Raw genomic sequence first — 144,179 nt, forward strand, 5'->3', positions numbered from 1 at the left:
ACACTTAGGACAATTTCAGTAGAAATTGAAGACTGCAAGTCTAGCTCCAAAAGCAGGTGGAGATATACTGAGCAAAACTACCTTTAAGTTCATCATGTATGATATAAACGGTACATTAACAAGATTCATCAAAGCCACAAGTCTCTCACATACCAAGGGGAGAGATCACAAATACAGAAATCAGGGTAATGACACCTATCACCACTGTTTGCAATTCTTAGATGGACAGCTATGCAGAGCTAGTCTAACCTCGGAATAAGGCTGCCTTTGCCTTTAGGTAGATTGACTCAATAAAGGAAAAGGAGTTCATTGCAGCTACCCAAGTCTGCTTTCTTCCTCAGAACTGTGACATCAATATAAAAAAAATTCCCTTTCGAAACTTTATTTTTATTTCATGTGCATTGATGTATTGTGATTGATGGACCCTGTAGTTCTAGGCAGCTGAAAGATGCCATGTGGTTGTTGGGATAAAACCCAGGTCATCTGGAAGACCAGTCACTGCTTCAAACCACTGAGCACTCTGACCCTGAGAAAGCCACTTTGTTAAGCTTTAAATGTCTTTCAGATATACGGATGATTTGTGTTCATGTGTCTGTGTACCCTACTTGAAATGGCCAAAGTGGGCACCAGATCCCATGGGAACGCATTTACAGGATACTTGCTGGCTAGGAAGTGATATCTGAAATGGAACTTGTCTTCTGTAACAACACCCAGTGCTGTTAACTTCCATGCTATCTCCAACTACCATTTATTTAAAAGTTTTTCTACAGATGTTAATTAAAATATATTACACCATTTCCCCTTTCCTTCTCTTTTCTCCATGCCTTTCTGAATTCTCTCCTTCCAATGTCTTAAAAAAGAATGTGTGAATAAGTGTGGACCTGCATATCTTACTAATTCTATTCCTATTGGTTGTGAGGATAAGGTCTAAGGTTTCTGTGCTGAACCCTTTGTGTAGGATATATAATTATGGAGTGTATCCCTGCTAATCCCACAACTTGGATGGAGTTCTAGTCTCCAATGCCCACAGGAGTCTAACCCTGAATTGAGGTAAGCTGTCTTACAGAAAACATTAGAAAGCACAGGGTGACAAATTCCTTAGATAACACATGGTGCTGTTATGGCCCTAATGTTCTGGAGCTGTGGGAGGAGTATGGACATTGGTCTTAGCCAATCAGTCTCCCTTTGTTCTGCAGACCTCCCATTATACCATTGACCTGTGATATTTTCTTGGATTACTTTGTCATCTTAAACTTGCTGCATTCTCTTTCTGAACACCATGACTACAGGCCTGTGTTACCATGCCTGCCTTGGATGGTTTCAACTTGGGATGAGTGTAATGAGTTGTTACACTTAACTATATTGAGAATCTCCTTATGTCTGTGAGGCTGCTTTTCACTATCTGTTGAATTAAGAACAGAACTCCAATCTACTTTGATGTGTCATAAAATCGCAATGTTAAAGAAAAAGACAATAATTTTCTTGATACTTAAAGGAGAGGATTTTAAGCCAAACAACTGCACCTGAACAATGCTTTTTTTCCATTACTGGACTTAGGAACAGAGTCTGTGTCCTGCCTACCATGACCATTTGGATTCAGCAATTTACTCTCAATAAGCCCACAGAAAAAACTGAATTGTTGAGGTAGACGTGCCCAACTATCGTGCAGGTGCTAGGGAGGCAAGGTAAGCAGATCTATTATGTATACTAAGTTCAAGGTCAGCCTGAAATTTAGAGTGAGACTATTATTTCAAATAAAAAGAGAGAAAACAATGTTTGAAAATGAAAATATATTTAATTAAGCTATTTATTTATTACAATTTATTCCCTTTGTATCATGGCTGTATCCACTTACAACTCTGACTATTTCCACCCAGGCTCCCAATTTCCCCCTATGCACCTTCCCTAGTCCACATATAGGGGGCTAGGGAAAACTCAAAAACAATGGTTAAAACACAAATTATTAATGAAAACTAGAAACATATTCACATATTTATTCAGTGTGACTAATTTTGAACAGTGATGAATATATAACGTTATGCTGTTTCTTTCTTCCCACAGGTAATATTTGCTAATTAAAGACATGGTAAAGTATTTAATTGCAAGCTTATGGATACAGTTCTCTGAGGGTTCCCAGTTCCCAAGGAATAAGGCCATGGAAGCTACTATGGAGGAATCCTAAATGTGGGCAAAGAGAAGGGTGTACAGAGAGAGAGAGAGAGAGAGAGAGAGAGAGAAAGAGAGAGAGAGAGAGAGGGAGAACAAACAGAAAACAGTGAAAGAGAAGAAAAGCATATAGAAGAAAATAAAATATCTGGGTACATAGGGAAGACCTCTGGGAGAGGGTAGCCCATTTTCTGGGCTGAAAATTTAAGGGTAGAGGTGGGGAATGCCAATCATACCATTTAGAAGGTAGGGACTGAGGGATGCTGGGAGAACCTGGAAGGCAAAAAACCTTCTGTCAAAAAGGCACCTCAGCAGCTTGTCTTATGTGTGAAGTACAACATATGGTTAAACGTTCATCCTTTAGATTTAATAGGTTTAGAGAGCAGAGATACACAAATAAGTAATCTCTCCAAGCCATACATGAAAATCTTCCTGCCTATAAGTTGCTCCCTCATTCTCAGCTTATTTCTCTCCTGCAAGGTATTCAAAGAATGACATAATGCTATTGAGCAGAAAATATCTCATCTAGGGGAATAGGTCTTTTCATCAATGACATTCCAGACCAGATTAGAATTTCAAGGAGTCCATTGATTTATTAGATGTTCACCTAAGGGAGATATAAGAATGTTTATTCAGAATATCCATATTCCTGCCAGGCAGAGAGGTTGCAGTGATGACACATGGGTGAGAGAGATTTAAAATCAATTTGAGACCACCAACTGGCAGCCTACATGGTATTCTGACTGACATACATATACATGTATTTGAGAAGACAAGGAAAGAGTGAAAGAACTGGAGAGTTGACCCACCACAGATGAGTAGTACAGAGACTACAGTAGGAGGCAGCTTGTGCTCAGGTACAGACCTAGAATTAATTGCTCTCTGGGAATTTTATCCTTTCTTTAACATCCAAATCTACTTCCCTTTCTTTAACACCCAAATCTCCTTCTCCATGTCTCTTAGGTCTCTGTAAATGACTGATTTCTCCAGCCTTCTCTTGACATCTGTTTGAACCTCAGGCTCCCCTGAAAACAACCTCCACAGCATCTGAAGTCTTCACCAGTCACGGCTTCTAACTGCATGTTTGCTTGCATCAAAGGGAACAGAATACAATCCATTTCAGAAAAGTTGGTCTTCGTGCCTTCAAGTTCATTTTCTGTCTTTGCACTAGGCACAATCTCAAGAAAGGATATAGCTGACATACGTTTTGGTGAGCTCCCATGGGTGCCTATTTATCACCTGTGAGATAAACTCAGTCTGGTGGCTTTGGTCAAATGGTCAGCCACTTTTAAAACATTTGTATTGTCAGTTTCTGTCCTGGCCATTTTTTGGATACTTCCATATTTTTGTGAAGATATTGGCTCAATAACTTCTTTAAGCATAAAGCTTAAGTTACTTTCTTATGCTTTCAATCGTCTATTTCTTATGGATCATCAGGGCTGAGTTAAAGATGAACTTAGGATCAACCTTTCACACCTAAACGCTATTCATCACACTTTCATGCGGCTAAACACATGGCTCAGCGCCTAGGAGAACTGGCTGCACATTTTCATTTTCAAACAAATTTTATCATCCAAATTGCCATGAATTCATCAACTATTACATAACAATATGTTTACAATGTGAAAAAGGACAATGTTTTATCCATATAATATCTCAAGTAATCTTATTGGAGCACCAGGGAAACAGAGCTGTAGGAAAGGATTTTGGTGTCCAAAGCTGGAAATCAGACCTCAAATCCTCATATTAAGATGGCCAAATGATATGCAACAAAGTTGTCTCCCACTCTTTACATATCTGATATGGATTAAAACCACATAATCCTGTCATATGCACACACCAGGAGTTTTTCTTTTTAAGTAAATACCCTTGATGTTACATCATCTAGAATCTTTATAGTATATATATCCTATAGAATGCAGCACTTCAAGATGAAATGACAAATGGATGAGTAGGAGGAACATACAGAATCACAGAACGTCCAATCATATATACATGTTCATATCACATCAAGCTATGCAGTGAGTTGCAATTGATTACTGATTAGACCACTTCATTACATCTCTATGAAACATGAAAACACAAAGCCTTGAATTAACATGTTAAACACATTCATAGGGTTTCACTTCAATAAGATTCATTCATGAATGTGAAGCCTATAGAAATGTAGAAAGGTTTCGATATACTAAAAACATTCACAAGGTTTTCTCTCCCGTATACTTTCTTTCGACGCTTTGAAAAAATGTGACACGCAAAGGGTATATTGGTTATATTCATAGGGTTTCAATCCAGTATGAAAACTTATAGCCTTTACGAGATCACAGCAATGTGCAAAGCCCTTACAACATTGAGTATATTCATTGGGTTTCACTCCAGTATGAAATCTGTCATGCCTTTGGAGATCACTGCAATGTGTGAAGGCTTTACCAACTTGATTACATTCACATGGTTTCTCTCCAGTATGTGTTCTTTTATTATTTTGGAGATTTCCGTTTCGTGAAAAGGCTTTCCCCCACAGATCACATTTTTATGGCTTCCCTCCAGTATGTGTTCTTTTATGCACTTTGAGACAACTGGGTTGTGAAAAGCATTTAACACACTGATTACATTCATAAGATTTCTTTGCAGTTTGAATTCTTTCATACCTCTGGAGACCACTACAACATGCAAAGGCTTTACCATATTGATTACATTCGTAGGGTATCTCTCCATTGTGTGTTCCTTTATGCCTTTGAAGACTACTGGGTTTTGAAAAGTCTTTACCACATTGATTACATTCCTAGGGTTTCTCTCCAGTATGTGTCTTTTTGTGCACATGGAGATTACCGGATTGGGAAAAGGCTTTACCACAGTGATTACATTTGTAGGGTTTCTCTCCAGTATGTGTTCTTTTATGACTGTGGAGATTACTGACTAGTGAAAAGGCTTTCCCACACTGATTACATTCATAGGGTTTCTCTCCAGTATGTGTTCTTTTATGTAGTTTCAGAGTACCGGTATCTGAAAAGGCTTTCCCACACTGATTACATTCATAGGGTTTCTCTCCAGTATGTGTTCTTTTATGTCTCTGGAGACTGTTACAATGTGCAAAGGCTTTAACACATAGATTACATTTATAGGGTTTCTCTCCACTATGTGTTCTTTTATGTCGTTTGAGAATACTGGTTTCTGAAAAGGCTTTACCACACTGATTACATTCATAGGGTTTCTCTCCAGTATGAGTTCTTTTATGCTTTTGGAGATGTACGTGTTGCGAAAAGGCTTTCCCACACTGATTACATTCGTAGGGTTTTTCTCCAGTATGTGTTCTTTTATGCCTCTGGAGATGTCCGTGTTGTGAAAAGGCTTTCCCACACTGATTACATTTGTAGTATTTCTCTCCAGTATGTGTTCTTTTATGCAGTTGGAGAATACTGGGTTGGGAAAAGGCTTTACCACACTGTTTACATTCATAGAGTTTCTCATAAATATGTATTCTTTTCTTTCTGCAAAGATAATTCAGATATGTGTAAACTTTCCCATATTAATTACTCTGATGAATCTTTTTTAAACGATTTATTTACTTATTATTTATACTGTGTTCTGCCTGCATGTTATATGAGGACACAGGATATTATTATAGATGGTTCCAAGCCACGATGTGGTTGGTTGAGAAATGAACTCAGGACCCTTGGAAGAACAGCCAGTGTTCTTAACCTCTGAGCCATCTCTCCAGCCACTGATTAATCTTTATGTCAGTGTAAATTATGTTTGCAATTTGGTTTAGTCTTAAAATGAAGTTACATCTTAACCTTTTATCGCTTTCTTTACAGTCATAGTTTCCCCTTGATTGTGGATTTCTGTACCTTACAAGATAACTTTGATGGTAAGAAACTTCATTACATGGCTCACTGATAGCATCATTTTTCTATAAGTCTTTTTTCACATATTTAAAAAGACCTAGAAGAAGTCAGCTTTACCACAGGGACTGCACTCATAAATTTTCTTATAGTTGTAATTACACTGCATTTATGAAGGGAACCAAAATAAACAAAACAATTTCCACAGGGCCAGTAATCATAGCAGGTTTCTGTTGTATGATTTCTTTGGCTATATTTCCATTGAGCTTGGAAATCAATTAATTAAGTATATTAGTTTAATTTTGAACACTCCTCTGTTTTGAGTAGACTTTCTGAAGGTGATAGTTCATAATTCATTCGTTATTAATCATGAATAGATGAATGAACACACGAACAAATATAAATTTATAGTGTTGTCACTATCATGTTTTCTATTGTACACATGTACAGGATAGTTTAGAATGCAATAGTCTATGATGATATGCATCTGGAAAAACCCAACCAGGAAAAATGGGCATTGCTGGATCCTTCCCAAAAGCATCTCTACACAGATGTAATGATGGAGATCTACAGCATCATCACTTCTATTGAAGAGACAATAAATACTCTTTAACAATTCTCTGCAGAGTGGAGGGAATTTTATGAATGAAGGGGAAGATTGAAAGGGGAGGATAGGAGCTCCACAGGGAGAACAATTGAATCAATATATTTGGGCACAGGGGTCTTTTCTAAGACTAATACTCCAACCAAGGACAATTCACGAATATAACCTAGAACCCCTGCTCACATATAGCCCATGGCAGCTCAGTGTCCAAGTGAAATTCCCTAGTAATAGGAACAGGAATTGTCTCTGATATGAACTCAGTCACTAGCTCTTTGACTAACCCTTGCTGCAGGCAGAACAGCCTTGGCAGGCCACAAATGAGGACAATGTAGCCTGTCCTGATGAAACCTGGAAAGCTAGAGTCAGACTGAAGAGGAAGGGGGACTCACATATCAGTGGAATTGAAGAGGGGCTTGAGAGGATATGAGAAAGCGAGGGAGAATTGGGAGGTAATGGGGTACAGCTGGGATACAATGTGAATAAACTGTAATTAATATTAAAATATAAATAAAAACAGAAGAACAACAAATGAAACATTTCCACATACACACAATTTTGCTTTTTGTGCTTCAAAGACATGGTTATTATGGTTCCTCCACAACAGTATTCTTGACCTTCATAATTTCCATCTGATTAAACTTCACAACTTTGCTTCAGGCATTTGAGTAACAAAACCTTTGTTATGGAATATTTGCTCATCAGTAGGTTTTGTACACAAAATTATCACCTATTTTATGAGTATGCTGTTTACAATATGAGTGGCGAGAGAGGCTCAACAGATAGGGATATCTACAGAGTATCTGCAATGTGCATATGATTAATGATGTATCATTTATAGAGGAATTTTAATTTAGAACATGGCTGCTCTGTCAAAAGACCCCATCCAAATACCTTCTATGTCAATGTGATCTGGCTAGAATACAAACATGCCTTTAATCCAGGAGACAGAGGCAAGCAGATCTGACTTCAATGCCAGCCTGGTATAGAGCAATGTCCAGTAAAGGAAAGCTTGGCATAAGGCATGCTGGTACATGCTTTCAATCCCCAACTATGGGTATAAAAATAGCAGGTAGAAGGAAGCACCCATATTTGAAAATGCTGTCTCATTTAGTTTCAGGAAAGGTGACAAATTCAGAAAAATAATTGACTGTATAAGATACATGTATCTCTCATGAGAAGAGAGAGGAAATGAATCTCCCAAAAGTGGTGCTACCAGGAGAGAGAAGGGAGTTTTACTGTGCAGTAATAGGCAGGTTGGAGAGAGAAAACTAAGGTGAAGATCAAATGAAGCAGAGAATAAAAAAGAGCTGAAGATTAGAAAAGACTGATGGAGTTAGTTTGAGACTAAACAAAACAATTTAGAGGTCAGGACAAAAGCCAGATTGAGCAGTAATTCTCAAGGACAGAAAATCTTCTAGGCCAAAGAAAGAGTGTATGGAACCTAGAAGCTGCCCTGCCCAGGCCTAGGGTGGCAGACAGAGGGGCAGTAATTTTCAGAGATCATAATTTCTAGATTGAGCAAATGTCATTTGTACAGTAATATCTATTTAGCAAGGGGTTCACTGTCTTCTTTTGCATTGAAATGCCTGGCAAACATAAATAATATAATATACCTAACAGTGCAGAACATGGGTTGGGGGAATTTAATGTTCCTTACTACTCTTAAAGTGGTGTTTGATTTTCCACTGTAGGTTTTCTTTAAAATTTCTGGGACACAGTAAAATGTTTTCGCCTCTGAGATGGCAAGCTGGCTCAGACGTTAAGAGCACTGGCTGTTCCTACAGAGGTCCTGAGTTCAATTCCCAGCAAACACAAGGTGGCTCATAACCATCTATCGTGAGATCCTGTGCCCTCTTCTGGTGTGCAGGTTGAATAATGTATAAATAATGAATAAACAAATGATCTTTAAAAATTTCTTCATAGGCATATTTAGAGAAGCTTCCATGAGTAATTACCTTCCATATCTAGTAGATAGTCGATAATGTTCTTCAGTATTATGCTCTTCCCAATTGTAGCCTGAAATATGGACCAGAAAGTGAATGAGAGAGGATTAAAAATTAGGCAAAATTTAAGTTTCTATATTCAGTGAACCCTAGAAACATACCTGATTTTTTCTTCCTCATTCCAAGTGAACTTATACAAGAACATCAATAAGAAAAGTCAACAGTAACAACAGTTGTCCCCTTTACCTGAATAGAGAAAGAAAATTCACTGTATTACCTATAGCTGTAAGGTGCTTGCAGGTCTCTATCATCACATCTTTGTAGAGACTCTTCTGGGTAGGATCCAGTAAGGCCCACTCTTCCCGAGTGAAGTTCACATCCACATCAGCATAGGTAATTGAATTCTAAATGATCGCAAACATGAGTAGAACAGAAAGCACAATGGTGACAACATTGTAAATGTATACTTCATTGACAATATATTCATATAATTCTGGTGCTTCCCTGACATCTACTGACACAGAAGTTTTGATGTACTCACCAAGTCATTTCAGAAGGAAACTAAATGAGGAGGTTCACCTCATTTCAGCAACCTTTGAATAGAATTCAGCCTTTCAAGCGAAATGGAAATTAACAAACGTAAAGAAAGCAAGACATGCAAATAGATGAAAACTACGGAACACAGATCACAGACATTGCATGCAAAATTACTACCTAAAAACAGGGGCAAACAGGAAGTACTGGTTCATAACTTTAATTCCAGCATTCAAGAGGCAGAGGTATGTGTATCTCATTGAGTCAAAGGCCAGCCTAGTCTCTGAAACAAGTTTCATGACATGCAGAGGTACATTTAAGACCTGAATCCACCACAAAAAATCATTCAAATAAAAAAATACTGCAAACTCTGTGATATATCTGAAGTTCCTACAAAGAATTATTTATTCAATATATTTCTGTATCTATCTTCCATAAACCTGAAGTGTCCGAGGTTAAACTGTAATATTAATGAGAGCTTACTAAAAGGGAATGCTTGTTCAAACAGGTACAAATGGATGGATGAAAACATTAGTCCTGGAATAGTTGGTCATAAATGAGCAACATAAGGCAGTTGAGGTGGATCAGCAATGAAAAGCTCTTGTTTGTCTTACCAACAACTGGGCTCAATTGCCAGTGCTTATATGGAGGCTCACAACTACCCATTATTCCAAATTTTGAAGTTCTGAGGCCAGCTGCTGACTATTGTTAGGATCATGTACATATGAGGTGCATAGTAACACATACAGACAAAATACTACTCATATTCACTCAGTTAAAACAAAACAAATACATGAGACAGGAAGAACGAGACACACCTGCAATCCAATGACTCACAAATCTCAGTCAGTATTAATGTTATGAATACAAGACATCCTGAGAAACAGAATATACTCTCTGCCAAATATAAGAATTCAGTGGACTCAGAAGGGGGAAGGGAGAAGTTGAGGGAGAGAGGGGAGGATTGGGAGGGAAAGAGGTAGTGGGATGCAGCTGGGATACAAGTGAATGTATAAAATTATTAAAAAACAAAAAAATATTAATAAAAAACTAAATAAATAAAATAAAAATAAAAATAAAGAATTCAAGAGTGGATATGGATGAAGATCAATCAGGATGGTATCATATTCTTGACATGTACAAAAAGCTGCATACCACATCAGCCAACATAGCAAAAGAAAAACTGCCAGGCATATTGGGCCACATTGAATCCTAGCCCTCTGGAGCCAATATGAGGTGGACTTCTAAGTTTGAGGCTGGGATAGATTGCATTCCTACATCTAGGACAGCCAAATCAACACAAAAAAACTTGGTCTTCAAAAACAATAAAATTAAAAATGTAAAAACCTCACGATACCAAAATAGGTTAGCAATGAATAGCAATTTCCTTGACTCTTTCTTGTGATTTAGAGTAAGACTGGATAACAATTAAGACCGTGTGAGCACTGAAGGAAACAGAATGATCAGTTTCAATCATAAGACAGTAGACAGAAACAAAAGGAATTGGTTTGAGATCATAGACACTCAAATCTAATTTCCAGTAAGGAATCTAGACAATTTCCTCCTAGAAAACCTTTTATACCTTCCTCCAAAGAAGCACACAAAGAAGAAATAAATGTTCAATGGTATTCTCCTACTTGATTCTGTGGACCTTTTCCACTCTCTGTTATTGAAGACTCAATTCTCAATGCCCCTAGCACTCCAAAAGAACAGCAGTGGCAGCTCCCCTTTCCTGTGTCCAAGTCTCCCGTGGATTACACACTCTCACTCTCTGTTCTGCTTCCGGGATCCCACTCCCAAGTCTTCAGGTAAACCATAGGCCATGCTTGCATAGAGACCAAGGCAGTGTACCAGCGATCTTCTCCACTATCTTTTTTAGAGCACACCCAATTCTCAGGATCTTGCCTAGTGTTCCAACAGAACACATATGACACCATACACTCCATACCATCCCAGCAAGCCTAACACAATGAACACACTAGCCAAGCAGGTCATTAAAAAAGTAACACTCCGCCAACACACTTTCTGAAACTTGAGAGCCCTAACAGAGCCCCAAGAACAAAACTCCCACACAACAAAGAGCAATTGCACCTATAAAAATAAAATAGAAAGAGAAGATAAAAAACGATGAAACAAAGGGTTGGTTCCTTGCGAAAAACCAAACATGATAGATAAACCCTTACCTAAACTAAATAAAAGACAGAGAAGAAATATCCAAAATAATAGAATCAGCAATGGTATTAAAATTTTTGTTTCTTTAAAATCCCACTCATGTTATGTGAATGTGTTTTTCTTTAACACCAGGTGTGGAGAATGAGGCTGCTTCAGTTCGTCTACAGCTGTTACTTATGATTGTCTCGTGCTCTAGCAGGTCTGCGGTATTACCACCTGCACATAGTTTAGTTCTGAGTCTTCTGGAGAGGGTACACATGCAGAGCCATGAGAGGGCCTGGGGTCTTTGAAGAAGAAAGAAGCTGCTGCTCTTCCTGATGCTGTTCACCCACACTGCTACTGTGTATGTCATTACTGGTTTGTGGGCTACTGGATATCCTGGTGACTAAGAGGTATTGTCCCAAAGATTCTGACCAGCCTAATCCATTGGAAGCAGTTAAAGAGACCTATATGTCTTTCCCCTATAGCAGTCTCTCTCCTTTACCTATGGGGGGTTTTGGAAGGAATAAGTGTTTTAAGGGAGGTATAGGTTTAAGAATCCAAATAAAGTGCTGAAGAGATGGCTCAGGCTAGGAGCACTGGTACTCTTCCAATAAACCCAAATTAAAAAGATTTAAACAAACAGTGCGATTTCTTGTTTGCTGTTTCAGTGGGCTTCTGGAATCCACACAACTGAGACACTAAAGAACCCAATGACCCTAATCAGCATTAAGTAGCTGGAGATCTGCATTCCTTCTCTGTACTAACTGTTTTCTCTCCTAACTAGGGATAGTGAGTGGAAGGGAGGTAGAGGTATTTAAGAACCAAGAATAAGGTAGGTATTTCAAAAAGGAAAGCTTACAGTTTTGCTCTCAGTAATATCAAATATAATTCCTAGTTGAAAAAAAAACAACAACCTCATGTCACATTTTGTGTTCTTTCCATAGCTTAAATTGTGCTTTCCTGCTTATTTCATTCCAAGGTAATACTTTTGCTACCAAAAAAAAATCCCATGCTTCAACCTTCAGGTCACCTGTGCCTGTGCCCTTTCATCAAAATTCCCAGTACTGTGAGGCTACATCTGAAAGCCAGAACCCATTTGGGTTCTCCTGGATATATTTCATCAGACGTAAGACTGTTCCAAAGTCTGGAGATGAACTACTGGAGGTATCTCCATACCTAACTTCAAGATATACTAAAAGTAATAGTAATAAAAACTGCATGGTACTGGCATAGAAGTAGGCTGGGTGATCAATGGAAACAAATCAAAGATCCAGAAATAAACCCACACCCCTGTGCACAATTACTTTTGAACAAAGGAGCCAAAACCATACAATGGAAAAAGACAGCTTCTTCAACAAATAGTGCTGCTCCAAATACATGTCCACATGAAGAAAGATGCAAAGAGATCCATATTCCTCACCCTGCACAAAACTCAGGACCAAGTGGATCAACAACTTAAACATAAAGCCAGATTCCCAAAATCTGCCAGAGTAGAAAGTGGTAAAACCCTTGAACTTACTGGTCCAAGAAACAACTTCCCTAACAGAACACCTGCAGTGCAGACTCTAAGATCTACAAGTAATAAATGGAACATCTTGAATCTCAAAAGCTTTTGTAAAGCAATGGGGCACTATTATTACCAGGAGATGGCCATCTACAGATTGAGAAAAGGTCTTCACCAATCCTACGTCTGACAAAGGGCTAATTTCCAGAATTATATTAAAGATTTCAAGAAATTAAACACCAACAAACCAAATAATCCTATTAATAATGGGACACAGGGATAGAAAACTCTCAGCAGAGAATTTGTGAATGGTGCATAAGCACTTAAAGAAATGCTCAACATCCTTACTCATCAGGGAAATGCAAATCAAAATTAGCTTTGAGACTCCATCTTACACCTGTCAGAATAACTAAGATCAAAACCTGAAGTGACAAAACATGCTGGCAAGGATGTGCAGAAAGGGGAACAGTCCTCCATTGCTGGCAGGGGAGCAAACTTTTACAACCACTTTGGAAATCCATCTGGCACTTTCTCAGAAAACTGGGAAAAGACATACCTAAAGATCCAGCTATACCACTCCAGGGGATACATATGAAAGATGTTCCAACATACAACAAGGACATTTCCTCAACGATGTTCATAGCAGCTTCATTTCTAGTAACCAGAAACTGGAAATAACCTATATGCCTCTCAACCGAAGAATGGGAAAGAAACTGATATATTTACACAGAAGAATATTACCCAGTCATTAAAAAGAAGAAAATCATGAAATCTGCAGGCAAATGGGTGCAACAAGATCTTCCTGAGTGAAATAACACAGACCCAGAAAGACACACAGAAGACAATACTAAGCCTCAAGGACAACAAAAACAGGACAATGAAAGTCCCTTTTAGAGGCCAGAGCTGCAGAGTCTCCTCCTCTCCAGGGAATCCACACTCAGAAAGGCTGACAGGGCAAGGACCTCTGCCCAGGTCACAACATCCAGTCTGGCTCAAAGTCCATCCCACCTCTAACACATGGGACTCTCCTAGCTCAGCAGACCAGCTTTTCCGGGACTGGCAACAACGAACCCCATGATATCCATGGCATAGCTGCTGGTCCTGCATATTCATCACTACAGAAGAACCAGAGATGAATCTTGGAAAGACTCTGCAAGGTAATTTATACTGTTCCTCCTTCCAGGTTGTGAAGTTTTCCCAGAGTCCATCATTAGCTTAGACCAGGCATTTGGGCCTCAGGACTCTGGCAGATCCTCTACTGGAGGATGAGAGATCAGGTGTCTCAGACAGCACAAACAATCTCAGCTCTGCCCTTCCATCCTAGGGGCAGACAGAGCCTTAGCCTGGTAAAGTAGTAGTTTAATAAATGTTTCCACTCTCCCAGGGTACATGTTTATTTTACACGTCACAGGGTCCTGCATGTACACATTTAATTACCCTCTCACTGTCCAATGCAGTCATCTCTACCTCACAGCTGAGAATTCCTGCAGCACCCCTCAATCCAACACAAACAGTAACAACAACTGAAGCCTAAAGGACCTATGGATTTGAAAGAAAGGAGTGGAATATGGAAGGTGAATAAAATAATTTAAATTAAGTGACATGACTCTTCCTAGATATGGTGGGAAGAAAGTTTATTATAGAGAGAAAGGCACCTGTGAGCCATGTGAGGAGAGGGAGGAGAGGAGCACGCCAAACCATGAGACTATGACAGTAAATAATAGATGAAATAGAGCAGGTAACCAAATTGGATAGATAACAGAAAGAAGGGCAGGTGGGTTAAGGGTCCGAGCCTTTGGCTACAGCACAGGGTATGCCTGCCATGTCCTGTAACCAGGTAGGGACTCGGGGATTCTGGGCAAAATGGTAGCTAATTCTGCTCTGAACTGTTAAATAGGCCCCTCAGCCATTTGTCCCCGGATTTGAGTCTTAACAGTGCCCAGGTCGCCACATGCAGTCTGGTCACAGTCCATCCCACTTGTAACATGCGGGACTAAGACAGCTCAGCATTCCTAAGGCCAGGACAAAGGACCTCACAAGCAGCTGATGGCTGCAGAATTCCATCCAGCCCAGGAAGGAAAAACCACACCAGCTTCTGCTGCTCAGCCTCCTACTCCACCACCATGTTGGGGGCAGCGGTCACACACTCACCATGTCGCCTCTTTGGAATTCGCCTGAAATCCCCTCACAGGACCCAGCAGCTGAGCTCAGACTACAGCACGCCCAACATTCCAGCCAGCTCAGCTTCCTAAAAAAACCTGAAACCTGGCACCCGGAAGAACCTTCCTCTTCCTCTGATTACAGGCCTGGTCTGGAAGTTCTGATTGGCCAGTGAGTCTAGAGTGACCTGGGCACCTCCCCTAGGCTCACAGTGTACTGAAGAGACAAAGCATAGTGCTTCCTGGCCCAGGAGGAATGAATGCATGTTTGCTAATTACAAAGAGCAACTAGGGCCTGGCTTAGGGAGGAAGCTATGCTCACGGCAGGGACCTTGTTTCCATGACTTGAACTTTGGGTACATATGTGGAGAATAAGGGCCACACCATTTCCAGATCTGCGGAGATTTCTTTGTCAGTAGAATTGTGCCTGTTGTCTAATAGCCTACCCTTCTGTCTTCCAGCACTGAGCAGGGACTTCCCCTCCTCCTGAAATCAAGTGGGATAGCTTGAACAGCCCAGTATTCAACTTGCAGTGCAGTTAACCATCTGTCCACAGGAGGAAGCCTGCCAAAAATGCTGACAATTAAAGAGAGATTTTAGGAAAACAAATGAAATTGTTATTGTGTGACTTCACAGTGGGGTCAGTGAAACTGCAGCTACTTTTCACCTGGTAGTTATCAGACAACTCTGGGAGAAAAGCAAAAACAAACAAACGAACAACCAAAACAACAACAACAAAAAACCCAGGTGATACACAATTTAGAGCAGTCATGTCTTCCTCTTCAGAAGGTTATTTTTTTATTCTGATTCTTGAATGCCTGTGCTCTAGAACACACAAATGTCTAATCAGGACATTTACTGATCATCTATGATTGACTACCTCACTTCATATTGTTAATGTCAACTACTGTCAAAGCATGAAAGCTTCCTCCCTCTTCTTGCCCATCCTTTTCAGTGCTGTGAATACAAAAACTCCAATACTGATAAGTTATCTCACTTCTTACACAGTTTCTTCTTCATTTGTAAGTCTCCAATAAAGGCCAGAATGTTTGGAAGTCTCATTCAGTGGCCTAATTTATCTTCGCATTGACCAGTAAGGCCCAGCCTGGAAGGAGTTTCAGGACTGTCTTCTCAGCACTAGGAGGCAGACACCGGTCTTGGTATTCAAGACTATTTGTAATTACATTGCATGAGGGAAGCCTGGGCTATAGGAGACAATGTTCTCTATGGAAGTAAATAATACAGAGCACTTGAGAAAATAAAAAAAATACCTTTGTAATTACTAAGAAACACTAGGGACTAAATAATAATAAGAGAGTAGATCTATGATGCATTTAAAGAAAATGCAATTTAAAGAGAGAAACCAAGAGTTGCCTTTTTGAAAAGATGAATAAAGCTGAAAAATGCATAGCTATAGTGACCTTGAGAAAGTTCAGGCCATTCCCTGGCAGAAAGAATTTCATTAATAAGACATCTCTAAGACATGTGTATGTGTCTATATAAACATACATATAGTTTGTAAAAAAGTTATGACACATCGGCCGCCAATGCTCCCCACAGAGGACATAGACTACTATGTAATAAAAGCACCAGTGCCATGCATGGAAAAATTCTCTTTCACATGAAAAGTGTCCAACGCATGTGAAAAACCCTTAGGTTGCTGCTGTTACCTTTGGTTCTATTCCAGAGTTTGAAGGCAAGCCCCCACTTCTTGAAGCCAACATGAACTTCAGAAACAGGCCTCAGAGAATTCATCTTGGATTTGACCTGAAAGCCTCCTGCATGCAGCCTAGATTTCACAGCACTGGATGTTTTTATGTGGGCTTATGATGTCGGCAAGCAACCAACAGTGTTACACAGCTGTACCTATAAACTACAGCAGTGATTACCATGGCAAGATATCCCTATGGTTTCCATAGCGGCACTCACAGTTCGGTGGTAACTAACATCTGTTCAATGGAACTTAAAACTCAACCAAGAAAATGGAAAACATGTCTGGTATTATAAACCTAGCCAAGTACTCCAGGAGAGTGAAGTCATGGACTTTAGAAAAAGAACCTAACGTGTTCAACTTAATAAGCCACCATAATTATTGACTGCATTCTGATTTCTACATTTCTACAAACTTTGTATGTGTTGCCTTCCTCATAGAAGACCGATGAAACATGTCAATTAGTTAAAATGCAGTAACAACTTATTACACAAAAACCAGGCACTCTCTCTCTCTCTCTCTGTCTCTCTCTCTATGTATATATATGTATATATATATATATACATGTATATATATATATATATATATTACATATATGTCATATATAATTTTAAAAGGTAAAATTCTGTACCATGGAAGAAATAAAATTTAACTTTAATGTTAGGATCAAGGACCTTGAATATCATGATGTGTTTCAAAGAGATTGTCCTTAAAGCAGAATTCAAAACAATTTAATTGGTATAATCTTGAAAATTAAGTGTATGTTTAGAAAGCATTCTATAATACTATCCAGAACTATTTTAAAAGTATTAAAACCTTGGTGAACAAACTAGCTGTTTAACAGTGTATGAACTGAGTAAAGTAATTATTATCTGCAGTATACATGAAAATATAAAAAGAGTTATATGAAGCTCACAGGTTTCTTATTTATGTTTTTCCTAGGCATAAGGTTATTGTGTAATTCAAGTGTTGATTTTTGTATTACATATATATGGTTGCCAACCTAGTTCTGATCATCTTTCTGAATGTTTTATAATCTTGAGGTTTAGATCCAGGATACAGAGGCCTTCCAGAATAAAGATCTGTGCTAGGGCTAGGTGAACCACAGTGTAATCATAGGTTTGCAATTAACAGAAAGTTCTTAGATTAAAGGTGTGTATTATGGCTCAACCAATAGTAAACAGGATTTTACAATTCTCAATTTTGGGATTCTCAAGGGGATTAAATACCCTGTAAAAAAAAAACAGACTCATAGACTTTGGTGAAATAGAATCAATAAAAGATCTTCTGGAGCTATCTCCATCAATGTTTTTGAGCTGTACTATAGAGCAACAGCAATAAAAAAAAGGCTTGTTACTGGCATAGAAATATACTTCTGGATCTGTGGACTCGAGAAGAACACCCAGAAATAAACCCATATGCCTACAGATTCTTGATTTTTGACAAAGAAAACACCACCATACAATGGAAAAATGATAGCATCTTCAAGAATTGGTGCTGGTCTAGATGGATGTCTACATGTAGAAGAATGCAAATACATCTGTACTTTTCACCCTACACAAAACTATAGTCCACCTGGATGAAAGAACTCAACATAAAACTAGACACACTAAGTCAATAAATGGGACATCAGGAAACTGAATATCTCATGTAAAGCAAAGGATACTGTCATCAGAACAAAACAACAAGCTAAAGACAAGGAAAGGATATTCACCAACCTATATTTGATAGAGGGCTAATATCCAGAATATATAAAGAACTCAAGAAGTTAAACAACAGCAAAGCAGTTTTTAAAATGGGGTACAGAGCTACTCAGAGAATTCTACCAGAGGACTATCAAATGGCAGGGAAGCACTTAAAGAAATGCTCAACATTCTTAGTCATCAAGGAAATGCAAATCAAAACAATCCTGAGATACCACCTTACACCCATCAGAATGACTAAGTTTAAAAACTTAAGTGAGAACATATGCTAAAGAGGTTGTGGAGAAAGGAGAACTCTCTTACAAAGCTGGTAGGAATGTAAACATGTACAACCTCTTTGGACATCATTCTGGCATTTTCCCAGAAAATTAGCAATAGTGCTACCTCAAGATCCATCTAGAGCATTCCTGGGTATATATTTGAAAGATGCTCAACCATACCACAAGGACATTTTGTTCAACTATATTCATTGCAGCTTTATTCATAATAGCAAGTTTCTTGAAATACCCTGGTTGTCCATCAACAGAGGAATGGAAGAAGAAATTGTGGTACATTTCTACAGTGGAATATTACTCAGCCATTAAAAATGAGAAAATCATGAAATTTTCAGGCAAATGGAGAGCACACACACACAAAAAGATGATCCTGAATCAGGTAACCCAGAAGCAGAAAGACACCATGGTATATACTTACTTATAAGTGGATATTAGACATATGAGATAGGATAAACATACTAAAACACAGATTCCTAAAGAAAGTAAACAACAACAAGGACCCTAAGGAAGGGGCTTGATCCTCATTCAGAAGAGCAAACAGGACAGACATAGGAAATAGGAGAAGACAAGGAACAGAACAGGAGCCCTCCATAGGGTCCTCTGAAAGACTCTAGTCAGCAGGGTATCAAAGCAGATGCTGACGCTAATTGCCAAATTTTGGGCAGAGTGCAGGGAATCTTATGAAACAAGGCAGAGAGAGAAAGACCTGGAGGTGTCAGGAGATCCACTAGGAGATCAACAGAGCCAAAAATCATGGGCCGGGGGCCTGCAGAGACTGATAAATCAACCATGGACTCTGCATGGAGAGGACCTAGACCCCAGGTATAAATTTTGTGGGTATTTAGTATTGCCTTTTCTGTTGCTGTGAAGAAACACAGTGTCTAAGGCAACTTTTACAATAAAGTTTCCCTTGGCTTATGGCTCCAGAGGGATATGAGATCACTATGAAAGTGATGTGATAGCAAGTTTCAGATCTGGCAGCTAAAGAACTCACATCATCATCTTGAGGCATGAAGCAGAGAAGGAAACTGGAAATGCTGTGGGAATGTAAACTCTCAAAGCCCACCTCATATTACTTCAGCAGGACAGCATTTCTGAATTCTTCCCAAATGGCACCACCAACTGAGAAGGATTACTCTCTCTGACATCAAGCCTACATGCCTGTTTCCTGTTACACGAGCCAATTCATGAGGAAGAAAAACTCTTAGAGGCATCAGAATCTGGGTTACAGAAAGGAATGCCTAGGCAGTATCCTAGCAACTGAATCTCTAGTGGGCAGGAAAAGAATGTAGTGAAGCTCTTTCTTTTCCCCACGTCGCCAGACTTGTCTGCACCTGGCTGGCTTTACTTCAGGCTGTGCTTTAACTTTAAACCAATGCCCAAAATTCTTTGGTCTCTCAAGGTCACATGTTTAGTAAAAATCAGGTGATACCCAGAGAGCTCATTGACAGCAGGAAGTTTATGGATGCCTCCATTTTCTTCTATGCAGCAATAACCAAGAAGTCACATGGCATTTACCTTTTTATGAAATCCTTAGTAAAGAACATGGCAAATTCATGGTTGCCTCCATGGTGGTAAGGTTACTAGCCAAAAGATGATCAAACCACATGATTCCATTGTGCTCAAGGTCAATGGGGTGGTTTGAAAAAGAATGGCCCACACATGTTCATGTATTTGAATGTTTGACAAATTGGCAGTGGCAAGGTTGAGTAGTGGGGCCTTGTTGCAGGGGGTATGGCCTTGGTGGAGGAAGTGTGTCACTGGGAAAGTGGGATTTGACTTCTCATATGCTCAAGCAGGCCTAGGGTGACTCTGCAGCTGGCTGATCAAGATCTAGAACTGTCACCTCCTTCTCCAGCCCCATCTCTGCCTGCCCACTGCCATGTTTCCCTCCATGGTAATCATGGACTAAACCTCTGCAAATGTCAGCCAGCTCCTATTCAATCTTTTTCCTTTCTATGTGCATCCAAGGTCACCGCATGTTTTCATAGCAACAAAATCATAAGAAGAGTTAGCTCACCTTCAATGGATGGTGAGCTCAACACTCATTAGTCACATGGCCCTGTGGGATACATGGTTTAGATGAGTCCAGTCAGACTCCCTTTTCTTTATAAAACCATGTTAGTTTGTCCTGTATACAGGAGGAGAAGATTTCTATGGCTGGGGTAATTAGGCATGGAACAAAGGAAAGAATTCTGTTGTCTCAATCAGAAACTGTGGAGTCCACATATTTTAGCACAGGTACTGCAACTGTGGAAGCAAAGCCTTGTCATTCAGGGGTTTTACCTCTTCAGTCCCCAGGTACAAGAGGTTTCTAGACCCCACTGTATTGTGGTTGACTGTGATGAGGCTGAGCTCAGATGGTTCTGGGACCTTTTATATGATCTGGAATTTAATACTTTGGGAAACACGCTTTCTGAAATAGTTTATCATAAGTAAAATATTGGTAGTGTGTGTGTGTGTGTCACTTTTGCTCAGAAAAGCATTGACTTATGGCATTGAAGACAGTCAAAATTAGCCACCCCAAGAGACTGCCATTAACTGCAGAGTTGACCTAAATGTTGCCATCTTTTTCTGTGAGGGCTGGTAGGGAGGGAAATTACAGATAATGATACACACAAAGAGGATAGAGACTTGAACTAAAGTATGAAGCCTGGATAAAAACCTACATTGGAAAACTTGCAGTTTTCAATCTCTCCCTAGTCAGTGTAGGTCAGGGGAGATGAAGGAGCCTGTCACAGAGCAGGAGGAGTTGGCTCCCCTGTGCCAACAAGAAATGATTTCTCTCTTCAGTTTGTTTCTACTTTCTTTTTCTCTAGAGCTATCTCTACCTTGGTGGCTCACCCATGTTGGTTTACATTTTGCTGAATGTCTTTTTATAAGATTTCTTGCACCCAAATTTCATATGAAGCACATGTCTCAACCCTGAGATGACCCAATTACCAAAACAGGACTTTTTGGTTCCCCACAGCATTTCTTAATTTTGGTGTATGCACAGATGGTTCTTGCGGCCCTGCTAATTTCCTTGGACCACAGTCACTGTAATGTCTAGAGACCTGCACCCCAGGGGTTCCTTTACTCAGATGGAGAATTCTCAAGGTACAAGGCCATTACAGACGCTGGTGGGAGGCATTTATCTTCAGAGGATGATTCAGGTGTTTCCTTAACTGACTTACCTTCTCACACTAAAATATGAATTGCTACAAATAATTGCCTGGACAAGACTACCTTTTCACTTCATCAGGAGGATGTGCTTGTTAAAAGGGAACATACCTATTTGGGAGAAGAACAGTTCCTCAATAGCAAATGCACTTTGTTTTATCCTAAGGAATGTGATGGTGACTGAATTTTTTTCTTCAAAATTTGTGGTCAGACCTCATAATCTCCTTTACAATGTGAGTACGAAAGGAACTGGTGCATATGGAAAGAGGGAGGAAGGGGAAGGAAGACACTGCTCCAGGAAAAGAAAGGTCACTGATCCTGGTCATCAAACAACTAGAATTCAGACATGTTCCTGGGAAGGAAGAATATTATGGTAGATGGAGGACCTGTTGAGATTTGAATTCCATATGTTAAATACAAGTTTTACACTCTTTGAGAGAAAAGACTTATGGTTGATATTTCTTTTTATATTTATTTTTAATTTTTGTATTCATTTTACATCCCAATCACAGTCCTCCCCCTCCTCTCCTTCCTGTGGCTCCTTCTCACCCTATTTGTCCTTCCCCTTGTCCTCAAAAAAGGGAGCCTCTTTCCAGCACTGACACATCAATTCCTATCAAGACTGAACTCCTCCTCATCCTCAGGCCAGGCAAAGCAGCCTGGTAAAGATGAAGCAGTGAAAATCAGGCAACACATTTATGTCACTTATTTCTTACAAGCATCTGTGTGGCTGCATCTGTAGAAACCAGAGATTAACAGGAGAAGCATAGAAGGCTATTCTGATCTGCCCCATGTCTGGAGAAAACTCTAGAGATGAATCCCTCTCTATCTGGGAAAAAAAAATCTCAGTTCCTGAAAAGTCAGTAACCCATTTCTTGGCATATCTGTGTTTTTCAATTGTTGCTGTGTTAGCTTGTGGTTTTCCTACTAAGATAATTGAGATGGCTAATACATTGGTTTTAAATTGTTAAAAATTCTTATACCTTGTCTGTGTGTGCTCGTTGGCTTTAGCTGTCAATGTTACATAGCTTAGCATGATCTGAGGTAGTACCAACTGGGGGTTCCCCACATGACAATCACTTGTGGCTATGTTTGTGGGTGAATACAGTGGTTGTGAATTCAGTGGCAAACCCCAGGCACTGATGGTTGAAATTTATCTCAACACGTGGCCTGGGCTGGTTAAGAAAATTTACATAGAAGTAGACAGTGACCTTGTAAAAGAACATAGCAACAAAAGTGTTCCACCATAATCCATGCCTTCCTTTGATAGCCTGAGTTTCTTTCCTGAACTCCCTCAATGTTTGGGGCCTGCCAGCATCAGCCAAAGAAGCCAACTTATCACCTGAGTCATTTTCCATTAGTGGAGTTAATGACAGCAACATAGAAGAAAGAAAGAACAAAATTTGTACCCTCAAAATATGCTTGTCATTGTCAGAAAATCCAAGTATTGTTGTTTTTACCAATACACAATATATAAGAAATCTAGATATCAAAAGCCACTTTATGTTTAACATGGAGCTTAATGTTTTATTCCAGGAAGTACTGAAAGAAGGGAGTGGCGAGAGAAATACAGGTCATAGAGGTCAAGGTAAGGAAGATTCAGTGGAAAATAGACTCAATGAAAAGTTGGCTAGAGGTTACATGATGATTTGAATGATGATGGCCCAATATGCTTATGTAATTGAAAGCTTGGTACTCAGCTAATGGAACTGACTGAGGAAAATTAAGAGATAATGGAATCATTGGATGGGGTGTGTCACTCTCTGGAGTCTAAGTATGGCTCCATTTCAAAAAGAATATGGTGAGAAGGACAACCTGGTGAAAGAGCTGTCACCACACAATCTTCTATTTTCTGAGTTATGGGGCCATGTGAGGGCACTATGCTGGTGGAGTTCATGGAGATATGTGCATGTTTGAATGTGTATGTATGTGTGTGAGAGACAGAGAGAGAACAATCACCCAAAGGGTCTGGGACTGTGTTGAGCCCCTTGGAAGATGTATATGTTACAGGTATCTAAGGGCCCCAGTCTGTGTGTGAATCTCTCAGTCAGAAGAACAGGGAGGCTGTGTCCATGGAAGATAGGATTCAGCCTTATCTTTTGTGAAGTCCTGAGTGAGTTTTCCTAAATACAGAGCCATCTCATCAGCCCTTAGAAAGCAACATTTTAAAGCTTTGTATGTGTTTCTTTTATTTGGATGTTTTGCATTTACCTGTCTGTGTGTCTTAACTGCAAAGGCCAAAGAGGACATCAGCTCCCTTGGGGATGCATTTACAGCTTATGCTTAGCTAGCTTGTGATTCCTGAAATGGAACCTGTCTTCTATAACAACACCCAGAGCTATTAACTCCTATGCCCTCTATAACCAATTTTTATTTGAATTTAATTTTACAGATTTTAATTAAAATATATTACATCATTTCCCTTATTTTTGTCCTTTCTCCACAACATTTCAAATTCTTTCCTTCCAATGTCTTAAAAAAGAATGTGTGAATAAGTATGGATCGATGTATATAAACAAAACTTAGTCCATTTATATGGCATGTGTGGGTAAGGGTTTTTGTGCTTAACCCTTTCCATAGGGTATATAAATAAGGAACTCACCACTTCCTGAGGCTAATTCTCCCACTTCCAAGAGTATTCTAATCTTCAATGCCCAAAATAAGTCTAACTCTGAAGTGACCTGACCTGTCTTGGAAAGGAAACATTAGCAAGCAAGGGGTGGCAAATTCCTTAGGTAACACATGGTGCTGGCATGGCCTGGATGTTATGGGGCTGTAGGAAGGACTATGGACATTGGTCTTATCCAATCAGTCTCCGTTTCCATTATGGACCTCCCATTATATCATTGACCTTGGATATTTGCTAGGATGACATTGAAATCTTCAAGTTCCTGCCTCCTCTTTCTAAACACCATGACTATAGGCCTGTGTTACCAAGCCTGGCTTAGGTGGTTTCAACCTCAGTGATTTAGTAGAATGTTGGGATGAGTGTAATGAGTGTTGACACATAGGTATACATACTTATGTCTGTGAGGCAACTGTTCACTATATGTTGACTAAGGACAGAACTCCGATTTACTATGATGAGTGATAAAAACTCAATGTTAAAGAAAAAAATATTTTTCTTTATAATTGTAGGAGAGGATTTTAAGCCAAACAACTGTAACTGAAGAAAGATTTTTTTTTCTCTTACTGGAGTTAAGACCAGAGCCTGTGTCCTGCCTACCATGACCATTTGAACTCAGCGATTCATTCTCTATAAGCCCATTGAAAGAACTCAGTTACTGAGGAAGACCGTACCCAACTATACTGCAGGCACTAAGAAGGCAAGGTAAGCAGATCTAGTATGTATACTAAGTTCCATGTAGGCCTGAGATTCATGTTGAGACTATTCTTTTAAATGAAAAAAAAATCAATGATTGAAAATGAAATCATCTTTAATTACTTATTTATTACAATTTATTCATTTTGTGTCCTGCCTGTATCCCCTTCCAAACCACCCATTCTCACCCACTTTCCATCTTCCCATATGCACTTTCCCTACTTCACTGATAAGGAGCTAGAGAAGAAAGAAAAAAAAAACAAACAATGGTTAAAACACAAATTATTAATGAAAACTGGAAACATATTAACATATTTCTTCATTGTGACTAATTTTGACCAGTGATGAATATATAAGGTTTCACTTTATCTTTCTTCCCACAGGTGAAATTTGCTAATTGAAGACATGATGAAGCATTTAAACACAGGCTTATTGCAAACAGTTCTCAGAGGCTTCGCAGTTCCAAAGGAACTGCAGGGAAGCTCCCATGCAGAAAACATAAATGTGGCCAGAGAAGTATGTGTAGAGAGAAAGAGAGACAGAGGGAGCAAAAGAAATAGAGAGAGAACACACAGAGAGTAAACAGAAAGCAGAGAAGAAACAAAGAAAGGAAGAGTGAGAGAAGAAAAGCATATAGAAGAAAACAAAATATCTAGCTATATGGGGAAGAGCCTCTGGGAGAGCTGAAGCCTATTCTACAGGACTGGAAAGTTAATGGTAGTGGTTGAGTATGGCAATCATGCCTTTTAGAAGGTAGGGACTGAGGGATGCTGGGAGAACCTGGAAGCCAGATCCCCTTCTGTCAAAAAGGCACCTCAGCAGCTTTTCTCAGTTGTGAAGTACAACATATGGTACCTAATTCACCCTTTAGGTTTAATATGTTTAGACAGCAGGTAAGAGATACACAACTCAGTAATATAACCACGCCATGTATTAAAAACTTCCCATCTGTAAATTTCTCCTCCATGCTCAGCTTATGTCTCTCCTGCAAGGTATTCAAAGAATGACATAATGTTATTGAGCAGAAAATACCTCATCTACAGGAATAGGTCTTTTGAACAATGACATTTCAGAGGAGATCAGAATTTCATGGAGTTCATTGATTGACTAGATATTCACCCAAGGGAGATATAGGAATGTTTATTCAGAATATCCTTATTCCTGCTAGGCAGAGAGATTACAGGGATGACTGAGTGGGGACTGAGGAGATTTAAACTCCTATTTGAGACCACAAAGTGGTGGCCTGCTTGGTATAATGACTAACAAGTACACATGTCTGAGAAGACAAAAGAAGAGGGGAAGAACTGGAGAATTGACTCACCATAGCTGAGTAGATACAGAGAATACAGTAGGAGGTAGCATGTCCTCAGGTTGTCTAAAGCAGGTAACCAGACCTCAATCATCATATTTAGATGGCCAAAGGAGATGGGACAAAGTTGTGTCCCACTCTGTACATATCTGCCATGGCCTCAAACTCCATGAACCTTAAACACACACACCAGAAGTGGTTCTATTTTAGTAATTATCCTTGCTGTTACATTATCTAGAACCTTTTTTTACATATTTCCTATAGAACATAGTACTTCAAGATGAAATGACAAACGGATAATTAGCAGAAACATACAGAATCATGGAACATCAAATTATAAATACATATTCATATCACATCATGCTATGTAGTGAGATGCAGTCAATTGCTAATTATACCACATTCATCAGCTTTCTTGTCAGTATCAATCATTCATGAAAGTGAAGCCTATAAAAATGAACAAAGATTTTATCATACTAAATACATTCATAAGGTTTTCTCTCTAGTATGATTTTTTTCCTGGCTTTGAAAAAAAATGTGACATGCAAAGGCTTTACTGGTAATATTCAGAGAGTTTCACTCCAGTATGAAATCTTTCATGCTTTCGGAGATCACAGCAATATTCAAATGCTTTACCACTTTGAGTACATTCCTAAGGTTTCTCTGAAGTATGAATTCTTTTATGCCTCTGGAGACCACTACAACTTGCAAAGGCTGTATCACATTGATTACATTCATAGGGTTTCTCTCCAGTATGTGTTCTTTTGTGCACCTGGAGATTACTGCAGTGTGAAAAGGCTTTCCCACACTGATTACATCCATAGGGTTTCTCTCCAGTATGTGTACTTTTGTGCACATGGAGACTACCGGGGTGTGAAAAGGCTTTACCACACTGATTACATTTGTAGGGTTTCTCTCCAGTATGTGTTCTTTTATGCACATGGAGAGTACTGGGGTGTGAAAAGGCTTTCCCACACTGATTACATTTGTAAGGTTTCTCTCCAGTATGTGTTCTTTTATGCTTTTTGAGACTACTGTGTTGTGAAAAGGCTTTGCCACAGTGATTAAATTTGTAGGGTTTCTCTCCAGTATGTGTTCTTTTATGCACATGGAGACCACTGGGTTGTAAAAAGGCTTTACCACACTGATTACATTTGTAGGGATTCTCTCCAGTATGTGTTCGTTTGTGCTCCTGGAGAATACTAGTGTTTGAAAAGGCTTTCCCGCACTGATTACATTTGTAGGGTTTCTCTCCAGTATGTGTTCTCTTATGCCTTTGGAGACTACTGGGGCATGAAAAGGCATTACTACTTTGGTTACATTCATAAAGTTTCTCTCTAGTATGTGTTCTTTTATGCATTTGGAGACTACCCTGTTGTGAAAAGGCTTGACAACAATGATTATAGTCACAGGACTGCTTTCCAGTATGAGTTCTTTCATGCTTTCGGAGATCACTGCAACATACAAAGGCTTTATCACTTTGATTACATTGGTACGGTTTCGCTCCTGTTTGTGTTCTTTTATGCATTTGGAGATTTCCATATTGGGAAAAGATTTTCTCACCCTCATTCCATTCATAGGGTTTCTCTCCAGCATGTGTTTTTCTATGTAGGTGGAGTTTACTGTGTTGCAAAAAGCCTTTACCACATTGATTATATTTGCATGGTTTCTCTCCACTCTGATTCCTTTTATGCCTTTGAAGATCAGTGTGATGTGTGAAGGCTTTACCACACTGGTTACTTTCATAGGGTTTCCCATAAACATGTGTTCTTTCATTCCTGCAAAGATAATTAGGATATGTGTAAGCTTTACCATAATCATTACAATGATGATCTATTTGTCAGTGTAAATTAAGTTTGCAATTTGGCATAATTGTAAAATAAAGGTTCATATTTACATTTTATCCCTTTGTTTACATTCATGTTTCCCCCTTGATTGTGGGTGTTTTGTACCCTACAAGATACCATTGATCGGGAGAAACTTTATTACATGCCTCACTTATAGCATCATTTTTCCATAAGTGGTTCATCACATATTCAAAAAGACCTAGAAGAACTCAGCTTTATCACAGTGAATGCATTCATTTAGTTGTAGTCATACTGATTTTGTAAAGTGAACCATCATAAACACAACAATTTCCAGAGGGCTTGTAATCATAGTGATTTTTTGTAGTGTGATTTATTTGACTTTATTTTCAATGAGTTTGGAAAACTAATTAAGTAATTAGTTTAATTATTAAAAATCCCCTGCTCAGACTAGACTTTATGAATGTGATACAAGTTCATGATTTATTTGTTATTAATAATGAATGTATGAAAACATGAACAAATATTAATTTATACTGTGGTCACTATCATGTGTTCTATTGTACACAGGTATAGTGAAGTTTAGAATGCAATAACTTATGATAATATACATCAGGAAAAAGCCCACTCAGGAAAAGTGAGATTTGGTGAATACTTCCCAAAAGTACCTCTACACAGATGTAATGATGGAGACCTACAAGATCATCACTGCTACTGGGGAGACAATGAATACTCTTTAACATTTCATTAATAATTTATTTATGAATGATGATTAATAAATTAAATATAAACTTGCACCACATTCAGAAAGTTTGCACAAAATAAGGACTACTACACATCTTCTACTTGTTCTGGGAAAGAGAGGTATGTTTCTATTTTCCATATCCGTATGCTCACGTGAGTTGTATCACACTTGACAAAAAATAGTTATTTAAAAAAGAACAATGGGGGATCCAAGATGGTGGCAACCAGCGTACATCATATTTGAGAGGCCGAGAATCTGAAACTCTGAAATTGGTGAGTGGAGAGGCAGCTGAAGCCAGAACATCTACATTGTGGCTTCCTTGGCAAGAGGGGACAACACATGAGCTGAGACCATTTAGATCCATGTCATCCAAGGACTCCTCTGGGGACTGATAGTGGCAAACATTTGATCCCTCTGCACTTTCCCTTATCAGGTCTCCCTTCTCCTTAGCCGAGGCAGCCCATAGTACCCCGCAGCTCCTAGCAGAACACTCCCTGCTTCCTGACTAAGTCAGCAGGGGCAGGCCTCCTAAGTCCTCAGTGGCAGCTGCTGGCTATACCAGCCTTCCATGTCCCAGGTCCACAAGCAAATATATTGGCCCTTCAGGGCCTCCCAGCCAGTGACTGCACCAGCTTCCCAGACCCTAACTGGAGGGCAGCTGGCTGTACAGGCCACCCAGGACTGCAGACTGCTGTACGGTCTCCACAATGCTTCCCATAAGACATCTGTACCTGCCTCTCACTTCTGCAGCTGTGGCTGGACTCCCCCAGTGGACTGTTTTACCAGCTTCCAAGTTTTGCAGCTGCAGCACCACTGAGCTGATAGAGCTCCTACATCCAGATTTGCCCAATCTGGGAGTAGAAAACAGGGGGAAAACCTGTGTTCTCTGATTAGACCAAAGAGCTCTGAGCATGCCCTCAAATGAGTGCCTGCAGAGCCCCAGATCCAGGGTCCCTCTACTCTATCAGCCAGACATCAGATCCCTCCCACCCACATACCCACTGTGGACAACATTGGTATTCTTGGGACAGTGTTCTCAACATGGAAGCCCCTGTTCTGCAGATTTACCAGTGGACTCCAGGCAAAGAACTCCTGGAGACAATGCAGAGCTCAATACCAGTAGCCTGTAGAATATTGAGATATTTGGGGAATCTGCGTATGTACATTGTGTCTGCCAACTCTGGCAGCGTAAACAACCACACTTGTGCCTGCACTATCCCCAGCAACATATTCCAGGCATTTACACTTTTTAACACACTGTCCTTCAAGGCACATTTCCATGCACAAGCTTGCTCACACACATTTGTGCTTCTATGCTTGTGGATTTTCCAGCACACACACTCAAACTTGTGGACCTCTCCCATCTTCCTGAAGAATACTCCATATACCAGAGAAAGATGAAACCAGTCTGAACTATAGACTTCAAGAACAAAAAGTGAAGATTACGGATAAGCAGGTGGCCAGAGGTCTGCGCAGGAACACATCCAATAAAAAAAATCAGGACATCATGGCTTCAGCAGCAACCCCACAAATCAGTGGATACTTTAATTCATCAGAAACACAGGAAAATGATTTTGAAGCTATACTTATCCAGTTATTAGTGACACACAAAGAAATGAACAAATCTCTCAAAGTATAGCCACAGAAATGGAGGCAAATAAAGAGGAAATGACCAAAGCTCCTAAAGAAATACAGGCAAACATAGCCAAATGAATAGAGGCACAAGTAGAGGCACAATTAGTGCCATATAGAGAGGAAACCATCAAAAACTAGAGACCATTGCAGAAAGAGAAGAATCCATGTTCAAACAGCAGAAAGGAAATGGTGCAAGGTGTGAAAACAGAATTAGAACCACTAACAAAAACACAAACAGAGAAACACCTGTAGCTAGAAAACTTCTAGAAAACATCAGGAACCACAAAAGTAAGCATCACCAATAGAATACAAGAGATGGAAGGGAGAATCTCAGGTACTTAAGATATGCTTGCAGCAACTTAAACTTCTCTCAAAGAAAAAGTAATATTAGAAATGTTCAAAACACAATCATTCCAAGAAATCAAGGATACTCTGAGAAAACAAAATCTATATAAAGAACTAAGGAAGTTAAACAACAAAAAATCAAGCAATCCAATTAAAATTGGAGTACAGAGCTAAACAGAGTGTTCTCAATAGAGGAATATCGAATGGCAGAGCAACACTTAAAGAAATGCTCAACCTCATTAGCCATCAGAGAAATGCATATCAAAACGACCCTAATATTTTACCTTACATATATCAGAGTGGCTAAGATAAAAAACTCAAGAGACAATACATGCTGGAGAGGTTGTGGAGAAAGGGGAACCCGCCTCCACAGTTGGTGGGAATGTAAACTTGTACAACCACTCTGGAGAGCAATCTGGCACTTTCTCAGACAACTAGGAATAGCGCTTCCTCAAGATCCAGATATACCACTCCTAGGCACATATTCAAAACAGGCTCAAGTACACAATAAGGACATTTGCTAAACAATGTTGGTAGCAGCCTTATTTGTAATAGCCAGAAGCTGGAAACAGCCCCGATGCCCCTCAGTGGAGGAATGGAAGCACAAAAGAGGTAATATAAAATAGACTATTACTCAGCAATAAGAAACAAGGAAAATGTTGCACCCAGTATATACTCACTCATACAGACATATAATATAGGATAAACCTACTAAAATCTATACACCTACAGAAAATAATCAAGAGGGAAGACTCTTCCTAAACTGCTCAATTCCTATCCAGAAAGACAAAGAGGATGGACATCAGAAGAAGGAGAAAAGAGAGAACAAGTCAGGAGCCTGACACAGAGGACCTCTGAAAGACTGCCCTGCAGACTATCAATGCAGATGCTGAGACTAATGGGCAACCTTTGGGCACAGTGCAAGGAATCTTAGGAAAGAAGTGAGAAACAGTAAGATTTGGAGAGGACAGGAACTCCATAAGGAGAGCAACAGAACCAAAAAATCTGAGCACAGGGGTCTTTCCTGAGACTGATAATCCAACCAAGGACTGTGCATGGAAATAACCTAAGACCCCTGCACAGATGTACCCCATGGTAGTTAAGTATCCATGTGGGTTCCATTGTAATAGGAAGAGGGATGTCTCTGACATGAACTGATTGGCCTGCTCTTTAATTACCTCCTCCAAAGGGGGAAGCATCATTACCAGGCCACAGAAGATGACAATGCAGCCACTCCTTATGAGACCTAATTGACTAGGATCAGAAGGAAGGAAAAGAAGACCTCCCCTATCAGTGGACTTGGGGAGGAGCATGCATGCAGAGGGTGGAGGAAGGAAGGGATTGGGACAGGAGGAGGGAGGGAACTACAGGGGGGATACAAAAGGGAAAAAAGTTTAATTAATAAAGAATTATTAATAATTATTTATTATTGTTAATTATTAATAATTATTATTATTATTTATTAATTAAAGATTAATTAAAAAAAGAAAAAATCTAAGAATAATAGGAATAGATGGAAAAGAAGATTCCAGGCTCCGAGGTCCTGAAGATGTTTTCCAGAAAATCATGGAAGAAAATGTTCCCAACTTAAAGAAAGAGATGTCCATTACCACAAAAGAGGCCTACTGGACACCAATAGACAAGGCCAGGATAGAAACTCACATCACATCGTAGTCAAAATGTAATCTACATATAAACAAAATGAAAGAGAAAAACCACCTGATCATATCCTTAGATGCTGAAAAAGTATTTGACAAAAATCCAATACCCATTCAAATTTAAACTGTTGGAGAGATCAGGGATACAGGCCCATACGTAAGCATAGTGAAGACAATATACAGCAGGCCTAGAGCCAACATCAAACTAAAGGCAGAAAAACTTCAATCAATCCTACTGAAAACAGAGACAAGGCAAGGCTACCCACTCTCTCCATATCTCTTCAACACATTACTTGAAGTCCTAGCTACAGCAATAAGACAACCAAAGGAGAGAAGAGGATACAAATAAGAAAGGAAGAGGTCAAAGTATCACTAATCACAGATGATATGATAGTATACATGAGTGACCCCAAAAATTCAACCAGAGAACTCCTTCAGCTGATAAACTTCTTCAACAAAGTGGCTGGATAAAAAAGAAATGCAAAATAATCAATAGCCCTCCTGTATACCAAAGACAAAAGTGTTGAGAAAGAAATTAGTGAAACAACACCCTTTACATTAGCCACAAATAACAAAGTACCTTGGTGTGACTCTAAATAAGCAAGTGAAAGACCTCTTTGAAAAAACTTCAAGTTCCTGAAGAAAGAAATTGAAGAAGATATCTCAAGATGGAAAGATATTCTGTGCTCACGTATCCATAGGATTAACATAGTGAAAATGGCCATCCTGCCAAAAGCAATCAACAGATTGAATGCAATTCCCTTCAAAATAGCAACATAAATCTTGCAGACCTGCAAAGAACAATTCTAAACTACATATGGAAAAAGAAAAAAACCCAAATTGCCCAAACGATCCTGTACAACAACAGTTTGTCTGTAGGTATATCTATCCCTGTTCTCAAGATATACTACACAGCCATAGTAATAAAAAACTACATGGTATTGGCATAAGAACAGAATGGTGGATCAATGGAACTGAATAGAAGACTCAGAAAAAAACCCACACACCTACGGTCACTTGATTTTTGACAAAGAATCCAAAAGCATACAATGTAAAAAAGACCAGCACCTTCAACAAATGGTGCTGGTCTAACTGGATATCTACCTGCAGGAAAATGCAAATAGATCCATACTACCCACTCTGCACAAAACTAAAGTCCAAGTATATCAAAGACCTCAACATAAAACCAGACACACTAAATCAGTTAGAAGAAAAAGTAGTAGCAGAAAAGACGACACACTCAGAAAAATATTTGGCAGAATATGATACATGCATCTCTCAGGAGACAAGAATGGAAATGAGCTTCTTAAGGGGTACTACATGGAGAGAGGAGGGAGTTTTACTGGGATAGTAATAGAAAGACAGGTTGGAGAGAGAGAACTGAGGTCAAGATCAGATGAGCCAGAGAATAAAAAAGAGCCTGAAGATTAGAAAATACAGATGGAGTTAGTTTGAGAGTATACAAAGCAATTAGGTGACAGTAGAAAAGACAGATTTAACAAGGAAGCTAGGAGATGAGTTTGAGTCAGAACAGGTGAATTGAATCAGCCATCTATGAGCTCAGAAAGAACAAGATAGGGTGTGTCTATTGAGCAGTAATTCTCAGAGGCCAAAAAACTCCTAGGCCTAAGGTAGGTTGTATGGAACCTAGAATCTGCCCTGCCCAGGCCTAGGGTAGCAGACAGAGGGGCAGTAATCTTTGGAGACCATGATTTGTAGATTGAATAAAAGTCCTTTTTACAGTAATATCTGTTTAGCAAAGGTTTCACTGTCTTCATTCATATCAAAATGCCATGATAACATAAGTAAGATAGCTTACATTGAGGAACATGAGTGTGGGAGAATTTAAAATTCCTTAATACTCTAGAATATTGGATTCTTTACACTATTGCTTTTCTTTAAAACTCGTGGGACACATTGAAATTTTTTCACAGGCATATTTATATCAACATCCATGAGATAATTACCTTCCATATCTTCTAGAACATTGACACTGTTCTTCAATATTATGGTCTTCCCAATTGTAGCCTAAAATATATACCAGAAAGAGTTGATATTTTATTGAAAATTAGGGAAAATTTAACTTTCTCTCTTCAGTGACCTTAGAAACATGATTGATTTATTCTTCCTCATTCCAATTGAAATTACATAAGCGCATCATTGAGAAAAATCAACAAAAGATGTCCACTTTACCTTAATAGTGAAAGAAAATTCACTGTCTTACCTATGGCTGTAAGGTGTGTGTAGGTGTCTATCATCACATCTTTGTAGAGACTCTTCTGGGAAGGATCCAGCAAAGCCCACTCTTCCCGAGTGAAGTACACATTCACATCATCATAGGTGATAGAATTCTAAATTATCCCACATATGTGTATAAGAGAAAGCACAATAGTGGCAACAATGTAAAAGTATACATCATTGACAATTTATTCATATAATTCTGGTTCTTCCCTGACTTATCTCATGACAGAGAAGTTCTGATGTACTCACCTGGTCATTTTAGAAGTAAACTAAATGAGGAGGTATATCTCATTTGGAACCCTTTGAATAGAATTTAGCCTTACAAGAGAAATGTCAATCAACAGACATAAAGTAAGCAAGTCAAGGATAGTGATGAACAGTACAGACTGCAGATCACAGAAATTGTATGCACAATTACTAACTACAATAATTATGGAGAAGCAGGATGTATTGCCTCATGACTTTATTTCCAGTAGTCAGGAAGCAGAGGTATGTGTATTTTATTGTGCTGCAAGCCTGTCTGGCCTCCAAAACAAATTTCATGACATCCAGATGAGTAGATTTAAGGCCTTTATCTGCTGCAAAAAAAAATCATTCAATTAAGAAAGATACAAGGAACTCCAAGGTATTTCTGAAGTTCCTACAAAGAATTATATATTCAATACTGTTTTGTATCTATCTTCCAGAAACCTGAAGTGTCCCAGTTTAAACTCTAATATTAATGAGAGTTTACTATAAGGGAATGCATGTTCAAACAGGTAGAAATGGACAGATGAAAACATTAGTTCTGGAATAGTTGTCCATTAATGAGCAACATAAGACGGTTGAAGTGGATCAACAATGAAAAGCTCTTGTTGGTCTTGACAATAACTGGCCTCAATTGCCAGTGCTTACATTCAGGCTCACAACTACCCATTACTCCAAATTTTGAACTTCTGAGGCCATCAGCTAACTATTGTGAGGATCAGGTACAGAAAAGGTGCATAGTCACACAAACAGGGAAAATACCTCATTTAAAAACTCAAAACAAACACAAGAGGCAGGAAGAATGTCACATACCTGAAATCCAATAACTCAGAAGTCTCAGGCAGTATTAATGTCATGAATACATGACATCCTGAGACTAAGAATATACTCTCTGGCAAATATTAAAACATAAATGTGGATGTGGATCAGCACAATAACATATGCTAGGCCATGATTGCATGGAGACTAGCTGTATATGGGGGATCTTCCCCAATATCTTTGTTAATTGAAACCCAATTCTAAGAAACTTCCCTAGTGCTCCAAATGAACATATGTGGCTCCTTCCCCTCCGTACCATCCCGCAAACATGAACACCCTAGCCAAGCAGGTCATTAAAATAGCAACACTCATCCAACACACTTTCTGAAACTTCAGAGTGCTAACAGAACCCCAAAAACAAAACTCGCACACCTCAATATAGCACGTAGACCTAGAATCGCACCAAACCCAGATGCCTAGACACCATATTAGGAATAGATTTTGAACAGTCAGGCAATATGTCACCACCTGAGCTCAGCTATATTACCAAAGCAGGGACTAACTATCTGAAAATTACAAAACTTTTTACAGAAACATAAAGGAATATATCTTCTCATCATTTCATGAAACATCCTCTATAATTGACCACATACTCAGACACAATGTAAGTCCTTAGAGCAAATTGAAATAACATCCTGTATCCTATCAGACCACCCTGGCTTAAAGCTGGATATATATAGCATCAGAAAGAACACAAAGCTTACAAACTCATGGAAAGTGAATAACCTTCAACCAAGTGAAAAAAAATGGTTTCAAATAGAAATAAAGTGTTAAATTCATAGAAAATAAATACAGATCAGGGAATTCGGACAGCACAAACCATCTCAGCTCTGCCCTTCCATTCTAGAGGCAGACAGAGCCTTAGCCTGGTAAAGTAGTAGATTAGTAAAATTTTCCACTCTCCCAGGGTACATTTTTCTTTTACAAGTCACAGGGTGCTGCATGTACACATTTCATTACCCTCTCAGTGTCCAGTGTAGTCATCTCTACCTCACAGCTGAGAATTCCTGCAGCAACCCTCAGTCTAACACAAACAGTAACAACAACTGAAGCCTAAAGGAGCTTTGAATTTGAAAGAAAGGAGTGGCAAATGGGAGGTGAATGAAAAAATAAAAATTAAGTGACATGACTCTTCCTACGTAAGGCGGGGAGAAAGTTTATTATAGATAGAAAGGCACACCCATAGGCCAGAACGTCTGGGAGAGCCCAAGGTTAACACAGCCTTGAGCCATAGAAGGACAGGGAGGAGAGGAGAGGGGCACGCCAAGAAATGAGACTATGACAGTAAATAGATGAAACAGATCAGGTAACCAAATTGGGTAGATAACAGAAAGAAAGGCAGCTGGGTTAAGGGCCCGAGCCCTGGGCTAGAGGGCAGTGTATGCCAGCCATAGCCTGTGAACAGGTAGGGACTCGGCGATGCTGGGAAACCTGGTAGCTAATTCTGCTCTGAACTGTTAAATAGGCAACTCAGCCATTTGTCCCAGGATTTGAGTCTTAACAGTGCCCAGGTCCCCACATTGCAGTCTGGCTCACAGTCCATCCCACTTCTAACACGTGGGACTGAGATAGCTCAGCATTCCTAAGGCCAGGACAAAGGACCTCACAAGCAGCTGATGGCTGCCCGTTTCTATCCAGCACAGGAAGGACAAACGACACCAGCTCCTGCTGCTCAGCCTCCTGCTCCACCACCACGTTAGGGGCGGCAGCCACACACTCACCATGTCGCTGCTTTGGAAGTCGAATGAAATCCCCTCACAGGACCCAGCAGCTGAGCTCAGACCACTGGATGCCAAATACTCCGCAGAGCTCAGCTTCCAAAGCAAACCTGCAACAAACCGCCAGGAAAAACTCTCCCCTTCCTCTGATTACAGGCCTCGCCTGGAAGTCCTGAGCTGAGCTCAAACCACTGCACGCCAAACATTCCACACACCTCAAGTACTGATCTGAACCTGCAACATGGCGCCCGGAAGAACCCTCCCCTTTCGCGCCCGGAAGAACCCGCCCCTTCCTCTGATTCATGGATTTGTCTGGAAGTCCTGATTGGCGAGTGAGTCTTGAGCGACATGAGCACCTCCCCTAGGCTCACAGTGTACTGAAGAGACAAAGCATAGTGCTTCCTCACCCAGGAGGAATGAATGCATGTTGGCTAATTACAAAAGCAGTGAGGACCTGGCTTAGGAAAGAAGCTGACTCGGGAGAAGCCTATGCTCTGCGCAGACACCTTGGATCCATGACTTGAACTTTGGGTCCATATGTGGAGAATCAGGGCCACACCTTTTCCAGATCTGCGGACATTTCTTTGTCAGTAGACTTGTGCCTGTTGTCTAATAGCCTATCCTTCTGTCTTCCAGCACTCAGGAATCACTTTCCCTTCTCCTCCTCCTGAAATCAAGGTGGATAGCTTGATCAACCCATTACTCAACTTGCAGTGGAGTAAACAATCTTCCCACATTTTGAAGGCTGCCCAAAATACTAACAATTTAGAAAGATTTCAGAAAACAAAATGAGATTTTTCTGTGACTTCACTCTGGGTTCTGCTAAACTGCAGCTACTCTTCCCCTGGTAGGTATCAGACAACCTTGGGACAAAAGCAGGAAACAGATGATACACAATTTGGAGCAAGCATGTCTTCCTCTGTGAGACTGTGAAAACAAACAAACAAGAAACTGGAAAAACACAGTGGTATTAGCAAAGGATGTGTAGGTGAACCGAACAGATAGACTGAATCTCTCTATGGATGTAGCAACTGGATCTATAAGAATTACCCGCAGTTTTTGGTCTACCTAATCCAACAACCCCTGTCTGCAAATGGAAATTTGAAGAATCCAGTAGCCACTCAGACCATGTAGCTGGATGTCTCAGCTGGTCTTCAGCAGATCCCAGAATGCCAAAGATTAGGCTTTTCTCCCAGTTCCAAAAAATATGACCTTGATAGCCAGAGTTTGAGGAAGCAGAAAACAAGAAAGGGCTATCATTTTCAATGGAGTTCATATGTGTACACTGCTATCAGAATGTGGTTTAGAAGAAAGAGATATCTTTTCACCTCAAATAATACAGATTAATTGCCAGGCAGTGGTGGTACATGCCTTTAATTCCAGCAATCCAGAGACAGAGACAGGCAGATCTCTGTGAATGAAAGGCCCACCAGGTATACAGAGGGAGTTTGAAGACATGCATGGCTACACAGAGAAACCCTCCCTTAAAAAAGCAAAATAAAAAATAAATATGAATAAAACAAAATCAAGATTAAGGAAGGGGTTTCCTACTTCACAATACCCAACTGCTTGGGATTTAGTTAACAGAGTTAGCATAAGTAGTGACCCCTACAACCAACTTGGATGGTCTTATCCAACCTCTACCCAAATTTCTCCTGGGAAACACTGATCCTCTTTGGGACACTATGATCAGTAACAATCAGGTTTTAAAAGAATCAAGATCAGATCGACTGAATCCTGTTGGCTATGCTACAATTCACACCCCCTAATTATGAATGGATTGGTTTAATTGATATTTTTACCATTGAAGATGATTCCAGCAATGCCGAGGGCACTGTGCTGGGACATAACTGACTCTTTAATCAGTGTCAGGACAAGGAGTTTATTTGCAACAAGTACCATCGTCCAACTGGCATCTATGTAAAATTACCTTGAGTGTTCCATCCTATCAGACCAACACATACTTGAGTCTACCCAGCCAGGGATGGTGGGATTGTGCCACTGGGCTCACTCCTTGCTTTACAGCAGCATTCTGAACAATGCCTAAGATTTTTGTATTCTAGTTCAACTGGTTCCATAGATTATACATCATTCAGAACATAAAATAACTAATGTCCTTTTGAGAACACCAGGAACACTGACTCAGTTCAAATGAGAACCCATGTCCTTTACTCTGGCTCTGATCCTAGATGTGGTCTCTCCTGGGGCAGGAACAGAAGTTGCAGTTTTATTGGGTCAGAGTAAAAGTTGTAATGCTTAAAGGGCTGATATAGACCAAGATATTCAATGCCTGGAAAATTCAATCTCCCAACATGAAAGAAGCGTTGACTCTTTGGCTGAAGTGGTTCCAAAAATAGAAGAGGGTTAGACTTTCTATTTTTACAACAAGGGAGTTCCCCAGATGAGAATCATTTGTGGCTATGTTTGTGGGTGATACAGTGTTTGTGAATTCAGTGGCAAACTCCAGGCACTGATGGTGGAAATTTACCTCAACTTGTGGCCTGGGCTGGTTAAGAAAACTTACAGAGAAATAGACAGTGACCTTGTAAAAGAACGTAGCGACAAACAGAGTCCCACCATAATCTGTGCCTTCAATTGATATCCTAAGTTTCTTTTCTGAGCTCCTTCAATGTGTGGGTCATGCCAGCATCAGCCAAAGAAGCCGATTCATCACCTGTGTCATTTTTATTTATTGGCATTAATGACAGCAACAGAGAATAAAGGTAGAACAAAATTTGTACCCTCAAAATGGCCTTGTTACCGTCAAAAGTCAGAATATCGTTATTTGGACCAATACACAATATGTAAAATATCTAAATATCAAAAGCCATTGCATACTCAACATGGACCTTAATGTTGCTTTCCAGGAAGAACTGAACTGAAAAAAGAGTGGTGAGAGTAATACAGGCAATGGAGGTCAAGGTAATGAGGATTCAGTGGAAAATAGTCACCGTGAAAAATTTGGCTACAGGTCTTGTGGTAGTTTGATGATGATGGCCTTATATATGATTATATAATTGAAGTCTTGGGCTCAGTTAATGGAACTGACTGAGGAAAATTAAAAGATATGGCAGCATTGGCTGAGGTGTGTATCTCTCTGCAGTCTAAGTATTCTCAAAGAGAATATTGTAGTAGGGACAAGAAGGTGAGAGAGCTTTTACCTCACAATCTTCTGTCTATTGTCTGAGGTAGTGGGCCAGTAGAGGGCACTGTGCTGGTGGAGTTCATGAAGGTGTGTTTCTGAGAGAGAAAGAAACAGACAGACACAGCGAAAGAGAGAGAGACATACCGAGAGACAGACTGAGAGAGAGAGAGAGAGAGAGAAAGAGTACTCAGCAGGTCTATGTCTGTGTTGAGCAGGTAGGATGATGTATGTGTTACAGGTATATAAGTGGCCCCAGTCTGTGTGTGAATCTCTCAGTCAGAAGAGAGGGGAGGCTGTGTCCATGGAAGATAGGATTCAGCATTATCTTTTGTGAAGTCCTGAGTTTCTACAATAACACGGAGCCATCTCCTCAGCCCTGAGAAAGCCACATTTTAAAGCTTTGTATGTCTTTCATTTATATGGATGTTTTGCATTCAAGTGTCAATGTGTCATACCTGCAAAAGCCAAAGAGGACATCAGATCCCTTGGGAATGCATTTACAGGATATACTTAGCTAGCTTGGGATTCCTGAAATGGAACCTGTCTCCTATAACAACACCCAGAGCTATTAACTCCTATGCCCTCTATAGCCTCTTTTTAGTAAATTTATATTTACAGATGTTAATTAAAATAAATTACACCAAGTCCCCTTTTCTTGTCCTTTCTCCATCCCATTTCAAATTCTCTCCTTCCAATGTCTTAAAAATTGTGTGAATAATTATGGACCTATATATATATAAGCTGAATCCATTTCATTGATTGTGTGTGTAAGGTGTGTGTGCTGAACCCTTTCTATAGGATATATAATTAAGGAGCATATCCCTGTCTGTGGCAAATTCCCACACTTGCAGGAGAGTTCGAGTGTTCAATGCCCAACAGGAGCCTGACCAGAAATGACCTAACCTGTATTGGACAGGAAACATTACCAAGCATTGGTTGGCAAATTGCTTAGATAACATATAATACTGGCATAGCCTTGAAATTCTGGAGCTGTAAGGAGGACTATGCACATTGATCTTAACCAATCAGTCTCTCTTTGTTCTGTGGACCTCCCATTATATTATTGACCTAGGATGTTTCCTTGGATGACTTTGACATCTTGAAGTTCCTGCCTCCTTTTTCTGAACACCCTGACTACAGGCCTGTGTTACCATGCCTGGCTTAGGCGGTTTTAACCTCCGTGATTTAATAGAATCTTGGGATGAGTGTAATATGTAGTTACACTTAACTATATTGAGAACTTATGTCTGTGAGGCTGGTTTTCACTATCTGTTGCATAACGTTAGAACTCCAATCCACTATGATGAGTATTAAAAACTCAATGTTAAAGAAACACAACAATTTTCTTTAAAATTAAAGGAGAGGATTTCAAGAAAATCAACTGTAATTGAAGAACACTTTCTTTCTTTTACTGTAGTTAGGACCAGAGCCTGTTCCCTAGCTACCATGACTATTTGGACTCAGTGACACATTCTTAATAATGCCATTGAAAGAACTATGTTATCGTGGTAGACAATGCCCAAATATCCTGCAGACACTAGGGAGGCATGGTAAGCAGATCTAGTATGTACACTAAGTTCCAGGTCAGCCTGAGAATCATACTGAGACTATTCATTCAACTGAAAAAAAGAGAGAACAATGTTTGAAAATAAAATTATTTTTAATTATTTATTTATCACAAGTTATTCATTTTGTATGCTGGCTGTTTCCCTTTCTATCTCGACCCATTCCCACCCACCCTCCCAATTTCCCAGTGTGCACCTTCCCTGTCCTCTGATAATTGGCTAAGGAAAAAAAGAGAACACAATGTTTAAAACACAAATTATTAATGAAAACTGAAAATATATTAATATATTTATTTAGTGTGACTAATTTCGACCACTGATGAATATATAAGGTTATACTTTTTCTTCCCACACGTGAAATTTCCTAATTGAAGACATGATAAACATTTAAATTCAGGCTTGCTGAAACAGTTCACAGAGGGTTCTCATTCCCTAAGGAATAGGTCCATGGAAGCTCCCAAGTAGGAGACATAAGTGTGGGCAAAGAGAAGTGTATGTAGAGAGAGGGAGAGAGAACAGAGAGAAAAAAAAGACAGGAGGAGAAGAAACACAGAAAGAAAGAGGGAGAGAAGAAAAGCATATAGAAGAAAACAAAAACAATCTGGCTCTACAGGAAAGAGTGTCTGGGAGAGGGCAAACGCATTCTTTTGGACTGGAAAGTTAAAGGTAGAGGTGGGGTAAGCCAATCATGCCCTTTAGAAGGTAGGGACTGAGGGATGCTGTCAAAGAGGCAACTCAGTAGCTTGTCATGGGTGTGAAGCACAACATATGATAAGTAAATCATCCTTTAGGTTTAATAGGTTTAAATAGAAGGCCAGAGATGGACACAACTAAGTAATCTTACAGGGCCATATATTAAAAACTTCCTATCTATAAATTCCTCCCCCATTCTCACATTATTTATTTCCTGCAAGGTATTCACATGACATAATGTTACAGAGCAGAAAATATCTCATCTAGGAGAATAGGTCTATTCAACAATGACATTCCAGAGGAAAATAGAATTACACGGAGTCCATTGATTTATTAGACCTAAGGGAGATATAGAAATGTTTATTCATAATATTGTTATTCCTGCCAGGTAGAGATGTTACAAGGATGACAGAGTTACGCCTGAGGAGATTTTAAGTCCAATTCGAGACCACCAAGTGGCAGCCTGCATGGTATTCTGACTGACATGTACACTTACCTGAGAAGACAAGGAAAGAGTGGAAGAACTGGAGAATTGACCCACCACATCTGAGTAGAAACAGAGAATACAATAGAAGGCAGCTTGTCCTTAGGTACAACCCAAGAATTAATTGCTTTGATTAATTCCTGGGACTTTAATCCTTTCTTTAACATCCAAATCTCCTTCCCTTATAGTTCCTCCAGGCTCCACAGGTCTCTGTAAATGCCTGATTTCTCCAGCCTTCTATTGACATCTGTTTGAATCTCAGGATCCCCTGTCAACAATCTCCACAACATCTGGAGTCTTCACCACTCAGGGCTCCTAAATGAATGTTTGCATGCATCAGGGAAGCAGAATACAATTCACTTCTGAAAAGTTGGTCTTCATGCTTTCAAGTTCTTTTTCTCTCTTTCAGTTAGGCATAATCTCAAGAAGGGGTACACCTGACACATGTCCTTTTGGACTCCCATTGCTGCGTATGTGAGATTAACTCAGATTGTGCCTTTGGTCACATAGTCAAGCACTTTTTAAACAAGTGTACTGTCAGTTTCTGTCCTGATCACTTTTGGATAGTTCCATATTTTTGTGAAGATATTGGATTAGAAACTTCTTTCAGCACGCAGCCTAAGTTACTTTTTATGCTATCAATCTTCTCTTTCTTCTCGGTCATCAGGGCTGAGTTAAAGATGAACTTAGAATTAACCTTTCACACCTAAAAATGCTACTCTTGACATGATTATGGGGCTAAATACATGGCTCAGCACCTAGGAGAACTGGCTACACACTCTCATTTTCAAACAAATTTTATCATTCAGACTGCCCTGAATCCCTCAACTATTACATGACAATATGTTTACAATGTAAAAAGAAGACAATATTTTATTGATGTAATATCTCAACAAATCTTATTTGAGCATCAGGGAAACAGAGCTGTAGAAAAGGTTTTTGGTGTCCAAAGCTGGCAATCAGTCTTCAATCATCATATTAAGAAGGCCAAAGGAGATCCAACAAACTTGTCTCCCACTCTGAACATATCAGGTATGGCCTAAAACCCCATAATCACCTTACACACACACCAGAAATATTTCTTTTTAAGTCAATATCCTTGTTGTTACTATATCTATAACCTTTATATTACATACTTCCTATACAATGCAGAACTTTAAGATGAAATGACATGGATAATTCGGAGGAACATATGGATTCACAGAATCCAATCTTATGTATATATTCATATCACATCAAGCTATGTAGTGAAATGCAGTTGATGGATGATTAGACTACTTCATTACATCTTCAGGATACTTGATATCACAAAGCTTTGAGCTAACAAAATGAACACATACATAGGGTTTCTCTTCAGTATGTTTCATTCATGAAAGTGAAGCCTATAGAAATTTACAAAGTCTTCATCACAGTGAATGTATTCATAAGGTTTTCTCTTGAGTATGATTTCTTTTATGGCTTTGAAAAAATGTGACATGCAAAGGCTTTACTAGTTATAGTCATAGGGTTTATTTCTAGTATGAAATCTTTCATGCCTTCAGAGATCACATCAATGTTCAGAGGCTTTACCACACTGATTACATTCTTAGGGGTTCTCTCCAGTATGTGTTCTTTTATGTACTTGAAGACTACTGAATTGTGAAAAGGCTTTACCACTTTGATTACATTCATAATGTTTCTCTCCAGTATGAATCCTTTCATGCCTCTGGAGGTAGCAGCAAAATGCAAAGGCTTTACCTCATTGATTACATTCACAGGGTTTCTCCCCAGTATGTATTCTTTTATGCTTTTTCAGATTTCCGTGTCGTGAAAAGGCTTTCCCACACTGATTACATTCATAGGGTTTCTCTCCACTATGTGTTCTTTTATGTTTTTTGAGACTACCGGTTTCTAAAAAGGCTTTGCCACATTGATTACATTCATAGGGTTTCTCTCCACTATGTGTTCTTTTATGTGTTTGGAGACTGTTACAATGTGCAAAGGCTTTACCACATTGATTACATTCATAGGGCTTCTCTCCACTATGTGTTCTTTTATGTAGTTTGAGAGTACAGGTTTCTGAAAAGGCTTTACCACACTGATTACATTCGTAGGGTTTCTCTCCAGTATGTGTTCTTTAATGCCTCTGGAGATGTCCGTGTTGTGAAAAGGCTTTTCCACACTGATTACATTTGTATGGTTTCTCTCCAGTATGTGTTCTTTTATGCAGTTGGAGACTACTGGATAGGGAAAAGGCTTTACCACACTGTTTACATTCATAGGGTTTCTCATAAATATGTATTCTTTTCTTTCTGTAAAGATAATTCAGATATGTGTAAGCTTTACCATATTCATTACCCTCATTTTTTTTAAAGATTTATTTACTTAATATTTATACTGTGTTCTGCCTGCATGCTAGATGAGGACACAGGATCTTAGTATAGATAGTTACATGCCACCATGTGGTTGGCTGGTAAATGAACTCAGGACCTTTGGAAGAACAGCCAGTGCTCTTAACCTCTGAACCATCTCTCCAGCCACTGATGAATCTTTATGTCAGTGTAAATTATGTTTGCAATTTGGTTTAATCATAAACTGAAGTTACATCTTAACCTCATCACTTTCTTTACATTCATAGTTTCCCCCTTGATTGTGGGTTTCTGTACCTTACAAGATAACTTTGATGGTAAGATACTTCATTACATGGCTCACTGACAGCATCATTTTTCTATAAGTGGTTTTTCATATTTAAAAAGAACTAGAAGGAGTCAGCTTTAACACAGGGACTGTAGTCATAAATTTTCCTATAGTTGTAATCACACTGCATTTATAAAGGGAACCAAAATAAACACAACAATTTCAACAGGGCCAGTAATCATAGCAGTTTTCTGTAATGTGATTTCTTTGGCTATATTTTCATTGAGCTTGGAAATCTAATTAAGTATATTAGTTTGATTTTTAACAGTCCTCTCTTTTGAGTAGACTTTCTGAAGGTGATAGGAGTTCATAATTCATTCGTTATTAATCATGAATGGATGAATGAACACATGAAAAAATATAAATTTATAGTGTTGTCACTTTCATGCTTTCTATTGTACACATGTACAGGGTAGTTTAGAATGCAATAGTCTGTGATGATGTGCATCTGGAAAAACCCAATCAGGAAAAGTGGGCATTGCTGGATACTTCCCAAAAGCATCTCTACACAGATGTAATGATGGAGATCTACAAGATCATCACTTCTATTGAGGAGACAATAAATACTCTTTAACAATTCTCTGCATAGTGGAGGGAATTTTATGAATGAATGGAAGATAACAAGGGGAGGACAGAAGCTTCACAAGGAGAACAATTGAATCAATATATTTGGGCACAGGGGTATTTTCTAAGACTAATACTCCAACCAAGGATAATTCACATATATAACCCCTGCTCAGATATAGCCCATGGCAGCTCAGGGTCCAAGTGAAATTCCCTAGGAATAGGAACAGGAACTGTCTCTGATATGAACTCAGTCACTAGCTCTTTGACCAACCCTTGCTGCAGGCAGAACAGCCTTGGCAGGCCACAAAGGAGGACTATGTAGCCTGTCCTGAAGAAACCTGGGAAGCTAGTGTCAGACTGAAGGGGAGGAGGGTCTCAAATATCAGTGAACTTGAGGAGGGGCTTGAGAGGATATGAGGAAGGGAGGGAGAATTGGGAGGTAATGGGGTACAGCTGGGATATAATGTGAATAAAATGTAATTAATATTAAAATATAAATTAAAAGGAAGAACAACAAATGAAATATTTCCACATAAACACATTTTTCCTTTTTGTTCTTCAAAAACATGTGCCATTGGGATTATGGTTCCTCCACAATAGTATTCTTGACCCTCATAATTTCCATCTGATTAAACCACGAAACTTTACTTCAAGTATTTGAGTAACATAACCTTTGCTATGGAATATTTGCTCATAAGTAGGTTTTGTACACAGAATTATCACCTATTTAATGAGTATGCTGTTTACAATATGAGTGGCGAGAGTTTCAACAGATAGGGATTTCTAAAGAACATCTGCAACGTGGATATGATTAATGATTTATCATTTGTAGAGGAATTTTAATTTAGAACATGGCTGCTCTGGCAAAAGACCCCATCCAAATACCTTCTATGTCAATGTGATCTGGCTAGAATACAAACATGCCTTTAATCCAGGAGACAGAGGCAAGCAGATCTGATTTCAATGCCAGCATGGTATAGAGCAATGTCCAGTAAAGAAAAGCTTGGATTCAGGCATGGTGGTACATGCTTTTAATCCCAAACTATGGGTGTAAAAATAGCAGGTAGAAGGAAGCACCCATATTTGAAAATGCTGTCTCATTCAGTGGCAGCAAAGATGACATATTCAGAGAAATAATTGACTGCATAGGATACATGTATCTCTCATGAGAAAAGAGAGGAAATGAATCTCCCAAAAGTGGTGCTACCTGGAGAGAGAAGGGAGTTTTACTGGGCAGTAATAGGCAGGTTGGAGAGAGAAAACTAAGGTGAAGATCAAATGAGCCATAGGATAAAAAAGAGCCTGAAGATTAGAAAAGACTGATGGACTTAAGTTTGAGACTAAACAAAGCAATTTAGAGTTCAGGACAAAAGCCAGTTTAAGCAGTAATTCTCAAGGACAGAAAATCTAGGCCAAAGAAAGAGTGTACGGAACCTAGAAGCTACCCTGCCCAGACATAGGGTAGCAGACAGAGGGGCAGTAATTTTCAGAGATCATAATTTCTAGATTGAGTAAATGTCATTTGTACACCAATATCTATTTAGCAAGGGTTTCACTGTCTTTTTTTGCATTGAAATGCCTGGCAAACATAAATAATATAATATACCTAACAGTGCGGAACATGGGTTTGGGAGAATTTAATGTTCCTTACTACTCTTAAAGTGGTGTTTGATTTTCCACTGTTGGTTTTCTTTAAAATTTCTGGGACACATTAAAATGTTTTCGCCTCTGAGATGGCAAGCTGGCTCAGACATTAAGAGCACGGGCTGTTCCTACAGAGGTCCTGAGTTCAATTCCCAGCAAACACAAGGTGGCTCACAACCATCTATAATGAGATACTGTGCCCTCTTCTGGTGTGCAGGTTGAATAATGTATAAATAATGAATAAATTAATCATCTTTAAAAATTTCTCTATAGGCATATTTTTAGAAGCTTCCATGAGTAATTACCTTCCATATCTAGTAAATAGTCGATAATGTTCTTCAGTATTATGCTCTTCCCAATTGTAGCCTGAAATATGGACCAAAAAGTCAATGAGAGAGGATTAAAAATTAGGTAAAATTTAAGTTTCTATATTCAGTGAACCTTAGAAACATGCCTGAATTTTTCTTCCTAATTCCAAGTGAACTTATATAAGAACATCAATAAGAAAAGTCAACAGCAACAACAGTTGTCTCCTTTACCTGAATAGAGAAAGAAAATTCACTGTCTTACCTATAGCTGTAAGGTGCTTGTAGGTGTCTATCATCACATCTTTGTAGAGAATCTTCTGGGAAGGATCCAGCAGAGCCCACTCTTCCAGAGTGAAGTTCACATCCACATCAGCATAGGTAAATGAATTCTAAATGATCCCATACATGAGGATAACAGAAAGCACAATAGTGACAACAGTGTAAATGCATACTTCATTGACAATATATTCATATAATTCTGGTGCTTCCCTGACATCTACTGACACAGAAGTTTTGATGTACTCACCAAGTCATTTTAGAAGGAAACTAAATGAGGAGGTTCACCTCCTTTCAGCAACCTTTGAATAGAATTCAGCCTTTCAAGAGAAATGAAAATTAACAAACATAAAGAAAGCAAGACATGCAAGTAGATGAAAAGTACGGAACACAGATCACAGACATTGTATGAAAAATTACTACCTAAAAACAGGAGCAAACAGGAAATACTAAATTGACTAAATTTACAGCAAGAAACCCAGAAGGAGGGCAACTGTCTCCAGGACTTCTCCCAATGAGAGGAGAGCCCTCTCGACTAATCAGGACCACAGTTACTACCCAGGTCTCTATGCCTGAGGTGAGCTGTAGCAACTCCTGAAAAACACTGGACATCCAGTGACTATACCCAAAAAGCTGGAAAAGCTTCCTTCAGGAAAAAACATCTTCCTGCCAAAGGGATTCTCTCCTCTACAAGAGTCCAGGAACAACCAGAAACTATATTCAAACAACTAAGATAGCCCAATGGTTAGAGGACAGCGTAAAAGTCCAACCAACAAAAGCCAGAGCAATATGGCATCTCCAGAACCCCGTTATCAAGGGGCAAATAGCCCTAGACACCCCAGCATAAATGAAATTCAAGGAGATGACCTAACATCTATGCTCATGAAGAAGATAACAAAGGAAACAAATAAAATATGAAAAGAATTAGAGGAAGATAAAAACAAACAGATCATGGCTATCCGTAAAGAAATGGAGGAAATTAAAGACAAGGAGATTATGGCCATCCGTGAAGAACTACAGGAAACTGCAGCCAAACAGTCTGTGGCCTTTAGAGAGGAAATGCTTAAATCACTGAATGAAATAAAAGAAACAGTGGATTGTTCAAACAAACAGCTGAAGGAATTGATGGAAAAAACATGAAAATACAGTCAGACAGGGGAAGGAAACCAACAAAATAGCTCAAGACCTAAAGATAGAATTGGAAACATTGGAAAAAAAAAACAAATGGAAGAAATTGTGGAGAAAAAGAACTTAGGGAAGAAGGCAGGAACTACAGAGGTTAGCATAACCAATAGGATACAAGAAATGGAAGAAAGAGTCTCAGGTGTGGAAGATACAATGGAAGAAATAGATGTATCTGTCAAAGAAAATGTTAAATCTAAAAAATTCCTGACACAGACCGTCCAAGAAATTCAAGACAACATAAAAAGACAAAACCTAAGAATAATAGGAATAGAGGAAAAAGAAGATTCCCTGCACCAAGGCCCAGAAAATATTTTCAACAAAATCATTGAAGAAAATTTCCCCAACTTAAAGGAGAGACCAATAAGAATACAAGAGGCCTATAGAACACCCAATAAATTAGACCAGAAAAGAAAATCCTCCTGCCACATAATAATCAAAACCGTAAGTATACAGAACAAAGAAAAAATACTAAAAGCTGCAAGAGAAAAAGGCCAAGTAACGTATAATGGCAAACCCATTAGAATCACACCTGACTTTTCAACAGAGACTATGAAAGCCAGAAGGGCCTGGACTGATATCATGCAGACCCTAAGAGAACACAGATGTCAGCCCAGGCTACTATACCCTGCAAAACTCTCAGTCCTCATAGACGGAGAAAACAAGATATTCAATGACAAAAACAAATTTCAACAATACCTACAAACAAATCCTGCAATACAGAAGACACTGGAAGGGAAAATACAACCCAAGAAAGCTAGCTACATTCAAGAAAACACAGAAAATAAATAATTTCACTACAGTAAAACAAAAAGCAACCAAGCACACAACCTTATGACCACAGCCAACATCAAATTCAAAGGATCTAACAGCCACTGGTCATTAATCTCCCTCAATATCAATGGACTTAATTCTCCAATAAAAAGACACAGACTAGCAGAATGGATGCGTAAACAAAACCCAACAATCTGTTGTATACAAGAAACACACCTAAGTCACAAAGATAGACATTACCTGAGGGTAAAGGGATGGAAGATGGCTTTTCAAGCAAATGGACCCAAGAAGCAAGCAGGAGTAGCCATTCTAATATCTGATAAAATAGTCTTTCAACCAAAATTAATCAAAAGAGATGGGAAAGGACACTTCATACTCATCAAGGGAAAATTCCACCAAGAAGACATCACAATCCTGAACATCTATGCCCCAAATACAAGGGCACCCACATATGTGAAAGAAACACTGATAAAACTTAAACCACACATAGGTCCCCACACACTAATAGTGGGAGACTTCAACACCCCACTCTCAACAAAGGACAGGTCAACTAAACAGAAATTAAACAAAGAAACAATATCTCTAACAGAGGTCATGAATCAAATGGACCTAACAGACATTTACAGAACCTTACACCCAAACACAAAAGAATTTACCTTCTTCTCAGCACCTCATGGAACCTTCTCCAAAATAGACCACATAGTTGGTCACAAAGCAAGCCTCAACAGATACACAAAGATTGAAATAATCCCTTGTATCTTGTCTGATCACCATGGAATAAAGCTGGACCTCAACAATAACAGAAATAGCAAAAAGCCTACACACACATGGAAACTGAACAACTTGTTACTAAATGACAGCTGGGTCAGGGAAGAAATAAAGAAAGAAATTAAAGTCTTTCTAGAAATCAATGAAAATGAAGACACAACATACCCAAACTTGTGGGACACAATGAAAGCAGTGCTAAGAGGAAAGTTCATAGCACTAAGTGCCTTCAAGAAGAAATTCGAGACAGCTCATTCAAGCACCTTAGTGGCTCACTTAAAAACCCTAGAAAAAGAAGAAGCAGACACACCAAGAAGGAGTAGACGGCTGGAAATAATCAAACTCAGGGCTGAAATCAATCAATTGGAAACAAATAAAACAATTCAAAGAATCAATGAAACCAAGAGCTGGTTCTTTGAGAAAATCAACAAGATCGACAAACCCTTAGCCAGGCTAACTAAAAGGCAGAGAGACACCACCCAAATCAACAAAATCAGAAATGAAAAGGGGGATATAACTACAGACACTGAGGAAATCCAAACAATCATTATGACTTACTTCAAAAGTCTATATGCCACAAAATTTGAAAATCTAAATGAAATGGACAATTTTCTTGATCGATTTGACTTACCAAAGCTGAACCAGGACCAGGTAAATCAACTAAATAGACCTATATCCCCCAAAGAAATAGAAGCGGTCATCAAAAGTCTCCCATCCAAAAAAAGCCCAGGACCAGATGGCTTCAGCGCAGAATTCTACCAGACCTTCAAAGAAGAGCTAACACCAATTCTCTTCAAACTATTCCACAAAATAGAAACAGAAGGAATATTACCAAATTCATTCTATGAAGCCACAGTCACCTTGGTACCTAAACCTCACAAAGACTCAAGAAAGAAAGAGAATTTCCGGCCAATCTCCCTTATGAACATTGATGCAAAAATACTTAATAATATACTTGCAAACCGAATCCAAGAACACATCAAAGATATTATCCACTATGACCAAGTAGGCTTCATCCCAGGTATGCAGGGGTGGTTCAATATACGGAAATCCATCAATGTGATCCACCATATTAACAAACTGAAAGAAAAAAACCACATGATAATCTCCCTAGATGCTGAAAAAGCCTTTGACAAAATCCAACATCCATTCATGTTCAAAGTATTGGAGAGATCAGGGATACAAAGCACATATCTAAACATAGTAAAGGCGATATACAGCAAGCCTATAGCCAACATCAAACTGAATGGAGAGAAACTTAAAGCAATCCCACTGAAATCAGGGACAAGACAAGGCTGCCCACTCTCTCCATATCTCTTCAACATAGTGTTGGAAGTCCTTGCTAGAGCAATAAGACAGTTGAAGGAGATCAAGGGGATACAAATTGGAAAGGAAGAAGTCAAATTATCACTATTTGCAGATGATATGATAGTATACGTGAGTGACCCCAAAAACTCTACCAGGGAACTCCTACAGCTGATAAACACCTTCAGCAAAGTGGCAGGATACAAAATTAACTCAAAAAAATCAGTAGCCCTCCTGTATACAAAAGACAAAAGGGCTGAGAAAGAAATTAAGGAAACAACACCCTTCACAATAGCCACAAATGACATAAGGTACCTCGGAGTAACCCTAACCAAGGAAGTCAAAGACTTGTATGAAAAAAATTTCAAATCTCTGAAGAAAGAATTAGAAGAAGATATGAGAAGATGGAAAGATCTCCCATGCTCATGGCTTGGTCGGATTAACATAGTAAAAATGGCCATCTTACCAAAAGCAATCTACAGATTCAATGCAATGCCCATCAAATTACCAACACAATTCTTTACAGACCTGGAAAGGAAAATTCTCAACTTCATATGGAATAACAAGAAACCCAGAATTGCTAAAACAATCCTCTACAATAAAAGATCTTCTGGACGTATCTCCATCCCTGATCTTAAGTTGTACTATAGACCAACAGTTTTAAAAACTGCATGGTACTGGCATAGAAACAGAATGGTGGATCAATGGAACCGAACAGAGGACCCAGAAATAAACCCACACACTTATGGACACCTGATCTTTGACAAAGATGCCAAAACCATACAATGGAAAAAAGATAGCATCTTCAACAAATGGTGCTGGTCTAACTGGATGTCTACATGTAGAAAAATGAAAATAGATCCATACTTGTCACCCTGCACAAAACTGAAGTCCAAGTGGATCAAAGACCTCAACATAAAACCAGACACATTAAATCGGCTTGAAAAAAAAGTGGGAAATACCCTAGAACTCATTGGTACAGGGGGAAACTTCCTGAACAGAACACCAACAGCACAGGCTCTAAGAGCAACAACCAATAAATGGGACCTCATGAAACTGAAAAGCTTCTGTAAAGCAAAGGACACCGTCATCAAAACAAAGCGACCACCTACAGATTGGGAAAGAATCTTCACCAACCCTTTATCTGACAGAGGACTCATATCCAGTATATATAAAGAACTAAAGAAGCTGAAAAGCAGCAAACCAAGTAATCCACTTAAAAAATGGGGAACAGAGCTAAACAGAGAATTCTCTGTAGAGGAATACCGAATGGCAGAGAAGCACTTAAAGAAATGCTCAACCTCACTAGCCATTAGGGAAATGCAAATCAAAACAACCCTGAGATTTCACCTTACACCCATGAGAATGGCCAAGATCAAAAACTCAAGTGACAACACATGCTGGAGAGGTTGTGGAGAAAGGGGAACCCTTCTCCACTGCTGGTGGGAATGTAAACTTGTACAACCACTCTGGAAATCAATCTGGCGCTTTCTCAGACAACTAGGAATAGTGCTTCCTCAAGATCCAGCCCTACCACTACTGGGCATATATCCAAAAGAGGCTCAAGTACACAAAAAGGACATTTGCTCAACCATGTTTGTAGCAGCTTTATTTGTAATAGCCAGAAGCTGGAAACAACCCAGATGCCCCTCAACTGAAGAATGGATGCAGAAATTGTGGTACATCTACACAATAGAATATTACTCAGCAATCAAAAATAAGGAAATCATGAAATTTGCAGGTAAATGGTGGGATCTGGAAAGGATCATCCTGAGTGAGTTGTCCCAGAAGCAAAAAGACACACATGGTATATACTCACTCATATAGACATACAACATAGGACAAACCCACTAAAACCTGTGCATCTAAAGAAACTAAGCAAGAGAGAGGACCCTAACTAAAACGTCCAATCCCCATCCAGAAAGGCAAAGAGGATGGACGTCAGAAGAAGAAGAAAACAGGAAACAACCTAGGAACCTACCACAGAAGGCCTCTGAAAGCCTCTGCCCTTCAGACTATCAAAGCAGATGCTGAGCCGGATGGGCAACTGTTGGGCAGGTGAACGGAATTTTAGGTAAGAACTGGGAAATAGTAAGAGCTGGAGAGGACAGGGTCTCCACAAGGAGAGCAACAGAACAAGAAAATTTGAACATAGGGAACTTCCCAGAGACTCATACTCCAACCAAGGACTATTCATGGAGATAACCCAGAACCCCTGCACAGATGTAGCCCAGGGCAGTTCAGAGTCCAATTGGGTTACATAGTAATGTGAAGAGGGACTGCCTCTGACATAATCTGATTGGCCTGCTCTTTGATCATCTCCCTCTGGGGGGGGAGCAGCCTTACCAGGCCACAGTAGAGGACAATACAGCCACTTTTGATGTGAACTGACAGACTAAGATCAGAAAGGAGAGGAGAACCTCCCCTATTAGTGGACTTGGGGAGTGGCATGCGAGCAGAGGGAGGAGGGAGGGTGGGATTGGGAGGAGAGGAGGGAGGGGCTTATGGGGGGATGCAGAATGAATAAAGTGTAATTGATGAAAAATTTAAGAAAAAAGGGAAAAAAATAATTTAAGAACCTTAAATGACTTTTAAAATTGGAGGAAAACATGGAGTTAGTCAATTGGCATGGAGCACGTCTCGCCCCTGGGGGCAATGGTCTCCTGAACCTACTCAGACCTCAGACACCACCACTGCTAGTTCTAGAACTGACGCAGGATGTTCCAACGAGGGGTTAAGGCTTCTCATAATATTTCCTATAAGCCCACACCTGTTTGTCTATATCCCCCATTTTTATTCATTATTAGCCAGATAGAGCCAAGTAATTGTGGTAATGATACTTGCTTTTTTGCCCAATGCTGGAATGCTAGTAAATTTAGGTATGCCCTGGTTACTCGTATGCCTCACTGGGTGCCTGTGCCCATTGATGCCCCTCACGCTATGACTCTCTTCAGACAGAAAAGGGATCTTGGAACTACAGCCACCATTGTTACTACCATCTCATTGACGGCTGTTGGAGCTACCACCAGGGAATTAGCCATGAGTCATACTGGGCAGACTGCTCAGACCCTGAATAATCATTTAGCCAATGTAGCTCATGCCTTAGTTGTACATAAAGGAATTAATGCTCAACTAAAAGGAAGCTTGATGGTGTTCAATCAGAGGATTGACCTCTTGCAGGAGCAAATTGATACCCTATGGCAAATTGCTCAACCTGGCTCTCAATGAAAGTATGCTGGACTTTGTGTCACTAGCATACAACATGAGAATTTTTCCTGTGCTGCAAATCTGTCTAAACAATTGTCGAGGTATATTTTAGGTAATTGGACTGGAGAATTCGATACTATGATGGAGCAGCTGAGAGTGGCCATTGTCACAGTAAATTCTACCAGAGTGGACGCAGGACTAGCCACAGGATTATCAACATGGATTGCTGCAGCCATGAATCATCTGAAGGAATGGGCGGGCATGGGAGCGTTAGCAGGCCTTCTGGTGTTGGTCTCCTTGGTTTGCCTGTGGTATATATGCAAGAATAGAGTCTCACAACAGTGTGATGCAGCCATGATCATTCAGGCCTTTACAGCCATTGAAGCAAGACATTCTCCCCAAGCATGGTTGGATAAAAAGCTAAAATGTTATGCTCAGGATGCGAGGCTAAGCACTGCACTCAGGGTCAGCCGCTTTGGACCCAGAGAAGAGCATGTCTGATTGCATGCAGGTTGATGCCCCAGGTCCCGCCTCTGAGAAAAAGGTATCGGACGGGTCTGATGCTCTTTGGGTGGATGACACCTAAATGAACATCTGTACAAAGTCCCAATTTATTTCTAATATCAGAGATCAGACCTCTACTCTTGCCTGATGCGTCTAAAACAAAAAGGGGGAACTGTAGAGAGCTGCGGAATGCTATGCCTTAAAGATGGAGCTGGTTTCCGCCTTCCACCTTCCTGATGGTGAGTGCTCTCTGTCACGAACAACTCCACATTTGGCTAAGGCCGAGGATCTGGCTTGCTTCCATGTATGTGGACCTATCTGCATTGCCCCCTTGGCATGCCTGGGTTGGCTACCCAGAGGCTATTTAAGCTGTGGGCTGGCTTTCCCCGGGGTCCGATGATTGTTCAATGTTCCTGAATAAACTGCATTGAAAAAAAAAAAGGAAAAAAAAAAAAAAAAGAATCATGCTGGGACTGTTTTGTCTAGTGTTGATCTGTGGATCCCAGGTTTCTGTAGATCTGAGGTTGGAGCTCTGTGCCTCAGTACCCAAGTGGTAATCAGCAGCAGGTAAGTGCAGCAGTCATGCATACAGCAGGATGCTAGATCCTGGAGCCAGTGGGAACCCAGAAACTTTTCCTGAACTGCTGTCCTGAGTTTGGAACTGATGTTTCCCCCACCCTATGGTTACCTCCCAACAGGGTGACCCAGTCTGTCCTGTTTTCGTGTCCACAGTTCAGTCTAGGATGTTGAGTAGAACAAACAGGAGCAGGTAAGTGGCTCTATGCTGCTGACTGGGCATCTGAAGGAACCCAAAAACTTTTCATTAGAAGTTGTTGGGGGAGTGTGGTGGAATTCCACTGGATGCCCTGAGGTTGGACTTGATGTTTCTTTCACCATGGGGTTTCCTCCCAACAGGAAACCTGGTCCCTGGTGCTTTGGTACCCACAGTTCTGTGTGGGACAGTGATTTGGGCATACAAGCAGCTCTCTGACCTGAGCACCTTCTAGAGCCCAGACCTTTTTCAGGGATTTTCTGGGTGACCTGAGGTCAGTCCTGATTGCTTCCTACTCCATGGGGTTTTCTATAGCCTGGAAATCCCAATCTCTGGTGTTGTGGGGCCCACAGTACAGTCTGGGATGGTGACCAGAGCCAGAGCACAGTCATGTGGCTCTGGGCTGGTGACCTATTGCCTGCAGGGACCCAGGAAATCTTCCATGGTTTATCTGGGTGGCCTGAGAAAAGAAGCGATTACTTCCCACTCCGTGGGGTTTGTTCTTAACTTGGAAACACAATTGCTGTTGTTTTAGGGCTCAGAGTTTGGTCTGTTGCTTGCTGTGTAGTCACTGCTCTATTGCTCTGCAGAAACTGTCCTCTTGGTACCACCATCTTTGATTCTCCTTTCTTTTATTAAACATTTTTTTTAATTTTTCTTTTCTTTTTTGTTTTATAATTACAGTTTATTCACTCTGTATCCAGGCTGTAGCCCCTCCACCATCCCCTTTCAATCTCACCCTCCCTCCCTCTTCTTCTCCTATGTCTCTCCCCCAGTCCAGTAATAGGGGAGGACTTCCTCCCCTTCCATCTGACTATAGTCAATCAGGTCTCATCAGGACTGGCTTTTTTATCTTTCTCTGTGGACTGGAAGGATAGTTCCCCACTCAGGTGGAGCTGATCCAAGAACTAGCCCATGAGTTCATGTCAGAGTTGGTCCCTAGTACTATTATTGGGAACCCTCTTGGATACAGAGACGCATTGGACTATTTCTGTGTAAGGGTTCTAATTTATCTCCATGCATGGTCCTTGTTTAGCATATCAGTCTCAAAAAGACTCTTGTGCCCAGACCTTTTGATTCTGTTGTTCTCCTTGTGGAGCTTCTGTTCCATCCAGATATTTCTATCTCCCCCTTCTTTCATAACATTCCCTACACTCTGCAAAATGTTTAGCTCTGAATCTCAGCATATGTTTTGATACCCTGCTGGGTAGAGTCTTTCAGAGGACCTCTGTGATAGGCTCCTGTTATTTCTCAGACAATTAGGAATAGTGATACCTCAAGATCCAGCTATACCACGCCTAGGCATATATCCAAAAAATGCTCAAGTATACAACTAGGATATTTGCTCAACCATGTTCACAGCAGCTTTACTTGTAATAGCCAGAAGCTGGAAACAAGCCAGATATCCCTCAGTTGAGGAATGGATAAAGAAATTGTGGTACATTTACACAATGGAATACTACTCAGCAATTAAAAACAAAGAAATCATGAAATTTGCTGGCAAATGGTGAGATCTAGAAATTATCATCCTGAGTAAGGTATCTCAGAAGCAAAAAGACACACATGGTACATACTCACATATAAGTGGATATTAGACATATAATATAGGATGCTCATATTAAAATCTGTAGACTTAGGGAAGGTAATCAAGAAGGAAGACCATGGTAAGATGCTTAATCTTTTCTTTCTTTATATCTTTTTTTTTTGAGCAAGGGCAGTTACCCAGACTGAACTCAAATTTTTGCTCTCTGGTTTTGTTTTTCTAATTCGTTTTTCTTTTATTAGTTATTTTTAATTTTTTCACAGTTTATTCATTATATATCCTGACTGAAGGCCCCTCCCTCAACTCCTACTGGTCAAATCCTTTCTCTTCCCTTTATCCCACTCAAAAGGTGAGTTTCCCTCCTCTGCCATCCACCCATGTCTTATCACAATACTACTCAGCTATTAAAACAAGGAAATAATATTTGTGCTCTTATTACTTCTCCATAGGCCACTCTGCTCACGTCAGAAGACTCCATACCCTGAAGCTTGCCTGCAACCTTACTGTGAAATTAACACTAAGTATAACTCATTTTATAGAGTCCCACACACAAGACAATGTTTAATTGACCATCTCACATCCAGAAACATGTGAAATATGAAATGCTATGAAGTCTGAAACATTTGATCACACGCATTTCAAAGAATTTTGTTCTCCTTCTGTCTAGAGGAACCACCTCAGGAAATAAGTTCAAATTGAATTCCAGAAAACAGAGGCTATATACCCCTTGGGAAATGATTGGAATGCTCCATGGATAGGTGTATATAATCGTTCAAAACTAGGTACTTCAAGAATGCTTGATTTGCATTAGATAGCACATTCCTATCATATGAACAAGAGCATAGATCCTAATCATCCTATATTTAAAAGGAGGAGAGAGTTAGCAGGGATCAGTGTCAAAAGCCATCTATGAAATTTGGCTAGTAGCATCTATGTCTAAAGACACTCCCCAGTTGAAGTCAGGCACAGAAAACTCACCCTTACATTGTTACACAACTAGGCCAGCACCAGGGTCATACATGGAAGAGAAAGCCTCCTCCTTCACATCTCAAAATTCAGTCTGGGTTGTGATGGTTTTCAATAGAACCCCTGGAACAATATATATGTATACACAAAGAAACTTCTACAGGTTACCACTATTATATTACTCTCAGAGAACTTCCTGTCTGGTGTTAGTTCACCATTCCCTACATATTCATCCACTGGACTGAACTTTTCTTGTCTAAAGTGAGGCAATGGAAAACAGTAAATATTGAGAATCAGATTTATCAATAAGTCTTCCCTAAACACATTTTATAATACTTTTGCATGTAATTGATATTCACCATTCATTGTATTCTTTTTAAAATAATTTTATTTGCTTTAAATTCCAATTGTAGTCCCACTCCCTTCTCTCCCCCATTACTACCCTCCATTCCTATTGCCCCATTCCCTTTCCCCTTCCCCTTCACAAAAGGGAAGTCATTTCCATTGAGCTAGTTTTTCAGTTCTGTTGGATCTCAGTAGACCAAAGTACACAAAGGCCTTTCCATATTGGTTATAGTCAAAGAATTCCTCTCCAGTAAGGATACTTTTATGATGATGATGACTCTAGATTTGTGCAAGGCTTCACCATTTTAACACATTCAAAAGCTCTCTCCAGTATGAATCCTTTCATGATGATGAAGATTATACAAATATGGAATGGTTTCACCATGTTAAAACCACTGTCCATTAGGATTTCTTTCATGATTGTGAGGATGATTCTGAAGTGCAAAAGTTTTTTCACATTGGTTAAAGTCAGATAGCTTCTTTCCAGTATGTTTTCTTGTATGTATTAGGAGATGTTATGTGCAAAGGCTTTGCCACACAGTTAATTCATATGGTTTCCCTCCAAAATGTGTTGTTGTCTTAGGAGATGACTGTAATATGCAAAGGTTTTATCACACTAATTATCCTCACCAGGCTTCTCTCCACTGTGTGTTTTTTCATGTTTCCGGAGACAGCTGTGCAAAGGCTTTATCATATTGGGTATATTCATAAGGTTTCTTTCCAGTATGTGCTCTTTTATGGCTTATGAGATTATTGTGGCGTGCAAAGGCTTTACCACACTCATTACATTCATAAGGTTTCTCTACATTGTGTGTTCTTTTATGGCTTATGAGATGACTGTTTTGTGCAAAGGCTTTACAACACTGGTTACATTTATAAGATTTCTCTCCAGTGTGTGTTCTTTTATGGCTTAAGAGAGTACTGTTTTCTGCAAAGGCTTTGCCACACTGGTTACATTTGTAAGGCTTCTCTCCAGTGTGTGTTCTTTTATGCTGTATGAGAGTACTGTTATGTGCGAAGGCTTTACCACACTGATTACATTCATGAGGTTTCTCTCCAGTGTGTGTTCTTTTATGACTTAAGAGATGATTGTTTCGTGCAAAGGCTTTACCACACTGGTTACATTCATAAGGTTTCTCTCCAGTGTGTGTTCTTTTATGCTGTATCAGAGTACTGTTTTCTGCAAAGGCTTTACCACACTGGTTACATTCATAAGGTTTCTCTCCAGTGTGTGTTCTTTTAGGGCTTAAGAGAGTACTGTTTTTTGCAAAGGCTTTACCACACTGGTTACATTCATAAGGTTTCTCTCCAGTGTGTGTTCTTTCATGGCTTATGAGATGACTGTTTTTTGCAAAAGCTTTACCACACTGGTTACACTCATAAGGTTTCTCTCCAGTGTGTGTTCTTTTATGGCTTATGAGATTACTGTTTTGTGCAAAGGCTTTGCCACACTCATTACATTCATATGGTTTCTCTCCAGTGTGTGTTCTTTTATGGCTTATGAGATGACTGTTTTGTGCAAAGGCTTTACCACACTGTTTACATTCATAAGGTTTCTCTCCAGTATGTGTTCTTTTATGCCTTATGAGCTGACTGTTTTTTGTAAAGGCTTTACCCCATTGATTACATTTGTAAGGCTTCTCTCCAGTGTGTGTTCTTTCATGGCTTATGAGAACAGTGGTATGGTGGAAGGATTTACCACATAGAGTGTGTTTAAAAGGTTTCTCTCCAGTACAACTGCTTTCATGCCTGCAAAGATAATTGGCACATGTGAAATATTGACCACAGTCATTTGATTACACTAATAAATATATTTATCTATGTGAATCAATTTTATAATTTGGTCTAATGATAAAAAGAAGAATCAAATCTTAAACTTTTATCATTTTATTTACATTCATGGCATTCCCCTTCATTATGGGTATTTTTGAAGATCTCTGTGATGGTAAGAGCATTTATTATGTGGTTCACTTTTATAGCATCATTTTTCTATAAGAGGTTTTCTCGTGTATATGAAGAGTATTGTAAGAATTCAGAGTTTTACCAAAGCAATCCCATTCACAAATTTTTGTACGGTATGAATGACACTTCATTTACAAAGTGAGCCAGGACAAGCAGAAGAAGTTCCAAATTTCTAGTATTCATAGGTATTTTCAGCAGTATGATTTTGCTAATGAATTCTCAGTGAAGTTGCAAAACCAATTAACTGTTACCTTTTATCACATTCAGAAAATCTACTCAAAGTGGGGACTTTTACAAAATTAATTATTCTTGGAGAAACATAGTTACACTGCTTCTTTCAATATCTCTATGCTCATGTGTCTTATAAACATTGTGACATATGATATACCAATTTAAATTACAAGAATAATAAAAGATTTCCACATTGAATTAACACTTTTTTTTTGTTCAACATAGACATGTCATATAGGGATTAAGGTTTCTCTACAATTTTATTATTGACTCTAATAAGCTGCTCCTTTCACTAAACTTTACAGTGTTACTACATGAATATGTGTAACACTGGTTGTACTATGAAATATCTGCTCATTAGAAGGTTTTGAAACATACTGATCACCTATTCAATGTGTATACCTTTTACAATATCTGAGTAGATAGAATGAGACTAAACAGATTGGCAGTTTAACTCAGTAGCTGTAATGTCTATATGATTTCAATGGCATTTTCTGTTACAACATTATTTTATTTTCTTCTATCTTAGGGGAGTACCTTGCAAACACAAATCAGATACCTGACATTGAGGTACATGGAATTATGATATTTTAATGATCATCAGTACACTTAAAGCAGTGCTCTTTTTACACTGTTGCTTTTCTTTAAAACCTCCTGGACACAGCCAGGTGTGCTGGTACATTCCTTTAATCCCAGCATTTGTGGAGGCAGAAGCAGGCAGATCTGTGTGATTTTGAGATCACATTGTTCTAACAAGCAAGTCTAAGTCAAGCCACAGCTACACAGAATAAAAAACTATTTCAAAAACAGAAAAAAAGCAGCCAACAAACAAACAAACAAAAAAAACAAACTTCCAGGACACATTAAAATTTCTTAAGATTCATATCTATATCAGTGTGCACATAAAGTTACCTTTTATTACTTGTAGAACTTTGAAAATGTTCTTCAATGATATAGTCTTCCAAATTGTAGCCTAAAATAGAGTACCAGAAAATATATATGACTGAAAATATCATATTATTATTAAAGCAAAACTTAAATCACTATCTTCTATGACCCTTAGAACCATGCCTGATTTAGTCACCTCATTCCTCCTCATTCTCAATTGGAATCATAGAAAAGGATAAATAACAAAGTAAGACTTGTCTCCTTATTTTAAAAGTGAAAGAAAATTTGCTGTCTTACCTATAGCAGTGAGGTTTTTACAGGTCTCTAGCATCACATCATTGTAGAGTTGTTTCTGTGATGGTTCCAGCAAAGCCCACTCTTCTTGGCTGAATTTCACATGCACATCATTGAAGGTCACTGAATCCTAAAATATGCCATGCATTTGTACAACAGAAAGAGTAGCAACAATATTAATTTATACTTCATTGGCAATAGAATCATATAATTCTAGTACTGCTTCCATTTATTTTCTGACACAGAAGTGCTAGTGTTAGATAGTTGGGTGTTGTGCATGAGGTGAACAAGAGGAGAAGAAAAAGCTTAAAGGTTAGATTGTAAGGAAAACCAAAGGCATGCTTTGGAAACCTTTGTTAAAGGCGTTTCATTAGTTTGTAAGGCATGAATATGAATTAGACATTAGTTGGGTTCTTGAGTAATGTATGAATCATCTTTAGTTACTTGGGCAAGTAGGTCAGGACCCTGTCATGAGACAGGTAGAAGGAAAAAACACAGTCATCATATTTTATCTAGCAACAAATGAGATGTGGCTATCAGGTGACACTGAACAGATGGGTGGTGTCAGTCAAAAGACAACATGGCACTGGATATCATGTTTTGACCAGGGATCAGAGATGTGGCATACCAATATATGAAAATGGGGGCTCATATATTTGTGGAGGGGAAATTGTATTACAGTGAATAGATGGATAAAAATAATGTGAGTGGCAAGCAACAATAATCATAGCTGATAACATCATATTTCTGAGTTCCCAGACAAAAGAAAAGGCATAGAACACATGATTATTCTTTGATCATTGTTTTGTATATTTTCCTTTTTAAATCATGTATAGGCTATAGTTTAAAATAAAGATTAAAACTTTTCTATTAAAAAATAAGTGTGAATGTTATCACTAAGTCATTTTAGAATAAAACGGAATAAAAAAGTTTAACTGTGCCATATCTGAATAGGATAGAGGTTTGGAATACTCATGGCAATTAATGTGGACAAAGACAAACAGAGAGAAGAGAGCAAAATAGAAAGAGAGAGACAGAGACACACAGAGAGAAATTAACAGATGAACAGTACTAAGTACACATCAGAGAAATATGAACAGTTACTAACTACAAAAAAAATGATGGACAAGCTGGGTATATTCTGTCATGCCTTTAATTCCATCACTCAGGAGGCAGACACAGGTATATATTATTTAATTGGATGCCAGCATGATCTATACAAAGAGTTCTAGGACAGCCAGACCTATATAGTAAGACAGAGTCTCCCCTTTAAGTCAATAAAACAAACATAAAAGAAGGAAAGAACTGAGAGGTGTTTACTGAAGCTTCTACAAGGAATTATACATTCACTCCAGTTGTGTATTCAATTTTCAGAAATCTACAATGCCCTAGCTTAAACTGTAACTTTAATAAGATCTTACTAAAAGGAATGCATGTTTAAATAGCTAAAAATAGAAAGATGAAAATATTAGCAATGTAAATGATGATATATGTAAGCAACATAAGGCAGGAGAGATGGCTCAGCAGTGAGGAGCTCTTGCTGCTCTTGCAAATAATTGGTCTGAAATGTCAGTGTTTAACTGGGACCCACTATTATCAATTGCTATAAGTTCATAAGTTCTGAACACATCTTTGGACTACTGTGACGATCAGGCACACAAGAGGTTCATATTCATGACTTCAATCAAAATACTCATATTCAGTAAAAATTAAAAACAGATTCCAGATGGTAGGGCTGATTGCATACTGATCAGTGGGGTAACAGAGACTGCACAGTGACAAATAGTTGGAACAGTTGGTCCCTAAACAACATTGACTGTGTTTACCAGGTGATAAGAAACCCAATGATGAGAAAAACAATTGGGTTCAACCTCAGAGCACCCAGCTAATCCCTGGAAAATTTCCTGGGCTGTTTTGGCAGGAATAAAGTTTTCAAGAAAATAGACCCAAGAAGTGTGTCCTGATCACCTTCCCAGGCTGAACTGTGTGCCCCAGAGCACAAGAGACTGGGAGTCCCACTCTCAAGAAAAACCCACAGGGAAGGAAGCAAGTGGGACTGACTGAATGTCATCCAGTCTATCCATGGAAAAGGTCCTGTAGACTTGCAGGTGCACAGCAGCCAGCCCTGAGTGGGACTTCAGCTGCCAGACCCACGTAACCAACTCTCCATCACAGACAGAACTGTGTGCCCCAGGGAACTAAAGGATGGGTTTCCCTGTAGAAAGAAAACCCCACAGGGAGGGAAACAGCAGGTCCCAGCTTAGAGCACTCAGCTGACCCTCCCACCACCACTACCACCACCACTACCACGACCACATATGGGAATATTATCGGAAAAATTTTCCAGGTTCCTGTCCAGTCACCAGCTTGGAGCCACCATTCGCAAGCAAGTGCCTATGCACTCTACACCCCCCAACAGTACAGACTGGATCTTTCTGTTGGGAGAAAATGCAAAGGTGGGGGAAATATCTGGCCCTACTTTAGGACACCTAGCTCCAGAAAAGTTTCTGGTTATCTACAGGCTCCAGACTCTAGCCTCCTGCTGTACACATGAGAGTGGTGCTCACCTGCCACTGATTACCACCTGGGTACTGGGGCACAGAGCTCCAAAATCAGACCTACAGAAGCCTGGGTTCCCTGAGAACAACCCCCAGATACTGCTCCAAGGGACAACCAGTTATCCCTAACTAAACTGACCAAACCATGGGGTACCCAGATTACAGCTTCAGCTCACTAAATTTACAGCAAGAACCCCAGCATCAGGGCAGCTGTCTCCAGGATTTCTCTGGGTGAGAAGAGAGCCCCCTTGACTAACATGGAAAATTTCCACTAACGTCTGTATGCCTAAGGTGAGCTGTGACAATTCCTGAAAAACACCTGTCATTCAGTGACCGTACCCCAAAAGCTAAGGAAGCCTCCTTTGAAAAAATTTTCTTCCTGCCAAAGGGATTCTCCTTCTCCCCAGCACAGGATTCTAGGAACCACCAGAAACTAACACCCAACACCTAAGATAGCCAAATGGATAGAGGCCAGCATAAAAGCTCAACCAACAAAAGACAGAGCAAAATGGCATCTCCAGAACCCAGTTATCCAGGAGCAAGCAGCCCTGGATACCGTAGCATAAAAAACAATTTCAGGCCAATTTCCCTTATGAACATTGATGCAAAAATACTCAACAAAATACTTTGCAAACCCAATAAAAGAACACATCAAAGATATCATCCACTACAACCAAGCAGGCTTCATGGCAGGTATGCAGGGGTGGTTCAATATACAAAAATCCATTGATATGATCCACCATATTAACAAATTGAAAGAAAAATAAACACATGATAATCTCCTTAGTTGCTGAAAAAGCATTTGAAAAAATCCAGCATCCATTCATGTTTAAAGTATTGGAGAGATCAGGGATAAAGGGCACATACCTAAACATAGTAAAGGCAATATACAACAAGCCTATAGCCAACATCAAGCTAAATGGAGAGAAAATTAAAGCAGTCCCACTGAACTCAGGGACAAGGCAAGGCTGTCCACTCTCTCCATATCTCTTCAACATAGTTCTTGAAGTCCTTACTAGAGCAATAAGACAATTAAAGGAGATCAAAAGAATACAAATTGGAAAGGGAGAAGTCAAAGTATCACTATTTGCAGATGATATGATAGTATACCTGAATAACTACAAAACTTCTACTAGGGAACTTCTACAGATGATAAACAGCATCAGTAAAGTGGCTGGATAGAAAATTAATTCATAAAAAATTTAGCCCTCCTGTATACAAAAGATAAAAGGGCTGAGAAAGAAATTAGGGAAACAACACCCTTCGCAATAGCCTCAAAGGACATAAAGTACTTTGGTGTGACCATAATCAATTAAGTCAAAGACTTGTATGAAAAAACTTCAAGTCTCTGAAGAAAGATTAGAAGAAGATATCAGAATATGGAACTATCTGATACTCATGGCTTGGCAGAGTTAACATAGTAAAAATGGACATCTTACCAAAAACAATCTACAGATTCAATGCAATTTCCATCAAAATACCAACAGAATACTTTACAGACCTTGATAGAAGAGTTCTCAACTTCATATGCGATGCAATGAAAGCAGTCCTAAGAGGAGTTTGAATAGCAACAAAGGCCATCATAAGCTATTGGAGACATCTCATACAAGCAACTTAATGGTATACCTGAAAGACCTAGGAAAAAAGAAGCAGACACACCCAGCAAGAGTAGACCACTAGGAAAAACCAAACTCAGGGCTGATATCAATAAATTAGAAACAAAGATAATAATTCAAAGAATCAACGAAACCAAGAGCTAGTTCTTTGAGAAAATAAAAAACACAGACAAATTCTTAGCCAAACTAAGTAAATGGTAGAAAGATACTATCCAAACCAACAAAGTCTGAAAGAAAAAGATATAATAGACACTGAGAAAATCCAAAGAACCATTACCTTTTATGTCAAAAGCCTATATGCCCCAAAATTTGAAAATCTAAATGAAATATACAATTCTATTTAAAATCCACTTAGCAAAGTTGAATCAACATCAGGTAAAGATATTAAATAGTCTTATAGTAAATAAGGCAATAGAGGCATCCATCAAAATACTCCCAACCAAAAAAAAAGCCAAGGGCCAGATGATTTCAGAGCAGAATTCTACAAGACCTTCAAAGAAGAGTGAATACTGATATTCTCCAAATTATTTCATAAAATAGAAATGGATGCAACATGACCAAATTCCTTTGGTGAGACCACAGTCAACTTGATAAATCCTCAAAGATCCCCAAAAAGAAAGAGAACTTCAGACCAATCTCTTTTATGAACAATGATGTAAAGATACTCAATAAAATACTTGCAAACCAAATCCAAGAACATATCAAAGGTATCATCCACCATGACCAAGTAGGCTTCATCCCAGGCATGCGAGGGTGGTTAAGTATATGGAATCCATCAATGTAATCCACTGTATAAACAAATTGAAAAAAGCCATTTTGTTAGATGCTGAAAAAGCATTTGACAATATCCAACAGTTATTCTTGTTTAAAGTCTTGGAGAGACCAGGGACAAAGGCACATATCTAAAGAGTAAAGATAGTATACAGAAAATATACAGAATACATACAGAATAGTATATAGCTAACATCAAACTAAATGAAAAGATTGTTAAGTCAATTCCACTGGACTTGGGGAAAAGACAAGGCTACACACTCTCTCCAAATCTCTTCAATACAGTACTCAAAGTCCTATCTAGGGCAATAAGACAACTAAAGGAGATTAAGGGGATACAAAGTGATAAGGAAGAAGTCAAAGTATCTCTATTCATAGATGATATGACAGTATACAAAAATGACCCCCAAAATTCTACTGTAGGGAACCTCAAAAAAATACACTCCTGGATGCCAAAGACAAATGGACTGAAAAAAAATAGGAAAATAACACCCTTCACAATAGGCAGTAAAAAAAAATGTATTTTGGTGTTATCCTCAACAAGCCAGTAAAAAGCCTATATGAACAACAACAACAACAAAACCAAAAACTTCAAGCCTCTGAAGAAAGAAATTGAAAAAGAAACCAGAAGATAGAAATATCTCTCGTGCTCATGGATCAGTAGGACCAACATAGTAAAAATTGCCATCGTAACAAAACAATCTACAGATTCAATGATATTCCCATCAAAATATCAACACAATTCATTAAAGAACTTGAAAGAACAATTCTCAGCTTCATATGGAAAAATAAAAAAGCCAGAATAGCTAAAACAATCCTGTACAATAGGAGATCTTCAGGAGGTATCACCATTCTTCATCTCAAGCTCTATTATAAATCAATAGTAATAAAAACTGCATGGTACTATAATAAAAACAATTAGTGGATCAATGGAATTGAAGTGAAGACACATAAATAAACCCACACACCTATGGCCACTTGATTTTTGACAAAGAAGCCAAAACCATGCAATGGAAAAAGGACAGCATCTTCAACAAACAGTGCTGGTCTAACCTGAAGTTTACATGTTGAAAAATGAAAATAGATCCATATTTATCACCCTGCACTAAACTGCAGTCCAAGTTGTTCAAAGACCTCAACATAAAACCAGATACACTAAATCTGTTAGAAAAAAAGTGGGAAAGATCCTCGATCTCATTCGCATAGAAGGTAACTTCCTCAACAGAACACCAAGAACACTGGCTCTAAGATCAAGAATTAATGAATAGGATCTCATGAAACAAAAAGCTTCTATGAAGCAAAGAACTCTGTCAATAGAACAAAATGACTGCCTACCGACTGACAAAAGATCTTCACCAACCCTTCATACAACTGAAAGAGCTAATAAACAATATATATAAAGAGCTGAAGAAATTAAACTCCAATAATCCAAATAATCCAATTTAAAACTGGGGTACAGAACTATACAAAGATTTCTCCACAGAGGAATATCAAATGGTGGACATTAAATGCTCAATATCTGTAGTCATCATGGAAATGCAAATGACATTCCATCTTAAACCCATCATGGCTAAGGTCAAAACCTGAAGTGACAGCAAGTTAGTGAGAATGTGAAGAAAGGAACACTCCTCCATTGCTGTGGGAGTGAAAACTTATACAACCGCTTTAGAAATCAATCTGATACTTTCTCAGACAATTAGAAATAGTGTTACTTCAAGACCCAGCTATACCATTTCTGGGCATATATCAAAAAGATGCTCCACCATTCAACAAAGATATTTGCTCAACTGTGTTCATAACATCTATATTCATAATAGCCATAATAGGGAAACAAACTATATGTCTCTCAACCAAACCATTGTTTTACAGAAATTGTGGTACATTTACACAATGGAATGCACCTCGGGTATTAAAAAAAAAAGGAAACTATAAAATTTTCAGGCAAGTAGATGGAACTAGAAATGATCATCCTAAGTGAGTTATTCCAAAACCAGAAAGACATGCATGGTATATACTCATTTGTAAATGGATAATGGTCATAATATAGGATAAACATACTACAATTTATAGACCTAAAGGAGCTAAATAAAAAGGAGGACCCTATGGAGGATGCTTAATTCTTATGCAAAAGTGCATATAAAATCGACACCAGAAGTGACTGAGGAGAGGGAAGAGGATGAGAGCCTAACATACATATCCTCCAAAAGACGCCCAGCAGGGGTTCGAAACAGATGCTAAGATTCACAGCCAAACTTTGGGTAGAGCACAGGGAATCATAGGAAAGAGTGAGAGGATAGAATGTAGAAAGACCCAGAGCTGGCAGGACCTCCATAAGAAGACCAACAAGGACAACAAATCTGGGCCCATGGGGACTTGCAGAGATTGATGGACCCACCAAAGACCATTCATGAAGAGGAAACAGACCCCTGCTCAGATGTAGCTGATAGGCAGCTCAGTCTCCATGTTTGATCCATAGTAAGGGGAGAAGGTGCTGGCTTTGACATGGACTCTGTTGTGTGCTATTTGATCATTTCCCCGTGGTGGAGGGGCATTGCTATGCCACAGAGGAAGAGGATGCAGGAAGTCCTAGTGAGACTTGATAGGCTGGGTTCAGATGGTAGGAGAGGAGGGTTCCCTGTATCTGAGATATAGGAAATGGGATAAGGAGGAAAAAAATGGAGGGTGAGACAAGGAAGAGTCAAGGGAGAAGATTACAATTGGGATGTCAAGTGGATAAATTATTTTTTTTAATTTAATTAAGTTATTTATTACAATGTGTTCACTTTGTATCATTGCCATAGCCCCCTCCCTCATCTCCTCCCAGTCCCACCCACCCTCTTTCTTCTGCTCCTATGCCCTTTCTCTAGTCTCCTAATTGGGGAGGGATTCCTTCCCTTCTAGATTATCAGGTCTCATCAAGGATGGCTGCATCATCTTCCTCTGTGGCCTTGCAAGGTTACACCACCCAGGAGGAGGTGATCAAAGACTCAAGTTCATGTCAGAGAATAAATAAAAACAAAAAAACAAATTCAAATTAAAAATAAATTAAATGTAAATAAAACAAACAAAATTAAAATAAAACAAATACAACTGGTAAGAAGAGCGTCACACACCTACAATTCAATGACTCGGAAAGCTCAGATAGTGTTAGTGTCATGAATAAAGGGCATCCTAAGAAATTAAATATACTCCCTGCCAAATTTCAAATGCAAGATGTTGATATCAACACAATAACCTATGCTTACATATACAAAACAAAAGAAAATAAATACCTAAAACTCTATATTCCATGCTCAGCAGCCAATGATGGTGATGTTGATGCCAGGCATGTTGGCCTAGATTTAAGCCCAACACTTGACTTGAGTTAGAGCTGTTAAGTTCAAAACCAGCCTGGTCTACATACAAACTTTCAGGAAACATCCAGGAACTCTGGGACATTATGATAACACAAAACATGCTAATAATCAGATTAGAAGAAGAAGGATGAGATCAAAGTTCCAGAAGATATTTTCAACAAAATCATACAAGAAAAATTTCTTAACCTAAAGAAGATGTCTATGAAGGCACAAGAAGCATAAAAACACCAAAGAGACTGGACCAGAAAAGAAAGTCCTCTTAGCACAGAATAATCAAAATACAAAACATGCAGAACAAAGAAAGAATATAAAAAGCTGCAACTGAAAACAAAAACAAAAACAAAAACAAACCAAACTAACCAACCAGACAAACCAAAAAAAAAAAAAACAAAACAAAACAAAAAATAACCCACAAAAACCAACCAAAAAAAAAAAGGTAGATCTATTGGAATTAATCCTGTATTCTCAGTAAAAATGCTAGAAGTTGAACAGCTTAGACAGAGTGCTTCTGACTCTAAAAAACTACAGAAGCCAAGACAAATTACTAACCATGCCCAGAAAGTTTCAATCAGCAAATGAAGAAAAATAAGATGTTTCATGATAAGGTCAAATTTAAACAATATGTATCTATAAATATAGCCCAACACAGGGTGCTAAAACCACCACCACCACCACCACCAAAATACCAGGATTTACAATCACTGTTTGTTGATATCTCTTAATACCATTGACCCAAATTCACCAATAAAAAGACACAGGCTCACAAAAATGGATGATAAAACAAAATCCACCCTTCTTCTAAATACATCAAACACAGCTTCACATCAAGATAGACATTATCTCAAGGTAAAGGGTTGGAAAAGATATTCCAAATAAATGAATTAGAGTATCAAGCTTGTAAAGCAATTTTAATATCTAACAAAACAGACTTCAAAAACAACTAATCAAAAGATGGCAAAAGACATGACATATTAAAAAAACATCCAGCAATATAACATTTCAATACTTAACATCAATGCCCCTAACCTAAGAGCACCCAAGTTATAAAAGAAACACTTCTGCAGCTGGCATAACATCCTGGCCCTCATAAACCAATAGGGGAAGACTTCAATATATCACTCTCACCAATGGACAGGTCCTCCTGACCAAACTGAACAGAGAAATGGTCCAGATAACTAACATCAAAACACTACCCAAATGATGTTTACAGAACATCCACCCAAACAAAAAGATTGTTCTCTCTTCTCAGCAACACATATATTGTTCTACAAAATGGATGATATACTTGAACTGTGGAAGTCTCAAAAGATATAAGAAACTATCAATAACCTCCTGCATCCTATCAGACCACTAAGGTTTAAAGCAGCACATCACCAATAACAAAAACAATAGAAAGCTTACAAACTCATAAAAATTGAACAGCACTCTATTAAATAAAAATTGGATCAAAACTGAAATAAAGAAAGAAATTAAAGACTTTCTAAAAGTCGATGAAATGAATACATAAGATATCAAAAGTCATAGTACACAACGGAATTGTTGACCAGAAGACAGTTCATACCACTAAGTGCATTCAGAAAAAATAATCAGAAAGATCTCTTAGTAGCAACTTAACAGCACACCTAAATACTCTAGAAAAAAAAATGAAGTAAACAAAACTAAAAGGAGTAGACAGTGAGAAATTACTGAACTATGTCTTCACTGGTAAAACCAAATGTTAGCACAGGAAAAGAAAGGAGGATCCTAACAAAATTGATAATGATTAGATTTTAATAGTGGAGATCTCCTGAATAAGCAGAGGTAACTTTTCATCAGACAGTGTGGTCATTCACTCCAAACTAACTTAATAAAGACTGAAGTTTTTTTTTTCTTAAATAAAAAAAGATACTTTTGTTGTTTCATATTAAAAACAGTTAAGAGCTTTAAAAAGTTTTAAGTAAATTCTAAGGTATAAATTTTTTGAGTTGGAATAATTTGGAGTGACTATAACATATCTGAGCAGCATGGTGATAGACCATGCATTTAATCCCAGAAGAGACAAGCAGTTCTATATTAATTAGTTGTTTTCTAAATTCAGGAGTTACAATGACAGGGTATTGGTGGTTCATAGCCTTAATCCCAGCATTTGGGAGGCACGTGCCTTTTCATACCACCTGGGAGGCAGAGGCAGGCACACAGGATTTACACTGATTTTATTTAAAAGCTGCTTGTAAAAGGCAGGCTGAAAATCAAAGTGAATATCCTTTATTATCTAGAAATAAATACACTTTAAGGTATATTTGGAAACTTTCAAAGATTTTTTTTAACTTTAATTGAGATATACTTTTTCTATTTCGAAAAAACCATTTTGCTCTATAAAAGATATAACATGCCTAAAAAGCTACAACCCTCACCCCAGAATTAGGGATGGGGCAGGGTTTTGATTTAATCTTTTCAGGAGAATAAAATCATCCAACTAAAGAATATGGAGACCACTGGACACATGAAACTTCTGAAGAAAATGACAGATCACCAAAAAATGTGAAAAGAGGAGTAAACTGGCCAACTGGTATCACTCACCTTCATGTTATCTCTTCTGTCTTCTACAGACATAAGTGCAAATTGTCTTTATGTGATTGCTAAAGAACAATCCAAAGTCTCTATCTCATATCAGAAAAGCCACCTGGTAAGAAACAGAGGAAAACAGAAAAATAAGGGATGATTCCATTGCCATGAATCTCATAATCTTCTGGCATGATGTGACTTTTGTACTTACTACAAACTTCAATAATCAAGAATGTGTACAGTGTTTGTGAAAGAATAAGGGGGTGAGAAAAAAAGCCAAAAAATAAGCCTAAAATATAGCCAAGCTAACATGAAAAGACATAAGTAACTTCTAGCATGAAAAATTGGCATGGAACCAGAGATACCTTTGATTTTCTAATTAATACAAATTAAATAAACACAGATTTCACAACTGCTAGAAGACAAACTCAAAGTGACACCTAAACAGTTATATTTTCCTGACCCTCCAGCTACTACTAACCTCCTTTACAAAGAGTCCTTTTGCTTTAGAAGTCTCGTAAAAAATGGAGGTGATCATAAGCTGGGCTATGGCTTGCAGTCCCTCATGTCCCCTTGTGGGTTCAGGCACAGCCCAGCCCTTGCAGACACTCACACACAAAAAATGATGGAGAATAATTTAGTTTCTGTTTCCTTCAGCATGATTTATGTCACAATATGTGGAATCTTTCCTATCCTCATATTTAAAACCAGGCACACCTGACAAAATTCTGCATCTCAGAAATTCCTTTTGTACCCTGGAATTGAATTTCCCTAAATCATGCCATTGTGACTGGTGGTAGTTGAAAGGTTAAAAAAATGTAATCAAGTATTGCTGAAAGATGACCACCACCCCCTCTTTTCTTCCAGTTTCAAAACGAGTTGTAAAATTTGTTATGCAAATCTCTATGTGGAATACAACATTAATCATTTCTAGAAATGAGACCTTCAGTTTTCCAATCTGTCCACTGCAAAACCAATGCTTGCGTGTGTACACTAGATAGTGATATTATAAGCACCACAATTTTCTACTGCCCAGGCGGCAAAGTCCTCACTTCTCTGGACAATCAACACTCAGGAAGGGTCAGAGGCCAAGGGTCTCTGTCAAGATCACCACATGGAGACCAACAGAACCACAGCCTGAACCACAGTCCATCTCATTCAAAGCAGATCAGGCTGTGATAGCTCAGGAGCCTGCTATTCCTGGCCTGGGGACAATGGCCCCACACTCAGCATGACGTGGCCTCTGGTCTCACTCACAGCTCTTTAGAGCTACATCAGAGGAAAATCCCAAAACAAACCCATAAATTACCTCCCACTATTGCTCCTGACTGCTAGGCCTACCCAGAATCCCTCATTAGCTTGAACAATACAGCTGAGTCTTAGGACAGTAGTAGCTCCTCTACCAGTGGATCAAAGATCAAATGATGCTGATAGCAGAGGCATTCTAGCTTTGCCCTAACCCCTATGGGCACACAGAATGCTAATGTTGTTATAAAAGAATGAAAATCCCAATTATTCTATTTTAAAACCTTCCAGTGCAGAGAGGCAGAGAAAGCACCCATCTGACCATCCTACTCACCTCAACTCCAAGAGTAAAAAGCCCCAAAAGCTTACCAGTTCAGATGACAGATCAGGGTGGATAGGCCAAAGGAACCCAAGGCCAAAGGCTTTCTAGCTCAAAGCTCAAAAAGCCCAAAATCTACTATGCTAAAACTCCTTCCACTTTTACACTCTTTCTTAAATACATTTCAGCTGAAAGTTCCACTTACTCTTTAATCCCTGTCAGTTGGCTTCTTGCTTTGCCTCTTGATCTAGGGTTAACATTATTAAATCCTGTGCACAGAGAGCTTTTGAATTAAAGGTATGTTCCAGGGCTGACGGAACCATACCATAATCACCTGTTTAGAATAAACAGAAAGTTCTTGGAATTAAGGTTTGTGTTAGGGCTCAAACATACCAAACAAAGCACAGGTTTTTACAGTTCACAATCTATGGGATCACACTGGGATCAAATATCCTGCAACATCCTTATCTTGGAAATGTTTTAAAATACAATCTTCTACTTTCCCAGGGCACCTGCTCATCTTCCAAGATACAGGTCATTTATGTTGCACATTCCATTACATGATCAGTGTCCAACGCAGTCATCTCTACCTCATATTTGGGAAGTCCTTCAGCCAAACTTTAGTCAAAGCCAAATAGTAACAACCATTAAAGAAACAAATGGCCATGAATTTGAAAGAAAGGAGTAGGTAATGGGAGCTCAATGAAAATGAGAAATAAAACAAAAAGGATATGGCTGTACCTAGGAATGTTGGAATAGAAAGTTTATTATAGATATATGAGAGAACATAGTCAGGCACAGGAACATCTGGGACAGTCTAGGATTGACATGAACTTGAGCCATGTGAGAGGAGAAGAGAGATGGAAGTCGAGAGCCAGATGAAAAGGGTGGGAAGGTAAATGATAAATGAAAAAGACCAGGTAACCAAAATGGTTGGAATACATAAGGAATGGGAGCTGGGAGGAGGGCAGCTCAACTTCTGGGGTAGAGATCTGTGTATGACACCTATACCTTGTAACAGGAAAAGATTGAGGGATGCTGGGAGAACCTGACAGCCAGGTCTGCTTTGATTGTTAAGTAGCCTCCTTAACGATTCATCCCAGCATTTGAGATGTAAGAGCAGAGAGGAATGAAAAGGTTGAAATGATTTCATTATAACCTTAAAATTATTTTTAAAAGTTGAAAATGGCCTTATGGTCCAATATTCTTCAGAGACTTTGAATATGTATTAGAGAACACCAAGTATTACTCACAACTTCTTTTCTCAGGTTGGGCATTTTCAAATGTGGGGAGGGGAAACATCCCTGTTAGTCACTACCACAGCAGTTTATCCAGAACTTCTGTTTTGTTTGAACTCATGCAACTATAGAAATTTGCTTCCCAGAAACAAGCTCAGCAACTAATCCATATTCTTGATTCCCTTTGTGTATGACTCCCCCCAAATGTACAGTTTTCACTTTTATTGACCATCTAAAATTGATTACATGACTCATTACCATCTTCCCTTCTCCCCCTCCCTTTCTGTGTTGTGACTACACCAGCTTCAAAGTAGGTTAGTGAACTCAATTCTTACACAGGTCCCTCTTTATTTGTAATTGCCCACCTCTAAAAATTTAGGGTCTTCAGGGGACATTAATTCACTGTTCTATTTTACTTCACACTCACTAGTCAGGGCCCACCTAAAAAGAGCTGCAGGACTATGTTCTAGGCACTAGGCAGTAGGGGCAGCATTCAGTGTTCCAATAAAGTGTAAACTACATAGCATGTGAAAGGCTGATCTACAGGAGACATTGCTTTAACAAAAACAAATATCAAAGCACTAGGGGAAAAGGAATGAAATTCTTAATGACTGGATTATCAAAGAATATTATCTAATAAGAGACTAGAGCAGTAATGCATCAACAAAATAAAATTTAATAATACCAACAACTGACTTATTTATTTATTTATTTATTCATATATTTATTTATTGTGGATACAGTGTTCTGCATGCATCTACACTTGCATGCCAGAAAAGAGCACCATATCTCATTATAGATGTTGTAAGCCACCATGTGGTTGGTGGGAATTGAACTCCTGACCTCTGGAAGAGCAGCCAGTGCTCTTAAACTCAGAGTTGAAAAAAAAAACACATAGCATACTGACTTTGAAAAACACAGGCCATTCTCTTGTAGAGGGAAAGCCATTAATAAGATACTGTTTGATGTTATCCCTGTGTACAATATTAGCTGCTGAGACCTGTAACCTGACAGACACAGCTTAAGCCCATAGCCTGTGTCTCAAATTTGAACTGACAGAACTGTGTCAATGAGGATTGTACATATGGGCATAGGACAGTCCCTTAATTTGAAATTCAATATTTACTGGAGCAAGATACCTGACCCAAATTGTACACCCACCAATCTTGTCTGCTTTCATTTGCATTCATGAATTAATAAATACACATTGGGAATTTACAAATTAAAAAGACATAACCCTGACACATTTCTACACAATCCTGGTGAGCAAACATGTGTATCCCGGGATCCTAATCTCTAACAGGTCTGGTTAGCATACTGCGTATCTGTGGAGTGTTTTATAGGCAGTCTTCCCTCAGCTAAATTCTAACTGGTACCACTAGTTTCTCAGCGATAGTAAATCCTTTACATCATCAGTTCTACTCTTCTATATCACAGCTTAATATTTGAGTGCTCTCTGACACAGGACATATAATTTATAACCCCCACAAAATCCAAATGGATCTTTTAGAATGGAGAGACATCTTCAAAGGTCACCAGGAACTAGGCCTAAAAAAGGGCACTTAAATTTCACCAGAATTGTGACTCTATTATAAAGCCACCAGGAATTGGACCATGGGTCACCAATTCCAAATACAAGGTCGTAAGATTCCTTACCCAAGGAACAGCCTGAGGATAACAAGAATGGGAAGGTATCTTATCTCAAAGTGGGGCATTTGTGCTGAGCAGTCTACCAACTTTGTAGTAGAACCTTCAGTGACAAAGAAAATACCCAACATTCCTGAGGCATAGAGATAGCTCCCTCAATGTTAGTTATGTTAGCTAGCCAATCACTTTGTAAAAAGCTTGCCCTTGCTGAATGTCAACCAATCCTGTAACTATTAAACCAGAACTTCCTGGTCCTTCCTAAAACCCCAATCAAAACCCTGCCATGCACCTGCTCAGGGCTCTCTCTGATCCACTGTGTTTGTAAAAATGGAGAGACCCAGCATAAGCCCAAATAAAACTCTTTGCTCTTGCATATGTGGTCTGGCTCCTGATGATCTTTGGTCACCCTAAGATCTGGCCATAACATATGGGTTCTTATATTGGATCCCCAAGTCTCCCAAGCACCCCAGGCACATGGAGCTGAACAACAGCCAGTAAATGAGCACTCTGTCTGTATCTGTCTGTGTCTTTCTCGGTGTTTCTCTAGTTTGTTTTTTTGGGACTCAAGGCAAAAGGTGTAATATGTGTCGTCAGAAAGGTTAGAGCTGATGCTCTGGACAGCTGTGGGCCACAGGGGGTCTGGAAGACTTTCCAGATCCCCCCCAAAAGGGCACATCTGTAAAGGGAGTTGAGCACCGAGTTTTCTTTGATCTCTGGATCTTTGGACAAGGATAATGCAGGTAGCTCCTGCAGCAGAGATTCACTGATATCCTACTTTCCTTTTCCACTGCAGGAGTGGTGGGATCTGCTGTCTGGCTCTGTGTATTTTTCTGCTGCACAAGCAATGGGATCTAGTCTGTGTCTTGTTTAACTGTTTTGACTCTCGCTGTCATTTTTTGTCTCTGGGACTGACTGAGGACATGGGACAAAATCCTTCTATCCCCCTAGACCTGATTTTTTTTCCCATTTCAGGAGGCTTGAGCCATGCTTCACAGTCTCCAGTGAGAGTGGCAAGAATGTGGCAAGGGATTGATACAGTATGTGGAGCTCAGGATTGGCACCTCTGCCAATGTTCTCTGGTCTCTGGTCTGGCAGATCTTATCCACTACTCTGGCCTCGGGTTTGGCAGAGTGTGTCCCCTGCTCTGGCCTCTGATCTGGCAGAAATTTGCTGCTGCTGTGGTCTCTGGTCTGGCAGAGTTTGGCTGGTGCTTTGGGCTCTGGTCTGGTAGACAGAGATCAACAAATATGTTGCTGCTCCATTCTCTGGTCTGGCTGAATGCAGGTCATCATTCCAAACTCGGGTGTAGTTGGATGGAGCCTGATTTGGGGGTAGGTCACCACTAATGGAATAGGATAGAGGGCCCATAGAGAGACAGGCCACTGTTCTGAGTTTTTGGTATTTTTTCTTCCATTCTCTTCGAGCGCATTATACCCAGTACATTTTTTTTCCTTTGTTGTACTTTTGTGATTTTGTTTGCTTGTGATGGTCTCAGTGGGCTGGTGATCAAACAGCTGTGCTCCATTGTGACTTTGCCTTCCCCATGCTCCCAACACTACAAGCTGGGGCACCTCTGGTCATCAGTGGAAACACATATTTCCACATATTTGGCGAGGAAGGCTCGGTTGGAGAGGGGTCTGTGTGCAGATAGTCTTTCTGGGCTTGACCTTGTTGCCTCCTTGCTATCTCTATGAGGAAGTTCGGTGACCTGAGGTTAGCTCTAGCTTGGAACAATGACCACCAAATAATGCTCTTAGTTGAAAGGTATTGTAGTTATTACTATTATTATTATTTGGTTAGGGTCCCCTGTAGCCCAGCCCGGCCTTAAACTAAACAGCTATAAGATGACCTTGAATTTCTGATCCTTCTGCTCCACCTCGTATCAAGTGAGGTACACTCCCAATCCCACAAACTTCTTTTTTTTAGCCATAGGTGGTTTCAACAAGGAAGTGAACCAAACTCAAATAGGGAAGGCTTGGCTCCACTGAGTTCCTGGGTCTGAGCCTGTGTACTGGCACTGTACACAGAATACCCACCTGAGCATCTTGATATGTCACTTATTATCATGGCTGTACTTACGAGATTGTCACCTGAGAATGAAAACAATTCTTTTTTATTTAAGGTCTCATACTGGCAACTAAAAGAATTTTATTAGAAAATCTTAGAAAGCACATGTATGATTGTGGTTTGAATGGGTGGGGAACCTCTGTCAATGTGCTCCCCAAAGTGCTAAAGGTGGTAAGCATGGGGAATGGGGAGGAGTAGATGAGGAATTCACCATGTCTGAGTATCTACCCATACCCCCCAGAAAATGAGTTGCTTTAATTAATCACCAATGCAAGAAAAAAAATAGCTAGAATGCATTTGAGGTTCAAGGTTTAGAAGTGAGGCTGCAGGGGTCCTTTTGGCAATGCTTTGAAGAACTGCATCCATTCAAGTGCAATGTTTGTAAATTCACACTGAGCAAGGAAGGCAGGGAAGGGAAGGGGAGGGAGGAGAATAAAAAGGAGGACAGGGGAGAAACATGATCAAACTTTTCCTGTCAAGAAAACGAAAAGACAAAAAAAATCTTAATGAAGTCCCACTTTTTGTATGTGTGCCCAAGAATTTTTTATCATTATTTATTTAATTATTTGTGTCAAATATTTTTTTAATTTTTTAAACTTTTATTAATTACACTTTATTCACTTTGTATCCCCCCCATAAGCCCCTCCTTCCTCCCCTCCTAACCCCACCTACTTTTCCCTTTCTTCATGAATGATCCTCCCCAAGTCCACTGATAGGGGAGGTCTCCCTTTCCTTCCTTCTGATCTTAGTCTGTTAGGTCTCATGAGGAGTGGCTGCATTGTCTTCCTCTGTGGCCTGAGATCAAAGAGCAGGCCAATCAGTTTATGTTACAGGCAGTCCCTCTTCCCATTACTATGTAACCCACTTGGACACTAACTGTCATGGGCTACATCTATGCAGGGGTTCTAGGTTATCTCCATGCATGGTACTTGGTTGGAGTATGAGTCTCTGGAAAGACCTTGGTGTTCAAATTTTCTCATTCTGTTGCTCTCCTTGTGGAGTTTCTGTCCTCTCCAGATCTTACTATTTCCCACTTCTTTCATAAGATTCCATGTACTCTGCCCAACACTTGGCCATAAGTCTCAGCATCTGCTTTGATAGTCTGCAGGGCAGAGCCTTTTAGAGAGCCTCTGTGGCAGGTTCCGAACTTGTTTCCTGTTTTCTTCTTCTTCTGATGTCCATCCTCTTTGCCTTACAGGATAGGGATTGAGCGTTTTAGTCAGGATCCTCCCTCTTGATTAGTTTCTTTGGATGTACAGATTTTGGTAGGTTTATCCTATATTATATGTCTATATGAGTGAGTATATACCGTGTGCCAAGAATTTTTAAGTTGTGTTTATGTGTACATTCCTTTCATCATATTTACATATATACTCTAAACGTTTGCTGAATAATGGTGTTTCAATGTCGTTCCCACATTTCAACTGAATTATTTTTGGGCACTAAATCTAAACCTAATTCTTATCCATATTTGGAGGTTTTACTTGTTTTGAATGTGTCGTTTTATTTTCTTAGTTAACAGTGTGTACACTGTCCCTTACACCAGGGTCATCATATTTGTGTCTCTAACAAAGTAATGAAAAACATTAAATAGTACTAATAATGTTAATGACTAAAATGAAAATAACTGAGTGCATTGTACAATGATCTCAGATGCTCTTTTCAGACAGGACATTTTATGATGAAATTTTTTTCATGAGGCACAAAATGCCTGCTAAGCTTAAGGCTTGTTTACAACATTCTCTTGAAAACAAGGTTCAAGATGAATCCTGAAGTCATAACATCAAATGATGTACAGAGAGGACATAATCACCTTTGCAGATATGGGCTCCTAGGGATAAGTATGGTAGGATTCAAAGCTCAGGACACTTTCTGAGAATATGACTTCTCATAAAACCTAATGAAAAAATGGATTCATCCCAGAAAATGAACATATACATAAAACCAAATACATATAAAGCAGGTAAATGTCAGGAGAAGGACCAGGTTAAAAACTAACACCAAATAAGTATCACTGTTGCTGTATCTGCAATTTCTACCTTATTTGGAATGCAGAGACAAGAAGACTGTTAACTCCTGTATTGAAGGAAGTGCATCTGCATAAAGAAAAGCAATGTTTCAATTCTCCTGTTCTTTTTTTCTTCTCCCCTTCCTCCTCCTTCCTTACCTCCTATATATGAAGCAAATGTTCTACCTCTTAGTTGTATTCCTGCCTTCTGTACAAAACAGGCAGAAACAGATAATCTTTGGATATAATGAAGACAGATGCTAAATCTCACTAAAGCTTAAAGGAAGTAACTTGTTATGGGATAAATTAAAGAGAACACAGAGAAGGCAACAGGCATAGAGTAGGGTGGCCTAGTAACAGCAGTAACAGAACAAAATAAAAAGACTCCAGGAAAAGTTTTTTACAGATGGCACAATGGCTGGCATTAACAAATAAAATGCTACATGCTCCCAACCTTTAGGTGAGAATTCTGTTTTACTATCAGATTATGAAGACTTTGTTAAAGGAATTTACTTTTTAAAAGGTTATTTGTCCTTTCACAGAGAGTTATTGTGAATTAGGTACCCAATACTCTGCTAAGTCCTGAACACACAAAAATGATTGATGTAAACACCACTTTCTCTATAAGCTTACAGTCTTGTGGGGTAATCCACCATAAACAAACCCATAGACCATGCATAGAAATGTATACATCACTATAAATTCCACTATGAAACCTAAAGGAAAGCAAGAGGTACCTAACACCCCAGAAAAGATAAAGAACATACATATTCAAAGGCTGAGAGATGAGAACATTTTAGTTCAGTAGGTGAAATGAAAGAAGGTGAATTTGTTTTCAGTATACTAGGGAAGAAGAATGGAATGATGATGATGATGATGATGATGATGATGATGATGATGATGATGATAATAAAAAGTTTAAAGAAGGATGGTAGCCATCCCTCTCTGCTGCTGCTGTTTTTTTCATCCTTGCACCCTCTCATGTGACTCTATGCCCTCTAGTGGTGACGGGAGGCAACTTCTCCATCATTTCTCTCTGGAACTGTTGATGGTTTGTTTAATCAGCAGAGCCTGCAGGGCTGGTGGCCTCCAGGGAGAACCCATGAACTGGAGGCTCTGGCAGGTTGACTCCAGGAAGTGACCATGCTTCCTCAGCCCGGTTCTGGATGGAACTCGGAACCCTGGTTGCCAGATAACGGGAGGCCAGCAGCAGCAACAGCAGCCTGGACAGACCAGCCGGTCCAGAGGAGCTGGAGAGATGAGTCTCTTCTGCTTCCAGACCTCCACGGGCTCAGGTCTCAGAGAAGACAGCGGTGGTCGCCTGTGCCGCTGCTGGAGACATGTGGTGCGCTCCCTGACACATTTCTGGCCTGTTCCCCACTGGGAGACCAAGGTAACCAGGGCCGTCCTGCAGCAGGGAAGCTTTCTGGTCCACCCCACCCCCCATCCACCGCGATCACAGCCTGGAAGAGTGTTCCTGTTGGGACACTGAGGAACGCTTTTCATGCCTGCTTCCCGCTTAGGTGTAGGGAAAGTGGTCATTGGTGCCCCTCGGGGTTTGCACACTTAAAGCCTCCCTCCTGCCCTGGTCCTTCCTCATAGCGAAAGGTAGTGAGCCTTACTGCATGGCATCCTCATGCTCAGCAATGATCACATGGACTATGTGAAGCAGATGATTCCCTATTTGCCCACCTTCTGGCCCTTTATCCAAAGATTGCCACCATCTGGTTGGTTCTGGACCTGATGCTGAAAAGGCAGGAGAGTGGTTCCACCAGGGATCTAGCCAGCTCTCAGATCTTCTCCTGCTGTTTCCCAGGGCCAGTGCCCTGTGCCCTCACAGAACCGGACGTGTGAGTCCCAGCAGCCTGAGTCCCAGGCCAGACCCCTTAAAGTGACATGGCCAAACATGGGTGATTGTGGCAGGGTGGGGCTCTCACAGGTGCCATTCACCTTCCCCAGGGAATCTCACACACCACCATTTCTCATGCCCTGAGCGACCTTTCCCCGTTTGTGTAAAGGATTCTGGACCCCATTTGCACTGTTTGTTATGGATGGAGCCCCTAGCACCCCCACACCCATCCCTGGGAAGATTCTAATAGTTCCTTCTAGATGTCTGGGTGGCTTGGGGACATGGGGCAGTAGGGGTATCACCCCCATGAACAGGTATAGATCCTTCAGGCGGAAAAGCAGACAAAGACATGAGTAGGCTTGGGGTGGAGGGGGAGGTGAGCAGGAAGGGGCGTTTAAGGCCAGGGTGGAGGGCCAATTTTGGCCAGGAGCCTCACCTTTGGGGTTCTCTACCTAGGGACTGTCCTCACGACCTAACCTGCTGGTAGAGGATAGAGGTTTCCCACTGGGCTCCTAGGTTTTGAGCAGCAGAGGGAGAGACAAAAAAGGAAAGGCCCTGGGGGATACCAATGCCCCCCCGCAGTTCCAAAGAGAGGCCAGACTCCCGACACAGTGTCCCTTTGCCCTGCTCTCACCCACAGTGCCATCTTCTCGTTCTTGTCCCAGTGGCTGCAGAAATTCCCCCAGGATTTCTCTGGGCCCCCGGACCTGGCCATCGTGAGACGGCTGCTGGACTATGCAAGGATCCATGTGCCCACTGCAGAGTCGGACTGCCAATCTGGGGAGATCCTCCGGGCAATGGATAAGCCCTAGATAAGCTTAAGCCTGAGAAGGAGGAGGAGAATTAGGAGGAGGATGAGGACCCGAGGGAGGCGCCTAGTGAGGTAGCAGCTGATTCCAACCCCGTGTCCCACAGGGGAAGTGTCCTGAAGCTCTGGCCAAGGAAGCAGAGGAGGAAGACTGTCAAATCGACTGTCCTGCGGGTAGGAGAGGGGACTGTGCCTTCCCTGGCATGGAGAGGCCATCTTGGGTTAGCTCACCCCATTCTGCGTGCCTTCAGGCTGCTCCCTTATCCTAGATGACGGCTCACCCCTTTCTTTGCCAAGATCCGGGGCTACTTGGGGCCTCAACTGCAGAGCTGTCCATGCAAGACACCTTGGTGGTACAGGAGAAACGGAGCCTGGTTTTGGAGGCAGATGCTAAGCCCAAAGAGGATGCTGAGATCCTGGATCCCATGGCTGCAGGATCCCCAGTCTTGCCAGAAGCTGGACCAGTGCAACCTCTGGCTTTAGCATCAGAGGACACACAGGCCCTTGTGGACTTGGCGGATGAGCTACTGTTTCTCTCCACTGTAGTGCACTTGGGGGCACCCATTCCCCTGTCCCCGCTGCCCGAGGTAGACATATAGTTCGTACAATTGCCGGCTGAGCTGCATCCAGCGCCTTCTCCCCTTAGAGAAAAGATTCCCTTAATTTTGTATATTTTTAAATTGCTGTTTTTCACTCTTGTGTTATTGTTGTTGGTTTCATATTATTATTATTTAAAACGTGTTGCTTACTCAACTTAAGTGATGTATTCAGAGATGGGGCCTCCCCATCGGCCCACAGTGGGTGGCTTAGCCAAAAGGTATGGAGCCTGTTTTTGTTGAGAGTTTCCTGCGAGTTGGGCATGTGCATCCATCTATAGAAGATGCTGCCAGGTGTGTAGTTGGTGCGCAGGGGGTCTACTGGGATAGATTGAGCCCCAGAAAAAAAAGCCCAACAGGGCCAGTGCTTGACAGCAGAATTTTGGGGCCACAGCTGGGCCAAGAGCTAGGCTCTGAGGACCAGGACCAGGACCAGGACCAGGAACAGTACCAGGACCCAGCTCTGTGGACACTATCCCTGAGGGGAAAAAAACCCTATAATTTGAGATACAGAGTACATTTTGGGGGATCATTTAAATACATGATATTTCTACATAGCCATGCCTGTTTTAGAACTCAGTTTTGGAGCTGGGCATGGTGGCACACACCTGTAATCCCAGCACTCAGGGAAGAAGAGACTTGAATTTGAGGCCAGCCAGGTCTACAAAGTAGATCTAGGACAGCCAAGACTACACAAGGAAATTTTGTCTAAAAAACAAACAAATAAATGAACGAACAAACACAAAAGAGAGCTAATTGTGTGGACCAAGCTGACCATAATATCAGAAAGATTAGGTTTCCATGGACTCCCAGGTCTACGATGACAGGGATGCATCTCTGAGCAAAGCTAAGATATTTTTAATGACTTATTCTTGAATCAAGGAATGAATGGATAAAATAAGATGTACACAGGTAACATTTTTTTTCTTTTAATGAACAGTAATAAGTCTTCAAATTCTACATTTATTTACAATTGCAAAATCATTTCTGATGTTGTCAGTAAGTGGGTTTTCTCTATTGCTTTAATTTCATCCATTGAAAAATGTTTGAGTATGTATGTGCCATGAGAGGACAACTTATTGCTGTTTACTATCTGTTTACATCCCATATATGAGTTTTCAACATGAAACCCAAAGAGTCTTTTGACCAGTGAAAGTACTGGCCCTTATTTAGGTTTAAAAATGATTTATGTATGTGCTGGTGTGTGAATTTGTACATACAAAGGCCCAAGTATAGAAATATTAGAAAAATTCTATAGGAGTAATATTGGCTACCCAGAAATTGAGCTCAAATCATCAGGCTTAGAAACAACCAAGTATTCCCACTGAGACAACTCTCTGACATTCACTTGTAGATCTGAGACAGTTTTATGAATAAGTCTTTACTCCTAAGAATGAACTAACACATTCCAAAAAAAAATGACAGCATTATATCATTTTAATTTGTACATAGCATTTATTATTATTATTATTATTATTATTATTATTATTATTATTATTATTTTATGTTCTTCCATCCTTATAGGACAATAGGTTTATAATCTGGATAGAAGACAATGTTTTACTGATGTAATATTTCAATTAAGTTTATTTGAGTATCAATGAACTCAGTGGGGAATGTCTGTGGTAAGCAAAACTGGCAACATGACTTTGAACATATAACAATGACTAAAATAAACCCCACAAAGCTGTCACCAAGTCTTCATACATTTGTCATGGCCTAAGAACCCATAGTCAGATTACACATACACACACAACATGCTGTTTTGAAATAAATATCATTGCTGTTACATTATTCAGCACCTCTAGATAATTCTCTCAGAAGGCAGTACTTCAACATTATGTGTCATGTAGTAACTAATGGGAACATAAGAAGAATGGAACTTCAAATAACATATATATGTGTGTATATATATATTCATATATATTTATGCATATATACATACATACATATACACTATTAAGCATTTTAACATTAATGTTGGTAAAAATAGAACACATTGGGGGAACATCTTCCACCCTTGGACGTGTACTCAGAAAGCTGACATGAGAATCAAGACTTCAAATGCAGCTTTGCCTAATTACTGACATCCAAATCAGGCTTGAAAACAAACATCTTAAAGGAATTTGTGAAAATGAAAAACAAAAGCACCATGCTTTCTCAGAGGCCCTTCATTGAAAAGCATGATCACATACCACATGGTATAAATAAGCAATGGATCACATAGATGATGGGAATCCCATTCTATACTTTTCAGCAGAAAAATACCTATCAGCAAGTGGAAATGCATTAGATCAACAGCAGCCACAGAAAGAATAACAGATTTACCTAATAAACTTCTGTGATTGGATTTGATACACATACATCAAACTTCAATACCTACTCCAATGTTTCAAAATATAGAACACAACCACAATTGGTGACTTCCTCCATTACGTTATAAGTGAACATGGTAAATAATTTACTTCCTCCAAGGCTATGATGAAAAACAGATTAAAAAATTTTTTTTTAGTAGATTCTTAGGGAGTACAGATTTTAGTATGTTTATCCTGTATTATATGTCTAATACCCACTTATGAGTGAGTATATACCCTGTGTGTCTTTCTGCTTTTGGGATACCTCACTCAGGATGATCTTTTCTAGATCCCACCATTTGCCTGCCAGTTTCATGATTTCCTTATTTTTAAATGCTTAGTAGTATTCCCATGTGTAAAAGTACCACAATTCCTATATCCATTCCTCAATGGAGTGGGACCTGGGTTGTTTCCAGCTTCTGGCTATTACAAATAAAGCAGCTACAAACATGGTCCAGCAAATGTCTTTGTTGTACACTTGATCAAATTTTGGATATATACCTAGGAGTGGTATAGCTGGATCTGGAGGTAGCACTATTCCTAATTTTCTGAGAAATTACCACATTGATTTCCAAAGTGGTTGTACAAGTTTACATCACGACCAGACATGGAGGAGTGTTCCCCTTTTCACACATCCTCTCCAGCATGTGTTGTCACTTGAGTTTTCGATCTTTTCTGTTCTGATAGGTGTAATGTGATATCCTGGGTTCATTTTGATTTGTATTTCCCTGATGACTAAGGAAGACTTTTGAGGGGGCAGGAGTTCCACAAGGAGAGCATTGGGACTGATACTCCAACCAAAGACCATGCATGGAGATAACCTTGAACCTCTTCAACTCCTGCCCAGATATATTCCATGGCAGCTCAGTCTCCAAGTGAGTTTCCTAGTAATGGGAACAGGAACTGTCTTTGATATGAACTCAGTGTCTGGCTCTTTGGTCACCTCTCCTTGATGGGGGAGCAGGCCACAGTAGAGGACAATGCAGCCAGTTCTGATGAGATCTCATAGGCTAGGGTCAGATGAAATTGGAGGAGGACCTCCCATATCAGTGGACTTTAGGACAGAAATAGGAGGAAGTTAGGAGGTTGAATAAAGGAGGGGATGAAGGATGGAGCCACAGCATGGATACAATGTGAATAAACTGTAATTTACAAAAACATAAATTTTTTAAAAGTTAAAAAAAAGAAACAACCTTCAGATACTAGAAGGTTTTTTTGTTTACATCCCAGGATATTGTTTTTTAAGAAAGAGATTTTCTGTATAGCCTTGACTGAACTGTCATACTTTCTAGACCAGGCAGGCCTTAAACTAACACAGATCCATTTCCTTCTGCCAGTCATAGTGCTAGTATTAGAGGCATTTGCCAACAATCCAGGCTTTGATTTTTTTAATTTAATTTAATGTTTTATTTTTGCGACATGGTATCTCAGTGCATCATTGCCAATCCAGGATTCTCTTTGTAAACCAGGCTGACCTTGAACTCACAGAGACCTACCTTCATCTGCCTCTCAAGTGCTGGGACTATGGATGTGTGTCACCATGCCTTGTAAGACTTTCTTATAGCCTTGTCACACTATGTGATTTCAGATATATCTAGCCACACATCTAGCCTGTTTTTTTAGACAATGTTTCTCTCTAGCCGTGCATGTCCTGGACTTGCTTTGTAGACCAGGGTGACACTGAACTTACACAGCAGCATGCTTGTGTCTCCTAGAGAGACAGGATTAGAGATATGTGCCACAAAGCCTGGCTCAGATTTTTTATTTCAATAATATATCTATATGATTAAAACATAAATTGAAACATATACATATGATTAAAACAAAATGTATATATTAATATATAACATATTTATTAAATATATTGGTTTATATTACTATATTTAGTGAGAATATATTAATTATACATATGAATATTTTGGTATTTTGAGAGAGGGTTTCTCCTTTTAGCCTTGGCTATCTTGGACTAGATCTGTAGACCAGCCTGACCTTGAACTCACAGAGACTGGCCTGCTTCTGCCTGGCAGAGTACTGGGATTAAAGGCCTATGCCAACTCTTAGTATTTAGGCACCTGTTTCTGGCTTTCCTAGCAACCTGTGATGACATTACGTGTTGACTGCCAGGGAGGGCAGGTGTGGTTACTTTGGTCCTTAAAAGGATCTGCCTGCCCACTTTGTCTCTCTCTTGGCCTCTCGCCCTCTTGCTATTGCCTTCTTGCGCTCTCCCCCTTCTCTGTTGGGGTGCCCCCTTCTCTCTCTTCTGCTATCATGTCCTGCTGTCTCCTTCTCTCTCTCTCTTCATCTCCATCCGAGAGACCACCTGAGTATGCAAACAACTGTAAAATAAAAAACAGCTGTGACTATTCCCATCTTTGAATTAAAGCCAGAGCCACGTAGCTCTCAAAAGGCAGGATAAACTGCTCCGAGATAGGTTTTAAAAAATAACGGCAGGGTGAATTGTTTTGAGAAAACTCACAAATGGCCAAAAACTGCAAACAACTAGCTGTAAACTATCTTCATGCTATTCTTGTTGACCAATCAATGTATAGAGCAAAAGTGGCCAGATTTTTTAAGTATAAAAATCCTGTGCTTTGCATGCTTGGGGTCGTCTCCTGTCTTTGGAGGGGTGACCGTATCACGATTGGAAAAACAAAAAACAAACAAACAAACAAACAAACAAAAAACTCTTGCTTTTGCATGGAGTCATGGTCTGTGGGGATTTCTGGGAAGGGCGCAATCTTGAACTCCTGAGCTGTGAGACCCCAGGCCTTACATTTTTGGTGCGTTTGACCGGGAAAGGGCGTGCCCCTTCCCCAATCCTCATCAGACTGAGTTCGGAGGTTGAGCTCAAAACAGGTTAGTCTAATTTCTGTTTTGCTTTGCTTGTTTCTGTCTTACCAATCTGTTTCTGTTTAGGCGCCTATCTAGACCTTTTTTTAGTCATCTGATCATTCATTGTGATAGACAGACGTATCAGACTATCACTTGACTGGGAACTGGAGGACGCTCCGGTTTGGGAGGCTAGGATTGGGACGCTCCTCCTCCCATCTATTTCCTGTTAGAGATGGCTGCCGCCAGGCAGCCTTTCAATCAGAGTTCTGTGGTACCACCCGCAAGGGCGTCCTTGTCTAATTGTCTGTCTTGTTCTCTTTGTCTCTATCTGTGTTTCCTCTTTGACTTTCTTGACAGATGACTTTATTATGGGACAAACTGTGACTACACCCTTATCCCTCACCCTTGATCATTTCTCAGAGGTGAGATATAGGGCACATAACATTTCAGTTGAAGTTAAAAAGGGAAAATGGCAAACTTTCTGTTCCTCAGAGTGGCCTACTTTTCAGGTTGAATGGCCACACGAGGGCACCCTTCACCTTGAGAAGATCCTTGCTGTCAAGATTAAGACCCTCCAGACTCCAGGAGGCCCTCTGTCTAAGGATCAGTGTGCATATTGCAAGGAGAAAGGACATTGGATCAAGGATTGTCCTAAAAGGACGAAAAAGCCAGAAAAACCGAATGCCCAAGCCCTGGAGACCCAGGTCCTAACCCTGGATGATGACAATGATTAGGGGGGGACAGAGTTTGAGCCCTCACCCAGAGCCCAGGGTAACCCTTAAGATGGACGGGAAGCCAGTCGACTTCTTGGTGGACACTGGCTTCCAGCATTCTGTTCTGTTACAAGATTTTGAAGCTAAAAAAGAAGAAATCATCGGTCCAAGGAGCCACTGGATGTAAACAATACTCATGGACTACCCGAAGAATGGTGGACCTTGGAGTGGACCGGGTATACCACTCATTCTTAGTTCTCCCTGAATGCCCATACCCGCTGTTAGGGTGAGATATTCTAACTAAGATAGGAGCCCATATCCATTTTAGACCAGATGGCCCACATTTGACAGACAATAAAGGAGATCCCATTCATGTACTGAAAATTCAACTGGAAGATGAATGCCGCCTTTCTGAAAAGGTGGTAAGTCCAGAAAAAGACATTGACTGGTGGCTACAGAGATTCCCCGGGCATGGGCTGAAACAGATGGCCTAGGAAAAGCAGAGAAACAGCTCCAGTTCTGATAGAGCTGAAGCCTCAGGCTACCCCAATCACGGTGTAACAATATCCAATGTCTAAGATAACCCGTGAGGATCCACCCTCACAAACAGAGGTTCCTTGATCTAGGGGTTCTCAGAAGGTGCTATTCTGCCTGGAATACTCTATTGCTGCCAATTCAGAAGCCTGGATGCAATGACTATTGACCCCTACAGGACTTGAGGGAAGTTAACAAACAGGTCATGGACTTACACCCTACCGCACCCAACACATATAACCTGTTGAGTTCCCCTCCCCCTGACAGGGTTTGGTATATGGTCCTGGACCTTAAGGACACATTTTATTTTTTTGTCTCCAACTCAGCCCTACCAGGCAAGACATTTTTGCTTTTGAATGGAAAGACCCAGACTCAGGGGACTCAGGTGAGCTTACATGGACTCAACTTCCTCAAGGTTTAAAAATTATTCTACTATATTTGATGAAGCCCTACACTGGGACCTGGCACACTTCCGGGCCACCAATCCCCAGGTAACTTTTCCCCAATATGTGGATGACATTCTATTAGCTGCAAATTGTAAAGAAACCTGCCTTAAAGCCACCAACTAGCTGTTACAAGAGCTGGGTGACCTTGGATATAGAGCATCAGCAATAAAGGCCCAGCTCTGCAGGAAACAGGTCAGTTATCAGGGATATATATTAAGAGAGGAAAAGAAATGGCTATCAGAGGCTAGAAAACAGACTGTATTTCATATTCCCCCTCCATGGACTACTAAACAACTGAGGGAAATTTTAGGTACAGCAGGGTTTTGCCAGCTGTGGATTGCAGGATTTGCCAAGATGGCAGCCCATCTGTATGCCCTTACAAAGGGCAAAGACTTTCATCTGGGGAAAGGATGAACAAGCCACATTCGATAATATCAAACAAGCCTTAATGTCGGCCCTAGCATTGGGACTCCCTGATGTAACCAAACCCTTCCATCTTTATGTGGCTGAGAAACAGGGAATGGCCAAGAAGTTGCTAACACAGAAAATTGGACCCTGGAAGAGACCAGTAGCCTATCTATCCAAAACGCTTGATTCAGTAGTGGCAAGATGGCCAACCTGCCTTCGAATAATAGCAGTAGTAGTGGCACTAGTAAAAGATGCAGACAAACTGACTCTATGACAGGACCTCACCATCTATGCTCCTCATGCCCCTGAGAGTGTCATAAGGCAGCCACCTGATTGCTGGCTCACGAACACTTGCATGACACCTTACCAGGCTTTGCACTTGAATAATGATAGAGTCACCTTTGAACTGGCTATGGAGCTAAACCCTGCCACCTTATTTACGGATCTAGAAATCCAGCCCCTGGAGCATGATTGTTTGCACGTTCTAGCAAAGGAACAGGGATGGTGCAAGGACTTGAAAGATCACCCTCTTCATAAAGCTGAGGTGACATACTATATGGATAGGAGCAGTTTTTTTTGAGAATGGAAGAGAAAGGCAGAGGCAGTGGTGGTAGATGGACATAAGGTAATATGGGCCCAGGCATTGCCAGAGGGCACTTCTGTTCAGCAGGCTGAATTGATTGCTTTAACCCAGGATTTAACTCTGGAAAAGGGTAAAAAGATAAACATCTACACTGATAGTCAGTACGCCTCATAAAAAGCCCATGTGCATGGGGCCATCTATCATCAGAGAGGCCTGCTAACATCAGCTGGTAAAGAGATAAAAAATAAAAACGAGATTCTGACTTTGCTCAATGCACTGTTGCTGCCCAACAAGGTAAGCATTATTCAATTCCTAGGACAGCAGAAGGTTGAGACTTCCAGGGCCCCAAAGGGGAATAACATGGCCGATCAGGAGGCTAAAGTAGCTGCTAGAGGAAACTCTGCCCCAGTGGTATTAACAGCTGAACTGCCCAGAGAAGAATGACTAAACTGCTCAGAAACTGACTTAAAGTTAATATGGCAAAAATGGGATATTTAACACCAATGTGGGGGCATAGATTGACTCTAAAGGTAAGATAATTCTACCCCAGGAAGATGCTGAGAGATTGATAACTCAGATGCATAAGTGGACTTGGGGGCAAAGAAATTGGCTGAAGTTGCCCTCCAATACCCGTACCGAATACTAAACCTCACCATCCTAACTGAGAGAGTGACTAGGACATGTGAACCTTGCCAGAGAGTAAACATAGGTAAGAATTTCCAGAGCCCAGGAAAGCGGCTAAGAGGAAGTAGACCCAGAATGCATTGGGAGGTGGATTTCACTGAAATTAAACCAGACAGGTATGACAATAAATATCTCCTGGTTTTTGTGGACACTTTTTCAGGATGGGTGGAAGATTTTCCCACAAAGAAAGAAACCACAATGGTCATGACCAAAAGATTCTGGAAGACATTTTCCCTCAGTAAGGTATTCCAAAGCTAATTGGGTCAGACAATGGGCCAGCCTTCCTTGCTCAGGTAAACCAGGAGGTGGCCAGATTTCTGGGACTTGATTGGAAGTTACATCATGCTTATAGACCCCAAATCTCAGGACAAGTAGAGAGAATAAATAGAACTCTAAAAGAGACTCTCACAAAATTGACAATGGAGACTGGGGGTGACTGGGTGGTGCTTCTTCCCTTGGCCCTCTTTAGAGTCAGAAATACTCACTCCCTACTAGGCTTAACTCCCTTTGAATTACTATATGGGGTTCCTGCTCTCCTACCTTGACTCTTCTTGGGGACCCTCTTGACATAACTAGTGATAACTCTGACTTGTCCAGGCTAAAGGGACTGCAGCTTATGCAGAAAGAAATATGGAGCAAGGTTGACAGTGCTTATGCGCCCAGGTCCTTGGAGGTGCCCCATCAGTTCCAGGTGGGAGATCTGGTATATGTGCAGTGACATGGCAGCCAGAATCTGGAACCTCAGTTGAAGGGTCCTTATTACATCCTGCTCACCACCCCAACTGCCAAAGTAGAGAGCATCACAGCTTGGGTCCATGTGTCACACGTTAAGCCTGCTCTTCATCAACATGCAACACCTGGAAAGTCCAAGCCTACAGCAACCCACTAAAACTGAAACTCATCAGGGACAATAAACTCTCAGACCAGAACTCCCCTTTGTCAGGGAAAGTATAAGTGAAGTTCAGGTCCTGATGCTCCAGAAAGAGTATCAACCTCTCCATGAGGTTGATCTACAGTTTTAGGGTTAAAATTGAGGCAAAAAGGGGGGGTGTGAGAGACCACCTGGGAATGAGAAAAACAACAGTGATTATTTGAATTGAAGTCAGGTGTAGATAACTCTTGAAGGAAAGGGTCAACTGTTCTGAGAACAACTATCTACAACCACCTGTAAACTATCTACAACCACCTGTAAACTATCTACAACCAGCTGTATACTACCTAAAACCAGGTGTAAACTATCTTCATGCTATTCTTGCTGAACAATCAATGTATAGAGCAAAAGTGGTTTCAACTTCAGGTATAAAACCCTGTCCTTTGCATATTTAGGGCTGTCTCCTGTCTTTGGAGGGGGGACCCTATAGAAATTGAAATAAAACTCTTGCTTTTGCCTCAAGTTGTGGTCTATGAGTGTTCCTGGGAAGGGCACAATCCTGAGCTCTTGAGCAGTGAGACTCCAGATCTTACAACATGAAACTAAAATGCTTTTGCAATCCATTCTTTAGGTGGTGGAGCAGCTTATAAAATGGGAAACCTCTTTACAAGCTATACAACAGACAGGTTCAATTCTAGACCATTCAAAGAAGTCATAAAATGTAAACATGAACAACAACAAAAAAAAACAATCCAGAAAGATAATCCTCAGTGAGGTGTCCCAGAAGCAGAAAGACATACACGGTATACACTCACTTTCAAGTGGATGCTAGACCTATAAGATAGGATAAACAAACTAAAATCTGTACACCTAAAGAAGATAAATGAGAAAGAGGACCTAGGTTAAGATTATCAATCCTCACTTAGAAAGACCAATGGGATGGATATAGGCAAAAACAAGAAACAGGACAGAAGCCTGCTCCAGAGGACCAATGAAAGACTCTACCTAGCAGTGTATCAAAGCAGATGCTGAGACTCATATCCAAACCTTGGGCAGAGCACAGGGAATCATATGAAAGAAGGGAGAGTTAGTGTGACCTGGAGAGGACAGGAACTATACAAGGACCAAATATATCAGCACAGGGGTCTTTTATGAGACTGTTTCTCCAACCAAGGACCTTGTATGCATATAACCTACCACCCCTGCTCAAATGTAGTCCATGTGAGCTCTGTATCCAAGTGGATACCATACTAAGTGGAACAGGGACTATTTTAGACATGAATTCAGTGGCTCACTCTTTGACCTCCCCCCTCCCAAGAGAGAATCAGACTGCTAGGCCACAGAGGAGGATATTTCAGCTAGTATTGATGATAATTGATAAGCTAGGGTCAGTTGGAATAGGAGGAGGCCCTCCCCTATCAGTGGACTTAGAAAGGGGTAGGGAAGAGATGAGGGAAGGAGGGTAGGATAGGGAGAAAATGAGGGACTGGGATACAGCTGGGATACAAAGTTAATAAACTGTATCTAATATTAAAAAATAAAAATATAAAAGTGGGACATATAACAAATTTCCTAAAGATGAAACACAAAATGCTGACAGTTTTTTTTGTTTCTTTGAAAACAGGATTTTTTCTGAATAATTTTGGCTGTCCCAGGCTCTCTTTATAGAACATCCTGTGCTTGAATTCACAGAGATCCACCTACCTTTAACTTCCTGAGTGCTAGGAATGTAGGTGCTCACCAATAGCCTGAGCTGCTGACAGTTTATTTTGTTTTAGCATTTTATTTTTGTTGTTTCATGCACTACATCTGAACTGCAGTTTCCTCTTCCTCCACTCCTCGCAGCCACAATCTATCCACCTCTACTCTGCCCAGCTCACCTCTCCTTCATCCGGTTGTATTTTTTTCCATTCATTTTATTTTCAATGAAAAAAAAATGTGATGGCATGGCAAGTTATAATAAGACTAGGAAAAATCCCTCATATCAGAGTTGGTCAAAGCAATACATGAGGAGAGAAAGTGTAGCTAAAGCAGGAAAAAGAGTCAGAGACACCCCCATTCTCACTGTTGGAAGTCCCTCAGCGAAATCAGGATAATAATCATAAGGTGTATGCCAACAACCTAGCTCACAAGACTCATAGAATGTTTATGTTTTTGTCCTTCAGTCTCTGATCCCCTATGAACTCAGTTGACTCAGTGGGCCATGTGCTTGTTGTGTCCTTAATATCTCTGGTTCCTACAATACATTTTCCCTCATTTGTGGGGTTCCCCTGGATACATCATTGTGTTTGGATAAGGGTCTCTGCATCTGTTCCCATGAGATGCCTCGTGATGTCTCTCTGATGACAACTGGGCTAGGCACTCATCAATGATTATAGCATAGTATCTTTCATTGTCACTTTTTGTCTGTCATGTTTACAGATATCGTGTGTCTCTAGGTTATCTTGACTCTGGTTCATGGTCATCCAGGCAGTGTCAGGCATGGACTTCCCCTCATGGTGTGGGCCTCAATGTGTTTTCTGGAGTGTATTTCACATTATTGGGTTGGGGTTTTCCTTCTAGTATCTTCTGTAGGGCTGGATGGCTGCATATATACTGGGTATAGTAGTCTGGGTTGGCATCGGTGGTCTCTTCGTGTCTGCATGATATCCATCCAAGCCCTTCTGGCTTTCATAGTCTCTGCTGAGAATTCTAGTGTGATTCGGATAGGTCTACTCATTATTTGAATGCTATTTTGGTATTAGCAGTGTCATGCCTAGAACAGTTAATTTTCATGGTGTCATCCCCATATAAAATAGAATCTCTGTAACCTGAGAAAATAAAAAATGAACACACTATAATGTGTGTTGAGTGAATTAAGACGAAGAAGGGACTAATTTGAGGTAAAAATAAACTATATATAAATGCTGCAAAAAATTAAAATACTTGTAATTCAATTATGATATTTTAGAATATAACTGCATCAAAAAATTTAATTCCTATGCCATCAATATACCCAAAAATGTAGGTAGCATTTTGCCTTTGCATGATGATGAATATTTTTCTATAACTCCTCATATGAAAAGTACTGTTGTTTAAGTGATTTCTGAATGAATTACATAACATTATTAAAAGCAGAAAATTTGGTAGTTCTATGTGAAAGATAATTATATGCATAGTTTATGTTTCCCTCTAACTCTCTCTTTATAGGAAAGGATTTATGAAAATGATTTACAATCTGTGAGTCAATTAATTCAACAGTGGATGCCTAAAAATGGAAAATCGAGGAATCTATCAGTGGCTTAGTCCATGAGGCCGGTTGGCTCAACTCACCTTCATATACACAGAACTCCTCAAGAAGAAGGTTCTATAGTCAATGAAGAAATAGACTTGCTCCCAAAGCGAAAAAGAACAGGCAAAGAGTAAAACATTCCTTCTTCCATGTCCTTGTATAGGTTTCCAGTAGAAGATGAGGCAAAGATGAGTGGTTGGTTTTGCAGTATGAAGATATGGATTAAAGTTATATTTTTCAGCTTTATAGATCCAGAAGAGAAGTAGAGAAGACTATTTCAAACAAGCAAGAGTACTTTACAATTGTGTCCTTAATTTGGGTGTTTTGCTTAATTCCATATGCAGTCAAGTTAAAAACCAAGAGTCATGATCACACCTCTTTTCAGCTTGAAAGATAATCATATCTCCTCTTTACATTAACTTCCAAATGAAAAGAATAACAGGTCATAGTAATGCCTAAAAATAATTTAATGACGCAGAGTACAACAGCAGACAAATTACATATTTATCTTGATAATAACTGAAGCTAACATTATATAACTGTCCTTCAAAACCGTCCAGGTTAGAAACAACAAAGTCCAGGTTAGAAACAACTCTCCACCGCCGCTGGGCCACTCCACAACACCTCCCTCATAGGGCAACCCACATTAAGCACAAGGATTCACCTCCCACCTGCTATGTGTATATAGGGTCCCTAGGTCCAGACCAAGCATGCTCCTTATTTGATGGCTCAGTCTCTGCAAGCCCCCTGGGGGCTGGGGCAGCTGTTTCTGTTGGTCTTCTTGTGAGGTTCCTCGCACCTCCAGGGCCTTCCATCTTTTCCCCAACACTTACTCAGGATCGCTAGAGCTCTGCACCTTTCTTAGGTGCAAGTCTGAGCATCTGTCCAAGCTTATTTCTGGCTGGAGTCTCTGAGACAATGGTCAGGTTAGGGTCCAGGCAACCGGGTTTTACAGTCCCAATTCTGGGCGTTCTCAATGTGGTCAAATATCGTCCAACAGAGCCTGATATTCTTCTTCTGTGAGAGGAGCCTCGAGTGTTGGTTCGATCTGCTCCCATGGTACATCTGGGTCCAGAGCGGCTGGTCCCTGTTCCTCTTCCACTGTTCTCGCCAGTTGCTCCAGGAAGAGCTGGACAGGGCAGGAGTTGCTGGATTCTGGGTAGGCCTCTGTGAAGAAGGTGAGTTGGGGTCTTGACATCAACGCTTCTGCACACTGGCCTCCTGCAGAACCCGATGTCAACAAGCTGTCGCGGGAAGCCTCCTGCTCAATGCAACACGATGCTCCAGGAGCCCTTTCCGGGCCAGGAGAGGCAGGCAGGTCCTCACCTTTAGCTGTGCTGCCTCCAGCGCGGCCTTTCTGCCTGGCCTTTCTGTTCTGGAACCATATGTGGACGGTGTCCTCAGGCAAACCTGTGCTCAGGGCCAGTTGCACCCTCGTGGCATAGTCTGGGGATGGAGAGATCTCAAAAGCTTGCACTAGCATGCTGATCTGCGCTGGACTAAGCCGCGTTCGAGGCCTTCTCCGTTCTGAGGGCGGGCCTCTTGCTTGTTGTACCCTGGCGACAAGCTTTTCAGGAGGCTGTTGGGAGGCTTCATGGCTGGAGCCTGCGGTGGTCTGCTTTGAGGTCTTCCTCGACATGCCAGTTCTATTTCTGCGGTTTTGAAACCACACGCGGATGGAGGACTCTGGAACTCCGAATTCCCTGGCCAGTTCCTGCCTGGTCCTGAAGCTCGGGTAAGGTGTCTTGGCGAAAACTGAGAGCAAGACCTCCTTCTGCTTGGCCTGCCAAACAGTCTTTTGACGCCGGGATGTCTTTGCCGTGCTGCAGCCACCCACATCTGCCTGATCTTCCATCCTGCTGAAGACACTTTGACAGGAGTTCTTCCTCTCCAGTGTGTACTCAGAACAACACCCAGGAAAGTGCAGACTATGGCAAATGCGTAAATTAGTCCGCTGCTCACCCTTAAATACCGACCTGAAGCCCCACCCACTCCCTCGAGGCCTCCAATTACAGGCCAAACCGTGGAACGCTCTTCTGCTTCCAAACTGTGAAACCCTTCCTTCCTCTTGCGAATTTTCCCATATCCCACCCTAAAGCAGCCTTTCCAGAAACAGTTGGCCTTGTGTTCTACCCAAATTCCACTGCTTAGCTCACAGTACGCACCTGTGTTGGCCCACAAGGAGTTTGAGGGGAGAGTCTAAGGCTCGGCTTCTGATGATCAGGCAAGGAGAAGAGGCATAAGCCAGGAGCAGTCTTTGCGTACTTTAACAAGGTCATTCATTCAGCTCTGGCTGATGCTCAAGGAGGAAAGTGGCTAGAACAGATCTTGCACTCTGCGTGTGCCGTCTGCCTTAAGTTCCTTTGAGCTCCAGTCACCCGGTGTATGATTTCAACAATCTAAATATGGTTAGGACCCTGCAAGTCTAAGCATTTGGGCAAAGAGTAGACTTATCCTGCAGAAAGACTCCTGGAATTATTTCTGAATTTCTCCTTCAGTGGCAGACTACAGAAGGTGTCAACTTCACTCTTGGACCCTCTGGTTCCACCTATTTAGTCCACCATACACTTTGTGCGTGTAGAAGGCAATCTCCCACAGCCTTTCTTGAATGTCTGATGGAGGCATACAGCTGGTTTACAACCTATGACCCTACCTCAGATGAGTGTAAGCCAATGGTGACTATAATCTTTATAGACCAGTCAGCCAGAGATATTTGTAGAAAGCTCCAGAAAATAAAGGGTTTACAGGACAAGTCGTTGAAGGATTTAGTGCAGGTGGCAGAAAAGGTTTTAGACAGCTGGGAGATGGAAGAAGAGAAAGAGGAAAGAAAGCAGAAAGAGCAGGAAGTGAGAGAAAGAGAAAGGAAAAGAGGCAAGACAGAAAGTTGACTAAGATCCTGGCCACTGTAGTGCAGTCATAATGATAGGGAGAGAGTTCCTGGAAATCAGAGGGGCCCTCTGTCTAAGGAATAGTATGCCTATTGCAAGGAGAAAGGACACTGGATCAAGAATTGTCCCAAAAGAAAATTGAAGCCCTACACCGGGACCTGGCACACTTCTGGGCCACCAATCCCCAGGTAACTCTTTTCTGATATGTGGATCATATACTATTAGCTGCAGATTATAAAGAAACCTTACTTGAATCCACAGATCAGCTGTTGCAAGAGCTGGGTGACCTTGGCTATAGACTGTCAGCGAAAAATGCTCATCTCTGCAGGAAACAGGTCAGTTAAGAGGTGGCTATCGGAGGCTAGAAAAGAGACTGTATTTTAAATTCCCCCTTCATGGACTACTGAACAACTGAGGGAAATTTTAAGTAAAGAAGTATTTGCCAAGATGGCAGCCCCTCTGTATCCCCTTACAAAGGGCATTGATTCTTGCATCTGGGGAAAGGATGAACAAGCTGCATTTGATAATATCAAACAAGCCTTAATGTCTGCCCCAGCTTTGGTACTCAGATTGTGACCAAAACCTTCCATCTCTATGTGGCCGAGAATCAGGGAATGGCCAACAGATGCTAACACAGTAAATTGGACCCTGGAAGAGACTAGTAGCCTATCTATCCAAAAACCTTGATTCAGCAGTGGCAGGATGGCCAACCTGCCTGTGAATAATAGCAGCAGTGGCGGCACTAGTAAACGATGCAGACAAACTGACTGTGGGACAGGACCTCACCATCTATGCTCGTCTTGCCCCTGAGAGTGTCATAAGGCAGCCAACTGATCGCTGGCTCACGAACACCTGTATGACATAATACCAGGCTTTGCTATTGAATAAAGGTAGAGTCACCCTTGCCCTGGCTATGGAGCTAAACCCTGCCACCTTATTGTAGGATCCAGAAATCCAGACCATGGAGCATGATTTGCAGGTTCTAGCAAAGGAACAGGGATGGCGAAAGGACTTGAAAGAGCAACCAATTCCTGATGCGGAGGTGACATACTATATGGATGGGAGCAGTTTTTTGTAGAACGGAAAGAGAAAGGCAGAGGCAGTGGTGGTAAATGGACATAAGGTATTCTGGGCCCAGGCATTGCCGGAGGGCACATCTGTTCAGGGAGCTGAATCGATTGTTTTAATCCAAGCATTAACTCTGGAAAAGGGTAAAAAGACAAACATCTACACTGATAGTTGGTTCACTTACCAACAGCCCATGTACATGGGGCCATCTATCAGCAGAGAGGCCTGCTAACATCAGCCGGTAAAGAGATAAAAAATAAAAAATGAGATTCTGGCTTTGGTCAATGCCCTGTTGCTGCCCGACAAGGTAAGCATTATTCATTTCCCGGGACAGCAGAAGGGGACTTCCAGGGCAGCAAAGGGGGATAACATGGCCAATCGGGAGGCTAAAGCAGCTGCTAGAGGAAACTCTGTCCTGGTGGTACTAACTGCTGAACTGCCCAGAGAAGAATGACTAAACTACTCAGAAAGTGACTTAAAGTTAATATGGCAAAAAAAAAAAAAAAAAAAACAAAACAAAAAAAAACAAAAATGAACAAAAGGGGATATTTGACACCGACGTGGGGGCATGGATTTACTCCAAAGGTAAGATCATTCTACCCCAGGAAGATGCTGAGAGATTAATAACTCAGATGTATAAATGGATTCACTTGAAGGCAAAGAAATTGCCTAAGTTGTCCACCAATCCCAGTCCCTAATACTAAACCTCACCCCCTTGAGTGAGTGAGTGACTAGGGCGTGTGAACCTTGCCAGAGTGTAAACATAGGTAAGAATTTCCAGAGCCCAGGGAAGTGGCTGAGAGGAACTGTGGCAGCCTTTTTGGAGTATATGGCAAATTTTGAGTTAATGGCCTCTGAGCAGTGGAACGCTGCCTATTGGCTTTGGCTATTTTCCAAAGTCCAGTTTCTTATAAACTGACCTTGGTGGTCCTACAGCAGACTGCTCTGACCCTGAGAAACTGTATGCAACCATAGTAACCAGACAGCAGGCTCTGTGTAACCTTGAGTGAGCTCTCCTATGTTCTGACCAAGTAAAGCTCCTACATGAGAAACTGCTTGTACTTTTCTGCCTACTTAAGTGTTAACCTGACGTCCATTAAATCAACACCTGGATAAGCATGTAGACTTGGTGTCCTTCTCTGTGTCACCCTGTCTCTCTCTTTCTCCCAGCCCTCTCTCAGGTGGTATTCAGCTGTCACTGCTGGCCAGTGACAAGGAACTAGACCTGGAATGCATTGGGAAGTGGATTTCACTGAAAGTAAACCACCCAGGTACAGCAATAAATATCTCCTGGTTTTTGTAGACACTTTCTCAGGATGGGTGGAAGCTTTTCCCACAAAGAAAGAAACCTCCCTGGTCATGGCCAAAAAGATTCTGGAAGACATTTTTCCTCGGTTTGGTATTCCAAAGGTAATTGAGTCAGACAATGGGTCAACCTTCATTGCTCAGTTAAGCCAGGAGGTGGCCAGGTTTCTGGGGCTTGACTGTAAGTTACATTGTGCTTATAGACCCCAAAGTTCAGGACATTTAGAGAGAACGAATAGAACTCTCAAAGAGATTCTCACCAAGTTGAACATGGAGACTGGCGGTGACAGGGCAGTGCTCCTTCCCTTGGCCCTCTTTAGGGTCAGAAATACTCTCTCCATATAGGTTTAACACCCTTCGAACTACTATATGGGTTTCTGTTCCCTGACTCTTTTGGGTACCCCCTTGATAAAACTAGTGGTAAATCTGACTTGTACAGGCTGAAAGAATTGCAGCTTATTCAGAAAGAAATTTGGAGCAAGGTTGGCAGTGCATATGTGCCTGGGTCCTTTTAGGTGCCCCATCAGTTCCACGTTGAAGATCTGGTATATGTGCAGTGACATGGCAGCCAGAATCTGGAACCTCAGTTGAAGGGTCCTTATTACATCTTCCTCACCACGCCAACTGCCGTCAAAATAGAGGGCATCATAGCTTGAATCCACGTGTCACATGTTAAGCCGGCTTTTCATCAACCTGCAACACCTGGAAACTCCAAGCCTCCAGCTACCGGCTGAAACTGAAACTCATCAGGGACAATAAACTCTCAGACAAGAACTCCCCTTTTTCTGGGAAAGTATAAGTGCAGTTCAGGTCCTGATGCTCCAGAAAGAGTATCAACCTCTCCATGAGGTTGATCCACAATTTTAGGGTTAAAATTGAGGCAAAAAAGGGGGGGTGAGAGACCACCTGGGAATGAGAAAAACAACAGTGATTATTTGAATTGAAGTCAGGTGTAGATAACTCTTGAAGGAAAGGGTCAACTGTTCTGAGAACAACTATCTACAACCACTTGTAAACTATCTACAACCAGCTGTATACTACCTAAAACCAGGTGTAAACTATCTTCATGCTATTCTTGCTGAACAATCAATGTATAGAGCAAAAGTGGTTTCAATTTCAGGTATAAAACCCTGTCCTTTGCATATTTAGGGCTGTCTCCTGTCTTTGTAGGGGGACCCTATAGAAATTGGAATAAAACTCTTGCTTTTGCCTCAAGTTGTGGTCTATGAGTGTTCCTGGGAAGTGCACAATCCTGAGCTCCTGAGCAGTGAGACTCCAGGTCTAACAACATGAAACTAAAACGCTTTTGCCATCCATTCTTTAGGTGGTGAAGCAGCTTATAAAATGGGAAACCACTGTTCCAGCTATGCAACAGACAGGTTTATATCTAGACCATTCAAAGAAGTCATAAAATGTAAACATGAAGAAACAAACAAACAAACAATCTAGAAAAGATCATCCTGAGTGAGGTATCTCAGAAGCAGAAAGACATACACGGTATATACTCGATTTTAAGTGGAGGCTAGACCTATAATATAGGATAAACATACTAAAATCTATAAAAAGATAAACAAGAAAGAGGACCTGGGATAAGATGATCAATCCTCACGTAGAAAGACAAATGGGATGGACATAGGAGAAAACAAGAAACAGGACCCTAGCCTACCACAGAGGACCTGGGAAAGACTCTACCTAGTAGTATATCAAAGCAGGTGCTGAGACTCATAACCAAACCTTGGGCAGAGCACAGGGAATCATATAAAAAAGGGGGAGTTAGTGTGACCTGGAGAGGGCAGGAACTCCACAAGGACCAAATATATCAGGGCACAGGGGTCTTTTATGAGACTGTATCTCCAACCAAGGACAATGTACGCATAGAACCTAGCACCCCTGCTCAAATATAGTCCATGTTAGCTCTGTCTCCAAGTGGGTACCATACTAAGTGGAACAGGGACTATTACAGACATGAACTCAATGGCTGGCTCTTTGACTTCCCCCCTCACAAGGCAGGATCAGATTTGCTAGGCCACAGAGGAGGACATTGCAGCAAACCTGATGATGCCTGATAATCTAGGGTCAGTTGGAACAGGCAGAAGCCCTCGCCTATCAGTAGACTTGGAAAGGTGTAGGTAGTAGATGAGGGAAGGAGGGTAGGAAAGGGAGGGAATGAGGGGACTGTTCTACAGCTTGGATACAAAGTTAATAAACTGTATCTAATATTAAAAAAAATAAAAAGTAAAAAAGTGAAACATAAAACAAAGTTCCTAAAGATGAAACACAAAATGCTGACAGTTTTTTGTTTCTTTGAAAACAGAATTTTTTTTCTGAACAATTTTCCTGTCCCAGGCTCTCTTTATAGAACAACCTGTGCTTGAACGCACAGAGATCCACCTACCTTTAACTTCCTGAGTGCTAGGAATGCAGGCGCTCACCAACAGCCCTAGGTGCTGACAGTTTATTTAGTTTTAGCATTTTATTTTTGTTGTTGTTTCATGCACTACATCTGAACTGCAGTTTCCTCTTCCTCCACTCCTCCCAGACACAATCTATCCACCACTACTCTGCCCAACTCTGCCCAGCTCACCTCTCCTTCATCCACTGCTTTTTTTCCATTTATTTTATTTTCAATGAAAAAAAAATGTGATGGCATAGCAAGTTATAATAAAACTAGGAACAATCCCTCACATCAGAGTTGGTCAAAGCAATACATGAGGAGAGAAAGTGTAGCTAAAGCAGGAAAAAGAGTCAGAGACACCCCCATTCTCACTGTTGGAAGTCCCTCAGCGAAATCAGGATAATAATCATAAGGTGTATGCCAACAACCTAGCTCACAAGACTCATAGAATGTTTATGTTTTTGTCCTTCAGTCTCTGATCCCCTATGAACTCAGTTGACTCAGCGGGCCATGTGCTTGTTGTGTCCTTAATATCTCTGGTTCCTACAATACATATTCCCTCATTTGTGGGGTTCCCCTGGATACATCATTGTGTTTGGATAAGGGTCTCTGCATCTGTTCCCATGAGATGCCTCGTGATGTCTCTCGATGACAACTGGGCTAGGCACTCATCAATGATTATAGCATAGTATCTTTCATTGTCACTTTTTGTCTGTCATGTTTACAGATATCGTGTGTCTCTAGGTTATCTTGACTCTGGTTCATGGTCATCCAGGCAGTGTCAGGCATGGACTTCCCCTCATGGTGTGGGCCTCAATGTGTTTTCTGGAGTGTATTTCACATTATTGAGTTGGGGTTTTCCTTCTAGTATCTTCTGTAGGGCTGGATGGCTGCATATATACTGGGTATAGTAGTCTGGGTTGGCATCGGTGGTCTCTTCGTGTCTGCATGATATCCATCCAAGCCCTTCTGGCTTTCATAGTCTCTGCTGAGAATTCTAGTGTGATTCGGATAGGTCTACTCATTATTTGAATGCTATTTTGGTATTAGCAGTGTCATGCATAGAACAGTTAATTTTCATGGTGTCATCCCCATATAAAATAGAATCTCTGTAACCTGAGAAAATAAAAAATGAACACACTATAATGTGTGTTGAGTGAATTAAGACGAAGAAGGGACTAATTTGAGGTAAAAATAAACTATATATAAATGCTGCAAAAAATTAAAATACTTGTAATTCAATTATGATATTTTAGAATATAACTGCATCAAAAAATTTAATTCCTATGCCATCAATATACCCAAAAATGTAGGTAGCATTTTGCCTTTGCATGATGATGAATATTTTTCTATAACTCCTCATATGAAAAGTACTGTTGTTTAAGTGATTTCTGAATGAATTACATAACATTATTAAAAGCAGAAAATTTGGTAGTTCTATGTGAAAGATAATTATATGCATAGTTTATGTTTCCCTCTAACTCTCTCTTTATAGGAAAGGATTTATGAAAATGATTTACAATCTGTGAGTCAATTAATTCAACAGTGGATGCCTAAAAATGGAAAATCGAGGAATCTATCAGTGGCTTAGTCCATGAGGCCGGTTGGCTCAACTCACCTTCATATACACAGAACTCCTCAAGAAGAAGGTTCTATAGTCAATGAAGAAATAGACTTGCTCCCAAAGCGAAAAAGAACAGGCAAAGAGTAAAACATTCCTTCTTCCATGTCCTTGTATAGGTTTCCAGTAGAAGATGAGGCAAAGATGAGTGGTTGGTTTTGCAGTATGAAGATATGGATTAAAGTTATATTTTTCAGCTTTATAGATCCAGAAGAGAAGTAGAGAAGACTATTTCAAACAAGCAAGAGTACTTTACAATTGTGTCCTTAATTTGGGTGTTTTGCTTAATTCCATATGCAGTCAAGTTAAAAACCAAGAGTCATGATCACACCTCTTTTCAGCTTGAAAGATAATCATATCTCCTCTTTACATTAACTTCCAAATGAAAAGAATAACAGGTCATAGTAATGCCTAAAAATAATTTAATGACGCAGAGTACAACAGCAGACAAATTACATATTTATCTTGATAATAACTGAAGCTAACATTATATAACTGTCCTTCAAAACCGTCCAGGTTAGAAACAACAAAGTCCAGGTTAGAAACAACTCTCCACCGCCGCTGGGCCACTCCACAACACCTCCCTCATAGGGCAACCCACATTAAGCACAAGGATTCACCTCCCACCTGCTATGTGTATATAGGGTCCCTAGGTCCAGACCAAGCATGCTCCTTATTTGATGGCTCAGTCTCTGCAAGCCCCCTGGGGGCTGGGGCAGCTGTTTCTGTTGGTCTTCTTGTGAGGTTCCTCGCACCTCCAGGGCCTTCCATCTTTTCCCCAACACTTACTCAGGATCGCTAGAGCTCTGCACCTTTCTTAGGTGCAAGTCTGAGCATCTGTCCAAGCTTATTTCTGGCTGGAGTCTCTGAGACAATGGTCAGGTTAGGGTCCAGGCAACCGGGTTTTACAGTCCCAATTCTGGGCGTTCTCAATGTGGTCAAATATCGTCCAACAGAGCCTGATATTCTTCTTCTGTGAGAGGAGCCTCGAGTGTTGGTTCGATCTGCTCCCATGGTACATCTGGGTCCAGAGCGGCTGGTCCCTGTTCCTCTTCCACTGTTCTCGCCAGTTGCTCCAGGAAGAGCTGGACAGGGCAGGAGTTGCTGGATTCTGGGTAGGCCTCTGTGAAGAAGGTGAGTTGGGGTCTTGACATCAACGCTTCTGCACACTGGCCTCCTGCAGAACCCGATGTCAACAAGCTGTCGCGGGAAGCCTCCTGCTCAATGCAACACGATGCTCCAGGAGCCCTTTCCGGGCCAGGAGAGGCAGGCAGGTCCTCACCTTTAGCTGTGCTGCCTCCAGCGCGGCCTTTCTGCCTGGCCTTTCTGTTCTGGAACCATATGTGGACGGTGTCCTCAGGCAAACCTGTGCTCAGGGCCAGTTGCACCCTCGTGGCATAGTCTGGGGATGGAGAGATCTCAAAAGCTTGCACTAGCATGCTGATCTGCGCTGGACTAAGCCGCGTTCGAGGCCTTCTCCGTTCTGAGGGCGGGCCTCTTGCTTGTTGTACCCTGGCGACAAGCTTTTCAGGAGGCTGTTGGGAGGCTTCATGGCTGGAGCCTGCGGTGGTCTGCTTTGAGGTCTTCCTCGACATGCCAGTTCTATTTCTGCGGTTTTGAAACCACACGCGGATGGAGGACTCTGGAACTCCGAATTCCCTGGCCAGTTCCTGCCTGGTCCTGAAGCTCGGGTAAGGTGTCTTGGCGAAAACTGAGAGCAAGACCTCCTTCTGCTTGGCCTGCCAAACAGTCTTTTGACGCCGGGATGTCTTTGCCGTGCTGCAGCCACCCACATCTGCCTGATCTTCCATCCTGCTGAAGACACTTTGACAGGAGTTCTTCCTCTCCAGTGTGTACTCAGAACAACACCCAGGAAAGTGCAGACTATGGCAAATGCGTAAATTAGTCCGCTGCTCACCCTTAAATACCGACCTGAAGCCCCACCCACTCCCTCGAGGCCTCCAATTACAGGCCAAACCGTGGAACGCTCTTCTGCTTCCAAACTGTGAAACCCTTCCTTCCTCTTGCGAATTTTCCCATATCCCACCCTAAAGCAGCCTTTCCAGAAACAGTTGGCCTTGTGTTCTACCCAAATTCCACTGCTTAGCTCACAGTACGCACCTGTGTTGGCCCACAAGGAGTTTGAGGGGAGAGTCTAAGGCTCGGCTTCTGATGATCAGGCAAGGAGAAGAGGCATAAGCCAGGAGCAGTCTTTGTGTACTTTAACAAGGTCATTCATTCAGCTCTGGCTGATGCTCAAGGAGGAAAGTGGCTAGAACAGATCTTGCACTCTGCGTGTGCCGTCTGCCTTAAGTTCCTTTGAGCTCCAGTCACCCGGTGTATGATTTCAACAATCTAAATATGGTTAGGACCCTGCAAGTCTAAGCATTTGGGCAAAGAGTAGACTTATCCTGCAGAAAGACTCCTGGAATTATTTCTGAATTTCTCCTTCAGTGGCAGACTACAGAAGGTGTCAACTTCACTCTTGGACCCTCTGGTTCCACCTATTTAGTCCACCATACACTTTGTGCGTGTAGAAGGCAATCTCCCACAGCCTTTCTTGAATGTCTGATGGAGGCATACAGCTGGTTTACAACCTATGACCCTACCTCAGATGAGTGTAAGCCAATGGTGACTATAATCTTTATAGACCAGTCAGCCAGAGATATTTGTAGAAAGCTCCAGAAAATAAAGGGTTTACAGGACAAGTCGTTGAAGGATTTAGTGCAGGTGGCAGAAAAGGTTTTAGACAGCTGGGAGATGGAAGAAGAGAAAGAGGAAAGAAAGCAGAAAGAGCAGGAAGTGAGAGAAAGAGAAAGGAAAAGAGGCAAGACAGAAAGTTGACTAAGATCCTGGCCACTGTAGTGCAGTCATAATGATAGGGAGAGAGTTCCTGGAAATCAGAGGGGCCCTCTGTCTAAGGAATAGTATGCCTATTGCAAGGAGAAAGGACACTGGATCAAGAATTGTCCCAAAAGAAAATTGAAGCCCTACACCGGGACCTGGCACACTTCTGGGCCACCAATCCCCAGGTAACTCTTTTCTGATATGTGGATCATATACTATTAGCTGCAGATTATAAAGAAACCTTACTTGAATCCACAGATCAGCTGTTGCAAGAGCTGGGTGACCTTGGCTATAGACTGTCGGCGAAAAATGCTCATCTCTGCAGGAAACAGGTCAGTTAAGAGGTGGCTATCGGAGGCTAGAAAAGAGACTGTATTTTATATTCCCCCTTCATGGACTACTGAACAACTGAGGGAAATTTTAAGTAAAGAAGTATTTGCCAAGATGGCAGCCCCTCTGTATCCCCTTACAAAGGGCATTGATTCTTGCATCTGGGGAAAGGATGAACAAGCTGCATTTGATAATATCAAACAAGCCTTAATGTCTGCCCCAGCTTTGGTACTCAGATTGTGACCAAAACCTTCCATCTCTATGTGGCCGAGAATCAGGGAATGGCCAACAGATGCTAACACAGTAAATTGGACCCTGGAAGAGACTAGTAGCCTATCTATCCAAAAACCTTGATTCAGCAGTGGCAGGATGGCCAACCTGCCTGTGAATAATAGCAGCAGTGGCGGCACTAGTAAACGATGCAGACAAACTGACTGTGGGACAGGACCTCACCATCTATGCTCGTCTTGCCCCTGAGAGTGTCATAAGGCAGCCAACTGATCGCTGGCTCACGAACACCTGTATGACATAATACCAGGCTTTGCTATTGAATAAAGGTAGAGTCACCCTTGCCCTGGCTATGGAGCTAAACCCTGCCACCTTATTGTAGGATCCAGAAATCCAGACCATGGAGCATGATTTGCAGGTTCTAGCAAAGGAACAGGGATGGCGAAAGGACTTGAAAGAGCAACCAATTCCTGATGCGGAGGTGACATACTATATGGATGGGAGCAGTTTTTTGTAGAACGGAAAGAGAAAGGCAGAGGCAGTGGTGGTAAATGGACATAAGGTATTCTGGGCCCAGGCGTTGCCGGAGGGCACATCTGTTCAGGGAGCTGAATCGATTGTTTTAATCCAAGCATTAACTCTGGAAAAGGGTAAAAAGACAAACATCTACACTGATAGTTGGTTCACCTTACCAACAGCCCATGTACATGGGGCCATCTATCAGCAGAGAGGCCTGCTAACATCAGCCGGTAAAGACATAAAAAATAAAAAATGAGATTCTGGCTTTGGTCAATGCCCTGTTGCTGCCCGACAAGGTAAGCATTATTCATTTCCCGGGACAGCAGAAGGGGACTTCCAGGGCAGCAAAGGGGGATAACATGGCCAATCGGGAGGCTAAAGCAGCTGCTAGAGGAAACTCTGTCCTGGTGGTACTAACTGCTGAACTGCCCAGAGAAGAATGACTAAACTACTCAGAAAGTGACTTAAAGTTAATATGGCAAAAAAAAAAAAAAAAAAAAAAAACAAAACAAAAAAACAAACAGAAAAAAAAAAAAAACAAAAGGGGATATTTGACACCGACGTGGGGGCATGGATTTACTCCAAAGGTAAGATCATTCTACCCCAGGAAGATGCTGAGAGATTAATAACTCAGATGTATAAATGGATTCACTTGAAGGCAAAGAAATTGCCTAAGTTGTCCACCAACCCCAGTCCCTAATACTAAACCTCACCCCCTTGAGTGAGTGAGTGACTAGGGCGTGTGAACCTTGCCAGAGTGTAAACATAGGTAAGAATTTCCAGAGCCCAGGGAAGTGGCTGAGAGGAACTGTGGCAGCCTTTTTGGAGTATATGGCAAATTTTGAGTTAATGGCCTCTGAGCAGTGGAACACTGCCTATTGGCTTTGGTTATTTTCCAAAGTCCAGTTTCTTATAAACTGACCTTGGTGGTCCTACAGCAGACTGCTCTGACCCTGAGAAACTGTGTGCAACCATAGTAACCAGACAGCAGGCTCTGTGTAACCTTGAGTGAGCTCTCCTATGTTCTGACCAAGTAAAGCTCCTACATGAGAAACTGCTTGTACTTTTCTGCCTACTTAAGTGTTAACCTGACGTCCATTAAATCAACACCTGGATAAGCATGTAGACTTGGTGTCCTTCTCTGTGTCACCCTGTCTCTCTCTTTCTCCCAGCCCTCTCTCAGGTGGTATTCAGCTGTCACTGCTGGCCAGTGACAAGGAACTAGACCTGGAATGCATTGGGAAGTGGATTTCACTGAAAGTAAACCACCCAGGTACAGCAATAAATATCTCCTGGTTTTTGTAGACACTTTCTCAGGATGGGTGGAAGCTTTTCCCACAAAGAAAGAAACCTCCCTGGTCATGGCCAAAAAGATTCTGGAAGACATTTTTCCTCGGTTTGGTATTCCAAAGGTAATTGAGTCAGACAATGGGTCAACCTTCATTGCTCAGTTAAGCTTGGAGGTGGCCAGGTTTCTGGGGCTTGACTGTAAGTTACATTGTGCTTATAGACCCCAAAGTTCAGGACATTTAGAGAGAACGAATAGAACTCTCAAAGAGATTCTCACCAAGTTGAACATGGAGACTGGCGGTGACAGGGCAGTGCTCCTTCCCTTGGCCCTCTTTAGGATCAGAAATACTCTCTCCATATAGGTTTAACACCCTTCGAACTACTATATGGGTTTCTGTTCCCTGACTCTTCTTGGGTACCCCCTTGATAAAACTAGTGGTAAATCTGACTTGTACAGGCTGAAAGAATTGCAGCTTATTCAGAAAGAAATTTGGAGCAAGGTTGGCAGTGCATATGTGCCTGGGTCCTTTTAGGTGCCCCATCAGTTCCACGTTGAAGATCTGGTATATGTGCAGTGACATGGCAGCCAGAATCTGGAACCTCAGTTGAAGGGTCCTTATTACATCTTCCTCACCACGCCAACTGCCGTCAAAATAGAGGGCATCATAGCTTGAATCCACGTGTCACATGTTAAGCCGGCTTTTCATCAACCTGCAACACCTGGAAACTCCAAGCCTCCAGCTACCGGCTGAAACTGAAACTCATCAGGGACAATAAACTCTCAGACAAGAACTCCCCTTTTTCTGGGAAAGTATAAGTGCAGTTCAGGTCCTGATGCTCCAGAAAGAGTATCAACCTCTCCATGAGGTTGATCCACAATTTTAGGGTTAAAATTGAGGCAAAAAAGGGGGGGGGTGAGAGACCACCTGGGAATGAGAAAAACAACAGTGATTATTTGAATTGAAGTCAGGTGTAGATAACTCTTGAAGGAAAGGGTCAACTGTTCTGAGAACAACTATCTACAACCACCTGTAAACTATCTACAACCAGCTGTATACTACCTAAAACCAGGTGTAAACTATCTTCATGCTATTCTTGCTGAACAATCAATGTATAGAGCAAAAGTGGTTTCAATTTCAGGTATAAAACCCTGTCCTTTGCATATTTAGGGCTGTCTCCTGTCTTTGTAGGGGGACCCTATAGAAATTGGAATAAAACTCTTGCTTTTGCCTCAAGTTGTGGTCTATGAGTGTTCCTGGGAAGTGCACAATCCTGAGCTCCTGAGCAGTGAGACTCCAGGTCTAACAACATGAAACTAAAACGCTTTTGCCATCCATTCTTTAGGTGGTGAAGCAGCTTATAAAATGGGAAACCACTGTTCCAGCTATGCAACAGACAGGTTTATATCTAGACCATTCAAAGAAGTCATAAAATGTAAACATGAAGAAACAAACAAACAAACAATCTAGAAAAGATCATCCTGAGTGAGGTATCTCAGAAGCAGAAAGACATACACGGTATATACTCGATTTTAAGTGGAGGCTAGACCTATAATATAGGATAAACATACTAAAATCTATAAAAAGATAAACAAGAAAGAGGACCTGGGATAAGATGATCAATCCTCACGTAGAAAGACAAATGGGATGGACATAGGAGAAAACAAGAAACAGGACCCTAGCCTACCACAGAGGACCTGGGAAAGACTCTACCTAGTAGTATATCAAAGCAGGTGCTGAGACTCATAACCAAACCTTGGGCAGAGCACAGGGAATCATATAAAAAAAGGGGGAGTTAGTGTGACCTGGAGAGGGCAGGAACTCCACAAGGACCAAATATATCAGGGCACAGGGGTCTTTTATGAGACTGTATCTCCAACCAAGGACAATGTACGCATAGAACCTAGCACCCCTGCTCAAATATAGTCCATGTTAGCTCTGTCTCCAAGTGGGTACCATACTAAGTGGAACAGGGACTATTACAGACATGAACTCAATGGCTGGCTCTTTGACTTCCCCCCTCACAAGGCAGGATCAGATTTGCTAGGCCACAGAGGAGGACATTGCAGCAAACCTGATGATGCCTGATAATCTAGGGTCAGTTGGAACAGGCAGAAGCCCTCGCCTATCAGTAGACTTGGAAAGGTGTAGGTAGTAGATGAGGGAAGGAGGGTAGGAAAGGGAGGGAATGAGGGGACTGGTCTACAGCTTGGATACAAAGTTAATAAACTGTATCTAATATTAAAAAAAAATAAAAAGTAAAAAAGTGGAACATAAAACAAAGTTCCTAAAGATGAAACACAAAATGCTGACAGTTTTTTGTTTCTTTGAAAACAGAATTTTTTTTCTGAACAATTTTCCTGTCCCAGGCTCTCTTTATAGAACAACCTGTGCTTGAACGCACAGAGATCCACCTACCTTTAACTTCCTGAGTGCTAGGAATGCAGGCGCTCACCAACAGCCCTAGGTGCTGACAGTTTATTTAGTTTTAGCATTTTATTTTTGTTGTTGTTTCATGCACTACAACTGAACTGCAGTTTCCTCTTCCTCCACTCCTCCCAGACACAATCTATCCACCACTACTCTGCCCAACTCTGCCCAGCTCACCTCTCCTTCATCCACTGCTTTTTTTCCATTTATTTTATTTTCAATGAAAAAAAAATGTGATGGCATAGCAAGTTATAATAAAACTAGGAACAATCCCTCACATCAGAGTTGGTCAAAGCAATACATGAGGAGAGAAAGTGTAGCTAAAGCAGGAAAAAGAGTCAGAGACACCCCCATTCTCACTGTTGGAAGTCCCTCAGCGAAATCAGGATAATAATCATAAGGTGTATGCCAACAACCTAGCTCACAAGACTCATAGAATGTTTATGTTTTTGTCCTTCAGTCTCTGATCCCCTATGAACTCAGTTGACTCAGCGGGCCATGTGCTTGTTGTGTCCTTAATATCTCTGGTTCCTACAATACATATTCCCTCATTTGTGGGGTTCCCCTGGATACATCATTGTGTTTGGATAAGGGTCTCTGCATCTGTTCCCATGAGATGCCTCGTGATGTCTCTCGATGACAACTGGGCTAGGCACTCATCAATGATTATAGCATTGTATCTTTCATTGTCACTTTTTGTCTGTCATGTTTACAGATATCGTGTGTCTCTAGGTTATCTTGACTCTGGTTCATGGTCATCCAGGCAGTGTCAGGCATGGACTTCCCCTCATGGTGTGGGCCTCAATGTGTTTTCTGGAGTGTATTTCACATTATTGGGTTGGGGTTTTCCTTCTAGTATCTTCTGTAGGGCTGGATGGCTGCATATATACTGGGTATAGTAGTCTGGGTTGGCATCGGTGGTCTCTTCGTGTCTGCATGATATCCATCCAAGCCCTTCTGGCTTTCATAGTCTCTGCTGAGAATTCTAGTGTGATTCGGATAGGTCTACTCATTATTTGAATGCTATTTTGGTATTAGCAGTGTCATGCATAGAACAGTTAATTTTCATGGTGTCATCCCCATATAAAATAGAATCTCTGTAACCTGAGAAAATAAAAAATGAACACACTATAATGTGTGTTGAGTGAATTAAGACGAAGAAGGGACTAATTTGAGGTAAAAATAAACTATATATAAATGCTGCAAAAAATTAAAATACTTGTAATTCAATTATGATATTTTAGAATATAACTGCATCAAAAAATTTAATTCCTATGCCATCAATATACCCAAAAATGTAGGTAGCATTTTGCCTTTGCATGATGATGAATATTTTTCTATAACTCCTCATATGAAAAGTACTGTTGTTTAAGTGATTTCTGAATGAATTACATAACATTATTAAAAGCAGAAAATTTGGTAGTTCTATGTGAAAGATAATTATATGCATAGTTTATGTTTCCCTCTAACTCTCTCTTTATAGGAAAGGATTTATGAAAATGATTTACAATCTGTGAGTCAATTAATTCAACAGTGGATGCCTAAAAATGGAAAATCGAGGAATCTATCAGTGGCTTAGTCCATGAGGCTGGTTGGCTCAACTCACCTTCATATACACAGAACTCCTCAAGAAGAAGGTTCTATAGTCAATGAAGAAATAGACTTGCTCCCAAAGCGAAAAAGAACAGGCAAAGAGTAAAACATTCCTTCTTCCATGTCCTTGTATAGGTTTCCAGTAGAAGATGAGGCAAAGATGAGTGGTTGGTTTTGCAGTATGAAGATATGGATTAAAGTTATATTTTTCAGCTTTATAGATCCAGAAGAGAAGTAGAGAAGACTATTTCAAACAAGCAAGAGTACTTTACAATTGTGTCCTTAATTTGGGTGTTTTGCTTAATTCCATATGCAGTCAAGTTAAAAACCAAGAGTCATGATCACACCTCTTGTCAGCTTGAAAGATAATCATATCTCCTCTTTACATTAACTTCCAAATGAAAAGAATAACAGGTCATAGTAATGCCTAAAAATAATTTAATGACGCAGAGTACAACAGCAGACAAATTACATATTTATCTTGATAATAACTGAAGCTAACATTATATAACTGTCCTTCAAAACCGTCCAGGTTAGAAACAACAAAGTCCAGGTTAGAAACAACTCTCCACCGCCGCTGGGCCACTCCACAACACCTCCCTCATAGGGCAACCCACATTAAGCACAAGGATTCACCTCCCACCTGCTATGTGTATATAGGGTCCCTAGGTCCAGACCAAGCATGCTCCTTATTTGATGGCTCAGTCTCTGCAAGCCCCCTGGGGGCTGGGGCAGCTGTTTCTGTTGGTCTTCTTGTGAGGTTCCTCGCACCTCCAGGGCCTTCCATCTTTTCCCCAACACTTACTCAGGATCGCTAGAGCTCTGCACCTTTCTTAGGTGCAAGTCTGAGCATCTGTCCAAGCTTATTTCTGGCTGGAGTCTCTGAGACAATGGTCAGGTTAGGGTCCAGGCAACCGGGTTTTACAGTCCCAATTCTGGGCGTTCTCAATGTGGTCAAATATCGTCCAACAGAGCCTGATATTCTTCTTCTGTGAGAGGAGCCTCGAGTGTTGGTTCGATCTGCTCCCATGGTACATCTGGGTCCAGAGCGGCTGGTCCCTGTTCCTCTTCCACTGTTCTCGCCAGTTGCTCCAGGAAGAGCTGGACAGGGCAGGAGTTGCTGGATTCTGGGTAGGCCTCTGTGAAGAAGGTGAGTTCGGGTCTTGACATCAACGCTTCCGCACACTGGCCTCCTGCAGAACCCGATGTCAACAAGCTGTCGCGGGAAGCCTCCTGCTCAATGCAACACGATGCTCCAGGAGCCCTTTCCGGGCCAGGAGAGGCAGGCAGGTCCTCACCTTTAGCTGTGCTGCCTCCAGCGCGGCCTTTCTGCCTGGCCTTTCTGTTCTGGAACCATATGTGGACGGTGTCCTCAGGCAAACCTGTGCTCAGGGCCAGTTGCACCCTCGTGGCATAGTCTGGGGATGGAGAGATCTCAAAAGCTTGCACTAGCATGCTGATCTGCGCTGGACTAAGCCGCGTTCGAGGCCTTCTCCGTTCTGAGGGCGGGCCTCTTGCTTGTTGTACCCTGGCGACAAGCTTTTCAGGAGGCTGTTGGGAGGCTTCATGGCTGGAGCCTGCGGTGGTCTGCTTTGAGGTCTTCCTCGACATGCCAGTTCTATTTCTGCGGTTTTGAAACCACACGCGGATGGAGGACTCTGGAACTCCGAATTCCCTGGCCAGTTCCTGCCTGGTCCTGAAGCTCGGGTAAGGTGTCTTGGCGAAAACTGAGAGCAAGACCTCCTTCTGCTTGGCCTGCCAAACAGTCTTTTGACGCCGGGATGTCTTTGCCGTGCTGCAGCCACCCACATCTGCCTGATCTTCCATCCTGCTGAAGACACTTTGACAGGAGTTCTTCCTCTCCAGTGTGTACTCAGAACAACACCCAGGAAAGTGCAGACTATGGCAAATGCGTAAATTAGTCCGCTGCTCACCCTTAAATACCGACCTGAAGCCCCACCCACTCCCTCGAGGCCTCCAATTACAGGCCAAACCGTGGAACGCTCTTCTGCTTCCAAACTGTGAAACCCTTCCTTCCTCTTGCGAATTTTCCCATATCCCACCCTAAAGCAGCCTTTCCAGAAACAGTTGGCCTTGTGTTCTACCCAAATTCCACTGCTTAGCTCACAGTACGCACCTGTGTTGGCCCACAAGGAGTTTGAGGGGAGAGTCTAAGGCTCGGCTTCTGATGATCAGGCAAGGAGAAGAGGCATAAGCCAGGAGCAGTCTTTGCGTACTTTAACAAGGTCATTCATTCAGCTCTGGCTGATGCTCAAGGAGGAAAGTGGCTAGAACAGATCTTGCACTCTGCGTGTGCCGTCTGCCTTAAGTTCCTTTGAGCTCCAGTCACCCGGTGTATGATTTCAACAATCTAAATATGGTTAGGACCCTGCAAGTCTAAGCATTTGGGCAAAGAGTAGACTTATCCTGCAGAAAGACTCCTGGAATTATTTCTGAATTTCTCCTTCAGTGGCAGACTACAGAAGGTGTCAACTTCACTCTTGGACCCTCTGGTTCCACCTATTTAGTCCACCATACACTTTGTGCGTGTAGAAGGCAATCTCCCACAGCCTTTCTTGAATGTCTGATGGAGGCATACAGCTGGTTTACAACCTATGACCCTACCTCAGATGAGTGTAAGCCAATGGTGACTATAATCTTTATAGACCAGTCAGCCAGAGATATTTGTAGAAAGCTCCAGAAAATAAAGGGTTTACAGGACAAGTCGTTGAAGGATTTAGTGCAGGTGGCAGAAAAGGTTTTAGACAGCTGGGAGATGGAAGAAGAGAAAGAGGAAAGAAAGCAGAAAGAGCAGGAAGTGAGAGAAAGAGAAAGGAAAAGAGGCAAGACAGAAAGTTGACTAAGATCCTGGCCACTGTAGTGCAGTCATAATGATAGGGAGAGAGTTCCTGGAAATCAGAGGGGCCCTCTGTCTAAGGAATAGTATGCCTATTGCAAGGAGAAAGGACACTGGATCAAGAATTGTCCCAAAAGAAAATTGAAGCCCTACACCGGGACCTGGCACACTTCTGGGCCACCAATCCCCAGGTAACTCTTTTCTGATATGTGGATCATATACTATTAGCTGCAGATTATAAAGAAACCTTACTTGAATCCACAGATCAGCTGTTGCAAGAGCTGGGTGACCTTGGCTATAGACTGTCGGCGAAAAATGCTCATCTCTGCAGGAAACAGGTCAGTTAAGAGGTGGCTATCGGAGGCTAGAAAAGAGACTGTATTTTAAATTCCCCCTTCATGGACTACTGAACAACTGAGGGAAATTTTAAGTAAAGAAGTATTTGCCAAGATGGCAGCCCCTCTGTATCCCCTTACAAAGGGCATTGATTCTTGCATCTGGGGAAAGGATGAACAAGCTGCATTTGATAATATCAAACAAGCCTTAATGTCTGCCCCAGCTTTGGTACTCAGATTGTGACCAAAACCTTCCATCTCTATGTGGCCGAGAATCAGGGAATGGCCAACAGATGCTAACACAGTAAATTGGACCCTGGAAGAGACTAGTAGCCTATCTATCCAAAAACCTTGATTCAGCAGTGGCAGGATGGCCAACCTGCCTGTGAATAATAGCAGCAGTGGCGGCACTAGTAAACGATGCAGACAAACTGACTGTGGGACAGGACCTCACCATCTATGCTCGTCTTGCCCCTGAGAGTGTCATAAGGCAGCCAACTGATCGCTGGCTCACGAACACCTGTATGACATAATACCAGGCTTTGCTATTGAATAAAGGTAGAGTCACCCTTGCCCTGGCTATGGAGCTAAACCCTGCCACCTTATTGTAGGATCCAGAAATCCAGACCATGGAGCATGATTTGCAGGTTCTAGCAAAGGAACAGGGATGGCGAAAGGACTTGAAAGAGCAACCAATTCCTGATGCGGAGGTGACATACTATATGGATGGGAGCAGTTTTTTGTAGAACGGAAAGAGAAAGGCAGAGGCAGTGGTGGTAAATGGACATAAGGTATTCTGGGCCCAGGCGTTGCCGGAGGGCACATCTGTTCAGGGAGCTGAATCGATTGTTTTAATCCAAGCATTAACTCTGGAAAAGGGTAAAAAGACAAACATCTACACTGATAGTTGGTTCACCTTACCAACAGCCCATGTACATGGGGCCATCTATCAGCAGAGAGGCCTGCTAACATCAGCCGGTAAAGACATAAAAAATAAAAAATGAGATTCTGGCTTTGGTCAATGCCCTGTTGCTGCCCGACAAGGTAAGCATTATTCATTTCCCGGGACAGCAGAAGGGGACTTCCAGGGCAGCAAAGGGGGATAACATGGCCAATCGGGAGGCTAAAGCAGCTGCTAGAGGAAACTCTGTCCTGGTGGTACTAACTGCTGAACTGCCCAGAGAAGAATGACTAAACTACTCAGAAAGTGACTTAAAGTTAATATGGCAAAAAAAAAAAAAAAAACAAAACAAAACAAAAAAAAACAAAAATAAACAAAAGGGGATATTTGACACCGACGTGGGGGCATGGATTTACTCCAAAGGTAAGATCATTCTACCCCAGGAAGATGCTGAGAGATTAATAACTCAGATGTATAAATGGATTCACTTGAAGGCAAAGAAATTGCCTAAGTTGTCCACCAATCCCAGTCCCTAATACTAAACCTCACCCCCTTGAGTGAGTGAGTGACTAGGGCGTGTGAACCTTGCCAGAGTGTAAACATAGGTAAGAATTTCCAAAGCCCAGGGAAGTGGCTGAGAGGAACTGTGGCAGCCTTTTTGGAGTATATGGCAAATTTTGAGTTAATGGCCTCTGAGCAGTGGAACGCTGCCTATTGGCTTTGGCTATTTTCCAAAGTCCAGTTTCTTATAAACTGACCTTGGTGGTCCTACAGCAGACTGCTCTGACCCTGAGAAACTGTATGCAACCATAGTAACCAGACAGCAGGCTCTGTGTAACCTTGAGTGAGCTCTCCTATGTTCTGACCAAGTAAAGCTCCTACATGAGAAACTGCTTGTACTTTTCTGCCTACTTAAGTGTTAACCTGACGTCCATTAAATCAACACCTGGATAAGCATGTAGACTTGGTGTCCTTCTCTGTGTCACCCTGTCTCTCTCTTTCTCCCAGCCCTCTCTCAGGTGGTATTCAGCTGTCACTGCTGGCCAGTGACAAGGAACTAGACCTGGAATGCATTGGGAAGTGGATTTCACTGAAAGTAAACCACCCAGGTACAGCAATAAATATCTCCTGGTTTTTGTAGACACTTTCTCAGGATGGGTGGAAGCTTTTCCCACAAAGAAAGAAACCTCCCTGGTCATGGCCAAAAAGATTCTGGAAGACATTTTTCCTCGGTTTGGTATTCCAAAGGTAATTGAGTCAGACAATGGGTCAACCTTCATTGCTCAGTTAAGCCAGGAGGTGGCCAGGTTTCTGGGGCTTGACTGTAAGTTACATTGTGCTTATAGACCCCAAAGTTCAGGACATTTAGAGAGAACGAATAGAACTCTCAAAGAGATTCTCACCAAGTTGAACATGGAGACTGGCGGTGACAGGGCAGTGCTCCTTCCCTTGGCCCTCTTTAGGATCAGAAATACTCTCTCCATATAGGTTTAACACCCTTCGAACTACTATATGGGTTTCTGTTCCCTGACTCTTCTTGGGTACCCCCTTGATAAAACTAGTGGTAAATCTGACTTGTACAGGCTGAAAGAATTGCAGCTTATTCAGAAAGAAATTTGGAGCAAGGTTGGCAGTGCATATGTGCCTGGGTCCTTTTAGGTGCCCCATCAGTTCCACGTTGAAGATCTGGTATATGTGCAGTGACATGGCAGCCAGAATCTGGAACCTCAGTTGAAGGGTCCTTATTACATCTTCCTCACCACGCCAACTGCCGTCAAAATAGAGGGCATCATAGCTTGAATCCACGTGTCACATGTTAAGCCGGCTTTTCATCAACCTGCAACACCTGGAAACTCCAAGCCTCCAGCTACCGGCTGAAACTGAAACTCATCAGGGACAATAAACTCTCAGACAAGAACTCCCCTTTTTCTGGGAAAGTATAAGTGCAGTTCAGGTCCTGATGCTCCAGAAAGAGTATCAACCTCTCCATGAGGTTGATCCACAATTTTAGGGTTAAAATTGAGGCAAAAAAGGGGGGGGGTGAGAGACCACCTGGGAATGAGAAAAACAACAGTGATTATTTGAATTGAAGTCAGGTGTAGATAACTCTTGAAGGAAAGGGTCAACTGTTCTGAGAACAACTATCTACAACCACCTGTAAACTATCTACAACCAGCTGTATACTACCTAAAACCAGGTGTAAACTATCTTCATGCTATTCTTGCTGAACAATCAATGTATAGAGCAAAAGTGGTTTCAATTTCAGGTATAAAACCCTGTCCTTTGCATATTTAGGGCTGTCTCCTGTCTTTGTAGGGGGACCCTATAGAAATTGGAATAAAACTCTTGCTTTTGCCTCAAGTTGTGGTCTATGAGTGTTCCTGGGAAGTGCACAATCCTGAGCTCCTGAGCAGTGAGACTCCAGGTCTAACAACATGAAACTAAAACGCTTTTGCCATCCATTCTTTAGGTGGTGAAGCAGCTTATAAAATGGGAAACCACTGTTCCAGCTATGCAACAGACAGGTTTATATCTAGACCATTCAAAGAAGTCATAAAATGTAAACATGAAGAAACAAACAAACAAACAATCTAGAAAAGATCATCCTGAGTGAGGTATCTCAGAAGCAGAAAGACATACACGGTATATACTCGATTTTAAGTGGAGGCTAGACCTATAATATAGGATAAACATACTAAAATCTATAAAAAGATAAACAAGAAAGAGGACCTGGGATAAGATGATCAATCCTCACGTAGAAAGACAAATGGGATGGACATAGGAGAAAACAAGAAACAGGACCCTAGCCTACCACAGAGGACCTGGGAAAGACTCTACCTAGTAGTATATCAAAGCAGGTGCTGAGACTCATAACCAAACCTTGGGCAGAGCACAGGGAATCATATAAAAAAAGGGGGAGTTAGTGTGACCTGGAGAGGGCAGGAACTCCACAAGGACCAAATATATCAGGGCACAGGGGTCTTTTATGAGACTGTATCTCCAACCAAGGACAATGTACGCATAGAACCTAGCACCCCTGCTCAAATATAGTCCATGTTAGCTCTGTCTCCAAGTGGGTACCATACTAAGTGGAACAGGGACTATTACAGACATGAACTCAATGGCTGGCTCTTTGACTTCCCCCCTCACAAGGCAGGATCAGATTTGCTAGGCCACAGAGGAGGACATTGCAGCAAACCTGATGATGCCTGATAATCTAGGGTCAGTTGGAACAGGCAGAAGCCCTCGCCTATCAGTAGACTTGGAAAGGTGTAGGTAGTAGATGAGGGAAGGAGGGTAGGAAAGGGAGGGAATGAGGGGACTGGTCTACAGCTTGGATACAAAGTTAATAAACTGTATCTAATATTAAAAAAAAATAAAAAGTAAAAAAGTGGAACATAAAACAAAGTTCCTAAAGATGAAACACAAAATGCTGACAGTTTTTTGTTTCTTTGAAAACAGAATTTTTTTTCTGAACAATTTTCCTGTCCCAGGCTCTCTTTATAGAACAACCTGTGCTTGAACGCACAGAGATCCACCTACCTTTAACTTCCTGAGTGCTAGGAATGCAGGCGCTCACCAACAGCCCTAGGTGCTGACAGTTTATTTAGTTTTAGCATTTTATTTTTGTTGTTGTTTCATGCACTACATCTGAACTGCAGTTTCCTCTTCCTCCACTCCTCCCAGACACAATCTATCCACCACTACTCTGCCCAACTCTGCCCAGCTCACCTCTCCTTCATCCACTGCTTTTTTTCCATTTATTTTATTTTCAATGAAAAAAAAATGTGATGGCATAGCAAGTTATAATAAAACTAGGAACAATCCCTCACATCAGAGTTGGTCAAAGCAATACATGAGGAGAGAAAGTGTAGCTAAAGCAGGAAAAAGAGTCAGAGACACCCCCATTCTCACTGTTGGAAGTCCCTCAGCGAAATCAGGATAATAATCATAAGGTGTATGCCAACAACCTAGCTCACAAGACTCATAGAATGTTTATGTTTTTGTCCTTCAGTCTCTGATCCCCTATGAACTCAGTTGACTCAGCGGGCCATGTGCTTGTTGTGTCCTTAATATCTCTGGTTCCTACAATACATATTCCCTCATTTGTGGGGTTCCCCTGGATACATCATTGTGTTTGGATAAGGGTCTCTGCATCTGTTCCCATGAGATGCCTCGTGATGTCTCTCTGATGACAACTGGGCTAGGCACTCATCAATGATTATAGCATAGTATCTTTCATTGTCACTTTTTGTCTGTCATGTTTACAGATATCGTGTGTCTCTAGGTTATCTTGACTCTGGTTCATGGTCATCCAGGCAGTGTCAGGCATGGACTTCCCCTCATGGTGTGGGCCTCAATGTGTTTTCTGGAGTGTATTTCACATTATTGGGTTGGGGTTTTCCTTCTAGTATCTTCTGTAGGGCTGGATGGCTGCATATATACTGGGTATAGTAGTCTGGGTTGGCATCGGTGGTCTCTTCGTGTCTGCATGATATCCATCCAAGCCCTTCTGGCTTTCATAGTCTCTGCTGAGAATTCTAGTGTGATTCGGATAGGTCTACTCATTATTTGAATGCTATTTTGGTATTAGCAGTGTCATGCATAGAACAGTTAATTTTCATGGTGTCATCCCCATATAAAATAGAATCTCTGTAACCTGAGAAAATAAAAAATGAACACACTATAATGTGTGTTGAGTGAATTAAGACGAAGAAGGGACTAATTTGAGGTAAAAATAAACTATATATAAATGCTGCAAAAAATTAAAATACTTGTAATTCAATTATGATATTTTAGAATATAACTGCATCAAAAAATTTAATTCCTATGCCATCAATATACCCAAAAATGTAGGTAGCATTTTGCCTTTGCATGATGATGAATATTTTTCTATAACTCCTCATATGAAAAGTACTGTTGTTTAAGTGATTTCTGAATGAATTACATAACATTATTAAAAGCAGAAAATTTGGTAGTTCTATGTGAAAGATAATTATATGCATAGTTTATGTTTCCCTCTAACTCTCTCTTTATAGGAAAGGATTTATGAAAATGATTTACAATCTGTGAGTCAATTAATTCAACAGTGGATGCCTAAAAATGGAAAATCGAGGAATCTATCAGTGGCTTAGTCCATGAGGCTGGTTGGCTCAACTCACCTTCATATACACAGAACTCCTCAAGAAGAAGGTTCTATAGTCAATGAAGAAATAGACTTGCTCCCAAAGCGAAAAAGAACAGGCAAAGAGTAAAACATTCCTTCTTCCATGTCCTTGTATAGGTTTCCAGTAGAAGATGAGGCAAAGATGAGTGGTTGGTTTTGCAGTATGAAGATATGGATTAAAGTTATATTTTTCAGCTTTATAGATCCAGAAGAGAAGTAGAGAAGACTATTTCAAACAAGCAAGAGTACTTTACAATTGTGTCCTTAATTTGGGTGTTTTGCTTAATTCCATATGCAGTCAAGTTAAAAACCAAGAGTCATGATCACACCTCTTGTCAGCTTGAAAGATAATCATATCTCCTCTTTACATTAACTTCCAAATGAAAAGAATAACAGGTCATAGTAATGCCTAAAAATAATTTAATGACGCAGAGTACAACAGCAGACAAATTACATATTTATCTTGATAATAACTGAAGCTAACATTATATAACTGTCCTTCAAAACCGTCCAGGTTAGAAACAACAAAGTCCAGGTTAGAAACAACTCTCCACCGCCGCTGGGCCACTCCACAACACCTCCCTCATAGGGCAACCCACATTAAGCACAAGGATTCACCTCCCACCTGCTATGTGTATATAGGGTCCCTAGGTCCAGACCAAGCATGCTCCTTATTTGATGGCTCAGTCTCTGCAAGCCCCCTGGGGGCTGGGGCAGCTGTTTCTGTTGGTCTTCTTGTGAGGTTCCTCGCACCTCCAGGGCCTTCCATCTTTTCCCCAACACTTACTCAGGATCGCTAGAGCTCTGCACCTTTCTTAGGTGCAAGTCTGAGCATCTGTCCAAGCTTATTTCTGGCTGGAGTCTCTGAGACAATGGTCAGGTTAGGGTCCAGGCAACCGGGTTTTACAGTCCCAATTCTGGGCGTTCTCAATGTGGTCAAATATCGTCCAACAGAGCCTGATATTCTTCTTCTGTGAGAGGAGCCTCGAGTGTTGGTTCGATCTGCTCCCATGGTACATCTGGGTCCAGAGCGGCTGGTCCCTGTTCCTCTTCCACTGTTCTCGCCAGTTGCTCCAGGAAGAGCTGGACAGGGCAGGAGTTGCTGGATTCTGGGTAGGCCTCTGTGAAGAAGGTGAGTTCGGGTCTTGACATCAACGCTTCTGCACACTGGCCTCCTGCAGAACCCGATGTCAACAAGCTGTCGCGGGAAGCCTCCTGCTCAATGCAACACGATGCTCCAGGAGCCCTTTCCGGGCCAGGAGAGGCAGGCAGGTCCTCACCTTTAGCTGTGCTGCCTCCAGCGCGGCCTTTCTGCCTGGCCTTTCTGTTCTGGAACCATATGTGGACGGTGTCCTCAGGCAAACCTGTGCTCAGGGCCAGTTGCACCCTCGTGGCATAGTCTGGGGATGGAGAGATCTCAAAAGCTTGCACTAGCATGCTGATCTGCGCTGGACTAAGCCGCGTTCGAGGCCTTCTCCGTTCTGAGGGCGGGCCTCTTGCTTGTTGTACCCTGGCGACAAGCTTTTCAGGAGGCTGTTGGGAGGCTTCATGGCTGGAGCCTGCGGTGGTCTGCTTTGAGGTCTTCCTCGACATGCCAGTTCTATTTCTGCGGTTTTGAAACCACACGCGGATGGAGGACTCTGGAACTCCGAATTCCCTGGCCAGTTCCTGCCTGGTCCTGAAGCTCGGGTAAGGTGTCTTGGCGAAAACTGAGAGCAAGACCTCCTTCTGCTTGGCCTGCCAAACAGTCTTTTGACGCCGGGATGTCTTTGCCGTGCTGCAGCCACCCACATCTGCCTGATCTTCCATCCTGCTGAAGACACTTTGACAGGAGTTCTTCCTCTCCAGTGTGTACTCAGAACAACACCCAGGAAAGTGCAGACTATGGCAAATGCGTAAATTAGTCCGCTGCTCACCCTTAAATACCGACCTGAAGCCCCACCCACTCCCTCGAGGCCTCCAATTACAGGCCAAACCGTGGAACGCTCTTCTGCTTCCAAACTGTGAAACCCTTCCTTCCTCTTGCGAATTTTCCCATATCCCACCCTAAAGCAGCCTTTCCAGAAACAGTTGGCCTTGTGTTCTACCCAAATTCCACTGCTTAGCTCACAGTACGCACCTGTGTTGGCCCACAAGGAGTTTGAGGGGAGAGTCTAAGGCTCGGCTTCTGATGATCAGGCAAGGAGAAGAGGCATAAGCCAGGAGCAGTCTTTGCGTACTTTAACAAGGTCATTCATTCAGCTCTGGCTGATGCTCAAGGAGGAAAGTGGCTAGAACAGATCTTGCACTCTGCGTGTGCCGTCTGCCTTAAGTTCCTTTGAGCTCCAGTCACCCGGTGTATGATTTCAACAATCTAAATATGGTTAGGACCCTGCAAGTCTAAGCATTTGGGCAAAGAGTAGACTTATCCTGCAGAAAGACTCCTGGAATTATTTCTGAATTTCTCCTTCAGTGGCAGACTACAGAAGGTGTCAACTTCACTCTTGGACCCTCTGGTTCCACCTATTTAGTCCACCATACACTTTGTGCGTGTAGAAGGCAATCTCCCACAGCCTTTCTTGAATGTCTGATGGAGGCATACAGCTGGTTTACAACCTATGACCCTACCTCAGATGAGTGTAAGCCAATGGTGACTATAATCTTTATAGACCAGTCAGCCAGAGATATTTGTAGAAAGCTCCAGAAAATAAAGGGTTTACAGGACAAGTCGTTGAAGGATTTAGTGCAGGTGGCAGAAAAGGTTTTAGACAGCTGGGAGATGGAAGAAGAGAAAGAGGAAAGAAAGCAGAAAGAGCAGGAAGTGAGAGAAAGAGAAAGGAAAAGAGGCAAGACAGAAAGTTGACTAAGATCCTGGCCACTGTAGTGCAGTCATAATGATAGGGAGAGAGTTCCTGGAAATCAGAGGGGCCCTCTGTCTAAGGAATAGTATGCCTATTGCAAGGAGAAAGGACACTGGATCAAGAATTGTCCCAAAAGAAAATTGAAGCCCTACACCGGGACCTGGCACACTTCTGGGCCACCAATCCCCAGGTAACTCTTTTCTGATATGTGGATCATATACTATTAGCTGCAGATTATAAAGAAACCTTACTTGAATCCACAGATCAGCTGTTGCAAGAGCTGGGTGACCTTGGCTATAGACTGTCGGCGAAAAATGCTCATCTCTGCAGGAAACAGGTCAGTTAAGAGGTGGCTATCGGAGGCTAGAAAAGAGACTGTATTTTATATTCCCCCTTCATGGACTACTGAACAACTGAGGGAAATTTTAAGTAAAGAAGTATTTGCCAAGATGGCAGCCCCTCTGTATCCCCTTACAAAGGGCATTGATTCTTGCATCTGGGGAAAGGATGAACAAGCTGCATTTGATAATATCAAACAAGCCTTAATGTCTGCCCCAGCTTTGGTACTCAGATTGTGACCAAAACCTTCCATCTCTATGTGGCCGAGAATCAGGGAATGGCCAACAGATGCTAACACAGTAAATTGGACCCTGGAAGAGACTAGTAGCCTATCTATCCAAAAACCTTGATTCAGCAGTGGCAGGATGGCCAACCTGCCTGTGAATAATAGCAGCAGTGGCGGCACTAGTAAACGATGCAGACAAACTGACTGTGGGACAGGACCTCACCATCTATGCTCGTCTTGCCCCTGAGAGTGTCATAAGGCAGCCAACTGATCGCTGGCTCACGAACACCTGTATGACATAATACCAGGCTTTGCTATTGAATAAAGGTAGAGTCACCCTTGCCCTGGCTATGGAGCTAAACCCTGCCACCTTATTGTAGGATCCAGAAATCCAGACCATGGAGCATGATTTGCAGGTTCTAGCAAAGGAACAGGGATGGCGAAAGGACTTGAAAGAGCAACCAATTCCTGATGCGGAGGTGACATACTATATGGATGGGAGCAGTTTTTTTGTAGAACGGAAAGAGAAAGGCAGAGGCAGTGGTGGTAAATGGACATAAGGTATTCTGGGCCCAGGCGTTGCCGGAGGGCACATCTGTTCAGGGAGCTGAATCGATTGTTTTAATCCAAGCATTAACTCTGGAAAAGGGTAAAAAGACAAACATCTACACTGATAGTTGGTTCACTTACCAACAGCCCATGTACATGGGGCCATCTATCAGCAGAGAGGCCTGCTAACATCAGCCGGTAAAGAGATAAAAAATAAAAAATGAGATTCTGGCTTTGGTCAATGCCCTGTTGCTGCCCGACAAGGTAAGCATTATTCATTTCCCGGGACAGCAGAAGGGGACTTCCAGGGCAGCAAAGGGGGATAACATGGCCAATCGGGAGGCTAAAGCAGCTGCTAGAGGAAACTCTGTCCTGGTGGTACTAACTGCTGAACTGCCCAGAGAAGAATGACTAAACTACTCAGAAAGTGACTTAAAGTTAATATGGCAAAAAAAAAAAAAAAACAAACAAACAAAAAAAAAAAAAAAACAAAAGGGGATATTTGACACCGACGTGGGGGCATGGATTAACTCCAAAGGTAAGATCATTCTACCCCAGGAAGATGCTGAGAGATTAATAACTCAGATGTATAAATGGATTCACTTGAAGGCAAAGAAATTGCCTAAGTTGTCCGCCCATCCCAGTCCCTAATACTAAACCTCATCCCCTTGAGTGAGTGAGTGACTAGGGCGTGTGAACCTTGCCAGAGTGTAAACATAGGTAAGAATTTCCAAAGCCCAGGGAAGTGGCTGAGAGGAACTGTGGCAGCCTTTTTGGAGTATATGGCAAATTTTGAGTTAATGGCCTCTGAGCAGTGGAACGCTGCCTATTGGCTTTGGCTATTTTCCAAAGTCCAGTTTCTTATAAACTGACCTTGGTGGTCCTACAGCAGACTGCTCTGACCCTGAGAAACTGTGTGCAACCATAGTAACCAGACAGCAGGCTCTGTGTAACCTTGAGTGAGCTCTCCTATGTTCTGACCAAGTAAAGCTCCTACATGAGAAACTGCTTGTACTTTTCTGCCTACTTAAGTGTTAACCTGACGTCCATTAAATCAACACCTGGATAAGCATGTAGACTTGGTGTCCTTCTCTGTGTCACCCTGTCTCTCTCTTTCTCCCAGCCCTCTCTCAGGTGGTATTCAGCTGTCACTGCTGGCCAGTGACAAGGAACTAGACCTGGAATGCATTGGGAAGTGGATTTCACTGAAAGTAAACCACCCAGGTACAGCAATAAATATCTCCTGGTTTTTGTAGACACTTTCTCAGGATGGGTGGAAGCTTTTCCCACAAAGAAAGAAACCTCCCTGGTCATGGCCAAAAAGATTCTGGAAGACATTTTTCCTCGGTTTGGTATTCCAAAGGTAATTGAGTCAGACAATGGGTCAACCTTCATTGCTCAGTTAAGCCAGGAGGTGGCCAGGTTTCTGGGGCTTGACTGTAAGTTACATTGTGCTTATAGACCCCAAAGTTCAGGACATTTAGAGAGAATGAATAGAACTCTCAAAGAGATTCTCACCAAGTTGAACATGGAGACTGGCGGTGACAGGGCAGTGCTCCTTCCCTTGGCCCTCTTTAGGATCAGAAATACTCTCTCCATATAGGTTTAACACCCTTCGAACTACTATATGGGTTTCTGTTCCCTGACTCTTCTTGGGTACCCCCTTGATAAAACTAGTGGTAAATCTGACTTGTACAGGCTGAAAGAATTGCAGCTTATTCAGAAAGAAATTTGGAGCAAGGTTGGCAGTGCATATGTGCCTGGGTCCTTTTAGGTGCCCCATCAGTTCCACGTTGAAGATCTGGTATATGTGCAGTGACATGGCAGCCAGAATCTGGAACCTCAGTTGAAGGGTCCTTATTACATCTTCCTCACCACGCCAACTGCCGTCAAAATAGAGGGCATCATAGCTTGAATCCACGTGTCACATGTTAAGCCGGCTTTTCATCAACCTGCAACACCTGGAAACTCCAAGCCTCCAGCTACCGGCTGAAACTGAAACTCATCAGGGACAATAAACTCTCAGACAAGAACTCCCCTTTTTCTGGGAAAGTATAAGTGCAGTTCAGGTCCTGATGCTCCAGAAAGAGTATCAACCTCTCCATGAGGTTGATCCACAATTTTAGGGTTAAAATTGAGGCAAAAAAGGGGGGGGGTGAGAGACCACCTGGGAATGAGAAAAACAACAGTGATTATTTGAATTGAAGTCAGGTGTAGATAACTCTTGAAGGAAAGGGTCAACTGTTCTGAGAACAACTATCTACAACCACCTGTAAACTATCTACAACCAGCTGTATACTACCTAAAACCAGGTGTAAACTATCTTCATGCTATTCTTGCTGAACAATCAATGTATAGAGCAAAAGTGGTTTCAATTTCAGGTATAAAACCCTGTCCTTTGCATATTTAGGGCTGTCTCCTGTCTTTGTAGGGGGACCCTATAGAAATTGGAATAAAACTCTTGCTTTTGCCTCAAGTTGTGGTCTATGAGTGTTCCTGGGAAGTGCACAATCCTGAGCTCCTGAGCAGTGAGACTCCAGGTCTAACAACATGAAACTAAAACGCTTTTGCCATCCATTCTTTAGGTGGTGAAGCAGCTTATAAAATGGGAAACCACTGTTCCAGCTATGCAACAGACAGGTTTATATCTAGACCATTCAAAGAAGTCATAAAATGTAAACATGAAGAAACAAACAAACAAACAATCTAGAAAAGATCATCCTGAGTGAGGTATCTCAGAAGCAGAAAGACATACACGGTATATACTCGATTTTAAGTGGAGGCTAGACCTATAATATAGGATAAACATACTAAAATCTATAAAAAGATAAACAAGAAAGAGGACCTGGGATAAGATGATCAATCCTCACATAGAAAGACAAATGGGATGGACATAGGAGAAAACAAGAAACAGGACCCTAGCCTACCACAGAGGACCTGGGAAAGACTCTACCTAGTAGTATATCAAAGCAGGTGCTGAGACTCATAACCAAACCTTGGGCAGAGCACAGGGAATCATATAAAAAAAGGGGGAGTTAGTGTGACCTGGAGAGGGCAGGAACTCCACAAGGACCAAATATATCAGGGCACAGGGGTCTTTTATGAGACTGTATCTCCAACCAAGGACAATGTACGCATAGAACCTAGCACCCCTGCTCAAATATAGTCCATGTTAGCTCTGTCTCCAAGTGGGTACCATACTAAGTGGAACAGGGACTATTACAGACATGAACTCAATGGCTGGCTCTTTGACTTCCCCCCTCACAAGGCAGGATCAGATTTGCTAGGCCACAGAGGAGGACATTGCAGCAAACCTGATGATGCCTGATAATCTAGGGTCAGTTGGAACAGGCAGAAGCCCTCGCCTATCAGTAGACTTGGAAAGGTGTAGGTAGTAGATGAGGGAAGGAGGGTAGGAAAGGGAGGGAATGAGGGGACTGGTCTACAGCTTGGATACAAAGTTAATAAACTGTATCTAATATTAAAAAAAAATAAAAAGTAAAAAAGTGGAACATAAAACAAAGTTCCTAAAGATGAAACACAAAATGCTGACAGTTTTTTGTTTCTTTGAAAACAGAATTTTTTTTCTGAACAATTTTCCTGTCCCAGGCTCTCTTTATAGAACAACCTGTGCTTGAACGCACAGAGATCCACCTACCTTTAACTTCCTGAGTGCTAGGAATGCAGGCGCTCACCAACAGCCCTAGGTGCTGACAGTTTATTTAGTTTTAGCATTTTATTTTTGTTGTTGTTTCATGCACTACATCTGAACTGCAGTTTCCTCTTCCTCCACTCCTCCCAGACACAATCTATCCACCACTACTCTGCCCAACTCTGCCCAGCTCACCTCTCCTTCATCCACTGCTTTTTTTCCATTTATTTTATTTTCAATGAAAAAAAAATGTGATGGCATAGCAAGTTATAATAAAACTAGGAACAATCCCTCACATCAGAGTTGGTCAAAGCAATACATGAGGAGAGAAAGTGTAGCTAAAGCAGGAAAAAGAGTCAGAGACACCCCCATTCTCACTGTTGGAAGTCCCTCAGCGAAATCAGGATAATAATCATAAGGTGTATGCCAACAACCTAGCTCACAAGACTCATAGAATGTTTATGTTTTTGTCCTTCAGTCTCTGATCCCCTATGAACTCAGTTGACTCAGTGGGCCATGTGCTTGTTGTGTCCTTAATATCTCTGGTTCCTACAATACATATTCCCTCATTTGTGGGGTTCCCCTGGATACATCATTGTGTTTGGATAAGGGTCTCTGCATCTGTTCCCATGAGATGCCTCGTGATGTCTCTCTGATGACAACTGGGCTAGGCACTCATCAATGATTATAGCATAGTATCTTTCATTGTCACTTTTTGTCTGTCATGTTTACAGATATCGTGTGTCTCTAGGTTATCTTGACTCTGGTTCATGGTCATCCAGGCAGTGTCAGGCATGGACTTCCCCTCATGGTGTGGGCCTCAATGTGTTTTCTGGAGTGTATTTCACATTATTGGGTTGGGGTTTTCCTTCTAGTATCTTCTGTAGGGCTGGATGGCTGCATATATACTGGGTATAGTAGTCTGGGTTGGCATCGGTGGTCTCTTCGTGTCTGCATGATATCCATCCAAGCCCTTCTGGCTTTCATAGTCTCTGCTGAGAATTCTAGTGTGATTCGGATAGGTCTACTCATTATTTGAATGCTATTTTGGTATTAGCAGTGTCATGCATAGAACAGTTAATTTTCATGGTGTCATCCCCATATAAAATAGAATCTCTGTAACCTGAGAAAATAAAAAATGAACACACTATAATGTGTGTTGAGTGAATTAAGACGAAGAAGGGACTAATTTGAGGTAAAAATAAACTATATATAAATGCTGCAAAAAATTAAAATACTTGTAATTCAATTATGATATTTTAGAATATAACTGCATCAAAAAATTTAATTCCTATGCCATCAATATACCCAAAAATGTAGGTAGCATTTTGCCTTTGCATGATGATGAATATTTTTCTATAACTCCTCATATGAAAAGTACTGTTGTTTAAGTGATTTCTGAATGAATTACATAACATTATTAAAAGCAGAAAATTTGGTAGTTCTATGTGAAAGATAATTATATGCATAGTTTATGTTTCCCTCTAACTCTCTCTTTATAGGAAAGGATTTATGAAAATGATTTACAATCTGTGAGTCAATTAATTCAACAGTGGATGCCTAAAAATGGAAAATCGAGGAATCTATCAGTGGCTTAGTCCATGAGGCCGGTTGGCTCAACTCACCTTCATATACACAGAACTCCTCAAGAAGAAGGTTCTATAGTCAATGAAGAAATAGACTTGCTCCCAAAGCGAAAAAGAACAGGCAAAGAGTAAAACATTCCTTCTTCCATGTCCTTGTATAGGTTTCCAGTAGAAGATGAGGCAAAGATGAGTGGTTGGTTTTGCAGTATGAAGATATGGATTAAAGTTATATTCTTCAGCTTTATAGATCCAGAAGAGAAGTAGAGAAGACTATTTCAAACAAGCAAGAGTACTTTACAATTGTGTCCTTAATTTGGGTGTTTTGCTTAATTCCATATGCAGTCAAGTTAAAAACCAAGAGTCATGATCACACCTCTTTTCAGCTTGAAAGATAATCATATCTCCTCTTTACATTAACTTCCAAATGAAAAGAATAACAGGTCATAGTAATGCCTAAAAATAATTTAATGACGCAGAGTACAACAGCAGACAAATTACATATTTATCTTGATAATAACTGAAGCTAACATTATATAACTGTCCTTCAAAACCGTCCAGGTTAGAAACAACAAAGTCCAGGTTAGAAACAACTCTCCACCGCCGCTGGGCCACTCCACAACACCTCCCTCATAGGGCAACCCACATTAAGCACAAGGATTCACCTCCCACCTGCTATGTGTATATAGGGTCCCTAGGTCCAGACCAAGCATGCTCCTTATTTGATGGCTCAGTCTCTGCAAGCCCCCTGGGGGCTGGGGCAGCTGTTTCTGTTGGTCTTCTTGTGAGGTTCCTCGCACCTCCAGGGCCTTCCATCTTTTCCCCAACACTTACTCAGGATCGCTAGAGCTCTGCACCTTTCTTAGGTGCAAGTCTGAGCATCTGTCCAAGCTTATTTCTGGCTGGAGTCTCTGAGACAATGGTCAGGTTAGGGTCCAGGCAACCGGGTTTTACAGTCCCAATTCTGGGCGTTCTCAATGTGGTCAAATATCGTCCAACAGAGCCTGATATTCTTCTTCTGTGAGAGGAGCCTCGAGTGTTGGTTCGATCTGCTCCCATGGTACATCTGGGTCCAGAGCGGCTGGTCCCTGTTCCTCTTCCACTGTTCTCGCCAGTTGCTCCAGGAAGAGCTGGACAGGGCAGGAGTTGCTGGATTCTGGGTAGGCCTCTGTGAAGAAGGTGAGTTCGGGTCTTGACATCAACGCTTCCGCACACTGGCCTCCTGCAGAACCCGATGTCAACAAGCTGTCACGGGAAGCCTCCTGCTCAATGCAACACGATGCTCCAGGAGCCCTTTCCGGGCCAGGAGAGGCAGGCAGGTCCTCACCTTTAGCTGTGCTGCCTCCAGCGCGGCCTTTCTGCCTGGCCTTTCTGTTCTGGAACCATATGTGGACGGTGTCCTCAGGCAAACCTGTGCTCAGGGCCAGTTGCACCCTCGTGGCATAGTCTGGGGATGGAGAGATCTCAAAAGCTTGCACTAGCATGCTGATCTGCGCTGGACTAAGCCGCGTTCGAGGCCTTCTCCGTTCTGAGGGCGGGCCTCTTGCTTGTTGTACCCTGGCGACAAGCTTTTCAGGAGGCTGTTGGGAGGCTTCATGGCTGGAGCCTGCGGTGGTCTGCTTTGAGGTCTTCCTCGACATGCCAGTTCTATTTCTGCGGTTTTGAAACCACACGCGGATGGAGGACTCTGGAACTCCGAATTCCCTGGCCAGTTCCTGCCTGGTCCTGAAGCTCGGGTAAGGTGTCTTGGCGAAAACTGAGAGCAAGACCTCCTTCTGCTTGGCCTGCCAAACAGTCTTTTGACGCCGGGATGTCTTTGCCGTGCTGCAGCCACCCACATCTGCCTGATCTTCCATCCTGCTGAAGACACTTTGACAGGAGTTCTTCCTCTCCAGTGTGTACTCAGAACAACACCCAGGAAAGTGCAGACTATGGCAAATGCGTAAATTAGTCCGCTGCTCACCCTTAAATACCGACCTGAAGCCCCACCCACTCCCTCGAGGCCTCCAATTACAGGCCAAACCGTGGAACGCTCTTCTGCTTCCAAACTGTGAAACCCTTCCTTCCTCTTGCGAATTTTCCCATATCCCACCCTAAAGCAGCCTTTCCAGAAACAGTTGGCCTTGTGTTCTACCCAAATTCCACTGCTTAGCTCACAGTACGCACCTGTGTTGGCCCACAAGGAGTTTGAGGGGAGAGTCTAAGGCTCGGCTTCTGATGATCAGGCAAGGAGAAGAGGCATAAGCCAGGAGCAGTCTTTGCGTACTTTAACAAGGTCATTCATTCAGCTCTGGCTGATGCTCAAGGAGGAAAGTGGCTAGAACAGATCTTGCACTCTGCGTGTGCCGTCTGCCTTAAGTTCCTTTGAGCTCCAGTCACCCGGTGTATGATTTCAACAATCTAAATATGGTTAGGACCCTGCAAGTCTAAGCATTTGGGCAAAGAGTAGACTTATCCTGCAGAAAGACTCCTGGAATTATTTCTGAATTTCTCCTTCAGTGGCAGACTACAGAAGGTGTCAACTTCACTCTTGGACCCTCTGGTTCCACCTATTTAGTCCACCATACACTTTGTGCGTGTAGAAGGCAATCTCCCACAGCCTTTCTTGAATGTCTGATGGAGGCATACAGCTGGTTTACAACCTATGACCCTACCTCAGATGAGTGTAAGCCAATGGTGACTATAATCTTTATAGACCAGTCAGCCAGAGATATTTGTAGAAAGCTCCAGAAAATAAAGGGTTTACAGGACAAGTCGTTGAAGGATTTAGTGCAGGTGGCAGAAAAGGTTTTAGACAGCTGGGAGATGGAAGAAGAGAAAGAGGAAAGAAAGCAGAAAGAGCAGGAAGTGAGAGAAAGAGAAAGGAAAAGAGGCAAGACAGAAAGTTGACTAAGATCCTGGCCACTGTAGTGCAGTCATAATGATAGGGAGAGAGTTCCTGGAAATCAGAGGGGCCCTCTGTCTAAGGAATAGTATGCCTATTGCAAGGAGAAAGGACACTGGATCAAGAATTGTCCCAAAAGAAAATTGAAGCCCTACACCGGGACCTGGCACACTTCTGGGCCACCAATCCCCAGGTAACTCTTTTCTGATATGTGGATCATATACTATTAGCTGCAGATTATAAAGAAACCTTACTTGAATCCACAGATCAGCTGTTGCAAGAGCTGGGTGACCTTGGCTATAGACTGTCGGCGAAAAATGCTCATCTCTGCAGGAAACAGGTCAGTTAAGAGGTGGCTATCGGAGGCTAGAAAAGAGACTGTATTTTATATTCCCCCTTCATGGACTACTGAACAACTGAGGGAAATTTTAAGTAAAGAAGTATTTGCCAAGATGGCAGCCCCTCTGTATCCCCTTACAAAGGGCATTGATTCTTGCATCTGGGGAAAGGATGAACAAGCTGCATTTGATAATATCAAACAAGCCTTAATGTCTGCCCCAGCTTTGGTACTCAGATTGTGACCAAAACCTTCCATCTCTATGTGGCCGAGAATCAGGGAATGGCCAACAGATGCTAACACAGTAAATTGGACCCTGGAAGAGACTAGTAGCCTATCTATCCAAAAACCTTGATTCAGCAGTGGCAGGATGGCCAACCTGCCTGTGAATAATAGCAGCAGTGGCGGCACTAGTAAACGATGCAGACAAACTGACTGTGGGACAGGACCTCACCATCTATGCTCGTCTTGCCCCTGAGAGTGTCATAAGGCAGCCAACTGATCGCTGGCTCACGAACACCTGTATGACATAATACCAGGCTTTGCTATTGAATAAAGGTAGAGTCACCCTTGCCCTGGCTATGGAGCTAAACCCTGCCACCTTATTGTAGGATCCAGAAATCCAGACCATGGAGCATGATTTGCAGGTTCTAGCAAAGGAACAGGGATGGCGAAAGGACTTGAAAGAGCAACCAATTCCTGATGCGGAGGTGACATACTATATGGATGGGAGCAGTTTTTTTGTAGAACGGAAAGAGAAAGGCAGAGGCAGTGGTGGTAAATGGACATAAGGTATTCTGGGCCCAGGCGTTGCCGGAGGGCACATCTGTTCAGGGAGCTGAATCGATTGTTTTAATCCAAGCATTAACTCTGGAAAAGGGTAAAAAGACAAACATCTACACTGATAGTTGGTTCACCTTACCAACAGCCCATGTACATGGGGCCATCTATCAGCAGAGAGGCCTGCTAACATCAGCCGGTAAAGACATAAAAAATAAAAAATGAGATTCTGGCTTTGGTCAATGCCCTGTTGCTGCCCGACAAGGTAAGCATTATTCATTTCCCGGGACAGCAGAAGGGGACTTCCAGGGCAGCAAAGGGGGATAACATGGCCAATCGGGAGGCTAAAGCAGCTGCTAGAGGAAACTCTGTCCTGGTGGTACTAACTGCTGAACTGCCCAGAGAAGAATGACTAAACTACTCAGAAAGTGACTTAAAGTTAATATGGCAAAAAAAAAAAAAAACAAACAAACAAAAAAAAAAAAAAACAAAAGGGGATATTTGACACCGACGTGGGGGCATGGATTAACTCCAAAGGTAAGATCATTCTACCCCAGGAAGATGCTGAGAGATTAATAACTCAGATGTATAAATGGATTCACTTGAAGGCAAAGAAATTGCCTAAGTTGTCCGCCCATCCCAGTCCCTAATACTAAACCTCATCCCCTTGAGTGAGTGAGTGACTAGGGCGTGTGAACCTTGCCAGAGTGTAAACATAGGTAAGAATTTCCAGAGCCCAGGGAAGTGGCTGAGAGGAACTGTGGCAGCCTTTTTGGAGTATATGGCAAATTTTGAGTTAATGGCCTCTGAGCAGTGGAACGCTGCCTATTGGCTTTGGCTATTTTCCAAAGTCCAGTTTCTTATAAACTGACCTTGGTGGTCCTACAGCAGACTGCTCTGACCCTGAGAAACTGTGTGCAACCATAGTAACCAGACAGCAGGCTCTGTGTAACCTTGAGTGAGCTCTCCTATGTTCTGACCAAGTAAAGCTCCTACATGAGAAACTGCTTGTACTTTTCTGCCTACTTAAGTGTTAACCTGACGTCCATTAAATCAACACCTGGATAAGCATGTAGACTTGGTGTCCTTCTCTGTGTCACCCTGTCTCTCTCTTTCTCCCAGCCCTCTCTCAGGTGGTATTCAGCTGTCACTGCTGGCCAGTGACAAGGAACTAGACCTGGAATGCATTGGGAAGTGGATTTCACTGAAAGTAAACCACCCAGGTACAGCAATAAATATCTCCTGGTTTTTGTAGACACTTTCTCAGGATGGGTGGAAGCTTTTCCCACAAAGAAATAAACCTCCCTGGTCATGGCCAAAAAGATTCTGGAAGACATTTTTCCTCGGTTTGGTATTCCAAAGGTAATTGAGTCAGACAATGGGTCAACCTTCATTGCTCAGTTAAGCCAGGAGGTGGCCAGGTTTCTGGGGCTTGACTGTAAGTTACATTGTGCTTATAGACCCCAAAGTTCAGGACATTTAGAGAGAACGAATAGAACTCTCAAAGAGATTCTCACCAAGTTGAACATGGAGACTGGCGGTGACAGGGCAGTGCTCCTTCCCTTGGCCCTCTTTAGGATCAGAAATACTCTCTCCATATAGGTTTAACACCCTTCGAACTACTATATGGGTTTCTGTTCCCTGACTCTTCTTGGGTACCCCCTTGATAAAACTAGTGGTAAATCTGACTTGTACAGGCTGAAAGAATTGCAGCTTATTCAGAAAGAAATTTGGAGCAAGGTTGGCAGTGCATATGTGCCTGGGTCCTTTTAGGTGCCCCATCAGTTCCACGTTGAAGATCTGGTATATGTGCAGTGACATGGCAGCCAGAATCTGGAACCTCAGTTGAAGGGTCCTTATTACATCTTCCTCACCACGCCAACTGCCGTCAAAATAGAGGGCATCATAGCTTGAATCCACGTGTCACATGTTAAGCCGGCTTTTCATCAACCTGCAACACCTGGAAACTCCAAGCCTCCAGCTACCGGCTGAAACTGAAACTCATCAGGGACAATAAACTCTCAGACAAGAACTCCCCTTTTTCTGGGAAAGTATAAGTGCAGTTCAGGTCCTGATGCTCCAGAAAGAGTATCAACCTCTCCATGAGGTTGATCCACAATTTTAGGGTTAAAATTGAGGCAAAAAAGGGGGGGGGGGTGAGAGACCACCTGGGAATGAGAAAAACAACAGTGATTATTTGAATTGAAGTCAGGTGTAGATAACTCTTGAAGGAAAGGGTCAACTGTTCTGAGAACAACTATCTACAACCACCTGTAAACTATCTACAACCAGCTGTATACTACCTAAAACCAGGTGTAAACTATCTTCATGCTATTCTTGCTGAACAATCAATGTATAGAGCAAAAGTGGTTTCAATTTCAGGTATAAAACCCTGTCCTTTGCATATTTAGGGCTGTCTCCTGTCTTTGTAGGGGGACCCTATAGAAATTGGAATAAAACTCTTGCTTTTGCCTCAAGTTGTGGTCTATGAGTGTTCCTGGGAAGTGCACAATCCTGAGCTCCTGAGCAGTGAGACTCCAGGTCTAACAACATGAAACTAAAACGCTTTTGCCATCCATTCTTTAGGTGGTGAAGCAGCTTATAAAATGGGAAACCACTGTTCCAGCTATGCAACAGACAGGTTTATATCTAGACCATTCAAAGAAGTCATAAAATGTAAACATGAAGAAACAAACAAACAAACAATCTAGAAAAGATCATCCTGAGTGAGGTATCTCAGAAGCAGAAAGACATACACGGTATATACTCGATTTTAAGTGGAGGCTAGACCTATAATATAGGATAAACATACTAAAATCTATAAAAAGATAAACAAGAAAGAGGACCTGGGATAAGATGATCAATCCTCACGTAGAAAGACAAATGGGATGGACATAGGAGAAAACAAGAAACAGGACCCTAGCCTACCACAGAGGACCTGGGAAAGACTCTACCTAGTAGTATATCAAAGCAGGTGCTGAGACTCATAACCAAACCTTGGGCAGAGCACAGGGAATCATATAAAAAAAGGGGGAGTTAGTGTGACCTGGAGAGGGCAGGAACTCCACAAGGACCAAATATATCAGGGCACAGGGGTCTTTTATGAGACTGTATCTCCAACCAAGGACAATGTACGCATAGAACCTAGCACCCCTGCTCAAATATAGTCCATGTTAGCTCTGTCTCCAAGTGGGTACCATACTAAGTGGAACAGGGACTATTACAGACATGAACTCAATGGCTGGCTCTTTGACTTCCCCCCTCACAAGGCAGGATCAGATTTGCTAGGCCACAGAGGAGGACATTGCAGCAAACCTGATGATGCCTGATAATCTAGGGTCAGTTGGAACAGGCAGAAGCCCTCGCCTATCAGTAGACTTGGAAAGGTGTAGGTAGTAGATGAGGGAAGGAGGGTAGGAAAGGGAGGGAATGAGGGGACTGGTCTACAGCTTGGATACAAAGTTAATAAACTGTATCTAATATTAAAAAAAAATAAAAAGTAAAAAAGTGGAACATAAAACAAAGTTCCTAAAGATGAAACACAAAATGCTGACAGTTTTTTGTTTCTTTGAAAACAGAATTTTTTTTCTGAACAATTTTCCTGTCCCAGGCTCTCTTTATAGAACAACCTGTGCTTGAACGCACAGAGATCCACCTACCTTTAACTTCCTGAGTGCTAGGAATGCAGGCGCTCACCAACAGCCCTAGGTGCTGACAGTTTATTTAGTTTTAGCATTTTATTTTTGTTGTTGTTTCATGCACTACATCTGAACTGCAGTTTCCTCTTCCTCCACTCCTCCCAGACACAATCTATCCACCACTACTCTGCCCAACTCTGCCCAGCTCACCTCTCCTTCATCCACTGCTTTTTTTCCATTTATTTTATTTTCAATGAAAAAAAAATGTGATGGCATAGCAAGTTATAATAAAACTAGGAACAATCCCTCACATCAGAGTTGGTCAAAGCAATACATGAGGAGAGAAAGTGTAGCTAAAGCAGGAAAAAGAGTCAGAGACACCCCCATTCTCACTGTTGGAAGTCCCTCAGCGAAATCAGGATAATAATCATAAGGTGTATGCCAACAACCTAGCTCACAAGACTCATAGAATGTTTATGTTTTTGTCCTTCAGTCTCTGATCCCCTATGAACTCAGTTGACTCAGTGGGCCATGTGCTTGTTGTGTCCTTAATATCTCTGGTTCCTA

General features: G+C 41.3%; 2 pseudogenes; both read right to left on the reverse strand.

The window, feature by feature from the left end:
* Positions 1–4,351: 4,351 nt before the first annotated feature.
* Positions 4,352–37,603, reverse strand: LOC132650954 (zinc finger protein 431-like; annotated as a pseudogene).
* A 7,448-nt stretch (positions 37,604–45,051) lies between these two features.
* On the reverse strand, positions 45,052–62,045 carry LOC132650955 (zinc finger protein 658B-like; annotated as a pseudogene).
* Positions 62,046–144,179: the final 82,134 nt, after the last annotated feature.

Source organism: Meriones unguiculatus (assembly GCF_030254825.1).
Source record: "Meriones unguiculatus strain TT.TT164.6M chromosome 13 unlocalized genomic scaffold, Bangor_MerUng_6.1 Chr13_unordered_Scaffold_37, whole genome shotgun sequence".
Lineage (NCBI taxonomy): Eukaryota > Metazoa > Chordata > Mammalia > Rodentia > Muridae > Meriones > Meriones unguiculatus.